Source organism: Amia ocellicauda, chromosome 14, assembly GCF_036373705.1.
Source record: "Amia ocellicauda isolate fAmiCal2 chromosome 14, fAmiCal2.hap1, whole genome shotgun sequence".
Lineage (NCBI taxonomy): Eukaryota > Metazoa > Chordata > Actinopteri > Amiiformes > Amiidae > Amia > Amia ocellicauda.
In genome coordinates, this window is record NC_089863.1 from 20,958,814 (window position 1) to 21,102,992 (window position 144,179).

At 41.9% G+C, this 144,179-nt stretch overlaps 8 protein-coding genes, 3 long non-coding RNA genes and 1 other non-coding gene across 14 annotated transcripts; 5 read left to right on the forward strand and 7 right to left on the reverse strand.

Annotated features, from left to right (window-relative positions):
- Positions 1-527: 527 nt before the first annotated feature.
- On the reverse strand, positions 528-14,815 carry LOC136767728 (uro-adherence factor A). The gene is made up of 12 exons (XM_066721671.1): positions 14,249-14,815; positions 4,874-10,609; positions 4,446-4,602; positions 4,090-4,160; positions 3,771-3,867; positions 3,582-3,673; positions 2,616-2,679; positions 2,029-2,120; positions 1,535-1,667; positions 1,327-1,415; positions 972-1,081; positions 528-820 (listed from the first exon to the last, which is right to left on the reverse strand). The coding sequence occupies exons 1-12, from the start codon at positions 14,303-14,305 to the stop codon at positions 751-753; spliced, it is 6,768 nt and encodes a 2,255-aa protein (XP_066577768.1). The 5' UTR covers positions 14,306-14,815; the 3' UTR covers positions 528-750.
- Positions 14,816-23,133: 8,318 nt separating this feature from the next.
- LOC136767957 (uncharacterized) lies at positions 23,134-25,123 on the reverse strand. The gene is made up of 3 exons (XR_010821904.1): positions 24,953-25,123; positions 24,469-24,732; positions 23,134-23,803 (listed from the first exon to the last, which is right to left on the reverse strand). It is a non-coding gene; the product is annotated as an uncharacterized LOC136767957 (long non-coding RNA).
- A 25-nt stretch (positions 25,124-25,148) lies between these two features.
- LOC136767336 (uncharacterized) lies at positions 25,149-38,197 on the reverse strand (the record flags this gene model as incomplete). The annotated part of the gene is made up of 10 exons (XM_066721105.1): positions 38,123-38,197; positions 33,546-33,884; positions 33,030-33,329; positions 32,360-32,659; positions 32,038-32,151; positions 31,508-31,666; positions 29,933-30,199; positions 29,161-29,478; positions 27,604-27,924; positions 25,149-25,264 (listed from the first exon to the last, which is right to left on the reverse strand). Coding segments are annotated over exons 1-10 (2,286 nt in total), but the record flags the coding sequence as incomplete, so codon positions are not given.
- Positions 38,198-39,297: 1,100 nt separating this feature from the next.
- On the reverse strand, positions 39,298-54,377 carry cln3 (CLN3 lysosomal/endosomal transmembrane protein, battenin). The gene is made up of 15 exons (XM_066721898.1): positions 54,125-54,377; positions 53,975-54,011; positions 53,456-53,555; positions 52,758-52,850; positions 51,616-51,695; positions 51,337-51,422; positions 48,679-48,751; positions 48,371-48,511; positions 48,006-48,136; positions 46,416-46,465; positions 45,908-45,976; positions 44,667-44,722; positions 44,194-44,287; positions 43,921-44,061; positions 39,298-41,669 (listed from the first exon to the last, which is right to left on the reverse strand). The coding sequence occupies exons 1-15, from the start codon at positions 54,171-54,173 to the stop codon at positions 41,538-41,540; spliced, it is 1,332 nt and encodes a 443-aa protein (XP_066577995.1). The 5' UTR covers positions 54,174-54,377; the 3' UTR covers positions 39,298-41,537.
- Positions 54,378-56,910: 2,533 nt separating this feature from the next.
- LOC136767936 (uncharacterized) lies at positions 56,911-60,694 on the forward strand. The gene is made up of 5 exons (XM_066722022.1): positions 56,911-57,300; positions 57,580-57,651; positions 59,017-59,160; positions 59,460-59,606; positions 59,824-60,694. The coding sequence occupies exons 2-5, from the start codon at positions 57,646-57,648 to the stop codon at positions 59,917-59,919; spliced, it is 393 nt and encodes a 130-aa protein (XP_066578119.1). The 5' UTR covers positions 56,911-57,300; positions 57,580-57,645; the 3' UTR covers positions 59,920-60,694.
- Positions 60,695-64,125: 3,431 nt separating this feature from the next.
- LOC136767962 (uncharacterized) lies at positions 64,126-66,801 on the reverse strand. The gene is made up of 2 exons (XR_010821908.1): positions 66,656-66,801; positions 64,126-66,026 (listed from the first exon to the last, which is right to left on the reverse strand). It is a non-coding gene; the product is annotated as an uncharacterized LOC136767962 (long non-coding RNA).
- Positions 66,802-68,254: 1,453 nt separating this feature from the next.
- trnak-uuu (transfer RNA lysine (anticodon UUU)) lies at positions 68,255-68,327 on the forward strand. The gene has a single exon. It is a non-coding gene; the product is annotated as a tRNA-Lys (tRNA).
- A 3,757-nt stretch (positions 68,328-72,084) lies between these two features.
- LOC136767887 (fructose-bisphosphate aldolase A) lies at positions 72,085-82,694 on the forward strand. Of its 2 annotated transcripts, none has more exons than XM_066721948.1 (9): positions 72,085-72,206; positions 77,840-77,956; positions 80,004-80,215; positions 80,526-80,580; positions 80,961-81,121; positions 81,246-81,329; positions 81,452-81,626; positions 81,928-82,127; positions 82,291-82,694. In XM_066721948.1, the coding sequence occupies exons 2-9, from the start codon at positions 77,845-77,847 to the stop codon at positions 82,384-82,386; spliced, it is 1,095 nt and encodes a 364-aa protein (XP_066578045.1). In that variant the 5' UTR covers positions 72,085-72,206; positions 77,840-77,844; the 3' UTR covers positions 82,387-82,694. The 2 variants fall into 2 exon arrangements, with proteins under 2 accessions (XP_066578045.1, XP_066578046.1); XM_066721949.1 differs by lacking the exon at positions 72,085-72,206 and adding an exon at positions 76,355-76,504.
- A 5,639-nt stretch (positions 82,695-88,333) lies between these two features.
- LOC136767738 (NACHT, LRR and PYD domains-containing protein 3) lies at positions 88,334-100,439 on the reverse strand. 2 transcript variants are annotated; one of them, XM_066721688.1, is made up of 12 exons: positions 100,156-100,439; positions 99,091-99,159; positions 96,550-96,801; positions 94,688-96,425; positions 94,339-94,425; positions 92,875-93,042; positions 92,498-92,581; positions 91,947-92,033; positions 91,271-91,438; positions 90,976-91,143; positions 90,727-90,813; positions 88,334-89,027 (listed from the first exon to the last, which is right to left on the reverse strand). In XM_066721688.1, the coding sequence occupies exons 2-12, from the start codon at positions 99,107-99,109 to the stop codon at positions 88,907-88,909; spliced, it is 2,979 nt and encodes a 992-aa protein (XP_066577785.1). In that variant the 5' UTR covers positions 99,110-99,159; positions 100,156-100,439; the 3' UTR covers positions 88,334-88,906. The 2 variants fall into 2 exon arrangements, with proteins under 2 accessions (XP_066577785.1, XP_066577784.1); XM_066721687.1 differs by having other exon boundaries at positions 100,312-100,437.
- A 6,086-nt stretch (positions 100,440-106,525) lies between these two features.
- On the reverse strand, positions 106,526-111,309 carry LOC136767337 (GTPase IMAP family member 9-like). Its single transcript, XM_066721106.1, has 2 exons — positions 111,252-111,309; positions 106,526-107,274 (listed from the first exon to the last, which is right to left on the reverse strand). The coding sequence occupies exons 1-2, from the start codon at positions 111,307-111,309 to the stop codon at positions 106,526-106,528; spliced, it is 807 nt and encodes a 268-aa protein (XP_066577203.1).
- A 3,566-nt stretch (positions 111,310-114,875) lies between these two features.
- LOC136767338 (uncharacterized) lies at positions 114,876-118,529 on the forward strand. The gene is made up of 5 exons (XM_066721107.1): positions 114,876-115,686; positions 116,555-116,800; positions 117,131-118,078; positions 118,256-118,355; positions 118,426-118,529. Exons 1-5 carry the CDS (start codon positions 115,414-115,416, stop codon positions 118,527-118,529), a joined length of 1,671 nt encoding a protein of 556 aa, XP_066577204.1. The 5' UTR covers positions 114,876-115,413.
- Positions 118,530-121,582: 3,053 nt separating this feature from the next.
- Positions 121,583-123,387, forward strand: LOC136767970 (uncharacterized). Its single transcript, XR_010821917.1, has 4 exons — positions 121,583-121,770; positions 122,440-122,577; positions 122,721-122,798; positions 122,914-123,387. It is a non-coding gene; the product is annotated as an uncharacterized LOC136767970 (long non-coding RNA).
- The last annotated feature ends 20,792 nt before the right edge of the window (positions 123,388-144,179 follow it).

Below are 144,179 nucleotides of genomic sequence, written 5' to 3' on the forward strand. Positions count from 1 at the left end.
GAGAACCATTGCATTAGACTGGGTAAGACTGATTGCAAATAGAGAATTTTTGTTTAGGTTCTCTACCGGTTAAACTGTATCAAAGTGAATTTGGTTGTGTGGAGTGTTTTTGGATCCCATGGCCTAATTAGAATGCTGGAAAGACACATTAATACTTCATACAAGGATATATACGCATTATTTTATTCTTGCCAGTGCAGGTTCCTAGTGTGTGTGACTGTACTGTAACACTAACTAAAATAGACAAAAGTGGAATCAAATTATCACAAAAATGACACTAACAAGCTATAAGTGAATAAAGATATAGAATGTTTTAACTTAAAAAATAAATGAGCACAATTTGAAAATTAACAACAATATTAATTCTTTAGCATATAAATATCCTAATGCAAATGTAAAAATACATGTTTAAAAAGCATGCATTTGTTAGCACTGGAGGGATAAGGGCTTTATGCAGCCATCTTGAGGAAGCAGGTGGTAAGTGCAATTTTAGTAGTATTGAAAATCACCAATCCAGCACACATAGATTATCCATATATATCTTAATAATTTGTTTATTTATTATATACACAGTTTTTTTAATGATCAGCCCCGCTCACTACTACAGTGAAAGTGCATGGCAAGAGATGCATAGAAACCACAGTAAGATATTAAAAATAGCAAGTAAAGACCATAAACCACAAACAATAGGCCTCTCTCTGTCTGTGTCTATCTGTTTGTGAATTTTTGTGTTGTATCCCAGGGTTTCCCTCAGTCCTTCTGGGTCTTCCTTAGTTTACTCTTCAGTTCTGCTATGTTGAGAGGGGGAAGAGCTTCAGATCTGCAAAGGAGAAGGAAGTCAGTAGGTAGTGAAAGTCCCAAGAAGAAACTGGCAAATACCACACACAGCCAACCTACACATGGGCTGATCGATAAAGTAAAGGACTAACACTGACAGTAATCAAAAGGAATTTAATGAGAGGATTTGTTACCCAGCTTTCCCATGAGGAGACCATTTTGGCTTCACTTCTGATTCCGGTGCAGCTCTTAAATGCGTCCCCCAGTCAGCAGTGCCCCTTGCCATGGGTTCCTCCTCTCCTGACTGTACAGGAAAGACACACACAGATACAACAATGTTAAAATGTTTCATTTATTTAAAAACATTGTACACTCACAGTCAGTGTATCAATCGAGTGAGGTCATCTAGTGAGTCAAGTCTGTGAGTGTCAGTCAGTCAATGTGTACCAGTGAAGCGGGGGTGATATCAGTCAGCGTCAATGAGTGAGTCAGTGAGTCAGTCAGCCAGTGACATAATGAGTGAGTCAGTCAACGTTTTGTGATACTAACCTGCTCCTGTGTTGTGTTCTGCGTCTCTCCACACTCCTCTCGCAATCCTCTGTTTGTCTTTCTCAGCACAGGCAGCCCAGTTCCCAAGCCTGGAGCCAAGCAAAACAACAGGAACAATAACACATGGTGAGAAATGTCAGTCTTTATATCTTTACAAAACAAACTGTCTGTCTCTATGTTTGTCTTTCATTAGTAAAGTCTGAGTTACTTGGCAGTTTGATGCCCAAGGTCCCGATGCCCCCTGGGGGAGCCCATTTGGGTTTAATTTCCTCTTTAGTTGCGTCCTCTAACTGTGGTCCCTCAGCTGCACTGTTCCCTGAGGTTGGTTCCACAACCCCTGCCTGTACAGAAGAGAAAAACAGAGGAATTAATGTGTTAGTATTAGCCATGACACTATGTCAAACAATCATTCTGTTGGTGTCTATCAATCAATCTGTCAATCAGCCACTCAGCAGGGCTGATGACTTTTAATCTAGGTTTTGTTGTTTTCTACAGAAGTTCCACTGTTAGTGCTTTTAGTTGGTTCCATGAATATAATGCAAAACCGCACTTATCAAAACATACTTTACCTTGAAAAATCATGTAAAATGCACTATAGTGTTAAAGAGCAGCAGTTCCAATCATTCATGCACCTCATCTTGTATATTTTGAATGGACAAAATAGTCGAGCCGTTTACGATTGCAGGGAATGTCTGTACTAACCTTGTTCTGTGTTGTTCTCTCAGTTTCTCCTCTCTCCTCTCTCAGACCTCCTCTTTCTGTCTTTCTCAGGACAGGGAACTCACTGCCCAAAACTGCAGAAAATGTCACAACCAACCTCTTCATCTATCTGTTTGACTGTTATGTCTCTCACTCATCAAAGTTATTATTATTATTATTATTATTATTATTATTATTATTATTATTATTATTATTATTATTATTATTATTAATATTATTACTCATATTATTTATTTCTTAGCAGATGCACTTGCCAGAGTGCAATAATACAGTGCAATTCAAGGCGTAATACATTTTACAAATTCACAATTTACACAAGTGTATAGGAGATACAGTAACCAATACATAAGGTCTTACATCCTAGAATGTAAAAGCTGATCAGTGCAGACAAGATAAGTCAAAATTAAGAGCTAAGGGAAGGGAGCATAGTGGAAATCAAAATAAACAATACAAGTACAAGTAATGCAAAGGCAAGAGTATGACAAAATGTTGTATAATTGCTATCCTACAGGAGAATACATTATAAGTAGAGTCTGAAAAGATGCGTCTTGAGTAATCGCCAGAGTTACCTGGCAATCTGACACCAATGCGTCCTGGGAGAGCCCATTTTGGCTTAACTTCTTCAGCTTCCATCTGTACAGAAAAGAAAAACAAAACAGATTAATTGATTCATTTAAGTATTGTTATTTCTCAGTGTCATTGTCCAGAAATGCACCGTCACTCCATTAGTCACTATGACTGTGTGTCACATATTGTATCAGCCTTTGGTGTCAGATGCTCTGTGGTTCAGACAGTCAGTAAATCACTTAGTGTGCCAGTCAATAGATCAGTTTATATATCATATATACTGAGTTTATATACTGAATATAAATATAAATGTTGAAATAAGCTGAAATGAAAGATCCCAGACATTTTCAATATGCACAAAAAGGTTATTTGTTTACATCCCTGTTAGTGAGCATTTCTCCTTTGCCAAGATAATCCATCCATCAGACAGTGCGGCATATCAAGAGGCTGATTAAATAGCATGATTATGACACAGGTGCACCTTGTGCTGGGGACAATAAAAGCCACTCTAAAATGTGCAGTTTTGTCACAACACAATGCCACAGAGTGCGATAATCATGCTGACTGCAGGAATGTCCACCAGAGCTGCTGCCAGAGAATTGTATGTTCATTTCTCTATAATAAGACGCCTCGTTTTAGAGACTTTGGCAGTACATCTGGCCTCACAACCGCAGACCAGGTGTTATCACACCAGCCCAGGACTCCACTTCTGGCTTCTTCACCTGTAGGATTGTCTGATAGCTGGACAGCTGATGAAAATTTTGGATTTGCATGATTGGAAACTTTTGTTTTGTCAGCTGCTAATCACATGCTCCCTCAAAACCTGAGACTTAAAATCCATAGATTAGGGCCTAATGAATTGATTTCAATTGACTAATTTCCTTATTTGAACTGTAACTCAGTAAAATCTTTGCAAATGTTGCATGTTGTGTTTATATTTGTGTTCAGTGTATTCAGTGAATATTAACCTGATCCTTTGATCTGTTATTGTTCTCCGGGCTCTCCTTCCCCATTCCTCCTCTGTCTGTCTTTCTCAACACAGGCAGCCCAGCTCCCAAACCTACATACACGCCAAAGACAACAAAACAAAAATAATGTCACAAAATGTCACAGCCTGGCTCTTTCTGTACATGACTGTCTATACCCACAAAAGTTACCTGGCAGTTTGAAGCCCATCGCTGCCACACCCCCTGGGGGAGCCCATTTTGTCTTCACTTCCTCTTTTGGTGCGTCCTCAGCACTGCCCTCTGTTGTCTGTAAATAAAGAGCCAGACAAATGCATGTAGTTATATTGCTAACTGTTTGCAGACAGTTCATGTTTCAATCCATCAGAGCCAGGTCTGTGCATCTGTATGTGAAAGGGAGTGAGTTTAGTCACTCGGAAAGTATTAGATATAGAGTAAGCTAGTCATATACTTGTTCATTACAAATAGTGTATAATAGTGTGTCAGACAGTTTTTTGTGTTGAGTACGAACCTTTGTTGTGTCCTGCGTTTCTCCCGTCTCCTCGCCAGTCTTTCTGAGCACAGGTAGCCCACTTGCCAAGCCTGCACCAATGACAATACAACACCAACAGAAACCTCGTTAACCATTGGTCACCTTTTGGCACTGGAGACCCTGAAACCAGGAGGGTTTGAATTTCACCCATCAATTGTCATTTTATAAAGAATGAAAGCTGAGCAGTAATTTGTTAAACGCAGTATTTCTGAGATGATTGGAAGAAATTGCCCTTTCACCCTCAAGAATCAAAAGAAACGCATGACTTGCTTGATCGATAAATAACTAAAATGTGTTTTAGTTACTGTGATTCACTGCTTACAATGGGGCAATACCTGGCAGTCTGATTCCTATGGAGCTTTTTGGGGAGATGGAGACGGGCAGGCTGGGCTTGTTGAGCAGGTTTCGGGGGTCAAGGGGGCGGCGGGCCTGCTGGTTCCTCACGGCGATCCGAGACTTCTGGATGCTGAAGTCTAGAACTGGAGTCCTCACCTGAATGAGACCAAACAAAAGCCCCACAGACACAAAACATGCAAGCTATCAGTATAAATCTCCAGCCTGAACATCATGCTAAATTTAATCAACAAGCATGACAGTGATGTGTGTATAGTATAGTATAGTATAGTATAGTATATCCTAAATATACATAGATGTGGGATTCTCTAAAATGATGAATGAAGTTTGTGAAATTATGTGTGACATTCCTCTCTCTAAGGGTTTCCATATGAGTGCTGAGAATTGGACAGTAAGACATTGGACTGACCTGCAAGTCTGCAAGACCTGCTGGGAGACGGGGGGAGTAGGGACTGTCACACTCAACTGTGTCTTGGGGCTGCTCGGAGGATTCTTCTTCTTCTTCTTCTATTTCCTCTTCTATTTCCTCTCCTACGAATCCTTTTATTTCTCCCTTTATTTGTTCTCCACAATCTAAAGATTCTCCTTCTTCTGCCTCTGCTCCTGTCACTTCTCGCTCTCCTTCTAGGTTGGTGTCTTCTACTTTGCTTTCTACGGCCCCTCTTTTTGCCTCTAGTTCCTCTTTTTCATCTTCTCTCACTTCTGGAGATATCAAAGAGGTGTCTTCTTCTTTTTCATCTTCTTTCTCTACTTCCCTTTCCCCCACAACTTCTCCTCCTTGTCCTTCTACTTCTCCTCCTAATTGTCTCTCTCCTGTGGTGGCTTCTTGTACTACCGCTATTTCTCTTTCCTCTTCTTTTTCTTCCATCATTCTATCCATTTTGCCCCTTTCTTCTACTGCTGGTCGTATTATTCCTATTCTTGCATTTATTTCTATTAGTTCCCCTCCTCCTCCTCCATCTTCTTCCTCTCCTTTTTCAGATTCATTTTGTTCTAAAATGTTTCCTTCTTCTGTACCCACCACTTCTTTGCTTATCATTTCCCCCATTCCTATCTCTGTTTTGTTCCCTTGTACTTGTTCAACTTCTTCAGTTGCTCTTTCTCTGTCAACAGCTGCTTCACTCATCAAACCTTCTTGCTTCACCACTGGCTCCAGGGAAGATGGGGTGGCAAGGGAAGGAAGTTCAGGTTTAACTTCCAGGGATATAACATTGTCAGTCATTGATTCATGTTCTACATCATCCAGATCTTGTCCTTGGACTGTAGCTTGTACACAAATGGCATCTTCTCCTGAAGGAGCTGTTATCCAATCCTGAATTTCATCTTTGGTACTATACTCAGCTTCTGAGATCAATGGGTCTTGTTCATCTTCAGAAACAATAGTCCCAGTTCTTGACAGAGGTTCAACCATGTCTACATTTTGTTTGTGGTCTGCTGTTTCTGTTCTAGTGGTGTATCCTCCTGACATGCCTGCTAGTAGGTCCAGACACTCAGTAGTAAAGGACTCAGCCCCTCCAGACATCAGTTCATATCCTTCATCCCCTAGACTGACTGTCAGTGTGTTATACTCTCCATTTAAGTCATCTTTGGAATCAGGCTCAAGGACTGGGGTCAATTGTTCCTGGTCATTTTCACAGATAAGATTGTCTGTCACTGATTTCGATTCGACAATGTCCACAACATCTCCATGTTCTGAAATTTCATTGCTGCTGAAGTGCTGCTGTTCATCTGAAGCCCCTTCTACCATATCTGATATGTCATAATTGTAATCCAAATCAAGTCCTGTGGGCACATTGTCTTGTTCTTGTTCAGATACTGACTGTGCAGCATCCAGAGCTTCTCTGTGGTCTGTGGTTTCAGTTAAAATGATATGGTCTTCTGAAGTGTCAATTCCCCCTTCCTGAAGTTCATCTCTGCTTTTACTCTCAATTCCTATGATAGAAAATTCTTGCTCCTGTTCAGATCCCAGACCGATGGTAACTATGTTGGATTCTATTCTGTCCATAATGTGTATTTGGTCTGCAGGTATTTTTTCTGGAGGAACTGGAAATAGATTGTTTGGTTCATCTTTGGTATCAGGCTCAAGAGCGGTGAATTCAAGCCCCATGGTTACTTCTCCATGCTCTTCTTTAGGCTGTGATTCCACAGTGTCCAGGGTTGGTGTGAAATCAGTCTCAGCCTGTAGCTCATCATCACTCATTGTAGTCAACTGTGCTTGTTCTTCTTCTGATACTATTATGTCTGCTAAAGTGACAGATTGCATAGGGGGTGGAATCCACATTTGGTCTGTAGTTTTATTTCTAATGTTGCCTTCTTCTTGAGGAATTTCATGAAGTTCACCAACTCCTGTGGTCTGCTGGTTTCGATTTTCCACAGACATAAGGCGAATTGGTACTGAGGTGTATTCAATATTTGATTCATCTTTGGTGTCAGACAAAGGGGCTGTTGTCAGTTGTTCTTGATTGTGTCCAGATGCTAGACTGATTGTCACGGTTTGTGATTCTACAGCTACTGTTGTGCTAGGGACATCTCCTGCTGGTAAATAAGTCCTTACAAGTTCATCTTTGGTATGAGTTTCCAATCCTGTGATCAACTGTTCTTGTTCCTGTTCAGATACTGCACTGAATGTTATAATCCTGGATTCTGTTATGTTGCTTAGGTCTGTAATTTCAGTACTAGTGATATCTTGTGCTACAGGAGCTTCTAAGAAATCCCTAATTTCAGCTCTGGCTTCAAGATCAGCTCCTGTGTTTAATTGGTCATATTCCTGTACAGGTCCTAGTCTGTCTGACTCGGCTTCAGATTCTATAGTGTCCAAAGTTGATGGCAACATGACATCAGCCTGTAACTGTGACATCAACTTTGTTTCTTCATCTTTAACATCAAGATCAAGTGCAGTGTTAAATTCCTCTTCTGAAGCTATTTTGGATGGTACTGCAACATATGGCACACTGTCTGGAGTGTGTCTTTCCTCTGTAGTTTCAGTACTGGTTACATTTTCTTCATTAGGAGCTAATAATACATCCATAAGTTTATCTTTGGTATCAAACTCACTTCCTAAGGTGAATTGGTCTTGTCCCTCTTCAGACTCTATACTATCGGTTTTAGATGTAAGTTTTACAAGTTTTACAGTGTCTTGAGTTGGTCTTTGGTCTGTAATTTCAGTACTAGGAAAGTGTTCTTCTGCTAATGAAGCTGGTGCCAGATTCCGAAATTCATCTGTGCTATCAGAATTAAGCCGCTTGGTTATCAGTTCGTGTTCTTCTTCATATTCTATACTGATATTCGACTCAAGATCTTTAGCCAGCTGAGTTTGTTCATCTTTATGAACTGTTTGTGTTACTGTTTTTGGTTCTACAAAGTGTTTAATGTCTCTGGTTTCAGATCCGCTGCTGTCTTCTTCTGAGTCACTTGCTACCACATCCAGAAGTTCATCTTTGAGATCAAATTCAAGCCTTGACATCACTGAATCTTGTTCCTGTTTGGACAGCACACCAGCCAGTACTGTTTCAGATTGTACTGTGTCCAGAGTTTCTTTGTGGTCTATAGTTTCAGTGCTAGTGATTTCTTCTCCCGAATCTGTCTTCCTTTCTGAGGTTTCCTGGTCTGATTCAATAACCACTCCATCTCCTGTTAGTTCTTTGTGTTCTTTTTTGGTAGTAATGTCCTGTATGGATTTTGCTGTGAAGGTCATGTCTGCTTCTTTACTATCAGACTTGGTCTCTGTGGTCCACTGGTACTGTACCAGTAGCTCCCTTGCTTCGTTGGACTCTACATGTGCTACATTTAGTTTATGAATGACTTGTCCTCCTCCTTCTATTTCTTCATATTCTTCTTTTACCTCTTCATCAGCATATTTCATTTCAGTCTCTGTGTTCGTCTGGTTCTGTTCCTGTTGAGACTCATCATGTGGTACTGACTCTACATGCTGTGTAGTTGGTGTGTGAGTTGGTTCTCCTCCTTCGGAATGGTCCACAGTTTTTTCCAAAGTGACTTCTTCAGTGTCCTGTTCAACTCCTGTGGTTGACTGGTCCTGTTCCTCCTTAGATTCAAGACAGTATGTCTCACTTTCATTTTTCATACACAATACAGTCACACTTTCAGTGACTTCTACTGATATTGGCCCTTCTTTATGTGTCTCTAGCTTATCTTTAGCATCAGACTCAGACTCCATGTCCAACTGCTCCTGTTTTTCTTGAAATCCTAGAGAGACTGTCCCTATGTCATACTTTCGTAGGTTTACAGCTTCAAGGTTTGGGAATTCTCCACCTTTTTCATCCTGTCCCTCATCTGTAGAGTGGCATGAAGTCTGTGGCAAAGTATCTTCATCTAAACCTGATGTAACTGATATGTTGTCCTCCTCTTCATAATCTGAATCTAACTGCATGGCCAATTGGTGCTGGTCCTCTTTAAATCCCAGACTGTATGTCTTGGATTCATTTTGTACAAGGTCTTCAGTCTCACTATTAGTGATATCTGCTGCTGTTGTAAGTTCCTCTGGTACCTTCAGCTCATCTTTCACAACATGATCTGTCTCTGTGTCCTGCTCCTCTTGAGACTGCAGATCCCTTGTTACTGCTCTGGGTCCTACATGCTGTACAGATAGATTGTGAGTGACTTCTTCTTTTTCTTCATCTTCATCTTCTTCTTGAATATCCTTATTGTCTGTGCTTAGCTGGTCCTGCTCATTCCCTGCAGTGGGTACCATTACTTTAGAGTCTCTGGGCTCTGAAGCTTCCTCACTGGTTACACCTTCTGTGAAGTGAGTGAGTCCAAGAGCTGCTTTACCTAACACATGGGTTACTGATTGTGTCAAACATTTTGCATTAACACTGGAATCTGTCTCTGTAGTCAACTGGTGGTGTTCCTCCTGAGATCTCAGAGTGTGGATGCTGGCTTCAAATTCCACTTGGTCTCCAATCACCCTGTTAGACTCAAATGCTGCTGTCTGCTCTTTCTCCAGTATCTCCAGCCCGTCGTTTGCTTCAGACATGTTCACTAAGTCCAGCTGCTCCTGTTCCTCTTCCTGGCAAGTGACATTTTCAACCTCTTGCCCATCTTCTATTTCTTCCTCTGTAAAGTGATGAGGAGTTTGTTTCAGACCAGCTTCAGCTAAACCCGGTGTGAAGGATACCTCAATTTCCTCTTTAATGATAGTCTCATCTGCGGAGGTCAGCTGGTCCTGTTTTTCATCAGATAGTAAGATTCCCGCTGGTATCAATTCTTCATCGTTTTTTGCAGAGTGACTGAGGAGGTCTATGTCTCTCTCTTCTCTTTCTTTCTCTTCAACTTTGGAGCCAGGCAAAGGACTGGGTGTGAAAATAATGGTTGTTTCCCCAGGTGCTTTAATGCGTGTTGCACTGGCTGTAGACTCCAGAGACTCCTCTGTCTTCTCTGCACTGAAGCTATGCACTCTGTTCTTCTCAGTAGGAGACAACGGAGTGGTTTCCGTGCTGGCTGTGTGTGACTGACTGGCTGTATGCTCAACAGTTTCCTCCATGGGGTCTCTCTTCTGTTGAGGCTCTGCTGTAATGAGACAGCTGTGCTTCTCATTTGCCTTGTTGTCTGAACTGGGCAATTTACTAAGTCTTCTCCAACTTGTAGACTCCACATTTCCCTCTGGAGACTCCCTCTTTTCCACAGCCTGTGCTGCAAAGACATAGTTTTTACTCTCCCCTTCATCGGCACACACACCCTCTGAAACTCTGTGGACTCTAAATTCCAAGGCAGTATTGTCCTCTTCCAAACTCAGATCTTCAGCATCCCACCTAGCTTCATGACAACGACTTATAGCAATTGTCTCCAAGATTTCACCTCCTTCCCACTTATTGCCAGGGTGACTTCCATTGTCTTCTATTCCATCTCCTTGGTGTCCCCTTGAAGTCTTTATCCCCTGATGGGTTTCAAAGCTGAAGGCATCTTCAAGGTTTTTCCTCTCAGTGTTGGTTGCTGCGGAGAGTAGGAGAGCATCAGCAAACTCTGGCCACTCTGGTTCTCCCTCAGCTTGACCATTATCAAAGGCCTCAGACATCTTTTCAGAGGCTGGGTCACTTCCTGTGTCCTCTGAGGTCTGAGGGACATCTTCATCACTCTGTATTGCAGGTTCTGTCTTAAAGATTCGCCCAATAGTGTCTACCACATAGCCCTGAGACAGACAGACAAAGCATTAGGTCAGTGTATTAACAGTGTTACATAGATTGATGTACACACATATATACAGACAGGTGACAAATTCAAGGAAAAAACAACATTGAGGTGTTGGGCACCACGAGCCGCCAGAACAGCTTCAATGCCAGTGGCACAGATTGTACAAGTCTCTGGACTCTACTGGAGGGATGGAACACCATTCTTCCAAAAGATATTCCCTCATTTGGGGTTTTGATGATGGTGGTGGAGAGCACTGTCTAACACGTCGGTCCAGAATCTCCCATTCAATTGGGTTGAGATCTGGTGACTGCGAAGGTCATAGCATATGATTCACACCATTCAGTGAGCCCTCGTGCCCTGTGGGGGAATTGTCATCCTGGAAGAGACCACTCCCATCAGGACAGAAATGTGTCACCATAGGATAAAGGTGATCACTCAGAATAACTTTGTCATGATTTGCAGTGACCCTTCCCTTTTAGGGGACAAGTGGACCCAAACCATGCCAGGAAAATGCTCCCCACAGCATAACAGAGCCTCCGGACCCCCTCATTGTAGGGGTCCAGCAGTCAGACCTGTCCCGTTCTCTTGGTGTCCCAATTGCCCACTTGTCCCGAACACGAGCCAGTTGAGCGTCTGTGTGACTGAAGCTCCTGCCATTCGAACCCCAATAATAACCCCTCTTTCAAAGTCACTTAGATCCTTTCCTCTTGCCATCTTGAGGTATGCCACAAAATTCTCCCAAATAAACAAACAAACAAAGCTTACTAGCAAATAAATACATGCAATAATATACAAGAAACAAATGCATATAAACAAATATATTATTATTATTATTTGTATTATTATTATTATTATTATTATTATTATTATTATTATTATTATAAACTTGTAAAATATATTTTTCAGACAGTTCAAATTATTACATGTCAGACGAATAGTTTTCTGATATCTATTCAAGATACTTGACATATTTAGCTGTTAGAAATCGGTAATATCACTCCCCGTCAGTAGATGGCAGAGTCTTACACTCCTTTAAAAAAACTGTTAAAATATGCATAAAAGCTAAACTTTGTAATGGTACTTTGCATTTACATGCATTTCATTTGGTCTTGTGTTTACTTTGCTAAAAGGTTAAAATTACGTATTTTGGAAACTTAAATAATACACCGTCTTTCTGTTTTGAGTGTTTTTTGCTGTTGTTAATTTGTGACAGTTTTGTGACTTTCAAACAAAACATCATGACATGGAAACAAACTGCATTAAAAGCTGTATCTATAAACATGTGTATATCTTTAAACAGAAATTATCCAAAGAAATGAAAGTTTCAGTGTCTTGGCTTATTTTTTAACAGTAATCTGGCAAAGGGTCTTATTGTAAAAAAAAAAAATGCATTAGAAATGGCAGTATTGTGAATTTTGTTTTTGCTTGTGATAGAGAAGTTATATCTTCCATATTGATTAATCATTTCAATTGTTCCCCTTGATTGTGTCCCAAAGCTTGCCCTCCCCCTCCATCCATTAAATCTGCTACTGAAACAAATAAACAGATGATTTACATACAGATTGAACCTTGTCATGTAATCAGATACTGTATATAGCCACACAGGCACACATAGAGAAACACTAACTCCAGCAGGGTTAGATTTTCACCACCTAAACCTTATTATTTATAACATCATTACCCCTGTGTAGCCCCAGAGATAAAGGCGTAAAAACAGAGAACAACTACTACTACTACTACTACTACTACTACTAATAATAATAATAATAATAATAATAGCTAAAAGTGATAACAATGATAACCGAGTAATAGTAGCCCTACATCCTTCTTTCAGGTTATTATAGGACGATATCAGTATCTGGTAAACAAGATAAAGTGCTTGTTCCGCATCCGTCACATCTACACAGATCATCGTTGTGTTGGAGAAGAGGAAGTGACAATCAGGAAGTGGCTTCGATCAAAGCACACTAAAATGTGCAATAAGAGCCTTTAACTCTTTGACAGCCAAACACATATCCCTGCAAGACACATGTCAATTATTTTTCAAAATGATTTAATACACTGCTCGGGGACAGGTACATGCCTATAATTAAAAAGTTATTATAGTTCAAAACAATACTAGTTAGTGTCTGATTGCTGTAGAAGAGTGCTGTTTCACTCTCTAAGACCTTCGGTTCCCTTATCATATACAGTGAGGCAACAGGCTGTTGGCTAAGAGCTGTCAGACCCCAGGACTGTGGTTATTCTAGCACAACACCCAGGAGTGTCTAATTGGTCACAGTTTTCATGTAAAAGTCTTTAGGCCCAATAACCCAAACACATCCAAGATATGCACAATCATTCAAAATAAACGAAACACATCAGAACTGTTTGAATCTTTGTTCCAGGATTAATCAGTAATTAATATATATCAATGAACAACTTGTTTTGAATAGTGCCACTATAGTAGACACTACATCCAGTGATGACATACATCAAGCTCTGTGTTGAAGTGTTAGAAATTCACATATTCTTCCCCATTCTCATTTTGCATTATTGTGAATGAACTTTGGGTCTCAGTTATCCCTCTCTTCCACCTCTGGCCATGTGGAATTATTCCATTAGAGGAGAGGCCACAGCTGACAGGTTAAAACCCTCACATTAGAAAACAATTCTGTGCCATCATCCAATCAGTGTCTAATAGCAATCTGGGACCCTTTCAGATCTGCCAAGCTAGGGACTTCCGTATCGTTTCTGTGTGTCCGTCAGTTCTGTGTATCAGTTCTCTTCTGCTGCTTTTATTATTTTCCTGTAGCCAAAAAATCTAGCTCACCACCACAAACACCACTATATATATATATCATCAGCCTATATTGACCCACTGCTGGATAAAAGCCTCCACAAGATGATTCCACTTGCTTAAATATAAATAAATACAACAACAGAACAACTTCAAGGTCAATCTTTTTTTAAAGAAAAATCAACAACAAATGTATTGTTTTCTAATACCTGCAGCACCCTCTCAATGAAGGCTCTACCATGGTGAAGATGACGTTAGCATGTCAGGATATATAATTCCAGTCAACATTGGCCTCTATTGCTTAATTTGTGTATGCAACACAGTTGGGCAAGAGATGCATCTTTTTAAACTTATCTTTCCTCATACACTGTATAATGGTGTGAAGGGGAAAAACAAAAAAGCAATTGTCAATCATTGTTTTAAATGTGATGTCACTGAGAGTGAAATCTTTGCCTCTCATAAGAAAACATATTTTTCATTCGGAGTAAAACATGAAGAACTATTAAAACATGCTTGTATCACGTGGACAATTTAAACAATGCAGAATTCTGGTCCCATTGTTTGAAATAGTGGCATATTACAAGAAAACAAGTAAAATCACAAAGTATCCAACACAGCACATGTATTAAAATAATTATAGAAATTGTATAGTTCTTTGTGGCTGTTCTTTAATCCAAACACAAATAAGAATTGAGGACTTGCCTCTACCCTATTTGTAAATGAACTGGTCAGCCGGGTAAAATGGGTCCTAACCTGCCATGTAATTAATTCACCATTCACTCAAAATACAATTGTCCTGTTATGCCTGCATGCCACTTTCTGACGACGTGCAGCTCTCTGATGTTAGCCTGTACTCACCAGTACTGCCCAGAAGGTCTGTCCCACACGAGACAGGGGGCTGGGTGGGGGGTCCATCGTGAGGAGACAGGAGCGTCTTCTGATCCAAAAAAGCTCAGAGCAGTGCAGGGCTGGAGCATCCAAACCCAGCACTGCTACACCCGCTGCAGTTTAGTGCACTAGAGTGAAAATACAAACTCACTCACAGAGTTCAGTGCACAAGAGCACTGCCACCCATATTGTTCTTCCTGGTGCATCTATTATCTAAGTTATCTATCTGCACATCTATATACAGCATCTATCTATCTAGCTAGCTATATCCACATTGTGCTATTTAGCTCTAGTATGTTTGCATGTGTCAATCTTGCAGTCTAATCTGTCTTTCTGTCTCTCTATCCTTATTATTAAGCACACAAGTAGGTTACATTTGAAAAACTACAGCAACAAAACAAGAACAACAGCAAAAGCATGAATAATAATATAATTATATCACAGAATCAGCATTTAAAAATCATTTAAATAATTCGCTCTCAGACCCTTTCTATCCACTTTTGAAACGGCGTTATTAGCAGTAATTTCATTTCAGCGAAAGAGGTGTGACAGTCGTGGTGGGAGGGGAAGTGATCTGTCCAGTTAAGAGCCAGCGGAAGTAGTGGTTTGGACAATTGTTGTCAACTTTACCAAAGGGTTTTGTAAACTGCACTGTCATTCAATTTACAACAACTAAATAATAATAATAATAATATTAATATTCAAGTCAATAATAATATCAGCCACAATGCTGAGTGCATGCAATCACAACAACAACAACAACAATAATAATAATAATCTTAAATTATAATGTTAATTTTCACTTGCATTCTTTCTTAATTTGTCTTTCAATTGCATTAGCGAAGCAAATTAAAATAAAATCAAGAAAGTGTGCGTGCTGTCGTAACGCAGCATGACTTTAAAGCAGTTCAAAGATAACCTCAGCCTGCTGTCAGCAATGAACACAGGATATTACACTTGCACCAAAATACCACGCACTGTAGAGCTCACTGCGCCAGGACTAACCCAGCTCACTGAAATGTGACAGCGCTCAGTCCAGTCCAATAATACATTACACAACAACCAGTCCAGTGCAGCCTCCCCACAGTCCCAGTCCAGTGCAGCCTCCCCACAGTCCCAGTCCAGTGCAGCCTCCCCACAGTCCCAGTCCAGTGCAGCCTCCCCACAGTCCCAGTCCAGTGCAGCCTCCCCACAGTCCCAGTCCAGTGCAGTGCCTCCAGAGTCGCAGCCTGCTCTGCCACTGTCAATGGAGGTTAGATTATAATCTCAGTTAATATATAATCAAGATCAAACAAGCGTCAGACAGCTCTAGTGCAGCCCGGACTGGAGTAGCTACTGGTCTATCAATTATAACAGTATGGGAATTACAAAGCATGTGTTTTTCAGACATGTTTATTCATATGGTCAATGGCCTGTGCTCATGTATTCGTTTAGTCAGTTAGGGTACGCTAATTGAAAATGCGCACTTCTGATCATTTGCAATCTTCCCTTTTTAGTGGTCGTAGCTGAACGAGGAAGTTGCATTTCCTAACACGCGCTTGGAAAGAAAAAAAATAGCCTTAAAGAGGCAGGGACACTATGAGTAATGTTGAATAGATCCCACGTATTTGTGTTTAAAGCATCTGCACCAGATATATCCCTTAGAGGTGAACAGTTTGAAGATGCACACATGCACACAGATGCACCCTTATGAAAACTTGTCAACAGCTTTTAAAGATATATGTATACTTCAGGTTACCCATTTACAGCCTGTGAACTATTAATAACAAGATATGTGTTTAGGAGTTAGCCAAGTCACACACAGGACAGGTGAGAGAGAGAGAGAGAGAGAGAGAGAGAGAGAGAGAGAGAGAGAGAGAGAGAGAGAGAGAGCTTTGTTGTGTTTCTACATTCAGAAAATCTTAGCATTCCTGATCTTCTTTTTAGATTTGCCTTAATTGAAGTAAATCTTATTCCTAGTTTGCCTTAATTGTAGTTATTTCAGTCCAGCTGATGTGTTGATTAGACTAGATTGAAGGAAAGGTGACCTAATTTAGGATTCTGGAGGTGGAGTCGGTGAGTCAGTGAGGTGTCAATTGGTGGCCAGAAGCTGAACGCAAAGGTATTTAAGCTGCTACAGAGAAAGAGCTGTGCTGTGTCTCGGTAACAAAAAAAGAACATCAAACAGTTGAATTAGGGGACAAAAACCAAGAGACAGTGTAACAACTTACTAAACTAGTAGACGGGCTGCTGGCCAAAGCTGGAGGGAATCCACTGGTCATGGTCCACATTGGAACCAATGACATTGGAAAAGGAAGGGCAGAGGTTTTGCAAGATAAATTTAAAGAGTTAGGAAAGAAACTAAAGAGCAGAACCTCCACAGTAGTTTTCTCTGAAACACTTCTGGTACCACATGCATGGCCAGGGAGACAGGCAGAGATTAGAAAGTTTAACAAGTGGTTGAAATCTTGGTGTGAGGATGAGGGTTTCAGATTTATGGAGCATTGGTCTTTCTTCTGGGATAGATGGGACCTGTACAAACCTGATGGTCTACATCTAAACAGAAGGGGGGCTAATGCATTGGGAGTGCGTATGTGCAGTGAAATTGAGAATCATTTAAACTAGGGACCAGGGGGGCAGGGAGCTATGACAATGGGAGATGTTCCACTAAGGAAAGGAAACCAAGGGAAACTGCCAGTAGGAAAGTCCTGAAATGTTTGTACCTCAATGCCAAGGGTATAAGGAACAAGATGTTGGACCTAGAAGCCACAGTGCTGGTGGGTGACTATGATGTTGTAGGAGTGACAGAAACATGGCTTACAGAAAATGATGGGGATGAATACAAGTTGAAAGGATACACACAGTTTAGGAGAGACAAAAGGGTGGGGTAGCATTATATGTGAAAAATGACATTGAGGCAGAAGAACTTGTATTAGATCCCAGTAACGGAACAGAATCTTTGTAGGTGAAACTTTTGAACAAGAGATCTGGAGGATTAGCGGTAGGAGTGTGTTACAGGCCACCAAACTCAGATATTCAGAAAGATGCTGCATTGTACAGTGTAATCAGGACTGCACGTAGCAAGGATGTGGCTGTTATAATGGGGGATTTCAATTTCACAAACATAGACTGGGAAAGCCCAGTGGGGACTACAGAAGCAGAAATGGAAATGGTTGAGATGGTAAATGACTGCTTTCTAACTCAATTTGTCAGGGAACCAACCAGAGAGAGCGCATGTATTGACTTGATCTTTTCAAATGACCAAGATAGAGTCAGGGGGACAGTAGTTAGAGAACCAATGGCAAATTGTGTTCACAATATGGTTATCTTTGAGGCATTCTTTAAAAAAACAAGAACATATGAGGTATGAGGCGGCACTTAGAAGAGTTAGACTAGAGCACACTGGATACAGATTCAGTTGAAAATGGATGGGTATATTTTAAAAAAATTGTACCAAAACATAGCAAATGGAGGACAAACAACATTGGCCAAAATCAGCGGCGGAACTAACTCTAAACACAAAGGGGGCGGGGCACTCTTGTGGGCCCCACCCACCACGCCTCTATAAAGCCTACAACTGTGGGGTCTTCCAGGTAGTCCGCTGCAGAGATATAACATGTCTTTTTATATATATATATATATATAATGGGTTGCCAGTGTAACAGAGTTAAAAACACACTGTAAGCTCACTCCACAAAAATACACATCACTCTAAGCACAGCGTCTTAAAGCTACACTTTTCTTTTTTCCTCATTCCTTATGTTTCAGAGGCCTGATTTGTATTTTCTATCCAAAGTTTTACGTATCTAACGTAACGATAGCTAGCTGGCTAGTTACTAGAGTCTAAACCAGACACAGAGCTTGCCAACTGATAGGATAGGTTACACATCAATCAAATATTAAAACAGACCCGGTCATTATTTTATTGAAAAAACAAAGATGAACATTGAACTAAACAATCTGTTTTCAATTATTTCAGAATCATTTTTATGCTGTTTTGGTACAGTATGATGTAAAATACAGCAGCTCAGGTGCAAGTCCCAGGCAAAGGGGGTACCTCAAGGGGGTATAACGACAGACTCTCTACATTGCTGTATACAATACTTTATTAATAAGCAACAACAGCTCAGATCAGTGCCAGGATTTAATGAAATCATACAGTATAACTTATTATATATATATATATATACACACTCACCTAAAGGATTATTAGGAACACCTGTTCAATTTCTCATTAATGCAATTATCTAACCAACCAATCACATGGCAGTTGCTTCAGTGCATTTAGGGGTGTGGTCCTGGTCAAGACAATCTCCTGAACTCCAAACTGAATGTCTGAATGGGAAAGAAAGGTGATTTAAGCAATTTTGAGCGTGGCATGGTTGTTGGTGCCAGACGGGCCGGTCTGAGTATTTCACAATCTGCTCAGTTACTGGGATTTTCACGCACAACCATTTCTAGGGTTTACAAAGAATGGTGTGAAAAGGGAAAAACATCCAGTATGCGGCAGTCCTGTGGGCGAAAATGCCTTGTTGATGCTAGAGGTCAGAGGAGAATGGGCCGACTGATTCAAGCTGATAGAAGAGCAACTTTGACTGAAATAACCACTCGTTACAACCGAGGTATGCAGCAAAGCATTTGTGAAGCCACAACATGTACAACCTTGAGGCGGATGGGCTACAACAGCAGAAGACCCCACCGGGTACCACTCATCTCCACTACAAATAGGAAAAAGAGGCTACAATTTGCACAAGCTCACCAAAATTGGACAGTTGAAGACTGGAAAAATGTTGCCTGGTCTGATGAGTCACGAGTTCTGTTGAGACATTCAGATGGTAGAGTCAGAATTTGGCGTAAACAGAACGAGAACATGGATCCATCATGCCTTGTTACCACTGTGCAGGCTGGTGGTGGTGGTGTAATGGTGTGGGGGATGTTTTCTTGGCACACTTTAGGCCCCTTAGTGCCAATTGGGCATCGTTTAAATGCCACGGCCTACCTGAGCATTGTTTCTGACCATGTCCATCCCTTTATGACCACCATGTACCCATCCTCTGATGGCTACTTCCAGCAGGATAATGCACCATGTCACAAAGGTCGAATCATTTCAAATTGGTTTATTGAACATGACAATGAGTTCACTGTACTAAACTGGCCCCCACAGTCACCAGATCTCAACCCAATAGAGCATCTTTGGGATGTGGTGGAACGGGAGCTTCGTGCCCTGGATGTGCATCACACAAATCTCCATCAACTGCAAGATGCTATCCTATCAATATGGGCCAACATTTCTAAAGAATGCTTTCAGCACCTTGTTGAATCAATGCCACGTAGAATTAAGGCAGTTCTGAAGGCGAAAGGGGGTCAAACACAGTATTAGTATGGTGTTCCTAATAATCCTTTAGGTGAGTGTATGTACATGTCCTTTTTTTGTTTTTTTATTTTTAATAAATTTGCAAAGATTTCAAACAAACTTCTTTCATGTTGTCATTATGGTGTATTGTTTGTAGAATTTTGAGGAAAATAATTTCATCCATTTTGGAATAAGGCTGTAACATAACAAAATGTGGAAAAAGTGATGTGTTGTGCATACTTTCTGGATGCACTGTGTGTGTGTGTGTGTGTATGTATATGATGGAACGTGGATCCCCTTGTGGGGACCCTAGATGCAGTGGGCCCTGCTGCCTCTGCCCCTTCGCCCCTCTGATATTTCCACTTCTGGTCAAAATGGTTTAATAGAAGTATGCAATAAATATCAAGAGAAAGAAAATGTTGTATAGCGCATACAAAAGGGATAGAGATTAAGTAAAATACAAAGAAGATATAGAACTGCAAAGAGATCTTAAGAAAGGGATCAGGAAAGCAAAGAGGGCAATAGAAAGAAACATAGCTCTTGGAGCTCAAACTAATGCAAAGAGCTTTTTCAATATTACAACAGCAAGTGGTCAATAAAGGAGGAAGTGAAACAGATAAAGGGCAAAAATGGAGGTATCTTGGAAAATTTGTATTTCACAGAGGGTTTTACAAAAGAAAAGGCAGATGACATGCCACAGGTTGACAATCAGTCCAGTCAATCCCTAAGAGAGATCAGGATAAATGAGGAGGAGGTACTAAAGGGACTAGCAGAATTAAAAACAAACAAATCACCTGGGCCAGATGGGATATTTCCAACAGTACTTAAAGAAATGAGGGACATTATTTATAGGCCGCTAACTCAAATATTCCAAATGACACTTAGAACAGGGGATGTGCCAACTGACTGGAAGACAGCAAATGTCATACCAATCCACAAGAAAGGGGACAAAACTGAGCCAGGAAATTACAGACCAATCAGTCTCACCTGCATCACCTGTAAAATGTTGGAAAAAATGATTAGACAGAAAATAGAGGAGCATCTCAATGAAAACCATATTCTCGGAGATAGTCAACATGGGTTTAGACGAGGCAGATCATGTCTTACTAATTTATTAGAATGTTTTGAACACACAACTGCAGCTGTAGATCACGTGAAAGCATATGATATGATATACTTAGATTTTCAGAAAGATAATGATAAGGTTCCACACCAAAGACTGATCCTCAAACTGGAAGCTGTAGGCATTCAGGGTAATGTAAGTAGATGGATTATGAACTGGTTGATGTCTAGGAAACAGAGGGTGTCGATTAGAGGAGTCACTTCTAACTGGAGTGAGGTTGTTAGTGGAGTTCCACAGGGATCAGTACTAGGGCCTTTGCTTTTTCTAATCTATATTAATGATACTAAATTAGGTGGCTCAGCAGATACAATCTCAGCAGCACAGGTTATTCAGAGGGACTTGGATAATATTCAGTTGTGGGCCGACACCTGGCAGATGAAATTCAATGTGGACAAGTGCAAGGTAATACATGCAGGTAACAAAAATGTCCACTATAATTACACTATGGGAGGAATAGAACTAGATGAAGTAACGCATGAGAAAGACCTAGGAGTCTATGTGGACTCCTCACTTTCTCCATCCAAGCAATGTGGGGAAGCAATAAAAAAGGCAAACAGGATGTTAGGGTATATTGTCAAAAGTGTAGAATTGAGAACAAGGGCAGTGATGTTCAGACTGTACAATGCACTAGTTAGAGCTCATCTGGATACTGTGGACAGTTCTGGGCTCCACACTTCAATAAAGATATCGCTGCTCTAGAGGCATTTCAGAGGAGAGCAACCAGACTTATTCCAGGTCTGAAGGGAAAGTCCTACTGAGAGACTGAGGAACTGAACCTTTTCACCCTGGAACAGAGGAGACTACGTGGGGACTTGATCCAAGTCTTCAAAATCATGAAAGGCATCGACCACATCAAACCAGAGGAGCTTTTCCAGATCAGCAGGGACACACGCACCCGGGGACACAAATGGAAACTGGGCTTCAAGGCATTCAAAATGGAAAACAGGAGACACTTCTTCACACAGAGAGTCGTCACAATCTGAACAAACTCCCCAGTGATGTGGTAGAAGCTGAAAATCTGGGAACATTTAAAAATAGACTCGATAGTATCCTTGGATCACTTAGTTATTAATGGCCTCCTCTCATTTGTAAACTTTCTTCTTATGTTCTTAATAATTATTAATGTCCAAGATTTCATTATAAAAGCCTGTGACAGTTTAGATATTTGTAAGAGAGTCATTTATACAAATGTGTTATGTTAAGAGTGTTTTAATATCCCCACCACATCCCTCTATATAAGGGGTTTCTGAATCCAGTTCTGGAGGGGTGCAGATTCTGCTGGGCTTTGTCCAGCCCAGTTGATGTCTCCTTAATTGGCCTAATTAAATCACTTAACTGAAATAATGTATCACTTCTTCCCAGACTTTGGAATGTTCTGTGGGTTCAATGTTTTGAGTCATCAACAAACTGTAAGGTATCGGCTATAAAAATAAAATATGAAAGTTTAGATAAGCCTACTTGTCAATAATGTCATTAATTAATTATATCAATTGGGATCTCCTGTTGGAACAAAAACCCAGAGACACTGTGGCCCCCAAGGACTGGAGTCTGACACCCTTGCTTTACATGACTCATGTGGTAAGAGTTTAGCAATTAGTATTGTACAACCGTTACTTCTCACATCATAATCAGTCACTGTACTATAACATGGGATTAGAACAGAAGAGAAAAGAAAGATCCATTTGTGCATATTTGAGCTGTAAAACACCTGATTAACAGATCTATCTAAAGAGGCACGACCAACTCGCCTGGCCAACGTGGTGAGTTATGGAGTTAACTAACCCCCCATGATGCTGAAACTAAATAAACGGCCATCAGTCCCTGGCGGCTGGATTGCACTGACCAAGGTAGCGGTCAGGAGAGCCTAAATAATCCGGAGAAAGAGATGTGCGGTCAATAAAAGGAATTTATGATGAGCAGCTGCAAGAAGGACCATTCATGGGGCCGTCCCAAAAACAGTCCTAAAGAAGTGAGAAGTACAAGCATTTTTATGATGGCAGAACAAGAGAGATAACAACAATCACCTGCTGTCCGGTGTAAGTCTTCCTGGCAACTCTGGCAGAGTACCCATATATGGTGTAATGTATTATATTAGCTGTATTAGCCCACAACTGCTGGCTTAAACTGGTTCTTATCAGACCTTATTTGAATGGGTATCAAGGTTGAACTATGGCACAGCACCGTAGCGCAGTAAGGCAGAGACCTCGTTCACAGACACACAGTGAAAGACATGCAGTTCTTCAGTGCCCACAGTCACCTGGTACAGACAAGCTGCCGTTGTCTTCTGGCCCTGGCGATGTACAACCACACACTCCGAGAATTTGAAGAACTCTGTAAAAGTGAAGTGGGTCATTATAGGACTTGATGAAATTAGAAGAAAAGCAACAGAGTGAATCGAACTGAAGAGTGGACACTTTATTTTATCATGGCACAAAACATTGTCACACAAGTGACTAAAGAATAGCATCAGTGAATTTGACAGCACTTCTGACAGAGCAGCAAGAATATACAGCTAACAAAGAGATAAACTATATATATCAAAATGTATGACTGAAAACGTTATGTTGATCAGTTAACCTTCTTCAATTGCCTTAAAATAAAATGTGTCGATTTATATTTTGAATAAGATTATTTTTTCTAAATTACATTGGAAGTTAGTTTTGTTGATACTAATGTGGATAATATAACTATATACAGGCAATGTCTGTTTAACCCTCTACATTCTTACTGTGTGAAGTTTGTAACTTATAACTTATATAATGATAACTGTAGTTTAAATTGAGGGTAATAAAGTAAACTTGATTAAGTAAAGAACCGTAACACAGGCTATGGTCAACTAAATATGTAATTTATACTGTAAATAAAGCTCAGCTCTATGTAACACAACGATTCCACTAGTGAGTTGAGTTCAGCTGCTGTTGGTTCCTCTGGCCATGCAGTGCATTGTGGGAAGTGAGGCTCCAGAGGTGAACTATAGTGTCTCTCAACACATTGACAGTGCTCTTCTATGCGCTTAACTCAGGCCGCATCCCCCACTGTCCCCTCAGTCAGCATGGCTCCTCGGTGGGCTCTGATATTAACATAAAAACAAACAGTCTGAGCCACCTGCTGACCACAGGAACCGTGCTGTGCATAATAGCTTGTCAGTTCCTCGGTGGGAGCTGACAACGAGATTTATTTAAATTCCACTACATTGTTATTTTGACTTATTTTTTAAGGGCTGAAATGACCATAACAGAATATTTAACTTTAAAAGTACAATATTAAGTTTTAGGCTGTATTTATGTGAGCTGCAGATGTGCTTTATCGGACCAATTTAAATTGATACGGTCAATTAAAGGAAAGGCAAAATACCATTTGTCAACGATATACATCAACTTTACACTTGTGGTCTCCAGTTGTAACATTATTTGGGGAAGTATTCTGAACTGAGTGTAAAGTAGCCAGCCATATCCCGGATGATTTGGTTCAGCGGACTACAAATGTCAAATAACTCGCTCCTTTATGGACTTTGTAGCTTGAGGAGCACTGGGGGTTTGAATTCATCCTTCACAAAGACATTACAACATCAGGTGGCTAGTGGTACTGACAGAGGGAGAAACAGACACTCAGACAGACAGACAGCTAGACAGGAAGTCAGTCAGTCAAAGTGCTGTATCGCCAGTGCGGTTCTTGCACACGGACAGATAGTCAGCCAGTGTGTCAGTCAGTGTGTCAGTCAGAAGTCTGTATTACCAGTCCAGCTCCTGTACACAGGCAGTGCCAGGGCAGGGTGTGTGATCTCCGCCAGGACGGTCAATCTCTCTCCTCCCTCTCTGACACCCCCACAGCTTATCGTCTTCGCAACGCCTTTGTCCGTCTGGCCCTCTCCTCCTTTCTCTCCTCCCTCCTCTTCCCTCCGCTCTCCAACTGTGGTGCCTATCTCCGCCGTGAGCTCCGAGTCGCTGCTCCTTTCGGCGTCATCATGGCAATGCACGTTCACCACCGCCCCATTGGTCTCTGCATGGGTAATATTCTCAGTGTCACGGTCAGCCACTAACAATAGTAATAGCAGTAGTAGTAGTCAATTGTAAAAGCAATGTTTATAAAACAGTAATAGCAATAGGAGAGGTAATAGACAATAGTAGTAGCAGTAAAAGCAGTGGCAGTTGTAGTAGTAACAAAAGCAATAGCAAACGGCACAGAAACCGTAAAAGGATTAGCAGTGTCATTTCCTCACGTTGCGTCGCTCCGTTGGCCTTGCGTTGGCTGTGTGTGTCGGGGTCCCTGCTGGCCTCTCCATCTGTCCCTCTGTCCCCTGCTCTCCTCCGTCCATCCGTCCTTCTCTCCACAGTGCAGCAGCTGTGCAGCTCGTACCCGCCTCCCCCCGCCGCGCCCTCTCTGGCCTCCGCCCCTGTCGTTCTGAGCGCCCCACCGCGCCCCGCCGCCCAGTGCACCGCGCCCCCCGACGAGCCCCCCCGCAGGACCAGCGAGAACACGTACACCCCGGCCTCCCGGCGCACCTCCACCGCATCTGGGATGGAGGGAGGAGCTGAGGGAGAGGAAGAGGCACAGACTGAACTGAATCAAATTGAAATGAACCGAAAGAAGACGGTCACACACACTGACACCGCTGGACAATATAGTCCTACTGAACACAGACACACTGACTGACTGAACACTACACCACACTGAGAGAGATAAACACAGATAAACACTGACTGACTGAACACTACACTGCACTGAGAGAGATGAATACAGACACACTGACTGACTGACTGAACACTACACTGCACTGAGAGAGATGAACACAGACACACTGACTGACTGACTGAACACTACACTGCACTGAGAGAGATGAATACAGACACACTGACTGACTGACTGAACACTACACTGCACTGAGAGAGATGAATACAGACACACTGACTGACTGACTGAACACTACACTGCACTGAGAGAGATGAATACAGACACACTGACTGACTGACTGACTGACTGACTGAACACTACACTGCACTGAGAGAGATGAATACAGACACACTGACTGACTGACTGAACACTACACTGCACTGAGAGAGATGAATACAGACACACTGACTGACTGACTGAACACTACACTGCACTGAGAGAGATGAATACAGACACACTGACTGACTGACTGAACACTACACTGCACTGAGAGAGATGAATACAGACACACTGACTGACTGACTGAACACTACACTGCACTGAGAGAGATTAATACAGACACACTGACTGACTGACTGACTGAACACTACACTGCACTGAGAGAGATGAATACAGACACACTGACTGACTGAACACTACACTGCACTGAGAGAGATGAATACAGACACACTGACTGACTGACTGAACACTACACTGCACTGAGAGAGATGAATACAGACACACTGACTGACTGACTGAACACTACACTGCACTGAGAGAGATGAATACAGACACACTGACTGACTGAACACTACACTGCACTGAGAGAGATGAATACAGACACACTGACTGACTGAACACTACACTGCACTGAGAGAGATGAATACAGACACACTGACTGACTGACTGACTGACTGACTGAACACTACACTGCACTGAGAGAGATGAATACAGACACACTGACTGACTGAACACTACACTGCACTGAGAGAGATGAACACAGACACACTGACTGACTGACTGAACACTACACTGCACTGAGAGAGATGAACACAGACACACTGACTGACTGACTGAACACTACACTGCACTGAGAGAGATGAACACAGACACACTGACTGACTGACTGAACACTACACTGCACTGAGAGAGATGAATACAGACACACTGACTGACTGACTGAACACTACACTGCACTGAGAGAGATGAATACAGACACACTGACTGACTGAACACTACACTGCACTGAGAGAGATGAATACAGACACACTGACTGACTGACTGAACACTACACTGCACTGAGAGAGATGAATACAGACACACTGACTGACTGACTGAACACTACACTGCACTGAGAGAGATTAATACAGACACACTGACTGACTGACTGAACACTACACTGCACTGAGAGAGATGAATACAGACACACTGACTGACTGACTGAACACTACACTGCACTGAGAGAGATGAATACAGACACACTGACACACTGACTGACTGAACACTACACTGCACTGAGAGAGATGAATACAGACACACTGACTGACTGACTGAACACTACACTGCACTGAGAGAGATGAATACAGACACACTGACTGACTGACTGAACACTACACTGCACTGAGAGAGATGAATACAGACACACTGACACACTGACTGACTGAATACTACACTGCACTGAGAGAGATGAATACAGACACACTGACTGACTGACTGAACACTACACTGCACTGAGAGAGATGAATACAGACACACTGACTGACTGACTGAACACTACACTGCACTGAGAGAGATGAATACAGACACACTGACTGACTGACTGAACACTACACTGCACTGAGAGAGATGAATACAGACACACTGACTGACTGACTGAACACTACACTGCACTGAGAGAGATGAATACAGACACACTGACTGACTGAACACTACACTGCACTGAGAGAGATGAATACAGACACACTGACTGACTGACTGAACACTACACTGCACTGAGAGAGATGAATAGAGACACACTGACTGACTGACTGAACACTACACTGCACTGAGAGAGATGAATACAGACACACTGACTGACTGAACACTACACTGCACTGAGAGAGATGAATACAGACACACTGACACACTGACTGACTGAACACTACACTGCACTGAGAGAGATGAACACAGACACACTGACTGACTGAGGGGCACAAAGCACGGACACGGTGCCGATGTTACCTGTGCTGACGTGTGTCCACTGTCTCTCGATGGGTTCCGGCAGTGAACTGTGCTCCACTCTGCACACAATCTCCTCTCTCCCTCCCTCGCTCCCTTTCTCCGTCAGCACAGCCTGCGCACTGGCCCTGTAGGTATGGGGGTCTGTCTGCATCGGCCCCCACAGCGAGACCACGCCCTCCAGCTCCTCCTCATCCTCGCCCCTCTTTCTCAGCCAGGAAACCGCAAGGTCGGAGGGGTAAAATCCTGCAATCTGGCAGCCCAGGGTGAGGGGTTGCCCAGGGGAGCATGAAATATCTGACACCTCTGGCCTCTTCACCAGCCCTGAGAGGGAGGGGGCACAAAACAAATACATTTCAATTCAATTCAAGACAGTAAAATGACTCCATGGCCACCAAAATGATGTAGAACCATGTGGGATTTGAAAGATGCCATCAAAGACATTAATGTGTCTATGAAGTGTTGTATTTTTTTGGTAAGTAATACTGGTGAGTGCAGCAAACAGGTCACACATAATACATTCACTATTCCAGCCACCAATCAGACTAATTCAATGATCAATGTTACTGAATCGATCAGGAAAATTACGTTTTGTTAGCTTTTTTGTATTTTTTTTTAGAAAATTAGTACTTTGGAATGCAATTGATTCATAATTAACAGAAGATAAATAATACACATGTAGCAATAACAATATGCTGTAAGCAGGATTCTGCATTTTTCACTACCACAGTAAAGTCAACCAAAAGTTATTAAGCTTTATTTCTTATTTTTCATGCAATATTTTGGTTTATATGTTTGTTATAATTCTCTTAGTGCTCCATTTTAAGTAAGAGGGTTAAGATTGGGCCACTCTGGAGCCTCAGTATGTTGGTGTAGATATTTTAACAAGGTTTTGGTTAACTGTGCATATATATATATATATATATATATATATATATATATATATATATACACACACACACATGTTTTTCCGGTATTACACATATTCATCACAATCTCTTTTTCTTCTCTGTTGTTACCGCAGCTATACTGGTTTCGGTAGAACGTTTCCACTTCCTTGATAGTCTCATGCATTTATTGGAGTGATGGTTTGATTCTTTCTCAGCAGAAGGCGCTGTTTTGTGCTTTTGATGTTGCTTTTATTGTTCAGCTGTTTCGCACAGTGCATCAGCGTGATCGATTGGGAAACGGTCAGATGCCGTTTACTAAAATCATATGAAGTTGTTTGAAGGTGCGGCAGAACAAATTGGATCTGACCCTACATTTCAAACGCAGAAGAGTGTGTTTTGCATTGGTATTGTATCACAGTATACTACAGAACATTTACAAATGCCTGCTAACACTATTTCTGAATGGCATAAGAACCTGCAGTGTATTTTGGATCACGATTGTGTTGAAATGGTTTAACTAGGAAAATACGTGACTTGTTTTCTTTAAAATGTTTTTTGAAATATGGAAATTGTGTCAAAACTATAAATCCCCCTATAAGATCAGGGCAACAACTAATAAATAACCACTCCCTCTCCCATCTCTGGTCCCCACCACTGTCCCCTTCCTCACCTCTGCTCTCCCTGGTGATGGGCTCTTTCAGGGCCATATGATGCACAGTGACCCATACTTTGAACCCGGGTCGCCTCAGTTCTTCCACAGGGACTTTGCACTGACTGACGGCCCGGAAATAACCTTCGGTGTCGGGCAGGGGCTCCGCGGCCGGCTGGGCGGGACTCAGCTCCCCGCCCTCGCAGAACCAGCGGAACGTCACCAGCCCCGGGTGGAACCGGCTCGCCTCCACCTCCAAATGGACCCGACTGGTGCCGGACACCACATCTCCTTCACAGTCACTGTGCACCACCCGTATCTCTGACACACTGGGGGCAGCTGTAGAAAGAGAGAGGGAGATGGGGATCGGGGATGACAAGAGAAAGGGAAGCAGGGGGGTGAGGTACAGAGGGAGGAAGGGATGGAGGGGGAGAGCGAGAGCAGGAGGGAGACAGCATTGGGGTGGGGGCAAGGAAAGGTGTAGGTGGGGGATTGAGGGGCGAGGAGAGGGATACAGAGATGGAGGGAGGGGGAGAATTAGCGAGGAAGATAGTGAGAGGTGAAAGGGAGAAGAGAGGAGGAGATAGGGAGAGAGGAGATGAGTTTAATCAAATATATACACACCAGACGAGACACGCCCGTACGTGAACACTGCATGAGAGAGAACGAGGGAGAGAGAGACAGATCAACAGAAACTGAGAGAAAGAGAGAGAGAAATAGACATTGAGGGGAAGAGATAGTAGACAGACAGACAGAGACAGGGGGCGCATGGGTGAGTGGAGCCACTACCCACCCAGCAATGTGACCCGGTCAGACACCCTCTCCTCCACCACCTTCTCCTTGCCCTGGTAGGACACCTGGCACTTGAACAGCGCCCCCCGGTGGAGACGCAGGTCGGGGCGGAAGCAAAGGTGGCTAAGCAGCTGCTGCTCCTTCCGGCGGCTGGACTGCAGGGGGCGCTGTGTCTTCAATCGATAGTACCCCCGACCAGAGGCAGGGGGCAGCAGGGGGGCTTCCAGGTCTTGGGACGAGAGGGCTGCGGAGGGGAGCTCCTCACTGGCTGCTCAAACAAGACTGGCCATCAGTAAAACATCAATTCAATTAATGCTATAAAAATCATATCAATTATAACCATGCTTGCATTCCCTGAATTGAAAACAGGTTCCAGCCATTTATTACCACCCTGTCATTCAATGAATCAGTGATCACTCTGCATTCCCATCTCTTCTGGGCTGAGCTCCAGTCCTGCACCAGACTAGCCCATCCTAGGCCCAAAAACAGGCACACCCCGAAAATACGAAATGTATACTCTGATAGGGTGACCCCAGCTGGACAGATTGCGAGACACATTTAGCACCATGAAGCATTGTGACTCCCAGAACATCCAAAAAACTAATAAAAACACAAAGAACAAACAGACCCCTGCATTGAGACATCTGTAACTTACTACAATCTGAGGAATGAAGGTGGAGAACCTGAAACAGGACACATTTAATTGCAAAGTGCTACTTGAACAGTTTATATATATTTATTTATTTTCAAGAGAAGACTGAACTTTATTGATTTATTTAATTTTATTTAATTTTTCTGTGTCTTTTGTTCTTATACCTTTTGTAAGCACTATGGGTTGGGCAGGTGTGCTGCATTATAAATTGATGCTCCCTTCCCTGTTTAACTGTGAGCCATTCTCAAAATCAATCTGATTTTATATATATATATATATATATATATATATATATACATATATACATACATACATACATACATATATACATATATATATATATATATATATATATATATATAGTAAGCAGACGGCTTGCGGTGGGCAGATGACAGAATTCATTTTTTTATTCCCGACTTTTTTATCATTTTGCAGAAAGAGCACTGACGGTTAATAGACAGCAATCACAATATAAATATTACTTTTGGCATTCAGGTCTAAGACCCACATCTCTTGCTTGCTCTTTTTCTCTCTTTTGCAAGACCTGTGGCCCCTCTGTAGGTCAAATTGTAATGTAATTTTAAAATGTGTTCCCCTGTGTGTGTGTATATACTGTATACATTTATTTATTTTTTAAACTGATCTAAAATTTACTAGTACCCTATTTCCTTAGAACCTAAACAAAATCCATGGTTAATGATATTTAGGACTTGGGGTGTTTGGGAAGTATCTTTCTTCCATCAAATGTAATGGGACCCGGTGCAGTTACAATTCTTCACTAGGTGATGTAGTCAGTCTATGTGTTGACACAATGTCCACAAACTGCACTCAGTTTGTAGTCACATCGCACTATATCTACATTGAATAAACTGTGCCCACTCTGTAGACAATATACCCGCCCGGTGCCGCTGGTTCTGTCCTCACCAGGGCTGTAAGCAGGGATGGGCTTGTCATTGACGAACCAGGCGGCATGCACTCTGTCCACCAGCCGGCCCTCCACACAGCAGGTCAGAACAGCTTTCCTGCCCACCACCATCTTAGTGGGGAGAATGATCCCCGACACGGAAAGACCCTTCAACTTTTCTGCAGAGAGAGAGGCTGTGAATACAGTGAAACTAACCATCTGGACACTATAATACAGTAGCACTGCTCTGAGAGTGGTGTTAATGTGTACATGAACTGCCTAGTTGTGAAATGTATAGATTTCCCGTTTTCATACATTTCCCGTAACATATACACAGGATCTGAGTGATGAACACGCAGACAGAAAGAGAGACAGACACTCAGAGTGGTTGTTACACAGTCAGTTACTCAGTTATGCAATCTGTCATAGAGATGGTCTGTTTGTCAGTGTTTCAGGCAGTCCATCAGTGAGAAAACGAGACCGTCAGGGTATCAGTCAGTCAGTCAGTCAGTCAGGGAAATGATTGGTCAATCAGTTGGAAGGTTTAGACCATCTCTCTTCCTCCATGAAAAGCCGAAGCCCAGCAGGATAACCAGGACCAGGGAGATGATCATCAGAGCCACTGCCGCCTTGGCTGCCTTTGACATCTCCGCCTTTGCTCCACCTCCATAGAGAAAGAGAGAGAAGGAGTTCATTCTGAATTGCCTGGGCATGACTCAGCACTGATCATCAAGATCAAGGTGCATAGATATGGAACATCCTTTGTGTGGAAAGAGCTGCAGAAGGGCTCTGGTTTTCAGTGAAACCCAGTTCCTAATAACTGTCTACACAAGCACGCTAAGCACTTCCAGGTATCCGTGCAGATGTCTCACCCGTGTCAGGCACAGAGAGGACTATAGTGTCGGAAGCTGGAGGTTCAAAGCCAGGCTGGGTGACCTGACATTGCACCTCCCCCACCGCTTCCCTCTGAGCCGGGCTGAGGGTAAGGTATCGCGTGGTGCTGAAGGTGCCATGGGGGCGGGGTGCGGTGGGGTCGCCATTGGCCATCAGGGTGCCATTGTGGAGCCAGCGAATGGTGATCTCCTCGGGGAAGAAGTCGGAGACATGACAGTAGAGGGTCTGGGGCTCCCCGGAGGACACCGACGCTGAGGACACACTGACCACGGGGCGACCTAGAGTGAAGGAGAGGGAGGGATGACATAGGAGACGGGGGACGGTGGGAGAATATTACAGTTAGTAGATATACAGTATAAAAGTAATCTCACAATGTAGAGGTGTAGTGGAGATATAGTGGAACAGTTATATTGGGAGAGAGGCTAGCAGACACAAAGGAGAATAGTTTGGTTCCAAAAAGAGAGCATATCAAAAATGTTATATTATAATAGGGTCACATAGCAAAGATACTGTAAAATAGGCCTGAGAAATCAATGGGCTGTGATGAAGTGAGAGAGAGATGGAGACGGAGGGAGGATTGCAATAGAAAAACAGACACAGACACACACACACAAAGTCACACACATAGACAGCCACACACAGACTCACGTGTGAAAATGAGAGTAAAGTCCTCTCTGAGCGGTGAAGCCAGGGCCGAGTGGTTGACCAGGCAGCTGTAGTTGTGGCCGGCATCATCCGGTTGAGGAATGAGGTGGAGCTGGCTGAGGGCGCGGTAGCTACCATCTGCACTGTGATTGGCCGGCATGGCTTCCAGAATCCTCTCAACAATGTCATCACGGAGCCAGGAGAACTGGATGGGCGGAGGGAAGAAACCCTCAGCCTCACACTCAACCACACTCTCCCTGCCTATGGACACCAAAGGGCGGAGGACCCTCACTGTGGGCGGGGCTGGGGAGAGGACAGAAGAGAGGGAGATAGGGATGGGAGGGATGGATAGTGAGGAAGGGGGAGAAGTCAAAAAGAAAGAGAAAGAAGGAGAGTATGAGAAAGGTGAAGAGAAAGGGGGAACATATTACAATTATTGATTACAATTAATCAATCTATCTATCCTTATTGATGAACTGCTTCCTCCAGTACAGGGCCACAGTGCCTCCCCAGTCTTACCCAGTATATACAGTGTAGTGTTGGTGGTCTCACTCTCTGAGGTGTTGTAAGACACAGTGCAGTGATACTCCCCCTGCTGGCTGATAGAGGTATTGAACAGTGTCAGTGAGGCGTTGCCCCCTCTAAGGTCAGTCTCTTCTGGCAGCTTGACTCCGGGGGTGCTCACGTTCCCATCCAACCCGAAGGATGCCAGGACCCCCCCCTCCCAGGACCATGACAACCCCAGCCCCTCGAGCTGCTCTCCCACATTTCCTGGAGGGTCAAAGGAGCAGGGGAGCAGGGCAGGAGAGCCCAGAAGGGCCCAGACCTGTGGAGAAGAAGAGATGGAAAGAGAGAGAGCTGGGGGGCGGGGGTGGGGGGGGGTGGAGAGAGAGAGAGAGAGAGAGAACTTAATAAAACATATTAACACTGAATGGACACTAGTAGATATAATATACTGAGAGAGAGGAGATATATGTTACTGCAGAGGTAGGCGACCCTGGTCCTAAAGGGCCACAGACACGTCTGTTTTTTGTCTTCCCTACAACCCTTAATTAAGTAATTGATATGGTAGCTTGGCTTAATTAGTCACAATTACCATTTGTTGCAGGTAATTAGTAATTAAGATTGAGAGATCCCTGCAAAACCTCTAGGACTGTGGCCCTGCAGGACCAGGGTTGCCCACCCCTGCTGTAAGAGATATATTGGTTGTTCTGTCACAGCACTGATGTTATGAATTCAGTATTCTATATGTATTATTCACAGAATCAGTGCAGTTTTGTTGTTGTGGTTGTTGGTGTTGACACATTAAGTATTCCTACTAGTAAATTAAACAAATTACATTATTTTACACATTCTAATAAATAATAAAAGGGCTACATGTCCCTTTAAATGAATGAGATGAATAAAGGAATTATGAGATTATTAATCAATAAGTGATTTAATAATGCAGACTACATTGGCCACCTTGCACAGGGAGGAATCAAATACAGCCTTAGAGAGCAGGTCGCAGAAAACACTGGCCCTAACTATAACATATTGTGTCTATATTGTGCTAGATGTCAATATTGCTCTGTACTGTGCTATACAATGTGTGCACAGTCCACTTAGGTCCTCTATTCACCTCTCCCCCTTTCTCTTTCAGGTGTGACTGTGGAAAGTTCCCAGAGTGGAAGATTGAGCAGCTGATTGCAAAAGGGTTGTAAAGCCGGGTTACGAAACTGCCCGTGAGATTGAATGAGGAAAGTTCTGTGGGAACTTGTCACCAAAAATGGTTAATATTTAACACCTACTAATATAACCTTCACTTGAAGTGCCTGAGAGAGAGACAGGGAAAGAGAGAGAGGGAGTGGGAGAGAGAAGAGGCGAGGTATAATCCACACATGCTAGTACTAGTACTCCTAGCATCCAGGGCAGATTGAAGATCTGCAGGAAAACTATGTGAGAGATCTGACCAAATCCATCCTATTCATTGCAATACCTGGACTTCACCTCGTCCTTGGGTTCACCCTACCCTGCTGGTTTTCGTTCCAGCCGAGCTCTAAATGACTTAATTGAACCCTTAATTGAAGTAATAAATTCCTATGTCAGAGCCTTTTGATTATTTCAAACAGTAGATTTAAGTGAAGTATTCAATTGTATAAGGACATTATTATCTTATTAAGAAACCACTTTTTACTACTTACACAATTTAATAAAAACAAATGTAATGTATAAATGACTTCAATTAAGGGTTCAATTAACTGATTGAGAGATCAATTGGAATAAAATCCAGCAGGGTAGGGGGTCCTCTAGGAACAGAGTTGAGAACCACTGTTATATTGTCTCAAACACTATCTTAACATTATTAATCCTGTATGGGGCTCAGATGGTTCAACTCCATACTGAACTGATAATTAAAACATCTTACCTAAATTAAGGGAGTTCTGAAACAAAAATAAAGTTAATGTTAATGTTATTTTCTAATGCAGGTTAACCCTGTTCCTAGAGATCCAAAGCCCTGCAGGTTTTACAGGCCTCTATACATTACTAATCACTGGACACACTGAATATATGGAAGTAAACAATTTGGATAAAACAAAAAGCAGAAGGCAATGAGACCTGTCAGGACCAGAGTCGGCCACTCCAGCGCTAGTAAATAAAGCAGTTGCAGGTTGAATAGGGTGCTATGACGCTGCACAGTGTGTTTTGATTGGTCCTGGTTGTGTGTGGAGTCATATCCTTAGTTTTTAAACAATAAAAATAAGTTTATAAGCATTCAGTACAAATGTTTAATCAAATTCAAGGTCAGGAGGTTGAGGGGCTGCTTAACACACTGTCTGTATTGACTCAATAGGAGAGGGTTTGCTTTCAAAATATGAATTCTTGCCAAAATGGACCAGAAATGAAATGCCAAATAATGAAGGTTTGCATACACAAATATCTAAAGTGAACAGGTATGAAAAGAACACTGTGTTTGGAGGGGGGTGGGGAGAGAGAGAGGGAGAGTCAAAGGTAGAGGATGAAGAGGTTTGTGGAGGCAGAGAGCGGAGGGGGGGGAAAGGGCAAGTGGGAGAGAGAGGGAGAGGGAAAAAGAGAGAAACAGAGAAAGGAAGGAAATAAGGAGAAATATGTTTTGTAATGAGCTCACCAACATTGCGACTTTACTCAGAGAGACATGGAGAGCTGAAACACACACAACACAACACAACACACATCCTTGAAATCATAACTATATCTCTACAATATCACCATCAGAGTCAGAGGATTGTGGAGAGGACTCTCAATGAACACTGAAGAGCTCACAGGCACTCGATACAAAACTGGACGTACCTATTACCTACTGATCTGAGGACACCCTGACAGATCCAAGACCCCCAAAACCTCCATCAACTCAAGCTCATAATCCTCTGATCCAAAAAAAGCAGCCGTAAAATGGGTTTTAAATGTTTTTGCCTGAGTCCTAGCTCTTTCCCACCAATACCTAAGCGTACCATATAGCACACTCTTCAAAGTTGCAGAAAGTTCAACTATAGAAAGGGGTCTTAAATCAAGAAAGTCTTGACATTTTTCAAGATACACAATAGGGTCTGTATCATCTTGAGATCTACCAAATTTAATAGGTAGGTCTCCCTCATAACTCAGTTTCTAAGATGATGTCATCACTTCACTATATCACTTCACTTTGTCTGGAGACGCACACTTCTCCCTCACATTAACATCCCCATCAGTATTCAGTTCTTGTAAATGACTGATCTGGTCCTTCAGAATCCATTTAATTTGTCAACTGTGGAAACCTTATTTGAGAAGTAAGAGCTGTACCCGCATCCCTCACTGGCTGCACCAATCCCTGCACAGATTGAAATCCCAGCTGTAATTCACTTTTTAGCTGTTTCAACTTCTTCTTTTCCCCTTCAATTTTCTCAAAACACATATGCTTAGATTCTAGGAAACCCTTATCTATAGCTGTCATAGTCTCACCAAGATGATGATGCATATGTTCATTTATGGCCAATTGATTCCTCTACATCCACATTTGACACTTGTTTATATTGCTCTTCCATTAAGTGTATTTAATTTAATTACTCCTTAACTGTATTTACTAAAGCAGTAAATTCACTTTGATCCAACACACATTTTAGATCCAGTATGGGTAGTGGTCATAATGGAGGTATATTCAGTAACAAATGATCTTCAGAACATAAAGAATCTATAACTGCCACAGGAGAATTATGCATATCAGGGAAAGGAACAGCTTCCAATAACTTATCCTCTTCAATCATTTTGAATTCAACAGACACTCATTTTGTATTAGTATTCCTGGGAAATATATAAATCAAATCCCTGTTCGGGCACCAAATTCCGTAACGGGATTTGGTTTGTTGTGGTGTGCCCAGGTGCCAGAGAAGCATATCAAAATAAAAAAGGAGAAAAAGAATACTCCATTACGAGGAATCAGGAGTTACACTGAATCCTCTTTAATATTTCCCAAGAGCACGATCACTATACAACATTAATGTCTTGTCTGGAGGCATTTCGAAGTTGGACCATTTAAGAGCCCCATAGGAACTTCATTTAACTTCATAAATATCTTCATTCCCATGAGTTCTCAGAAGGGATTTCTTGCTCGTCCTTATAATACAGCTACTGCACACAGTACAATGATGAGTTATTAAATATATGTACAGAAACGTACACAACAGTCGTATTGTGCTGACTGCATAGAATGATGTGCTATTGAATGCAATGCAGTGTAATGCAGACTGCATAGTGTAGTTGACTGCACTTATATCATACCAATTTCATATAAGTCTTTAAAACTATTTCCCATCATTTTATGAAAGACTAAATCTAAAATCAATCATATGCAGCATAATGTATATATATAGTGATTCATTTTTATTTGAATGAATTACTAATTAAATTATGAATTGGTTAATTAGCGACATAAATGCATCAGGATCGTGACAGTTTTAGACGCGCAACAGACAATCAAATACTAATAGGTACACACAGAATAATCTTGAGCAACAATACATATAAGAATGATATATAGATATTAAGTAGCAATGCTTTGATTTTGAAAAGACGTTGTCGGAGCTTTGTACACTGTAACTCACCTGTGTGCAGCAGAGCGAGGACATTCAGAGAGCGGAGAACTGTCAGTGCCATTGTTGTTCAAATTCCTGAACATCATATCAAGTGAAGCACAGATTACAGTCTTATCAGCTCTTGCACTGGCACACTTTCACTGAGAGGGAGGAGTCAATGGGGGCGGGGTCGATGAGGGGGCGGGGCTAATGCTGGCACACTGACTGATTGGATACTAAGGAGAGGGACAGAGAGAGAGATTAGGGCGTGGAAGAATAATAGAGTGACTTAGCACTACACTAACACTCCAGTACATTAAGACTGTATTAAGGAAGAGAGAGGAGTAAATAGGGCTCGAAAATGTGTCACTTATCCTCGGAGTGTCAGAGAGAGAACTGGGGAGGGGAAGGGAGGGGGGAAAATACTTTTATTTTTTTTGCTCAGGTGTCACAAGTTATTGGAATTGCAGTTAATTATTAATGTGTGTGTGTGAGATAGAGAGAGAGAGAGATTAGCGTTTTTTGTTGTTGGCATGTGGCAGGTCATTAAAGCCCAGATCAATCCCACACGCAGTTTATATTTTTTGTTAGAAAGTCAGTCTGTCTGTCTATCTATCAGTATGTTCCTCCTATCATATGTATGTCTATTTATCAATGTAAGACATACCTATTTTAGCTATATTGTATAATTTAACCCCATATTGTATTTATACTTATGTAGTATCTTCTTCTGTTGTCCATTGCGTCTACTTGTTCCATCTATCCATTGTGTAATATGCCCATTTGTCAAGTATCTCCCGAGAATGGATTAGGCTATTTATCTAGTATCTACACATATAGTAGACCAACCTATATATGTATGTATGTATGTATTTATGTATCTATCAATCTAGTTAATTATTTCAGTTGGGTAACTGAATGAATACAGGGCTGATATTAAAAAATGAAAAACCCTATACTGTACTGACGAGTGGTTCACAAACCTGTTCAATTTGGTTTAAGTAATGGAGAGCTCAGTTGGAAGATTGTAGACTGAAGAGCGGGACTGGAGACCCCTGCTGGTCTATCCTGGGAGGTGCTGACCTGTAGCTCTCCAGAGCGTCATGGCTAGAGGACGTGCACAATACTGGTTGACTGTCCTATTTCTTTCCTGTCTTTTCTACTGACTTGAAGTGTTAAACAAATAGCAACAGTACACAGGCCTGCTCAGTCAAAAAAAAGACACTTTTAATGATTGGTGTTTTTTAATTAGGTCTCTTAGATTTACAATTATAGATCTGGTATAGTATCAGCTTACATAGCCTTTACACTGTCACCAAATTACATTTTGTAGATATTTTCCATTGAAATGGAAGTGCTAGCTGTGGACCTTTGGCTAAAAACGATGGTCACCTTTCAGTATACACACCAGACAAGGCTGCCAAAATAAAATACAAAAAAAAATGTCATGCCTACACAACCGTTGACTTGCTTGTGTGTGCGAGGGCTGTAAAGGTAATACAACTTTTTAATACTCAAGGAAAAATGGATGCAGCAAAAGGCAAAAACTCTCAGTTGAACACTTAAAACTTGGGCGAAAAAGGCGAAAGCTAAACTGGAGTGGCTTAAGAATAGCATTTGAATGTCTTGAATCTGAATCTGTGGAAAGACTTGAAATGTACCATCCATAAGCGATCCCCCAAGAAACTTGAGAGAGCTTGAACAAATCTGCTAAGAAAAATGGGCAGTGTGCAATGTAGCCGGCGCGATCAAGCGCTCCGCTGCGACTCCACCGAGTAGCGTGTTAAGCCCACTACGCCAAGAGACTGGATCTTCCCACGCGGGAGGCTTAACACTGTACTGATTTTACGAAAGATTACATCACTTTTATTATACCATGAGCCCCGTTACACAAAGTTGGTAGAGATTTGCCCAAAAAGGACTTGCAGCTGTAACTGCTGCCAAAGGTGCTTCCACCAAATACTTTGTCAGGTTCAAATACTAATGCAATCAATATATTACATTTTGTCTCTTTAGTTATTGCTGAAATGTACTGAAACTCTCCTCACCCTTAGAAGGTTTCAGTCTGATCTTTCAAGTTTTAAATATTAAGTTAAAAATAAAAATTGACATTTTAAAAATTATGGGTACACAACATGAGACCCTATAGGAATGATCCAAATACTTTTGCAAGGCACTGTATGTATATATATATATATATATATATATATATATATATATATATATATATATATATATATATATATATACACATACTACATGGCCAAAAGTATGTGCACACGTGCTCAAACATCTCATTCCAAAATCATGGACATTAATATGGAGTTCGTCCCCCCTTTGATGCAATAACAGCCTCCACTCTTCTGGGAAGGCTTTACACTAGATGTTGTCGAAGGGATTTCAGCCACAAGAGCATTAGTGAGGTCGGGCACTGATGTTGGGGGATCAGGCCTGGCTCAGTTGATGGGGTTGAGGTCGGGGCTCTGTGCAGGCCAGTCAAGTTCTTCCACATCGATCTTGAAAACCATTTCTGTAAGGACCTCGCTTTGTGCACGGGGAAAGGAAACGGGAAAGGGCCATCCCAAAACTGTTGCCACAAAGTTGGAAGCGCAAACTCATCTATAACGTCAAATAGCCAAATCCACTAATTAGAAGGGGTGTCCACGTACTTTTAGCCATGTAATATTAATATATATTATATCCAGAAATATATACACATACATCTATGATAAGTTAGTGTTAAAATTATACTATTTGTTTTCAAGCAAATCAAATACTTACAGGGACCATTATTAGTATTGTAAACTTTAATTTAAATGCCAGTATATTTAAGATGATTTATTAATACTAAGCAGTGGGAATCAATTTAAACGATTGGATTGTCTGCACAATTAAGCATCAACTGTCATTTATAAAATCAGAATCCCACTGAGAACAAGCAGTTACATAAACACGATAATTGTGGAATCGGATGCAACCCTGGTTGTACGACAGAGAAAATAGTTCCCAAAGAGCGCTGCGTTATTGTCTCATGCACTAGGATTCCCTGAAAACAGAGAACACTGTCACTTAGCCAAAACATGAACCCAGAGGGGTCCAAACACAGGAAGCCGAGAGAGGGGCAGCTCCCGGCTTTCCAAAAGAACTAACTGAACAGAGTGTCGGGTGAAAGGCAACTCTTCCCCCCCCCCCCATCTCCCATCTTTGACACCAGTCTCTTACACTCACTCCCCCACCGTCTCTCTCTAGGATGGGGAGTTATAAAACATAACGGTGACGAACGTGCTCCACAAATACAGGCATCATCAGTTGCGATGAAGAGCCTTGACCTACTTTGATTGTTTCCTCCGTATGTAAGGCTTTGGGATGCGTGCACTATCTTTCATAGAATCAGGAAAGGGCTGCAGACACTGAGGAGTCGTCGTTCATGTTGCGGCCCCGTCGATCACAGGGTGCGGGGGGGCAGGGAGCAGAGGTAGTCGTGCAGCGGGAGGGCAGTGGCCCCCGACAAGGCGATGCCCACCGAGTCCCCTACGCTGGCAGCTGCCAGGGCAAACTCCCGGTGTCTGTCGGAGCTCTGAGAGGGAGAGAGAGAGAGATGGAGAGCGAGGTCAATTGATGAAGATACACAGTACTGGCACGGGCACTACAGTGGGACACACATACACGGCACAGAATAACTGCTAATGTGTATTTACATGATTACTGTAAACAAAATAGACGTGTATTGGTTACAATTAAATGACTAGAAAGATCGAACAATAAGCTTTTTCAGACTCTCACAGCAATACACATTGCAGTGTTAAACAACTGCAAGCAAGAGAGAGATACTTCAGTGTAAACAGCACAAACCAAAAACACAAACAGCAGCAACAACAACCAGAGATTCTGAAATGATGTCTTTGTTTAACCCCAACAAAACAATCTGTACACTACAAAGTATTGAATTTGGACTGGGCAGGGGGCGGAAGGAGTGATGTGATGTCTTCAGTGATGCTTTAGTGTGGGGGAAATTTTTTTTTTTTTTTTTTTTTTAACCCAATATGCAGACGTGTTGAAGGTTGTATTTCATATTCAATTATAATGTGTAATTCCTTGAAAATATGATGCTGCTCTTCTGTAACAAATTATCTGCTTGCGAGAGAAGTACGACATGGGTTGAATTCCAAAATTCAAAAAGCGCTTAAAGCCGAAGGTGCGTGGTGTCGGTAGAATCACGGTCGCGTTCCTGCAGCACAGATGTCCACAGTTTTTGTGCGGATCTGCAGAACTCCTGCGATCCCATTGGTGGAGCAGCGCAGATCTGCGGGAATCTGCACTACAAGAATGCAACCCAAGAGATTTGAGAGTGCAATAATTTCCTCTAAAATAAATACAAATATTTGATTAATAAAAAGTGTTCAATAAAAGCTAGCTTTGTTATCTACATTGTTACGGTTATTGTCGTCATCATTAGCCATTATACACGGACTGATTACAAATGAATACATTATAATTAGTAGCTGGGCTACAGAGCATGGTCGATTCTACTGGTTCCTTAATTGTGAGTAACCATTCATTCAGTACTTGGAAGAAATAAATCTGCAGTCTGGCAGTACCTCATATACAAAGAGAAAAAGAAAACGAAAATGAATGTGGCTATAATATGACTGGAAAAAATACAAATACAAGTAAAATCAAAGTCCATTTGTAAGATTTTTGTGTTAATTTATTTGTGAAGGCTTTGGGAGGTAAAATTATTTTGAATACAAGTCAGTGCGCGATTCTTATATATTCTTAGAGTAATGTTTAATATTTAAATTTAGGCCAATATGACAAAATTAAACAGCATGACTAAAATGTGACAAACTAATGCAATTTTAGTTGATTAAAGGTAGGGTATGCAATCTTTTCCAGAAACATTTTTTGTTATACTGGTTGAAAGTCTCTTCACATCCTGATAGAAATCAATAATTTAAGTGGTCTACATGTAAATAAATGTATACATCTTCTGTGGAAGGGACAGGCCTAAAAAAAAGGATCGACCAATCATTGCATTCTGTCCGAATGTCCTTCCTGTCTGTCAATCTATATTTGCATACCACCGCGCAACTTGTTCACGCAGACAATCACACGTCATCAGCGCGGGAACCTTGACTGTGCAGAGCGAGCGCGAGAGTGGAAGGCGAGCCGCAGCTACTATTTTTAAAAACATAATAACCTTAAATAAGTGGTTTACGTTCGTTATTATTGTAATGTCTAACCTGTGAATGAGACATGAGGTAATCTGAAAGTGGTGCGATCGATTCCACCCACACGTCTCTCCTCCTGGTGCTGAGACTCTGCTCCGTGTGTGTGTGCATGTGTGATAGAGGGGGCGTGGCTTTGGAGACGCCTCTGAAGCGAGGGCGGCTCTATGCTTTCAAAGCTAGCTTGCTAACTGCTGGCCTCTCAAGATCGCATACCCTAGCTTTAAGACTAACAAAGACCGTGCTGGGGTGTTACCATAATATGTAGTACAGTATATGTACTGCATTTCTGAAATCCTAAGAATTCCGAATTCCGGAACGCATCCGGCCGCAAGGGTTCAGAATAATGTTGTCCTTTTAAAGTTATTTAGGATTATCTATTGTTCAGTGTTTGGAAAATAAAGCCCAATGGTCATTCTGTGACTTTGGCAAATACGTTTTTCTTTTTTGTCATGGTATCGTTTTGCTATCGAGTATCGTTTCAGTATCAAGTATTGTGATACTAAACCCGGTTTCGAAGTCAAAATTCTTGTATGGCGACAACACTAAAGTGTAGTCCAAACATAGTGAAGACCAGAGACCATGCACAGTCCCCCTCACCTCCTTGCTGATGTTGTTGAAGGTGTTGACGTAGCCTGCACCCCCCAGCAGCCCCTCATAGATCACGATGACGAATATGATGTAGATACTGGGCAGGAACTGGAAATACACGGCTGAAAACAGGAACACTGCATTCCCACACTGAGAGAGAGAGAGAGAGAGAGACGAAGGGCAAGAATGAGAATCACGTCCAGCCAACGGCGGAGTTTACAGGTGTGTTTTCGTCCCGTTTATGTCATTTATTAGAGTATTTGGGATAAACCCGTCTCTCACCTGCAGCAGCGCCAGTATCCACACTCTCTGGATCTGCACACACAGCAGAGAGGAACGGGACACAAACACGCCCACCTGGTACAGAGTCTGATACCTGAGGGCGAGTGGGAAGAAAAGAGAAAGAATGAGAAGAAGGAATGCAAGAAAGAGAGAGAGATCAGGGGAGTGGAAAACAAGCGAGACAAGGGATGGGGAGAGATAAAAGTGTTAGAGAGGGAGAGAATAAAAAAAGTTTAGGTAAAAGTGAGAGAGAGACATGAAAAAGGAAAGGGAGAGTGAAAAAATACAGATTGTGCCGACTGGACAATGCAGTTTAGTAACAGTATATTGACAGGAATGAAAAAGCAGTTGGTCTATAAGTCTAGACACTTCGTGCTTCTACTGATCATCTACCATAGGACTAGAAGTATGGGAAGTAGATGTTTTCCAAATATCAAGGAAAAGGGCTTGTTGATCATTTTGATTGTACATACCAGCGATACTGCTCAGAGTGTTTCAGGAAAAAATTTGGGAAATACAGCAACTCCAACTAGAGAGAGAGAGAGAAAAGTAAAAAACAAAACAAAGCTAGTGATCCAGTTAGTCAAGACCTAGGGAAACAACATACAAATAGAATGTAAATTCCACAAGGGTCATAACTATTGCTCGCCCTGGGTATAACACATAGATTTGTGTGGGGCAATGTACACATTTTTAATGGCTGCAACCAGCTTTCAGAAAATTATTTACCCAGATTTTGTTGCCAAAAGGGCATTACATGTAAAATGTAGTGAATCTGTCAGGAGAAATCCAATAATGTCATTGTATCCCCTGGACAAATCCAGGTAAATTATTAAAATTAACTTACGCCCTGTGCCACCAATGAGTAATTTACAGAGTACAGAGATTAACTGTATCAGTTGATATTACTTTCAGTTCAGAGGTATTTGATAGTTTGGGATCATTTCTTTTTCAAGGGGAATACTAGCAAAAAATAAAAAAAAGTCTGACAGAACAAACATAAAATTGTGTTGCTGTTCATCGCTTTCTTTCGCTTAAGTTTTTAGTTTAGTGTTTTTTTAATAGCAGTCAATCTCAGCCTTTTGTTTTCTGGGTTTCATCTGGGGATAAATGGCAGTTGACGACTTTCAAGTGTGGTCTAAAGGTATATTAGAAGTTGCACAAAATAAATTATACCCATCGGTGTACAGAACAGCAGGTATATATTGTTTTGTGTCTTAGTTTAACTAAACTATTTTTGTTTGTGAACATTTTAACTAAATGCTTAAATCTCTAAGTTGTTGATTTCTTAATTGTGAATTAATAATTGGGGAGGCTACAGCGACACCTACGACATAGCAGGTGAAATTGTAATTAGGGGAAAAAAAAAAAAAAAACAGTCTATACTATAACTATAGCAATACAAAGACAAATAAAACCGATTTCAGGAATAATTTGTGTATAATTTGCTTTAAGAATTGTTTTGATGGAATCCTTTGTTCAGTTAGTTACTAAAATTGGCCAAAATAATGTAGACGGGCCATTGGGAATCTTTATTATACTCCTATGTGCTAGAACATATAGAGCAGGAGGTTAATAAAGATATACTGATTGGCAAAATGCAATGAGAAAATGGATCCGTTTTCCCTCTAACTGATAGGGGTTTAAACTAAAGTATCCCTGTGTGTCCATGTGTGTGAAGTGCAATAGTCACAGTCAGGGCACAGTAACTCACCAGCCCCTGGTTGATGAAATACTCGGCAAAGTACACAACGGACAGGGGAATTATGTATTTCAGTAGACCCTGAGGGAGAGAGAGACGGTAATAGACACAAATACACACATGGATAAGACACACAAATATATATAAACTGAGAAAGAATGGACAACAAACAAAAGTTACAACAAAAAGGTGGCATGATTCGGTCACTTTTAACCTCACCCAAATAAAGGTTGCATAACCTTGATTTCTGGTTGGTTTGTAACCTAGACTCTGGTCTACATTTTGTACTAGTTATACTGTGTGCCTCATATCAAATGCAATGGATGTAAAAAAATTATAATAAAAAGGGAAGCAAAATGTGCAGTCGAACTACTTCTCCACAAACATAGGTACAAAATGTCAACAAATGAAAAGTAGATCCATGTTTTTATTTTCCTTTCATTATGGATTTAATGTGGAATGACCCAGACACAGCAACAGAGACCCAAATATCCACACAATCACACCAACGGACACTCACTCGAATGATGAGCAGCTTCTCGGCGCAGGACAGAGACTCCGAGCTGTCAACTAGAAAACAACTCGGTTATGGTGGGAAAGAAAAAAATGGAGGAATATCAGGGAGAGCCCAGATTGGAGACGGGCCAAGACAGCCAGGCAGGATGGACAGAGACAGATACAAAGTGTGAAAGTCTGAAATTAGACGACACACTCAAAACAAACAGTAATACACAGACATGAATAAAAACAGACACAAACACATGGACACAGACTTACAGGGTCAACTGCAATGAACTGATCCTGTGGTCAGTATGCAGCTCCATACTAATTTAGTCCGCAATTTTAACACGCATTGCAATGAACTCGTCGACTGAAGTTCGTCCCCAATTGCGGCCTAAAAATGGTTTCCATTGCAACAAACCCCAAAATCACTGCTGCTGCCTGTAGTGGAGACTAAGTCCAGGACTAACTCGGTCCTACTGCAGCTATGGACTAACTATGGGGGGTACTGTACTAAGGGGAACAAAATGTGCCAAATTACAATGTATTGACTACTTTTGTTACTGAACTACTCATAACTCGATTCATAACCACATATCATTTAGTTTTACATATCACAGTAACATTTTTTGTTTTTGACATTGACAAAATGTAATGTATTAATAATGCTCTGGTGTACACTGGTGAAATTGACAGCACTGCTAACAAAAATCATAATTAAAATAAGAACCAGTGTACAAATTGTCGGTTGAAAGGTTTTATTAAATGCCATGTAATAATTGAGAATATCTGAAAGCTCTACAGGAATTATTACCCAGCTGGAATTGCAATGCAATATTATATTAATAATATGGAATTATAATACAATTGCACTGTATGTAGTTGATAGCAGACTTCGTATATTAGTATAAGCCAAAATAGTATATTAGTACACCGTGCCCGGGCAGGGCTATGTTCAGTGCGGAGAGCTGAGGCTCAGGACTGCAGCACTGGACAGTTGGGAAGTGCTGGTCCAACCCTCCGCCTGTGCATCACACCTGTTATTTTCCTGAAAATAATTCAGACTACAGTATTAAATGTTGAGTCTAGGTAATGTTTTTGGGTCTCGTCTGGGTAAATAAATGGGAAATGCAATTTAGCTATATAATTGTGACAAATACATCGAGTTTAAAATACATGATATCACAAAAAAAAAAAAAAAAATCTGCAGAACTTGTATTATCGATTATGCTACTAAAATAAATGTATAATTATATCGTGTTATATTGCATTTGCATTTTAACATTGATTTGCATTGTCAAAGCGCAGCAGCATTTGCATGTCAGCACCAGTTTGCTAATAGAGTCGAGGCCTCTTCACTGACTTCACTTCTCGTTTGGTAGCATAACAACCTTAATCCTTAGAAGCCGTTTTTGTTGTTGCAATGGGTAGTAATTTTAGTCCGCAGCTGTGGATGATCCCGAGATAGTACCACACTACCTAGTACGCAACTTAGTACAGAGCTCTGTACTAACTCTGCGAGTTTGTTGCAATTGACACACAGACTAAGAGACACAATAACAAACAGCAAGACAGACAACTCAACTCCCTCCCTCTCTCTCTCTCATACCAGTGTCTGTCTGTTCATCGGAATAGTCAGCCAGTAGGGGGCGCCTGTCAGCACGCGCAGAGTCATCCCTGGGCCCGTCCAGCCGCCTCCAATTGGGGAGCGACGGGGGGTGCACTAGCAGCATGAAATAGCTGTGAGGGGGTGGGAGAAACAGAGAATCAGTGCGGAGGGAGACGAATGTAGGGAGGACATACAGTGAATTAGAGGGGACGTCATTCAATGTCATCAATTAAGGGTGACGGGAGAGAAGGGCGGGTCATAAGAAAAGCATTGGCGTGATCGGTAACGGGGGAACTAAATCAGATGCTGAAGGGAAGGTTCTGGACGATCAGTTGTGACAGACGTGTACTAGATGTGCCACTGACCTGACTGCCATGACGACCGGCACGACCAGCATCACCCGCACAGTAACCCGGGGCGACAGGGCCTGGGTGAGGCCGGAGTACGACAGAGCGCCCAGCACCCCGGCGCCCCCAGTGCCCGACGACCAGCCCCACAACACCCCGCTGCACACACAGAGAGAGAGAGGCTAGGGTCAGCACTGACAGACAGACAGTGAAATAAACACTGAATGATAGTATATCTGCACAGAGAGAGAGAGGTTATCAAAGACAGGAGGAAAGAGCAGCCATGACACGACAGACATTAAGAACTGATCTAACAGCAGCGTTACCTGTGGAAGAACGCAGTCAGGGAGAGGAAGGACAGCTCCCCCAGACCAGCAGACACACTGGCAAACACCACACCTGAGAGGCAGCGAGAGATCAGGGCATAGGAACCACACATTCCACACAGTGTTAGGGTAGAATTTATTTAAAATCAAAAATTCAAATAACGTTCAGGTTCTGATAAACATTGTAATGTTGGGAGTTGCAATTTAATTTTTTTTTTTTTTTTTTTTTTTAAGGGTATAACGTAAAAGGGTAAGCTTCGAATTCAGAGGTAAAATAATCCAAATAAGTTATCGATAACAAATGTTAAACTGTAATTGACCAACTAAAACAGTTTAAAAGGTTTTAAAAAGTTGCCATTAGCTCTCCTCCAATCCTAATCACAAGAGATGCTGTGAGCATTGATATTCCATTACAATCATTTATTACATTTTGTACAATTTTTAGGGTAGATTTTATTTTTTAATGTACATAACATTCCCATTATAGATTAAACTATATACATATGGATCCGCTGGAGTATTCATGAACTAAATGAACAGAGTTAGACCAAATCAAAACTATACTGAACCATGAATCACCAAGTAAAAGCCTATGTCCCCATCTTGTTTTAATTTATTGTCAGAAGTCACTTTCTACAACTTACAAATGTTTGGGAAGCAGATTTTACCCTTTCAGCGGCATGGGGTTTGTATGCCCCAATTTCTGCTGTGCAGTTTTGAATCAAAGTAGGGATACTGTATCATTTCTGTAATCTAAACATGTACTAAATAAATACGGGAAGTGAGGAATAATGCAAACTTGTAAAGGAAAATAAATAACTGGAAGTAGTCAAACCCACAATTTCACTGTGAATTTCGTGAATTTTCCAAGGCAACAATATGCACTAAATTTAAAATGCTTTCTGCAGGTGGTTTTGGAAAATTATATATATATATATATATATATATATATATATATATATATACACTCACCTAAAGGATTATTAGGAACACCTGTTCAATTTCTCATTAATGCAATTATCTAACCAACCAATCACATGGCAGTTGCTTCAATGCATTTAGGGGTGTGGTCCTGGTCAAGACAATCTCCTGAACTCCAAACTGAATGTCTGAATGGGAAAGAAAGGTGATTTAAGCAATTTTGAGCGTGGCATGGTTGTTGGTGCCAGACGGGCCGGTCTGAGTATTTCACAATCTGCTCAGTTACTGGGATTTTCACGCACAACCATTTCTAGGGTTTACAAAGAATGGTGTGAAAAGGGAAAAACATCCAGTATGCGGCAGTCCTGTGGGCGAAAATGCCTTGTTGATGCTAGAGGTCAAAGGAGAATGGGCCGACTGATTCAAGCTGATAGAAGCGCAACTTTGACTGAAATAACCACTCGTTACAACCGAGGTATGCAGCAAAGCATTTGTGAAGCCACAACACGTACAACCTTGAGGCGGATGGGCTACAACAGCAGAAGACCCCACCGGGTACCACTCATCTCCACTACAAATAGGAAAAAGAGGCTACAATTTGCACAAGCTCACCAAAATTGGACAGTTGAAGACTGGAAAAATGTTGCCTGGTCTGATGAGTCTCGATTTCTGTCGAGACATTCAGATGGTAGAGTCAGAATTTGGCGTAAACAGAATGAGAACATGGATCCATCATGCCTTGTTACCACTGTGCAGGCTGGTGGTGTAATGGTGTGGGGGATGTTTTCTTGGCACACTTTAGGCCCCTTAGTGCCAATTGGGCATCGTTTAAATGCCACGGCCTACCTGAGCATTGTTTCTGACCATGTCCATCCCTTTATGACCACCATGTACCCATCCTCTGATGGCTACTTCCAGCAGGATAATGCACCATGTCACAAAGGTCCAATCATTTCAAATTGGTTTCTTGAACATGCCAATGAGTTCACTGTACTAAACTGGCCCCCACAGTCACCAGATCTCAACCCAATAGAGCATCTTTGGGATGTGGTGGAACGGGAGCTTCGTGCCCTGGATGTGCATCCCACAAATCTCCATCAACTGCAAGATGCTATCCTATCAATATGGGCCAACATTTCTAAAGAATGCTTTCAGCACCTTGTAGAATCAATGCCATGTAGAATTAAGGCAGTTCTGAAGGTGAAAGGGGGTCAAACACAGTATTAGTATGGTGTTCCTAATAATCCTTTAGGTGAGTGTATATTCCAAAAGTATACAAAAAGGCAATATGAATACTTAACTATTTAACAAACTATGAAAGCTTTCAAAGTGGTTTCAGCTCTGCAAGTCCTATCAGCTGGTAAAGTAAGATACATGACTAGAACGTATCAATCCACCAAGATATACAGCAACAAATGAACGTGACATCTCTACATTTTGACAGTTCGGGAGATGTCATTGCTGGAAGATTTCAGGGACACAACATGGCCACCAAACTCTGACTGATTGAACAATTTAAGCTTGTGTGTCAAGTGGTTTGAAATAACGCAATATAGCAACCATACCATTTGGTCTATGTCAATAATTTTCCAACATAACAAACCATCCCGTAGGTGTTCCCAAGCGCTGCACGTTTCATTACTTTTGGAGCACCAGTGTGGGTTTAGAAGTTCTGGCAGAATAATACAAAATAACACACAATACAAAACCATTAGAAGCCCAATATCGATGCGTTACCCAAAATGCTCATGGCCACACCGCTGGAGAAGGAGACTAACAGGAAGCTGCCAGCGGCTGTCAGTACACAAAGCACAACCCTCCACCTGAGGGAGGGAGGGAGAGAGAGAGAGAGAGAGACTCAGCACTGACAAGTCTCGGCTGGGCCAATTTGGGCCCTAGAGTCCAGCCTTTGACACCGTCAGTCTCTCGGTCTCAGTCTTTTTTGGCCATGAGTCCGTCAGTCAATCGACGCATCAGTCAAGCCGTTAATTCTGTCCATCTGTGTATCATTCTTACCCATAGGGGACAACGTGGATGTAGAAGGGAGCAGTGAACTTGATCAACATGGTGGGCAGGATGTCAGCCAGCAGAATCGCCTGTGAATTAACGAACAATTAACTAACAATCACCTAATTATGCTGAAGTCACTGAAATCACAGACGGTGTGAAGTTTGGCAGATCACACAGCAGTGCAGAACATAAAATAAGATCCGCTCTCCGATTCATTGCATTTGATTATATTTAATTCATTCGACTCCCATGTGCATACAAAAAAACAACACTAAAAAGCGGTATATAGGTGCGGAAATATGACCTATACCCTGGAAGTTTCTATATATAGAACACCTCGGGTAACTGACCCTGATTTAAGGAAGGATTTTTTTTAAAGTAGTGCGAAACATTTTTCTTCGTGCGTCAGTGTTTTTGAAGGTGAGAAACCTCCTCATAGTAAAAGCTCAAAGTGTTTTGCAAGCTGTCCACAAGTGTTAGATGATAAATCTTAAATGTAATGTAAGTTTTAGATCTAAAATTATTAAACAACATTAAACAGAGTCTAGGTGTTGCATAATCATGTAGTAATACGGCTCTAAAAAGGGAACTAGTGCAGTCACTAAAATAATTAGTTTTATGTACATGTATGTGGATGTGTTAGTAGCAGTGTATCTGTATACACAAGTATACACAAAACATAAAAGTATAACTTATCACAATTATTGCAATTAGATTTAATTCCACATATATCAAAATGTCAATAATAAACTGATCAGCCCGTATACATCTTTCTCAGTTCTGTGCCTCAGTGCTGGGTGTCAAGAATTGAACCGTGCTAATGCTTAATTGTTGCCAAACTATTTCAAATTCTCTAAAGTAGTTTCATTATGTAGTGCTTGTTGATTATCAGAAGTAATAATTAGCAGAAATGTACCAATTTCATGTATGGTTATTACAAATAATTGGGGTGAAATACACCCTGTTAAAGTCTTTATGTGTCTATCACTGATGCAAAGGATTGTCTTGAGGTTGTGATCACTGACTCACACGTTCACCAAATATCATATATACTTAGTTGGTTATGGGCAGCAATTCAGTTCCGATTAATGCGCGTGGGAGTGAACAGAGTGTCCCCCCCCGGGATAGAGACAGACAGACAGACTGACCGCAGTGGACACAGGGTTGCAGTCATAACGGCTGCTGTTGCTGCCATTTCCGGCCGACACCGTCCACTGGAGCTCACTGCGGACACCGAGAGTCTGCAGACGAAGGGAGAAGGTTAATACAGACAGAGTGACTGACAGACATTACAGTGTGATAACAGAGAGAGACAGTGAATGGCACACCCTGCACTCATTCAGTGTGTCCATCAGACAGTGAAGCAGTCAGAGTCAGTGAATGCATCAATGAGTCAGTGTGACAGTCAGCCAATCAGTCGATAGGCGCCTTTACGCTGCCATTTCTGATCCAGATCAAATGCATCGGTAGCAAAGTAAATTACGTTGCTACAATGCTGTGGTAACATTGTGTGTTAGCAGGGTTGTTATTTTATGTTAGCAAAAATTTTATTTTTATTTTCAATGCTTTGGTTGTGAAAAAATATGCAAGTACATTGATTTTACTTGTTTGGTCTGATGTGCTAATGCAGCAGTGATTTAAAGGCAGGTGGCAGACATGCATCAGTGCAGCAGATAACGACCCTTCCCTACTTCCCTTATTACAAATAAAATATTGTTAAAATTAACACTAAATGGCTTATTACTTTATCGTGGCAGAAAATACAGAATTGTATTTTAATTTAATTTGTGACAGTCTGCGTCTCAGTCAATCAGTCATCATCTCAGTTGGTCTGTGAGGGTCTTACCGGCACAGTGGTGTTGTCTTTCTGTTCTTGCCGAGACAGGATGTCGTGGGCGGCACTGAGCATCACCACATAGGCAAAGTTATTACAGAGCCCCAGGAGCCTGTGCACACACACACACACACACACATAGTCAGTACACGAACACAGACAAGACATGCACAGATCATGCCATCAGCATCTGTGAGCATTTCTGGGATTATATTTATTGAATTATACCACTGTAGAAAGAAAAACTTAAACCCCCTCTAATTTTGCATTTAACCAATTAGGAGTTGCATATCCCTGTCTTAGACCATGTATATAAATGAGGTAGCTCTATCACAGGATTCCCATTCACCAAGATGTTCAATGACTCAAAATGACACTTGTATGCTCTCTATTGCTGAAGACCACTCGTTTACTGAAGGATTAGCTCTACACAGGGACCAAATAAGACCAGTCCACACCAGCTGCTGATCTGGTCAGGAGAAAACACCGTGCGCTGTAATACAGATGTTGACAGCTGCGCCTCACACTCACCAGAACCCGGAGATGTTGCGCCAGCGAGTCGCCCGATCTACCGAGACACACAAATACAGCAAATATATTTAAAAGCAAAGATCATGGAAACAAGACACGGAAACAGGGTGACGGACGGACACAAGCGGGATCATGCCCGGCTCCGCTCACCTGCGCCGGGGCTCAAGTCCTGATCCGCGGTATTAATGCTGCGGTCCATGGCGCACAGCGTCTCTCCCACACGGATCACACGTTAAATACACCGCCGGGCATGTCTGCGCTGCGGGCCTGTGGATCTGCTGCTGCCGGGGACTGTTCAGCTCCCGATGTTCCGCTTTCATGCTCAATTACCGCAGTTTCCTCCGCAGCCCTGTTTACCGTGGTGCCACAGCGCAAGCCTTCCTGACGGCCCCCGCACTCGCTGCACTGCGGTACCGGCTCGGCGTCACTTTAGGTGCGGGAAACTAGACAATCAATCAATCAATCAATCAATCAATCAATCACGTGGTGTGTTAGGTTACACCAGTGGTTCCCAACCCTGGCCCTGCAGGACCCTCTACCCTGCCGGTTTTTGTTCCCACCGAGCTCTTAATTTGTTAATTGAACCCTTAATTGAACTAATCATTTATTTTTTATTATTTTAAACAGCAAGGATTTTAAGTATACAATTATATAAGGGGCTTATCTTATTAAGGAGCCAACTTTTTCTCAGTTACACAATTTAAAAAGTCAAATGCAAGCAAATGCTGTTTTATTTGGTGTAGTATTTTACATTTTCATTAAAAAAACAATTCAATTTTTTAATACTTATGATTAAAATCTTTTAAAATCAATTCTTAAAATCACTTAAAATTTTTAAAATCTTTGTGATTTTAACAAAAAACAAAACAATTAACTTCAAAATAAACGTGCCCAAAACAACAAAACAAATGTGATTAAAGCAAAACTGCTCACCAACATAAAAGTCAAATACATTGAAAATAACTGAAAATGCATTGGACAAAATAAAGAAACAATTAAAAAGGTAAAAATAAAAAACAAACAAAAAAGGTCCAATGCATTTAAAATTAAGTCCAAAACGGTCAATGTATTTGACAAAAGAATATAACAAAACCAAACCATAAAAACCCTAAACAATTAGTGGTTTAAAAGCAACTAAATCTTTAAAAACAATTAAGATTCATTTTTAAAATCATTTTAAAAACAATCATCCATAAAATATTTAAAAGATCTTGCAAATGATTGGTTCAATTAAGAGTTCAATTAAGTAACTGAGTTCGGTTGGATCAAAATCCAGCAGGGTAGGGGGTCCTCCGGGACCAGGGGTGGGAACCCATGGGTTACACCTTCACAGATTGGGAAATCGGAACTAAATGATTGTTTATACTACAGACCACTGAAGAAACTCGGAATTCAGGAAATAGCAGAACAGTTTGCCAGTTTGCATGCTTAAAACAAAAGCCCTTTATGATTAATGATTATGATGTAAAAGGGAGATGGGGAGGAAAGGAGGGAGGCAGCAGGGTAAAATTGACCAATTATGTAAGAGTGGCCGGAGGCAGCTGCTGTGTTTCACTGGGACTGTAATGCCACAACTTTATACGTTTATTTAGGCTCAAACAAGAGCAAGGGTTGTGTTTTGCTTTGGGCTGTAAATTTTGCTCACCAACTGTGTAAATATATGTGCACTTCCTTCAACACATGCCTGTGTGTGCCTAGGCCCCACCTATACAGCCCAGACTCTAACCCCACACCGCATCCGTGTTTCAGAGACAACATGGTAGTTTTGCCTTTACCTGAAGGTCAGGCAACCATTGGTCCAGATTTCTTAAGAAAAGTTTAATTTAATTATGATTTCAAACTGGATAGGATCCTTGGATCACTTAGATATTAATGGACACCAAACGAGCACGATGGGTCGAATGGTCCCCTCTCATTTGTAAACTTTCTTATGTTAGGCAGACTATTAAAGAATTAAAAGTATGCAGTATGGGAAATGATAACTAAGTAGGTTGATGTGTTTGGAAAAGCATACACATGATTGTGGTGACTGTGGGTGCAGACAAAGACATTACTGGTCAGCCTCACAAGTTTCAAAAGCAACATTGAAAGCCACGACTTGATGGCAAATGCCATAGCTTCTGTAACTGCAAGAACGTCCTCACAAAGCAACTCTAGTGGGTGTTTGTGATTCAGAAAATGCTCATTGCAACAATGCTACACAACAATATGATAATCTTGCAGTAGGTAGTCAATTTTCAACTGAAAAGGTTTATTGTTTATATGATTTGGAAGCCTTAAAATGCTACATTTCAATCAAAGTGCTTTTTTCTCTGTTTAAAATTCAGTTCATATTTCAGCATACTATCATTATTTCCATTTTAGTAATTAAACAAAGATGTGTATGTATTTCTTCACATGTGAATTCGAGTTATCTGCAATGCAAGTCAATTTGAGTACAGACTTTTTAAAAGTTACTATATGGGAATGCTATCTACTTCTGCATTTTAATCTAACTATATAAATCGTTTAATCTCTCTCAGTCAGTTTCAGGTCATTGTAGTCGCACTCCTTAGTATGAAAGTATGTCTTTATTAGTCCGTATGTATGTATTTGTATTTTATAAACCCCATATAATTAAACAATAAAAAAATGTGAAGAGAATATACATGGATTTAATCAAATATATATGAACGAGTTGATAGTGTTTTATGTTGTATTTGCAATGGAGCGGTTTTTCACGCATTTATTTACAGATAGGTACAGTTTGTCCCTCATGCTTTTCCGTACAAAAAAAAAAAAACGAATGAAAGGATGGGCGCGTTCGTGGAATTCGAATTTCCGCAGGTCTGCGCAGATCTACGGAATCACACCGATCCCATTGGAGAAGCCGCGCAGATGTGCGCAGATGTGTGCAGAGCTGCGGAGATCTGCGCAGCACGACCGCGACCGAACCTCTGTGCCCATGACAACCACTCCAGCAACGCTTCCGGCGTGCAGGAGAAACAGGATCCGCGTTTTCACTGGAGATTAAACACGTTTCTGCATCCCTGCACCGAGCTGTCCAGATCGCCTGTTTCAATTATGAATGGCGTTGTTCGTTACAGGCAAATATTGAAATAGCAAAGTTATAGCAATCGTGTACTAAACCATTACGCTAGTGCAGTACAGTGCTCGGGTTTACAGAGACTGGAGACTCGTTAACCATGCAGTTCATTTAAACAGCCAGACACTTTCTTGTATATGTGTTAAGATTTAATTCAACCACTTCTAAATCGTATTAATACGAACACGGGACTTTGGCAGAGATGTGCATGTGATAACTGACCTCTATTAGAAGTGTACTGGTAATTATTTTTATGATTATCGCTCGTTATAGTATCAGGTAGCTGCTATTGTAATTGTAACACTGCTGCTCTGCTGTATTGTAAATGCTGTTCCATTGTATCAGTGCTATTCTACTGTACTTTCACTGTGGCCATCTAATAACGTTGTGATTGCATTATAGTATTGTGAAATCGAATTGACTTTTATTGCAAAGTAATTATTGTTGTGTGTGCTTTGTAAAATTAAACAAGAGTACAAATCCAATTGATTAAAGCATAATTGTGGGGTCTTTCCTTCAGTCATGGCAGGGTGAAGGGAGGGAGAGACTGACCACTCATTACAGAGAGAAGGAGGGCAGGAAGAGAATGGCAGTAAGTCATCTTGCTTATGTTATTATTGTGATGCCGGTGATGATGATGATAATGATGATGCAAGAGGAATGATTGTCTTTTGATATATTGTTTCTCTGCATCTGGCCTGTACCCCAGCTCTGAACTTTATGCAAACCAGGTCATTGTCAGAAGCTCCCATAGTGACATTTTTTTTGTAGAAGTATTAATTAAGGTTCCTATAATGCAAATAGTAAACCACATTTTATTCTAGATAAATTACTAGGAACCTATGTTTTTCCTATATTAGCACCCTTGTGCATCTCCTTAACAATGTTTGCAATATTCAAGCACTTATTTTTCTTCTTGCAGCAGATTGTAACTAATGAACAAGAGACACTTAAATTACTTACTGCATAGACTTACGAATTAATAACTCCCGATAAAGGATGCCAACACAGCAGATGTACACCAACAAGATGTGACAGAGAACACAGTGCACTTTAAAACTCTAGCAATGTGAAATTGAGTTATTCAATCCCACCTGTTGGCCCCTGCCTCTTCTATCCTCCATGGGAGTTCAGCTCCTCCATTCCTACTCTCTCCTTAAGGTGAATATCAGTGTAGATGTGTCGATGGTTGTGAGTGTGGGTCTATATTACAATCCAGCGTCCATCTGGTAGACGGGAGCACAGGGGACACGTGAGACAACAGACATGGGAAATAGCAACCCATACCAATAGAGATGAACAAAACACAGAACAAAAGTCCAGCTGCAATCGTTTGACTGATAGTGCACCAGCTGATGAACGCCAATCCTCAATCCCATCCCCAGCCACTATTTTCCATAGCAGTTACTCTCTTTGTTCCCATGTCCACCTCACGTTTACCTGCCTTTATTTCCGTCATCCTTCATCGTCCCTCAGAGGCGTGATTGTGATGATCGCTGTGGAGTAGAGTGTGGAGCAGGAACACGCGACAAAAGAGACCATTTCGGTTCAGCGGTCGATGATTGTTGCCGGCACTCCCTGTGGAGAAGGAGGCGTGTATCCAGTCGGAAGACAGAACCATTGTGAAGTCCTATACAAACTAGAGCTGAAAAGAGTTAGGGAAAATCTGGGAAGGTGTAGTAGCAGGGTAGAAAAGTAAGAGGTGTAAATAATCATCACTTGAGGGCAGAGGAACAGAGACAGTGAGCCGAGTTGATACATTGTTCGCATCCCCTGTCCGCTACTGCATTCATGGAGTTGATGGCTGAATTGGCACTACCAAAAAGACCACCAATTTAACCCACCAGGCTTCTTTTGGTCCCAGGCCTAGTTACGAGAATTATGTCTCAACTTCCATTTCCCGCTGGTATATTAAAACACAAGTGCTAGTGCATTCATGCTGTCTTTCTGTTTGCAGCCCGTGGTTCTCCCTGCCTCTCAGCCGGTGTCTGTGGTGCCAGTGGCAGACCTGGCCCTGCCCCTGCCTGCCATCGTGATGATCGCAGTGTGTGCATACCTGCTGGTCTTACTGGCAGCTCTGTGGTGCCGCCAGTGTCTGAAGGTAACCTGCATTCACCCACACTCCATGTCCATTGATATCAAACGATTACAGTCCAATGAAGGAACCCAATATATAGATGTATGCATTGCAGGAGTCACAGTCTATTACAGATGAATTTGTGTATGCATGGATAGAAATAAACCATACACAAAATCTAGACATTTGCAAACAATGTATGAAAAATAACAACTGAAATGGTGCATGTGCATGTGTCAACAATGTTTTGTGGTCTAGATACACAGAGACTCCCTGTTCGTTTGCACAGACAGATGCATGTTTCTATACTCGATCTTTTCCAGGCGCAGGGGCTGTGTCCGCTGTGCTGCCAGTGCAGTAAGGGCGCTCTCTGTGGCGACTGTGAGTACTGCATGGCATGCGTCGAGTCCTGTGACTGCAAAGTGCCCTCTGTCAGGGTCTGTCTGGACAACGCCTGCCCCGGCCCCACCGTAAGTCTCTGCCTGCGATTTGCACTGTGCTAACTATTGCACGCACATGAGGTTTACACTACTGTACTTTTGCTCTGAGATATACTGAACATATAGTCGATCTAGCCCTGTGTGTCTGTACTCCCTGCACTGTGTTTGTCTGTGTGTACGTTTATAATAATCTGTCCATTCTCTCTCACTCTCTCTCTCCTTTCCCCCTTTCCTTTGCATCCCTCAGGGCCAGTGCTGCGCAAAGTGGGACTGTGCTTGTACCTGCCAGCCCCCCGAATGTCAGAGTTTCAACTGCTTGTGCTTCGAGATCAAGTTAAGATAGACTTAAGATAGAGCTAAACAACTACACCTGGATATATTACAGACTTACATGTATTTATATTACAGATGTAATGAAAGGGTCATCTAGCTGGTTTATGTGCGGTACATGAAAAAGTTAAACAAAATGCCTTGTTTTATACTACAGACTGGAAACATATTTCAGCTGAAGTACAATAAATTGTGTCTTTATATATGTAGGCCTATATATATACAGTATACATTGCTTAAGCTGTGTTTTAAGGCATTTTCATTACAAGACTATTGAACACTAGTGTGTCTTTATTCTCTAATGCAGTTCAAGGAAGCAGATCCAATTAAATTATACAATATTGGAAGTTCGGCATTACAGTCCAATACAAAAGCCTTCGCCAAGTTTGGGCTTTTCAACAAGATGCTTTGAACAGGGGGCACAAAGTGACTTAATTACCATTACATGTGCCAGACATATGGTTTCTAATGGTACAAGGATTTACTGTAACTGTGATACAGCCAAATGGTACAGGAGTTATTGCAAAAATGCACTTGCTGTTATAATTTCTCTGCAAAAAATAACTATTTTAGGTAACATTTACACATTTCTGATAATGAATGATCTTCTGAGTACTCTGGCAGCTGGTATATATAAGTTTAGCATGTAGAATATTTTGATGCTCGTCTTGTCGCTTTTGGTCCCAGTCAGTTCATTGGACTGGGATGGTTTTGTAATGATATGTTTTATGATTGTTTTTAAATACTAAAACTATATTTTTTCCAGATTAAAACCATTGTTTCTAAGACATTGTTTCTAAGTGTTTATTTTTAAACTGGTTTTGTCCTGCACATTTGTAGCAATATCAATTTAGGGCATTGCCATGGGTATGTTAATTTATTTCACTTTCACTTTAAAAATGTGTCCTCGCTGAATACAATTTTGATTCCAGCGGCAAGGTGACCTAAACTAGGTCTTGTGATGTTTTTGTTGATAGAAATGGAAGGTACAACAAACTTGCAGAGTTAGTACAGAGTTGTGTGCCAAGCTGTGTTCTAGTTAATACTGTATAATGTATGAAAAATTGTTCTACTAGACGAACTGAAGTCTCAAAACCAGATAATTTGAATGATGTGTAACAGTAAGCTAATATTTTACTGGTCACAAATTAACTAAATAAAAAAGCACATTTAAATGCATGAAGTTTATAATTATTAAAAATACATATAGCTTTGCATTGACTTGCAGTCTTTTACTACAAACTACTGCATAAACATATTATTAATCACTGGGGTGGAAAGGAGAGTGATATTTGTTTAAATACCTTTTTAAATAAAATACAATGATACTACACTAGCCTTTTTAATGAAATGTATTCCAGTAGTTGCACAAACTGTACAAAATATAATAATGTATACAATGCAAGTGGAATACATTTAGGTTCATCATTGTCATTATTTATTATTATTATTTTACCTTGACCACAAGATTTGGGTTTTTTTTTGTTGCTGGATACTTGCTGTGCATTTTTGCAGCGTCATAACTTTCTGGGTGGTAATTTTGAAGATAACAATAAAGCGCATGTGAAATTTAAAAATGCGGTTTTCCCTGATTGCATCGACAACTGATACACCACACAATCAGAGCCAAACAATCCCATGAACGCACACTGAACCCCTGCCCCTAACTAAGCGCTGGGCCGATGTCATCTTTTTTTAGGAGAAACACTGCCATCCAGGCCCTACTTGATGCAGGGGCTTACAGGGGCCCGATCCAGCAAGGGGCCCCATGGCTTGTGGAAAATATGTTGCAAAGCATGAACCTAAGCAGCCACTTCTTCCCGGGCTCAGAGCAGCGTAGTGTGCGCACGCAATGCCGCCAGCGCTGCACTTGGGGGCGGGGCAAACAAAATCTATGATTGTGATTGGTGTACGGTGTGACGCGTCATTGCGACGGACCAATAGAAATGCCAGGTTCCTCAAAATCACGGTGGTCGCGTCATTTTCGCAAAAGCGTACAGTCTAAAGCTTAGCCAACCTCTGTCATTTACTGAATTTCAATATAGTGACAGTGCCGCTACTAAACTACAGAGGGAAAAGGAGCAAATGTTGTGCATTTTAATTAACACGACCATATCTGATGTGTGGGGTTATAATCGTGATGGTTGCAGAAACAAGGGTTTTTCTTCAAATATTACTAGACTATTATCAGTATTTATTGTATTATTTACTTTGTAACTTTCCTTTCTCCTGTTTGATCCTGATGCGCATTACTTTGCATTGGTCATTATTTCAGCACTGCGTTTTCTGCATTCAAACGCAGCTTTAATAGACGGGAGACTTTTCAAGGCGTTTCAAGTTGCACAGTCACTTTTTAGAACTGGTTATCTGTGTTTTATAATTGGATAAGTGTGCTAAGATATGTGCATACCGATGTATACACCCGTTTGCACAGTGTAACGTTGATTGTATTAGTGTTTTCAGGTTTATGCGCCCGCTTTGAACAAATCAAGCCAAATCAAGACGCTTTAGAGAGTGATACACATACAGCTAAATAAATGCATTTAAGTAAACCTTCAACAGTTGCAATGAACTAAAATAAAGTAAAGCAACATTAAATAAACCATGAAGCACGGAGGAGAGAAAAACTTCAATTCGTATGGATGGCATGAAGGAGAAATATTGTCTCGGCTGCACTGGTTAAGCGCCGTGTCGCGCCGGAGTCCCAGAGCCGTTTCTGTAAACCAGCCGCTGTGATCCGTCCTCTTATTATCGTCATCATTTGTGCTGGTATATATGTATTTTAAACGCACAGCGTGACCCCCTTCACTTACTACTCTTACTACACATTTGTAACTGCAAACGATACTTTTTGCCGTATTATTTATAATGTACTTATCAGACGTCCTTAAACAGGGCAAGTTACAGTTGAGACACAATCCACACGTTTCACATTAATCATCCGGATACAATAGAGCAGCTTTAATTGAACTAAAGTGCGCGTCTCAGTCGTGGCGTTTATGGACGCATTTATTAAACCAGTCCTTAATGTTTTAGAGGGAAACCCAGATCTGCTGTATTTATTTATTCATTAATTTAACTTGTAACGTACACGTGTTCCCAAATGTGGACATTGCATTTCGCCTATATTAAACTTGACCAGTTAGGAATGCCTCTGGAGGACACTCTTTTTCTGAACTCTACAATGGGGCAAGACACACTTAATCACATTACTCTGATGTCCCTTGAAAGTGACATTCTGCAGACCTTGGATTTTAGTGATATCATCAAGGACTTCGCTTCCTGAAAATCAAGAAGGAAACACTTGTAAGGTAGGCCCTCTCTCCTACTTAAAGCCTTTTTATTGTGTATTGATCACTAGTGTTTTCACTAGGTAGTAAGTTGTTGATTGGGAGTTCCTAGGCTACTCCTGTGTGTTGCTGGACTGAGTGACACTTGCTGTGTTGGTGGTGATGTGATAAGCCATGCAGATCAAATGTTGACGCTCCATGATTTGTTTACTGGTAACTGGTAAAAAAAAAGTGTGGCCTATGCTATGCCCCGGCATAGAACTGATGTTACTTTGCTTTTTCAGGTGGTTTATTTCAATCAGCCTTGCAGCTTTTTATTATCTTCTTATCATTCTTTCTGTGCTTTTAGTTCACTCATTTCCATTGATAGTGTATCTGAGAATATAACATTTTGGATTGTGGAAGCATTATCTTCAGCTTGCTTTGCTTGACGACTTCAGACTGTACAAGGGCTGCGTGTCGCTGCACATTATTATTATTTTTTTGGGGGGTGGAATGGGGGATTGCTTACAATGGGGGGCAAAAACAATATCATAGCCCCAGGGCCCAACATGGTTTAATGTGGGCCTGCTGCCATCGTTAATAACTATACCATAGCTTGACAAGTTTTATATGATGCTAGTTTATAGATCAAGATTAAATATTAATCAATATAACCAGTTTATATTATAATCAGTTTTTTAATTGTTGCAGCGAAAGAGGAATACCTGTCATTGGGATGTTTTTTGCAACCACTATGTGCCATCTAGGAGACAAGGGCTGTCCTCTAAAGCAGAGGTTCCCAGACTGGGGTCCGCGAGGGGGTGCTAGGGGGTCCGTGGCAAAATATCCTCCCCCCCCAAAAAAATCAAAGCCAGAAGCTTATGTTAATGTTTCTAGTCAGAAAAAATTAAGGGAACACTTAAATCACACATCGGATCTCGATGAAGGAAATATTAAAGATAAAAATCTTTACTGTTCACTGTGTAATTCGTTGGGAACAAAATGACGTAACAACGGTCAATGGAAACCAAAATCACCAACCGATTGAGGGCTGGATTCAAACTCACATGAAAATCAAAGTAAACAATTGAAATCACAGGCTGTTCCAACTTGCGTGAATTTCATCACGGCAACTCATAATGTGACTCAGCAGTGTGTATGGCCCCCATGTGCCTGTATGCACTCCTGACAACGTCTGGGCATGCTCCTGATGAGACAGTGGATGCTGTCCTGGGGGATCTCCTCCCAGACCTGGATCAGGGCATCAGTGAGCTCCTGGACAGTCTGTGGTGCTACTTGGTGGTGTCAGATGCACCGATACATAATGTCCCAAAGGTTCTCAATTGGATTCGGGTCTAGGGAACGTGAGGGCCAGTCAGTGGCATCAATGCCTTCATCATCCATGAACTGTCTACACATTCTGGTCATATGAGGCCGGGCATTGTCCTGCACCAGGAGGAACCCAGGGCCCACTGCACCAGCGTAAGGTCTGATGATGGGTCTAAGGATTTCATCCCGGTACCTAACAGCAGTCAGGGTACCGTTGGCTAACGTGGAGGTCTGTTCGACCCTCCAAGGATATGCCTCCCCAGACCATCACTGACCCACCGCCAAACTGGTCATGCTGGCAGCATAACGTTCACCACGGCGTCTCCAGACTCTTTCACATCTGTCACATGTGCTCAGTGTGAACCTCCTCTCATCTGTGAAGAGAACAGGGCGCCAATAGCGGACCTGCCAATTCTGGTGTTCCCTGGCGAATGCCAATCGAGCTGCATGGTGCTGGGCTGTGAGCACAGGTCCCACTAGAGGACGTCGGGCCCTCATGTCACCCTCATGGAGTCTGTTTGTGACAGTTTGGTCAGAAACATGCACACCAGTAGCCCGCTGGAGGTCATTCTGTAGGGCTCTGGCAGTGCTCCTCCCGTTTATCAAGATCTCATTACAAATACGATTAAATTACAAGTAAGATTGAATTCCATTTCTGATTTGATTGAATATCATTGCATGACAGTATTGCAGATTTTTTTTTTTTTTTAAGGTGCTTAAACTTAAATTAAAATCAGTTTAATCACCTTCACATTTTTTCATGCAATATTTGGAGTATTATTGTTCAGAACAGAGGACCTTTGAAGTTTGTTAAACAATGTACAAATTGTCCATAACTGATTGGCTGTACCTTCCAAAGGATCAAAAATTCAAATTGTCCACTACACATGCACACGAAGCCTGGCAGCATCATGGGTCTCTGACACCTCTTCTTCGTAAACTGTACCTCTCATGCCCAAAAAACGGAGGGATCACAAAAGATTTTTTTTTTACGGTCACTTATTTGTGAACCATTACTTCCTCACCTTCTTCCAATAGGTTTAAAATATCACATTTCTGGGTCATTTCCCTGTCAGAAATGCATCCTGGGTACATAGCAAGAAATAAATATATTTAACTGGTCAATTAAGGCCAAGGATTCAAATCTAAACACGACCTATCGAATGTGCTTTTTGACCATTATGCCTCTGCTGCCAAGTCCACTGATCCATCGTTGAAGCGGTCGGCTGTAGTGCCAGGAACGCAGCTTTAAGCGTTGCCTGCTGTTTAAATCCTGTGTAGAACTGGCTTGTTTGAGGGTCACCTGAAAACCGATCCAGGCAAAATCTCGTTGCCAGCACTTCTGCACTGCACTGCAAGTTTCTCTTCTAGTTCTTGGATTCTGCAATGACAGGCTGCTATGATGTCTGTGGGACTCTGCAGAGGACAGTCGTAGTCTGCCGAGCTGCGTGTCCTAGACACCGTGGAGGTGTCCATGGCTGCATATGTCCCATTGTCCTGTGTAGCTACTTCTGAGTACCTGTAATCGGTCCAGATTGAAATACATATGGTTACTAATAGTGTTATGTGACAAGATTAGAGAGAGACATAGGCAAAGAGAGAGACACAGAGACCAATTAGGCCTGGGTTCAGAATGTACCTGTTGTACATCGTCACGTTACAACAATGTTATTCAAATTAACATGCAACATGCAATTGATTCTACCACAGCATTGGGACATCTAAGTTATTAAAAATAATTATACAAACAATAATAATGATACGTCAACTTTTGTGGTCCATTGAAATTCTGTTGGCTCAGTATGTGACTTTAACTTTCGTTCTCACAAAAACACCGGTGTTTGCTACACACTGTTGTGCACACATTAGTACTGGGCATGAGAAAAATAACGAATGTATTCATAGTAACTTATGTTTTAATAGAAAAGTTCATATCGGTTACAGACAGATAAATAAAAAAACGAGCAGCCTTAGCTATACTATGAATATGACTTTAGATCTAGCTGAATCAATATAATTAGGTTACTTAGGGAACGATTTTATTCAAAGTGATGGATTAACACACACTAACAAACCACATTTTGTAAACACACGTCTTGTTTTTAAATTGTTATGGCTCTTAAAAATACTACACAATTTCCCGCTTACCTGGAAGAGTGGTCCAATGTCTCGGCGAACTTGATCCAGGCTTTCCTCAGTTGTTTGTCCACTGGAAATCTGTGAAACAGGGCTTTCTCTGTGTCATAACGGGAACCGCTCGCACAGCCAGACACACAACAGAGAGACGACATGCTTGTTTCTCGCACTTCCGGGTCTGACGCTTTCCGAGCCTCGTTTTCGCTGTGAATTGTGTCCTATTGGCTAGAAAGACTGAAGTGGGTGGGGCACAGTGCATGATTGACAGTTGGTCTGTTATTCTGCTAGTTTATGTGTACAGTTGCAAATTTCTTATTAGGCCTAATAGTCACATTAATGAAATCCATAGTGAGTATGCATTTATGGAGGAATTGACACAGATTAACAAATTACTTGAAGAATACGACATTGCCATTTTTAATAATTAGTTGCTTTATCCATGTATTTGCTTGTTTGTGTTTTATATCTGTGTTGTGTCTCTTACCCTGACATGTGCCACTAATGAGGTTCACATATTTTTTGCTGATGGATCAGAAGGATTACATAATTGGATGATATATTGCTAACAGGAGAGATTGATGACGGTTAATGGGAGATTACATTTTGAAATATTCTGTGCTGATTTACACATTTTTCTCTGAATGTTCAAACACAAGATGGACAATGACTTGTCATGTTGGCAAGGATGAAACACATGTTGGTAATCCAGGTAATTAATTAGTCTCACGACAATCTGTCATCAGATAGGAAGTGGAAATGTAGTGCATATATTCTGAACGTTAGTTTCCATGTATAAATTGTATGTAAACTTGTCTGTGCCAAACTTCTGCACAATGAACACATGATGCCCAACTACAGGCGCACATGCTGCACGATGTGTCTCTTGTAGTAATAAATATGTGTGGATCTCTGGAACGGGGGAGCGAAGAGTTTAAACAGGGATAGCCAGACCAGCTGGGAAGAAGTAGCACGACTGACCTCCTGGCCCTGACCTTGTCTCAGGCTTATAGGCCACAAGGAGGGACTGAAGGGCCGATATGTGTAACCATTGCTTTTCTTCATAGGTATAATCATTGCTTTTCTTAATAGGTATAATCATTGCTTTTATTATCATATCATCTGAATTAATTGCTTTTATTGTTTGAGAGAGTTGAATTCTATGTATGTGCTGGAAACACACTGTCCGTACAAATGACAAGTTCAAAATTATATAAGTGCATAAGAAAATATACTGTTAATTAATACAAGTCCTACATCCTAGATTTGTGAGCTAATAATTGCATGATCTGTAAAGTGTTCAGATTAAACTGCGTACTTGATCAGAATAAAAAGCTATGGTGTTTATAATCTGAATATAAAAAGGACATGTGTAAAACCTAGATTAGATTGGTGCTTAACATACCCAGGGCTGCAGATATTAAAAGTGATCGTAGGGAGATCAACAGTGAAGTTGCACTAACGATCTGGGTGTTCAGGATAATTATCGTGTAAAAATGTATCCACTTAACCCGCTTGAAATAATAAGATATGAACTTTTGAGGAGAAAATACTAGTTTCATAATAAGAGTCTACGGCAGGCTTTTATGTCTGTGTGTCACAACAGTAAGGGAAGCCCGGATAGCTCAGTCGGTAGAGCATCAGACTTTTAATCTGAGGGTCCAGGGTTCAAGTCCCTGTTCGGGCGGAACTTTTATTTTGCCTATAATAATTTCTTATTTTACAATAATATTTTAGACCACACCGCTCAAATCAAATGAAAGGTTTAGATGAAAACATTGAGAATAAACGGAGCTGTGCCGCTTTGTGTTTTGTGCACCTATTCTATAAGCTGCGCTGATTAAATGGCGCTGGGAGGCAGTTCGCTGGGTTGGGCAGCAGGTGGCGCTGTGGACAGTATCCTGGAGGAGCCCCTACCCTGCTGCCCTTTGTTGCATCTGAGCTCTCAGTTACGTAATTGAATCTTAATTGAAGTAAAAATCTGCTTAGAATTGACATTTTAAACTGTCATTAAAAAGTTGGTTATTTAATACATTTTAATGTAATTCTATACTTAACTGTTTAAAATAATGAAAAGGCTTGGATTTTGTAAATTGTTAGTGCAATTAAGTAACAGAGCTCTGTTGGAATTAAAACCAGCAGGGTAGGGGGTCCTTCAGGAGCAGGGTTGCACAACAGCACAATTCTTTATATATTATTATTATTATTATTATTATTATTATTATTATTGTTATTTATTTCTAGCAGACACCCTTGTCCAGGGCGACTTACAAAATATAAGCACAATACAAAGTGCAAAAATACAGAGCAATTCAAGGCGTAATACATTTTACAAATTCACAGTTTACACAAGTCTATACGAGCTATACAGTAAACAATATATAAGGTCTTGCATCCTAGAATGTAAAAGCTGATCAGTGCAGACATGATGTTGAGTCAAAGTTAAGAGCTAAGGGAAAGGGAGCGTATGGGATTACAAAATAAACAATAAAAGTGCTAGTAATTCAAAGGCAAGAGTATGACAAAACATTGTATAAGTGCAATCTTACAGGAGAGTAAATGACAGTGTACATAAAGTACAGTGTGAATAGGTATGAGATAGGGCTGTGCGATATGACGATATATATCGTATGACGATAGAAAAACGTCTATCGTTTCATATTATGCTATATCGTTTATATCGTGGTGTCACAAATTGCAATCTTTACGGCAGTATTTTTCTTCATTAGGACGCTTTGCGTTCTTCCCGGTTCTTACATACGTGTCGGATGCGGCAAGAAATGAGCATCAGAAACACAGACAGACATGAGAGAGACCCGACACACAATAACCAACATAACCAAGATATTCTTTAATGCGCAAGCGCACACAGTCCGCCCCGCTCTCGTGCAGAACTCGATCTGCAGGCACCCACACCCCCGCTAATTTAGACTGATATCATTTGTATAAAATTAATAAACGTTTGTTTGCATTTTAATGAATTGGAAAGAAATGCAAACACATGCAGAAAGTATAATTTTATTTTTATTAAGATGGTGAAGTGGTTCAAATATTATTAATATTTTGTATTAAAAGCGTGCTGTATTTGTAAGTAGAATCGAGACGCGACAGTCGGAGGAGAAATGTCTCTGTCCAGCAGATGTTAATGCGCCGCATTTAAGATTTATTAATACTATTGTAACGCCAGCTATTTTTAAACTTGTATGTATATATACATATACACTCACCTAAAGGATTATTAGGAACACCTGTTCAATTTCTCATTAATGCAATTATCTAACCAACCAATCACATGGCAGTTGCTTCAATGCATTTAGGGGTGTGGTCCTGGTCAAGACAATCTCCTGAACTCCAAACTGAATGTCTGAATGGGAAAGAAAGGTGATTTAAGCAATTTTGAGCGTGGCATGGTTGTTGGTGCCAGACGGGCCGGTCTGAGTATTTCACAATCTGCTCAGTTACTGGGATTTTCACGCACAACCATTTCTAGGGTTTACAAAGAATGGTGTGAAAAGGGAAAAACATCCAGTATGCGGCAGTCCTGTGGGCGAAAATGCCTTGTTGATGCTAGAGGTCAGAGGAGAATGGGCCGACTGACTCAAGCTGATAGAAGAGCAACTTTGACTGAAATAACCACTCGTTACAACCGAGGTATGCAGCAAAGCATTTGTGAAGCCACAACACGTACAACCTTGAGGCGGATGGGCTACAACAGCAGAAGACCCCACCGGGTACCACTCATCTCCACTACAAATAGGAAAAAGAGGCTACAATTTGCACAAGCTCACCAAAATTGGACAGTTGAAGACTGGAAAAATGTTGCCTGGTCTGATGAGTCTCGATTTCTGTTGAGACATTCAGATGGTAGAGTCAAAATTTGGCGTAAACAGAATGAGAACATGGATCCATCATGCCTTGTTACCACTGTGCAGGCTGCTGGTGGTGGTGTAATGGTGTGGGGGATGTTTTCTTGGCACACTTTAGGCCCCTTAGTGCCAATTGGGCATCGTTTAAATGCCACGGCCTACCTGAGCATTGTTTCTGACCATGTCCATCCCTTTATGACCACCATGTACCCATCCTCTGATGGCTACTTCCAGCAGGATAATGCACCATGTCACAAAGGTGGAATCATTTCAAATTGGTTTCTTGAACATGACAATGAGTTCACTGTACTAAACTGGCCCCCACAGTCACCAGATCTCAACCCAATAGAGCATCTTTGGGATGTGGTGGAACGGGAGCTTCGTGCCCTGGATGTGCATCCCACGAATCTCCATCAACTGCAAGATGCTATCCTATCAATATGGGCCAACATTTCTAAAGAATGCTTTCAGCACCTTGTTGAATCAATGCCACGTAGAATTAAGGCAGTTCTGAAGGCGAAAGGGGGTCAAACACAGTATTAGTATGGTGTTCCTAATAATCCTTTAGCTGAGTGTATGTGTGTGTATATCCCATAACAACATAACACACGTAATAGTAATCACACAACACTTGCCCTGTAACATGTTGCATTCTGCATATATTTACCATGACAGCCTGCATGTAGTATTTGTTAGTTTTGCTTATTGGAGGATTAACGAAATACTTGTAGTTTGAATGTCTTTGGTCTTATTTTGTGGCTTGATTGGATAAAAACAAGAAATATCGAGATATATATTGTGTATCGTCCAAACTTCTAAAAATACCGAGATATTATTTTTAAGTCATATCGTCCCTAGTGTGAGGTCAAGGACTCTGCTGTTTTGACTTCGGTGGGCAGGTCGTTCCACCACTTAGGGGTCAGGGATGAGAAGGAGCGGCTCTGGAGGAAGGGGAGTATAGTTGCATCATTTAGAGGGAGACTGAAACATGTAGCGAGTATGGGGATTAAAATAAACAGAGGGAAGAAGGGAGAGTGAGAACCTACAGTAGCGTATCTGTGGTGATGTGCCTTTCAGCCACCTTTGACCTTGACTGCACAGAGTGGCCAGTCCTGTCCACAGCAAAAGGTCAGGGTGGCAGGACACAGAAGGGGGGGGATTGGGTTACTGACACAGATAGGGAGGAAAAGGCCAGAAGTCAACACACTCCACTATGGCCTAAACATAGAAGAGTATTTTTCATTTCTTTATAATGATATCTTGTTTTTGTTGCCTGTTGTTTTATTGCTGCCTCTCTCTATATATATTTAAATCCATATTATCACTCTGTATCTGTATTTGCACTCTCCCAGATATCTACCCGCCCTTCCACAGAGGGTTTTTGGTGGAATCTTTGCCCTTTTCCTTGCCTCCACTGTCCCGGGCTGTTCTGTTCAACCCTGGACAGCAGCAGCCGCTCTGGATGCCAGCGTCTCGAACGGTAATGTCAGTGGATCTCTCCGGTTACAGCGTGGCACTATGTTTAGCCGCCCAGCTGAAATGTTAAGGGTCACACCTGCGCCTTAAATATAAGCGTACGGGGGCAACTAAGCTGCGGTCTTCCTTCTTCCTCTCAGCCCCAAGTCAGGACTGTCCCGAGTCGGTGCCTTTCTGCTCTTGAATTTGCTTCCCTCCTCGCCCGCTCTTCAGCCTAAATAGAGGTAAGAGATGCTGATATTTACGGTGGATTATTATAATTTTCTATCTAGCTGAATAAACACTTCATCTAGTACAGGGTCACGGTGTATTATTATTGTTGCTGTTTTTAAATAAATAAATATTATTTCCAATAGCTTGTGATTGCTTGTAACTATATAGTTATTTGTCCCAGCCTATAGAAAATCTGTCATTAAATCAGTCAATCAATTTCTGTATGTTTGTCAGTCAAGCAGTCGGCATATCAAGCATGCAGTCTGTGCACGTGTACGATATTTGTTTTGTTGGTCTTACAGGTGAATTTGTCATTTTTATTTAAACCTTAAACTGTTAAATCAACTCACCGACCTTTGTAATGGACTTTTGAGTTTCTACCCCTGCAGCTTATAAATCTTGTACAGCTGCCTCTTTAAAAACTGCTTGCAGGCTTTTATTAAAGAATGTGTTATTTTCCTTCTCTCTTTCATTATTATTTATTTCTTAGCACACAACCTTTCATGGTCACTTTCTGTACGAGGCACCTATTGACAGGACAACTTTTTTAATTTACTGACTAAATATAAGGAATTCAGCACTAAACATCTGTAAACATGCATGCTTTGCAAAATGCAGCATGCATAATATCAAAAAGCACACCTATTTTAAAATGTTTTCATTTTCATTTTCTTGAAGTACACTATATATATGTATATTGTTGTCTTAATTTTACTGAACACATACGTTATATTGGCATGGAGGATTAACAGTTTTTGCTGGACATGATCAATCATACCAAACTGTATTGTTGTAAACGGGATTTATGTTTGCAGTGCCTCTGTATTTAACGTGCAGGTTCACAGTGTTTACAGGTGTGGGGCAATTGTGATTGGTTCTACTGATTAAAGGGTTGACCAGTTGAGTAGCAGGGAAAATAAATTAAACAAGCCCCTCCCCCCAACTGCATTAGGCATATATTTGCATAGATGTGCACCTGGGAGAATTTAATACAATTCTGAATTGGTCACGTGAAAAGATTTCCAAATGGAATTAACTGATACATCCAATACTGTATTTTATGATAATCGCCATAATCGCGTGATGGCAGAACAGCCCATATATATATCGAGGTACATTCAGATACAGATATCTAGTCTGTAAATGTATTTTTGAAATGAAAAATGCATGTAAATATATCATAAGAATATAATATATATTACATTCGTACCTGGATTTGCTGGAGGAACTGTATATGGAATTTGCCTCAAATCAAATCTGATCAAATTTGATCAAATCTGTAAAAATATATTTTATACAAAATACCAAATTTCATATAAGCAATTTATTTTGTATTGCTTTTATTATTTTTGTATCATATAATCATGTGTACTACTAAACGTGCTACATATTATCATGGACTTGAAAACAGAAGAAAAACACAATCGGAGCAAAATAAATGAGAAAATCAGCTCCAATATAGCTATCCCATACAGTACAAGTTATTTCAAACAATAACGGCTCTCTTTAAGGAAATTTGAAAAATAATTGACTATTTTTTAGTTTTAGTTTTCAGATACATTTAGAGAGTAAAGTAGGGAGGCAGGGGTAAGGAAGAACAGGGATGCAGTGCCCAATACTGCTAAGGCACTAAGTAACTGGCATGGGATTGAAGTGTTGGAACTACTTGGCATTCATGTAGAAGGTTTGTAAAATAATTTGCTGTTGACCTTGGCTGTAATATAAAGTAATATTTGCTTGTGAATCCCTGCCCATTCTTTCCCAGCATTGAACATCCCAACAGGAAAGCAGATGTAGTGTGTCAGATCTCCCTAATACCTACTTGTTTAGTTTTGTAAGAGAGATTCAATACTGAAATCTTTTAATATGAGGTGTATACTGTCTCCCCCCTCCCCCTCTCTGTCATGTTAGTACAAGAACCAGAAAGAGAGAGAGAGGGATTAACTGACTGTATTGGCTGAATAGACGTTACAGTGCATTCGCGCTTCACTGAGTGAAAGACAAAGAGAAATAGGTTTAATACAGACACCCTGACTGAAGGAATGAACAACAGCAGTGTATATGCACTGACCTGAGAGAAATAGAGGGGATAAATACATAAATGACTGACAGACACAAATGAACATTAGTGCTGCACTCGGCCGGAGAGAGAGAGAGAGAGGATGAAAACGTGAGACGGATGGTGAGATTGTGTGAGTGAGTGTCCAGAACAGCTGGGCAGGGAGGTTATATTTAGTCTGACCTTCAGAGAGAAGGGCAAAGAGAGAAATATGGTGCAGGCTATAAAGGGGGTTGAAAAGGGTTCAGGGAGAGAGAGCCACAGGGTTAAACGAGATTACATTTTCCCAAATTAAGCGAGTGAAAGATAAAGAGTGATGGTCGGAGAATTTTACAGGGAACAAATTTGAGGTGACAACAGTCCCTACATTCCCATTGCTTGAGCAAATATTCCCTGAGCCCAGTTTATGCACAATGTACATAGAACACCTCAAAATCAAGGAAATTCTTATGCCTGAACTTAGACACCATGATTATTAAAGAGTCAATGTGTCAGACAGTATGTTTGGCAGTCGGTAAATCAGTGTCTGAGCCAATTGGGTTCATTTATATCAGGGATTCCCATCCTGGTCCTGGAGGAGCTGGTTCCAACTGAGCTCTCAATTACTTAATTGAACCTTATTTGAAGTAACAATCTGCTCAGATTCGACTTTTTAAATTGTTCAATAAAAGAGTTGGTTCTTTAATAAGTCCTTTATACAATTCTAAACTTAACTTCAAAACCCTACTGTTTAAAATCATTAAAAGGCTCTGATTTAGGATATTATTACTTCAATTAAGGGTTTTTAATTGAGAGCTCGGTTGGAACAAAAACCAGCAGGGTAGGGGGTACTACTTAAAAACCACGGAAAGTCCTAGCTCAGTATTTAGTGTAGGCGAGACTTTCAGTGAGTTCTTCACTAGCACACTCTCTCGCTATCCGTGTAGATAGCACATGTATTAATAGCAATCCTGATACCGTAAGAGACAAAGAGAGGGATGACAGTAATGGAGACTGAAGGGGAGATGGGTAAAACAAAAGGGAGATTCAAGAGAGAATGAGTGAGGAAGAGGTGGAGAGGGTGAAAATTAAAGGAGAGGATAGTGAGAGGGGAATTAAAACCAGTGTAATAGACAATAACTAAAGATAGGGAAGGGGAAACAGAGAGAATAAGAGCTTGGGTGATAGGAAAATAAAAATATATACAAATATTTTGAAAATATAGTTTACATAATCCACACTATTTTTTCCAATGTATTTGTGTCGGTGGTATAGTGGTTGGCATGGCGGCCTTGCAAGCAGCTGACCTTGGTTTGATTCCAGGTAAACGTATTTACACATTTGTTGGAAGCTTCAAAAAAATGATTAATGACAATAACAAAAACAACTTCGATTCATTGTATTTGTATTACTGTGCTTATACCTGCTGTCCCCTTCTAAGCAAATAGTGTCTGTATTCATAGCAATAGTAAGCACAGGCCTAAAGTATCAAAGTCACAGTTATGGATGATGAAGATATTATCATTATTCTTAGTAGTAATAGTGGAATGCTGTCTTAATAGTGTAGATGGGCAGAAACCCGCAAAAATATATATGTAAGTTCATGGATAAATGGGCTGAGATTGGCGCTTGACACTGAAGGCATGCACCACTACTTTCATGCTTTTGCAACAGGGCAAAGATACGTTCACCCCGTCACGGAGTCAGAGTGGAAAGAAAGCTGCTGGTGATCCAATCGCACATAAGCGCTGTGTGTAGGCAGTCGACACAGCCGGTATGCGTCACATATCCTGCTCTGTGCGAGTCGGCACGTCCCTCGAATCCGAACTGCGCCGTCTCCATGGCAACCCCGGCCGGGGACGTTCCGCCGCACCCGCGCCTTGGCCTGCCACTCACGCGGACCACGCCCCCTCATTTACATAAACGCTGTCCTTAATCGACGGCGTGAAGTAAGGCTACATTTCAAAATCGCAGACTGTCCTTGAATCGTCCGCTCTACACAGTCCCGATGCCGCCTCGTCCATTTCCTCTCCGCTCTCGCCCGAGCCGGCCTCTGCGACACGCTGCTAGCCCCGCCCCCGGCGCCCAAACCACGCCCCTCCACACTTCCGGGTTGCGTCGGCTGTCGCAATGCCCGGCCGCGTCACGCAGGCGCAGTTAACTCCCTTCCCGCCGCCTCCGCCTCACTCCATCTCCTGCGCTCGGGTTGCACACAGGGCTCTGCTGCGAGCTGCTACGGTTAACCTGCTTCGTGTGGTAAGACGCTGAAAAGTGAGTATTTAAAAGAAAAAAGACTTGGGTTTGTTTTTCGTGCAGTAGACTGTTTTTCAGTCTGCCTCGTCTCAGATACGCCGCCCCCGTCAGTTCGTACCTCAAGGTCAGTTCCGCTTCTGCAAGGACGCGCCGGTGTCCGAGAGATGAGGATGTATCTGCATATCAATCTGGGTTTATTAATAAGAATAAGAATACAAATGTAGTTACTACTGTTATTGTTGTGGTTGTTTAGTTGTATGTGTGCGGACCCAATTTGAATGTATCCATTTCCTAATATGGCATCTTCATGCGGTGCGCCACGCTGCAGTGAAATGCAGTGTATTAAACACCGATTCAAGGAAGCACAGGGATCCGCGGCGGAGAGCACTTTTAATGTCGCTGGAGCAGGATGCAGATCATGAAGGGCTTGAGGGGAAATGGGAGTTGTGCCAGCCTACACTGCAGATCTGCCTTCGTGAAAACTTCCTGGGGTTTCGAAATATGTCCGCAAATGGGTTTAATTGGGGATTGTGAGCTGTTGTATCATTGTGCATTGCATTGAAGCCTTTTAAAAAGGTTATGCGGCTGTATTGTAAGAATGTATACCTTCGCGTGAATACAATATTGGCATCCGTATTTGTGAAATGTGATGATGATGGTGATGAATTTGGCTGATGCTTTTGACGCAGCTCATCGATGCGATATGGTTGACTGAGCACTTCAGCTGCTTACCAGCGGACTGACTCTATTTATAAACCATTACACTTTATTAATGAAGTCAAATCAATTGCTGCAGCATCACAACGATTTGGTTGGACTCCATCAGTCAATTAAGATTGAATCTTCAGATTCAATTAAGCTATTTTTTTTTTTGTATTACTTGCACAACTAGAATAATAGGCCGGGATCTCAAAGCATCATCTATGTCATCTACACAATATTGCGTGTTTGATGTTTGGCAATTCCAATTTTTGTAAAGAAAAAATAAAAATAATTATTGATTCCATATATGCCTGTCTTTTATATATGAATCTGTATATAACCCCTTTTCTGGAGGTTTCGTTATCTCCTTTTCTGCCCATCCCTGTCTCTGTTTGCATGACTTGGCACATCAGAGGTTTGGTGCACTTTCTATGACTCACTGTCTTTCTGATTTATATTATTATCACCATGGCTGTTGATAAGGGTAGTTTTGTGGTAGGAGAAGCAGCAGAGGTATTATAAGTGACATTCAACACTCCTGCCCTTTTCCCCTCTTAGTGCGGTGTACCGTACAGTTCACTCTAGTGTGCCGCAAGTCAGTGGATCTGTATTTAACCCCTCTCTCTCTCTCTCTCTCTCTCTCTCTTTCAGACACCATGCCTCACCAGTACCCATTCCTCACTCCGGAGCAGAAGAAGGAGCTGTCTGATATCGCCCAGCGTATCGTCGCTCCTGGAAAGGGCATCCTCGCTGCTGATGAGTCCACAGGTCAGGCCCACATTCGTTAAGCTAATTAATCCTGTCAGTTACTTAATGAATTTGAAAAGAAACCACTCTGAGAGGGAGAGAAAATTGAGCCCAGCTTCTGAATTCAGATCTGGGGTCCATTATAATTTGGTAAAATTACTTTGGTAATTGAAAATGCATTGACAGTTACAGCGTTTGAATTACAATTACACCTAAAACTACACTTATGTCCTCCAATTGTATTAACTGGTCTTTAAATATATATATTAAGATGATTTCAAGAAGAAAGCGTACTTCGGTTTACATGATCTTTAAACACACACACACACAGTGCTGGGTAGTAACAGAATACAGGTATTGCCGTTAGGTATTCAGATTTTAAAATTTGAATAACTAGTGCTCTATGGTTACTTGGGTCAGGTGAGTAATCTGAATACCATTATTTTTCAAAAATATAAGGTGGTTACATTAAGGATTATGTCTTGATAATTGACAGGAAAAGGCCCAAGATTTGATGAAGGAAATTGCAAGATTCTAGTGATCCTCTTGCAGTATTTTGCAACAGTGTTTTTATGAATAGGAAGCCTAGCTAGCGATGTATGACCGTTATGTAAAGGGAAGCTGCCACAAACTCCGCTCTCATCACCGAGGTACGGACTTGTTAATTTGTACAAGCAGAGAATCAGACCTCTCACAGATTATTCCTGTTATTAAATATGAATCTAAACACTTTACTGCATGTCAAGACAGGGCGGTGTTTGAGGGTGTTTTTTTTATGCATTATATTTTCCTCTTTAATCTCACACTCAGAAACAACAATAGCAATGATACTAATGGTAACATGTGCATCAAGCAGCAATTTCGTGAGAAAATTCAGCTTGGTGGCAGCAAATTAGCCCAGACGTTTGTTTAGTTTGTAATGCCAAACTGGGTGCGTGACATGTAAACACCATTAGCATAAATCCAAGTCAGCTATCGATAATTCAGGATTCTGCACAGTAATGGTTTATCATGGGGTGGCAGAAATTTGCCAACAGGTAGGAATTTACCAGGGAAATCATTTTATATAGTCTATAGTTGCAATTTTTACAGATTTTGTTAACCATTTCAGCTAAAAACAATCTGTTAACTTCCTCTCTTTCTACCTTTGTGTTGGAAAGGCGTGTCTATATTACACAATAAAACATTCCTCTACAGTCAATGAATTGTTCATTTAAAGCAGTTGGCTGTATTAATATACCAGTGTATATGAGGTTATTATTGTCTAAAAAGTGTCCCCCCTTGTGCTATCACTTAAAACAAAAAAAGTACTTTTAAACTGCATACTGAAATAATGTGCATACTATTTCCAAAGTAATGTGTTTACTGGATGTGAGTCTGCCATTTCCTCTTGGATTCATTGTGAATAATAATCAGAAAAGAGGAATACAAATACAGTCCCTTGAACACATTATGATCATGCTGCACTATTTAAAGTTTAAATTACAGTTACTCATCTCTACAAGTGTAGTTATTGTGATGCAGCAGGACTCAATTTGGCAACCATGTAAATAATGCCTGGTTAAAGTGTTAATGTCTTTCCATTTAAAGGCTACTTTAAAACCCCGTCCCGTCTTAAAGTGTCCCAGTGAACATGGAGTCCTACCTCTCGGTCACCCGGTCAGTGTTGAAACGCCACATCCAGAATCACAGACAAGCCCTCCTTTGGGATATTTACGGTGGCCGTGATTGGGATTAAAGTAATTTAGAAAGTATTGACTAAAATGATGCAATCAAACCGTAAAATCTTATATTTTACCCTCACACTCCTTCTAACACACGAGTGCATATAAACCAATCATTTTGGTGAGTGTGCCAGTTTACAAATCCTTTAATTTCAAGTGTAAGCAATTTAGATCACTTTTCTGGTGATCAAGATTCTACCACTGTTATTTCCGAAATGTGGTTCGATGTACCGGATGAGTAGATTTCGTTTTGGAGGACAAACGTGGACGAAATCGCCTCGCCTAGGTCTCTATCCTGCATTGCCTCACCCCTCGCTCGCTCTCTCCCTCCCTCCCGCTCTCAGGCAGCATGGCGAAGAGGCTGCAGAGCATCAACGCGGAGAACACCGACGAGAACCGCCGCTTCTACCGGCAGATCCTGTTCTCCGCCGATGACCGCGTCAAGCCCTGCATCGGGGGCGTGATCTTCTTCCACGAGACGCTCTACCAGAAGGATGACTCGGGCAAGGTCTTCTCCAAGGTCATCAAGGACAAGGACATGGTGGTCGGCATCAAGGTGAGAGGGCGCGCCGGGACGGGATGTATAGCGGAGGGGAGACGGTCGTGGGATTAGACAGAGATGGATTGATGTGGATGGATATCGCGTTCGAGAGACAGAAAGCAAGGTGCCAGGTTCGGTCGGGCAGGGTTCTACGCTTGATTACATGATTGATGGGGCAAGAGAGAATTTCACCTTAAATGCAGGCTGTATTGACCAATATTTTCCATTAAATATTAAACATCACAATCCTTTAACATTGTATTCGGAGAGAAAGGGGCTTTAATACGCAGGAACAGATTGTTAATTAACCTTTGTTCTTGTGCAGGTTGACAAGGGTGTTGTTCCTCTGGCCGGGACTAATGGAGAGACCACCACACAAGGTGAGGAATCTCTCTCTCTTCCTCTCTTTGTCCCTTTTCTCTGTCCTTTCTGTATTGTCAGTCATTTGGTACAAACCCAAATGTACTTCTATCTTCCCCGGTTTCTCCCCCTCTCTCTCTCTCTCTCTCTCCCCCTCCTCTCTTTCTCTTTTTCTCTCTCCCTGTCTTTGTCCCTTTTCTCTGTCCTTTCTGTATCATCAGTCATTTGTTATGAACCCAAATGTATTTCTATCTTCCCCTATTTCTCAGTCTTCTCTCTCCCTCCTCTCAATGCTCTCCTGTTCTTTCTCTCTGTATTCCCCCCTCTGTGATGGTGAGATCGCTGTTCCCAGTCCCTCACCGTGTCTGTGCCGTACTGACCCTGCCTCTTTCTCTCTCAGGGCTGGATGGTCTGTATGAGCGCTGTGCCCAGTATAAGAAGGACGGCGCCGACTTCGCCAAGTGGCGCTGCGTGCTGAAGATCACCCCCACCACCCCCTCCCACCTCGCCATCATCGAGAACGCCAACGTGCTCGCCCGCTACGCCAGCATCTGTCAGATGGTATGAGGCGCTGTTCATTTTGTGTGTCTGTGCCCATCTTTTTGCAGTGACAGACTTTGACCGAGATGGCAGTTGCTGTGCCCGTCTGTCAGTCTGTTCAATCCATGTTGTCCTTGTGTTGCAGCACGGCATCGTTCCCATCGTGGAGCCCGAGATCCTGCCCGACGGAGAGCACGACCTGAAACGGTGCCAGTACGTCACAGAGAAGGTAAGGGTTTCTTACAGCCATCTTTGGATTGTCAAGCTAGGGACATTAGGTCCTTATCCTCCAGGAGGAGGGTTGTGTGTCTGCGTCAACCTCTGACGGGCTCGCATGATTTCTGTGTGCAGGTTCTGGCCGCCGTCTACAAGGCCCTGTCTGATCACCATGTCTACCTGGAGGGCACCCTGCTCAAGCCCAACATGGTGACCGCTGGACACTCCTGCCCCCAGAAATACTCCCCCCAAGAGATTGCCATGGCAACTGTCACTGCCCTGCGCCGAACCGTGCCCCCCGCTGTGCCAGGTCAGGGTCCGGGGTGGGGGACTGGGTAGAAGTTGAAGATTGCTTTTGATTGTTGTTCGGCATATATTTCTGATTTGGCTGTTGTCTACTTTTCTCTTTTGTCTTTCTCCCCATCTCTGCCTTTCTCTGTCCATTCCGCCTTTCTCCTTTTGGCACCCCTCTCTCTCCCTTGCTCTCTCTCTGTGTGTCTCCAGTCTTCGATGGCATGTTTTCTCTCGCAGTCTTTGTTTAGTTTGTATCTTTCTGTTGGACTTGGCCGGTCAATGTAGGCACATAGTTTGAACCTCTATCTCTCTCTCAGGTGTAACTTTCCTGTCTGGTGGGCAGAGTGAGGAGGAGGCCTCCATCAACCTGAACGCCATTAACCAGTGCCCCCTGCACAAGCCCTGGGCCCTGACCTTCTCATTTGGCCGTGCCCTGCAGGCCTCTGCACTGAAGGCCTGGGCGGGCAAGAAGGAGAATGCCAAGGCCGCTCAGGAGGAGTACATCAAGAGAGCGCTGGTATGGAGGCACTGATGAGCTGACTGACTGACCCACTGACACTGACTGACTGACCGACCGACTGACGTTTCCCACTTCTATCAGTGGCAGACGCACGCATGTATACACATGTTCATATCAACCAAGCTTTGATAACCTCTCTCTCTCCCTCTCTCTCTTGTAGACTAACAGCAAGGCTTCCGTAGGGAAGTACAGCCCCAGTGGAGACAAGGGAGCTGCAGCTGGAGAATCACTCTTCGTTGCCAACCACGCCTACTGAGAACCCAACCCCTACGACCACACCTCCCTCTGTGACGTCACACCGTAACCCTGCCTCCTGCTACGCTAGTTTGAGGACAGCAGGAAGCACAGGTGTCGTGAGGGAAGAAACGGCAGGACAGCCAACCCCTTTGGCTACGTGGGCATCTGTATTCGTGTGCTTTGGTCAATGTAGATGTAGGATGTACCTTGTGATGTCACATCATGTTCCGTCTTGTGCCTTCTCTCCTTTCGCCTCTTAAAAAAACTAAACAAAACACAAAAAAAATGAATAATAAAAGTCACTGAAAAATAGATATCCACCAGAAACTCTGACTTTTGTTTTTATTGCTGTTGCTGCTTCAGCTTCTATTTATTATGATTCTGCTTGTCATTAGTCAATTGTCAATCAGTTTAGTGCTTTAAATGCTAATAAGACAACTTTGAAATGTATCCTGTAGCGCTTGGGGAGCCAGTGAAGAGAAGACAATACAATACTGTACTGTGCCAATACATTCTTGCAGCAGCATTTTGAATTAACTGAAGTGCAGGAATAGCTCTATTTGTGCTACCTGACAGAATGGCATTACAGTACTCCCATCTAGACAGAACAGACATGACATAACATTTTTTCAGTGTCGTGTAAGTTAAGGGTCCCTGTACTTGTTCGTCCATCCGGTTTTCAATCCCAATTGTCTTCTATTTCCGAATCCTGGGCCCCCGTTCCTAGTAACTGGTTCAATTAATTCAGGCTAACCAGACCTTATCCAGATTCAATTAATCCAATCATGTAATATCTACGTCACAATACACAATTTTAAACCCGATTTCAGGCCGATTTGGCCCTCCCGATAATTCTGCACTGATCATCACAACAAGCAGCCCAGTCGAGGCACCTCCCCGTCACCGATGGTGGTGTAGTGTAAGCGGGTTCATGATCCCATCCATCCGATCGTAAGCTATTCATAGCCCCTATGATTTTATTAAACATGTTTAATATTTACAACTTGATCAGCACCGATCGTGTAGGGTGACGTGATCAGTGTCACACTGAGACCGGCAGCAGCCAATGAGAGTTGAGCTGAATGAAAACGGGAAGAATAAACACGACAGGAGAATAAATACGTGTGAAAATCTTATTAACATACTTCAAATACCAATGGTTGTTTCGAGGCAGGTTATTTAAAAATATTCTATTACAGGGAAAATAATATTTTCAAATACAAATACCGTAATTTCTGTAATTGACCCAGATCTGCACAAACCTACAATGCGATGATCGTACGGTGGGATGGATATAACCTGCCACCTCCACGGGTCCATTCTTCGTACGTGGACAAGTGGGTTAGCCGGATAAATTTCAGGATAACCTGGCATAAACTCGGGATTTTCCGACTCCGAAGCGAGCTTAAAGATCAGCCAGCTATAGCAACATGTCCAGCATCCTAACCCTGCTCCCTGGCAGGTTCACTGGAAGTTAGCCAGCTAATTAGAGTCTGAATAGTTTCCCTTCCCCTCCATATATTGCACCAGAGGGATCAGCCTGTGAATAGAAAGAAATCAGATCCAGTATGTTTCAAATCTTGATATTCAAATGCAGGAATGATAACTAAATATCCTGGTTCACACTCACAGCCAGCTTCTCATCCAATCACTCCTTTTCCTTCTCCACCCTCCTCATCTTTAAGGAACTGTAATTCAAATAGTCTGTAAGCAAGATCAAACATAGAACATATTCCAACAGCCTAGAAATAATATAGGCTAAATAGCTAAATTATGAATATATATTTCTATGTGGTATACTGTTGGCCAGCACAGAGCTCTATGTAATATCTGCATGGGAAAAAAGTCTGGGAAAAAATATATTGAACACCACAGTGTTTTAGGATCATTAACATCGATGCAATTAAAAAACAATAAACTAAAGCATTTAAATTAAAGATGTGTTTTTACTGATTAAGGAAACTCCACACTGGAGTGCACCACTAAGGCCTATTCATTACTATTAAGTCAAGCTTAATTCAATCAGGGGGTGATGAGTGATTACCAAATAAAATAAATACATGAAACAGCAGTGAGTAACGGTGTGTGTTAGCTGGGCTGGCTTTTGCAGATGCAGCAGTGTTATCTTTATTCAATATAATGTTCTTCGCCTCCTCATACTCATGCTGAAACAGGCAGCAGCTCTTTGCCAAATCATGGACTCGACGCCACTGAGCGTCCTTTCTATCCAAACAGGATGCGCATTTATCCGTGATGAGCAAAGTCTGCCTGAAGCGTGGGAAGAACTGAAAATCCCGGATATCTGTTAGCTTAAATCCGTTTGCTTAAACCGGGATTAGTCCATTTCAGATCAGTCATGAAATGTGTGACCCCCTGTACTTGTGCTTTTATGGGCTCAAATTAGTGCCATAAGTAACAAATTCAAAATAAATATATTGTTAACAAAAAAAATAAAGATGAGAAAAAATTTATGTTGAGATAAAAAATAAAACAATCGAAAGCAAAATGTTAAGTCATGTTAAAGGAGAGCACTGCAGTCACTGTGTTTGCTTGCGATGCTGCGATCTTTGCTTTCGCCGCCAGTTTTTTTGCTTTCGATTTTTTTCGTTTACAAGTTTTGGCGCTGTTTTGTTGTGAGGGCGGGGCTTAGAGGGAGGTGTGGATCATGGGCCTCCATTGGTCCAGCAGGTTTGAGTGACGGTTCTTCCTAACCCAATCAGTGATAAGCGTATGTTAATTGAACTCCTCCCTTTATCTATAGATACTGTGTGGGTGAATAGATGTGTCTTTGTACATTTTCTCAAATGTAAAAATGAACAAAATATATTATGGAAACTATCACATTTTAACTACCATTGAAACACTTCTGTCCGCCATTGCATTACATTTAAATTCCTGACTTCCGACCAGTTTCTTTGACAACACTGTTAGAGCGGACAGTCTGCATCTTCATGTTTCTCTTCATGTTCCTCTTCATGTTCATCTTCATAATCATCTTTATATTCATAATCATCTTCATGTTAATAATAATCTTAACTTTGGCACTGATCACCCTCCATAAACTAAAGACAGCTGCAGTACAGGCCTGGCAGAGCATCACCAGGGAAGAAACCCAGCATCTGGTGATGTCTATGGGTTCCAGACTTCAGGCAGTCATTGACTGCAAAGGATTTCCAACCAGGTATTGAAACTCACAATTTAATTCATGATTATGTTAGTCTGTCCAAATACTTTTGAGCCCCTAAAACTGGGGGACCACATATAAAAATGGGTGTAGTTCCTACACCGTTCACCCAATTTGGATGTAACTACCCTCAAATTAAAGATGAAAGTCTACACTTAAAGCACATCTTGATTGTTTGCTTTCAAATCCATTGTGGTGGCATACAGAGTCAAAATGATGAGAATTGTGTTACTGTCCAGATATTTAGGGACCAAACTGTATATATATATATGTGTGTGTGTTTCTTACCTAAACATTAGCATCACGGTGCTCTTCATAAATACGATGCCCCTCCATTTGCCTCTTAATTATGCGTTAACCGATGAGCTGAATTAAAGTGCTCTGCAGGTTACACTAATATGAACATGATATTAAATATTTTACTCTGCACGTAGCAGGTGAGTCCTGTGTTTTGTTTCAGTGCTGTGTGGGGGGAGGATTTTTTGAAGAAGATGGTGAGATCCAGTGTGGGGATTTTTCAGCTTTTCACTGCAGGGCTATGAACACACAGGATGTTTCTAGGGAGTTGCTTGAATCGGCACGGCTGTTGAAACCATGGCAATCGATTTCCATCCCACACAGAAATCCAACACAGACCATCCTACTCTGCTCACTGATTGGGTTAGGAGAACCGGCACTCAAATGTAGTGGACCAATGGAGAGCCATGACCAAGCCTCCCTCTAAACCCCGCCCTCACAGCAAAACAGTGCCAAAACTCATAAACAGAAAAAAAAAGTGAATCCAAAGAAACTTGCGGTGAAAGCAAAGATCACAGCATCGCAACCACACGCAGTAACGGGAGTGAAATGGACTCAAATCAATTCAAGTTTTGCTCTTGATTTAAAATTATTTGCCTTTCAAGTTTTTGTTTTGCTTTTAATATCATTTTTGTTTACAATTCTATACATTTTGCTTTCGATCATCTCAACATCCATTTCTGAACTTTATTTTTAACTACTTATGCAGCTAATTTGAGACCATATGCCCATCCTATCCACCACTCTCATCCGCTTGCTTCGGACCCCAGTCACTGTGCTAGTATCTTCTGTACTGTGACTTAGACAGCTCTGTGCTGCGCCGCAGAAAGCACGAATAACAGGGTTGGACTCTCTAGGTAAAACTCTCAGTCTGTGCGCTCAACTCCCGCTGTTAAAAAGAAAAGCTGTGTACGCCAGTGAAAGGGATCTCCTGATACAGCTTGCTGCCTGCTTATAAAGCCCTTGAGGAGAGGTGAATCATTATACAATTTGGGCTGGTCTGCCGCGGCAACCAACCAGGCAGGGTCCTGTCACAAGCAGTGAATAATCAGAGTGAATCACCACAACCCTCGTGAATATTCGAACGACGATGACCCACGGATACGCCCTCCAATTCCACTCTGCCCCCCCCTTCAGAGAGGTGTTGACCACTACTGTCGGATGTCTCGAAAGGGCTCAAACTCTCTCTCAGGAGATCGCTGTGATGCATGAGAAACAAGTGATACGACTAGTGGCCAACGAAGACTCTGGAGTGGGCTTCTACTTGAGGTACTTCCTGTTGCCAAAGAAGGATAAAGGCTTCTGGCCCATCTAAGGGGCCTCAACAAGAAAAGACACTCCTGCTTGTTGACGGTGCAGCGTATCCTCCAGTCCGTTCGACCGGGCAACTGGTTCACGTCGACAGACCTCAGGGACGCTTACTTACATGTCCCAATCCTTCCGGCGCACAAAAAATATCTACGCTGCGCCTTCCAGGTCCAGGCGTGCAAGTTCAATGTGCTGCCGTTCGGCCTCTTGCTCCCCGCACATTCTCGAAGTGCATGGAAGCAGTCTTGGCCCTCCTCAGGACAAAAGGGATAAGGATCCTGAACTACCTGGATGACTGGCTGGTGTGCGCAGACTCCAGGCTTCAGGCGGAGGAACACACAGTGGAGGTCATATGGCACGTGACTGCACTGGGTCTCGCGGTTCACAAAGAGAAAAGCTCCCTCGAACCCACACAGACGGTGGGCTTCTTGAGAATGAAGCTGGGCTCTCAAAAAATTCTTGCCTACCTGTCCAGAGACAGAATCATGTCGTTGGAGAAATGCCTGGCGTCATTCAGACTCTCCGGCTGGTCAAATTTCAAAAACTGTTGGGGCTGATGGCAGCCACCTTGAATATTCTTCCCTTGGGCCTGCTGACCATGCTCCCATTGCAACGCTGGGTAAATGCCCATAAGCTATACAAAGTAAGACACAAACACCACCCACTGACAGTGACCGCAGCATGATGGCAGGCACTGTCCTGGTGGAGAGATCAGAACAATCTGCGCCTTGGCTCCCCCCTCGGATGCCTGCACAGATGGCAAGTCATCACCACAGATGCCTCCGGAACAGGCTGGGGGGCTATCTGGAATGGCCTATATCAACCACCAGGGAGACCTACACTCCCCCAGACTACATCATGTGGCATGCAGACTTGTCCTGTGGGCGCAAGACAGGCGATACACCTGCCCAGAAATATGCAATATAGAACCACTACTTAACTTAAATTTGTTCTAATCTCATTAGAGGCAAGAACAAACTGGAAATTTGAACCTCTGACCAAGATCCTAACCCTGATACTAGTAAAATACAGAACAAAATCACAAAAATACAGCCATCATGGGGATTCTTTTATGACGTCACTACCCAACAGTAGCAAACCCATTGTAGGGGTTTTCTTTTTAATCAACAACCAATATTGATCTGTTTGAGTTTACCCAATTAAAACAAAATGCTGATGACATTAGATGTTTCACTTTACTGGAAATGTGAGACCATAACCCTAACCCTATAAATCACAAATCATAGCAATAGTTGAAACTAAATAAAATTTGAATAAATGTTCAGGTCATTCCATAAGTATTTACTCATAAAATAAAAATATGTGTTTTCATTCGCGCACAGCGAGCAGATCCTTGCCCCGCCACATCACAGCTGAGGACATGCATAGTTCAGCAAGATAATTCCAACAGAAAAATACTTTTAACATATTTATCTAATTACTTTAGATTTTGTATAGAATTGTATAGAATACTTAATGTACAAATGTGGTATCCACCCAGCTTTCGAGTGTTTAAAAGATATTAGCTGGTTTGTGACAGTCTGCATTTTGAGACCATTGACTTCCATTATAAGTGCTGTGCTAACAAAACAATAAATTCAAATTTCTTGAAACTGGACGAAAATAATTAAAAAAAGGTTTCCATGGATTTGTATGACTCTAGGTGAGTAAGAAATCAAGCTACAATGACAGAATACTGAAGTATTCCTTTAAGCTGACATTACTATTCCACAGGTTCACTCCCATAACTCTAATGATCAGCAAGGCTCTTGATTGGCGTCCCATGGAGCTCCAGGTACACAGGTGAATCACATTCCCGATGCCTGGACTCCGGATCCGTGCACTTGTCACTCGGCTTGTCACATCTACATCTTCAGAGAAACCACAATAAAAATATTCACATTAGACTCTGGTGAAGTGAATGATCCTCAGGACTGTATAGAGGTTGTTTAATTGTCTGCTAATAACATTTCTACATTTAGACAACTATAGTATAGAGTCTGATTTAGAGAACAGGGTGTGGTTGAATGCATAACAAACTTTTCTTTTTTCCCTTTTTGGATTGTGTGATTATTTGCACACAAATCTCCACTGTGCATTAATCTCCTGTTGTTGGAAAGGAGATGAATATTCCAGCTTTACTGTTTATCCCACAGCTTTGGACACGGCAACACTTCATGTTGTTATTGGAAACTATAATCACTATCAAGCAGTAAGAATGTGGAATAAGAAACACTAACACTCAGCTGACTTGATAATAATGACTCGAGTTCCCACAGGGAAGACAAATCAGGTGATTGTGTCGTTTTTCTGCTGTCCAGGAAGTTACAACTGTAATAACTGGTTTAAAATGTTAATTGCAATAGATTTTTTTCAATCTTTCAATCTGATTATGGAAAAGCACCCGAGAACAAGTCTGAATAGATCAATTCCTTGCAATATATTTGGTCAATATTTCTGAAGTTGCTGATTCAGACACTTGGTTCAGACGGTCAGAAGACACTGTCATAGCCATTTGAAACATTTTGGTATTATATTTGTATGATTAATTCTGTATTGTATTAGAGATAATATTGTTGTCATTGTAATTGTTATTATTTGTATTATTGTAATGCTTGTACTATTAATTATTACCGATGCATGATACTACTTCTTATATTATGGTCAGGAACTCCTCATGGCCACCTGGTGGTCGAGATGACAATAATGTTTATAAACTTGGCTGGAAAGAGTGCCAGGGGGAGCTAATAGTTTATCAATAGCAGTATTAACGAGAGCAAGACTAAACCCCCTTTAGTTCTTGGTTTGGCGATATTCTAGATTATGTAAATAAATCCTCTTGGAATATATAACTTTCAGCCTGCTTCTTAAATGCACTGTTAGGTGGAATGAGACTCCCAAGTTGCAACGATTGTGGAAACCTGGATTACTCAAAGACACCACAACACACTTTCTAATTCATACTGTAAGAAATGCACTGATGGACTAGAGCAGGGGTCTCCAACCTTTTTAACATGAGAGCTACTATGGATGTGGATCTCTGCGGTGATCACTTTTGGGGGTTGGGGTCTCTTGCGAGTATATTATTATTCATTTGGCGAGCCCCTCAGAGATGTCCCATGAGCTACTGGTCACTCAAGATCGACCTGTTGGAGACCACTGGACTAGAGTGACATTTCCTCTTGCTATTAACACATTTTAAACTGTGGTTACAATTAAAGTGATACCTGTTGGTGTGAAGTATTTTAGGAGAAACGGGGTAATAATACAGAGACAATGTTCAAAGGGAGAGTGTCTCATACTGCTGTAAACCCTGTCTCCTCAATCATGAGCTGAACATGGTTATTAAACACAGGATCATTCATGGAGAAAAGTTTCATTCTTGGGCTGGGAGATTAATGAAGAAAGGGGACTGACTCTGCTTCAATCAGATTTCATGTCTCATTTAAAGTCAGAATTTGATTTCCCAGTCATCCCCATGCTGGATAAAAAGATCATCCTAACTGTGAGGATGTATGATATTCCTGAGACAAAAGGCCCAATAAAGACCCAGTTAAAGAATATACTCACCCATCAATGACCAGTTTGCAGTCTGGACGCCTCTGGGATTCATAAAGTACTTTCTCCCCTGACTCCAGCACAGGACCACAATCGACACTAAATTACAGACACAATGTCAGTGACAGAGAGAGGCGTTATTAACACAGCCATGTTGTCAGTGTGTGACTGGAGAGAAATCAGATCAAGGCCTGTGTCTGACATTGACAGTACAGACTCCTACATTATCATATTGATTAGTTATAAAACAAACCCTCTTACCTGACTAAACACAGAGAGCTGCAGGTCTGGATGAGGGTCATTAGTCTGGAGGCACAGCTTTCTGTGAGGCTGTTCAGAATGAGCACTAGCTCTGTTAGTCCCTTCAGAGAGCAGAGAGCAGAGAACAGATCGTCTACTCTCTCATCAGACAGTCTACTAACATCTATCCTGTGGGAATAACAGACACATTACTGCAAGGCCACATGAGAGACAATGCACACTGCTGTAATACAGACAGGATCACTTAGACTCTGATATAATGTAAAGAAAAGAAGATTAAAAAGGTGTTACTCACTTAACATTTTTTAAGTTGATGCATTTCTCAATAAAGCATTTCAAGGCAGGTATTGATGCATCTGTAAATGTATTTTGATACAAATCTAGGCATTTCATTGACTGCTGTAGGCTGTGAGAGGGGCACAGATCATCGATGCAGGCGTCTGCTTTGCCAGATTGGTACCACCTGTAGAAACATTTGGCATTGTTAGTTTTTTCTATATTCAATTAACTTAAATGTATTAATGTATTTGTATTTATATTTATTTAATGTATTAATGACAAAAACTGAAAATACTAAATGTATCACTATTATCTAATTCAAGACTGGGAATGTATTTCTGAGATTAGTTTTATTATGGGAATATAAAGTTATACAACTATGTCAAATATATTGCAGTGATGTATGTATTGTATTTATTTGACTCTTCCTCACACAGTCTGACAGGTGAAATGAAGACGCTTCTCTCAGTTCACTGAAGCTCTGGCAGCCTCTCGGGCAGTTCTGTGGGCGGCTGCCAACTGTACATCATTAACCCTCACATGTACAATAGTGTATAAACAGCGGAACAGCGGACAAGACAAACTTGATGAGTAATTAGTGAAATTCCTTTGAACAATTAACATGCTGCATGCGCTGTGCTTATCCGAGCTCCTAATCATGACTTTCTCCTTCTTTTGGACGCCTTACTTACCACACATCCTTTATTGCGACTCCTTTCTCTCTGAGGCTTTCACAGAGATGAATCACTGCTTTAATACTTAGACCGGAACAATCCAACCTGAGGACAAAGCACAGGAGATCAACATTAATTTTAAAACAATACCATGTTTATGCTTCAGCTTGAAGAGGGAAAAATGAACTTTCCCAATAGCAAACTGGACTCTGCATTAAACATGGCCTTCACTGGCAGATGGGCTGGGGTCAAGCTTTGCATAAGGAGAGTAGCTGGGTATAGCTCTTGTCCAGAAACAGGTTTTGCCAGTCAAGCTTGCAGGGACTCAGGAGTCGGGTATAACTGTTGATTGCCTGCCTGCATATATAACAAAGGAACCCTGAAATTCAGTTTATTCAGTAGAAGCTGAGCTGTGAGATTCCCTCCTGCGACTCTCCCGTAACGTTTTGCGTTCTTATCTTGTGAACAATAATTTCTTATTTAATCGGGCACAAAGTCTGGGGAATTTCACGAATCAGCAGATTTGTCACACCCCTGAAAAAGGATAATGCGTAAAATATTGTACTTACGCTACATCCTCCTGTGACTGGTGCGGTCTGATCAATTGTCCTGACAGCTGAGCAAAGTTCAGTTCTTTACATGTTCCATAAATCCTGCCAGTAAATAAAAAGATGAATGTGAAGTCTGGCATAATGTCAATGAAACAGCAACATACTGACTGCAGCCCATCTAGGGCTGTAACTGTTAAATGAGCAACACATGCTGTTGACTGGACAGTAAGCATTGTACTCTGCTGAGTGACTGGACAAGCTGTCATAAGACTATTTCTGACAGAATCATGTGTTCAGGTCGAGGCCTGGTCTCTTCCATGGACAGCACAGGCTCCAACATGTTCATATAGGCCTCTGTCAGAGCCAGCATACTGGTCAATAATAAAACCTCTTACCATAGTTGCTGTAGACGAGTGCAGCTCATAATGACATCGATTAGGGTAGAAGCACATCTTTCTGTGAAGCTGTAAAAGCTGAGTGTTACTTCCGTCAGACGCTGCAGTGAGCAGAGAGCAGAGAATAGATCCTCCATTTTCTCATCTGACAGCCTGCGAACATCCAACCTGTGTGAATAACAGACACATTACTGCAAGAACACATGAGAGACACTGCGCTCTGCTGGAAGACACACACAACGGTCACTCCCACAACACACAGCGGCTTCTGAGTTGAGTAAAAACTGCAATTAAAACATTTTTTCTCACTCAAAATATTGCAGGTTGTTGCATTTCTGAATAAAGCATCTCAAGGCTGGTGTTGCTGCATCTATGAATTCATTGGCATGCAAGTTATTGTGTGTTATTGTGCTGTGAGCAGAGCACAGATCATCCACACAGGCATCTGTCAGGCCAGTCTTGGTCAACCAGCAAAAACAGTCAGTGTAACTCAATTGGGCCTCTTTACAGCATCATGTAGTGGCACAGCTTGAACACAGTCAGTTCAATGGTGAACAATAATATGTATAAATACATTCACAGGAAACAATCAATTATAATATAGTATAATATGCAGTATAATATTCTTATTTGTTGGTGCATATTTTACTTAATTACACAACCAAAAAAAAGTGACAATTCATATAAAAACAAAAACAGATCTTCCAATATGACCTTGCCTCATACAATAATGATTAAGCCTTCACTCCAATAGACACAGAGGAGCATTACAGATCAAGAGGGAGTACAGATTTAGGATAATACTAGGGGTATTATGGGGTAAGGTGGCTGCACTATGGCACAGAGACCAGGGTTCAAATCCTGCTGTGGCCATGAGCACAACGTTTCATTCCAAGTTAGATTCCTCATAGCCTATAACACCAGCAAATACATTAGGGTATGTTGTCCTATTATAGGCAAAATTTTGGGCTATTTTTGTTATGTTTCAGTTTTCAGTATTTTTAGGCTATAAGTGTGCATTTGCATACATAGCTTTGAAGTCAAGCGCATATCATGCATTTCAAGCAAACACGCCCCCATCCGCTCGCTCATCCCCGCCACGCACTCAACTAATTAGTTTTCAGTTACAGAGAGTCCTGCGTTTGATTATTTCCATTTGTAGTTTGTTTTAGCTTTTTGCTGACTGTGATCTTTGGTTCATCCTGCTCGATTACAACACTTCTTTGGAATAAATCTACATTGTTGCACTACTCCTTTGTGTTCCCACATAATTTTGTCTCTCCCCCATTGAGCAACCGGGAAAAAAACATTTTTACAGGGATTTCAGTGTATTTTAGTCTGAAAGTGAAAAGTGCAACCTCAGTACCAATAACTTTAAATATGAAAGTACTATATGATTACATTCAATCATAAAATAATAAGCCATAAATATCCTGTTAATTTATATAATGGATGTTTACTTACGAAAGCTCCTCTATTTTACAGTCGGGAGACCTCAGAGCTTTGCTCAGTGTAATAATTTCACAGTCTCCCAAACTGCTGGAGTCAAGCCTGTAATGAAAGGGACAACAGGGTTATTTCAATTGTTTTCTAGTTTTATTCTGATTGATGTGTAAGATTCTCTGGGCTACAAAAAACTATTTCTGGGGACAATCTATAAGCTATAGTCTTTTCATTAACATTAGCATTCTTCATTCTGCCACTGAATGTTATTTTTGTCTAATATATCTTAAAAAGGCTAAGATTTACTATTTAAGAAAGGTATAACTTTTTATTAAAAATACATGTATTTTCTTTGTGAGGACATACTTACACAAGAAACCTACACTTCTCGAACACTGGAAGCAGAATCTCCAGCTCCTGTGATTTTAAGTTGCAATGAAGCAATGTAAGACTCTCAATGTGTCTGCAGGCCTGAAGGCAGTATGTCACAACCACACAGTCAGTTCTCTTTAGTGGAAATAATAGATCTATGATTGTAAGGTTGTTCATGGCATGTTTAACAAAGTCATTTTCATGGATCTCATAGACAAAGTGCAATATGTTAATTAATTTTAGCCGAAGAATGGAATTGTGTTTAATCAATTTTTGAATCCAGCTTTCCAGCAGGGGCCGTATTTCCGATGAAATGGAGTGATTGTATTTCTCCTTCAAAATGGCTGTTGTTTCCTTATTTGAAAGTCCAAAAAGAAACTGTACAGTCATCAGAAGATGGTTCTTGTCATGCTTCCCACTCTCCTCCAGCAGCTCTGTCACCTTGGTCTTGGCCTCTTGGTCGTCACACAGGACGTAAGAGAGCGCTGCACAGAATTCCTGAAAGCTGAGGTGCATGAAGCTGTACATAGTCTCTCTGGAAATGCTTTTCCGAAATAAGATTTTATTTAAAAAGGAAGACGGAACTTCTGAGAGATCTGAAAAAATGTCTTGTACGCGTTTAACCTCAAACAAGACCCGCTGCTCCTTTATTCCACTTTCTGCCAACATACCCAGACGTCTCAGGACCTCCTGCACCGGCAGACTCAGACTCCTGCAATGATGCTCCAGTAAAGCGTCCACAAAGTACACAAATATCGTGGTGGGGGTACTCAAAGCGTGCGTTATGTCTGTACCTTCCTCAAACTGTTCTCTTAAGACTGTGCACACAATCCAGCATATGACCGGGATGAAGCATGTTGTGAACACTATTTCATTGTTTTCCACATAGTTAAATGCACACATTGCTTTCTGTTCATCTTTGAAAAACTTCTGAAAATATTCTTTCATCCCCTTTTCTAAAAACCCTAAGATCTCTATGTAACGTGGTTGTTGTTGTTTCAAAAGTTGTGTCAATTTGTCGAGAGCAGTTGACCGTGTAGTGATTAGCAAATAGCATTCAGGCAAGATCACTTTCCTCATCAGTCGACTCAGTGTGACTTCAGGGCAGTTCTGCTCATGGGGGTCATGAGAACGGGCAAATTCTGACATGACCACTGGAAACCTTAACTCATCAAACCCATCTATTATAAAAAGGATTTCTTCTGGGCGAGACAGGACTTGTGCAATAGCTGGCATCAAGTGTGGACTGCTGTTAAGAATGAGATCCACCACGCTTATCTTCTCACTAATGAGATTGAGTTCTCGGCACTTTAGGTGAAAGATGTAATCAAAACGCTCTGAATAAAGCTTTCCAGAGGCCCAGTCCCACATGATTTTCTGTGCTGTAAAAGACTTTCCAATTCCTGCTTGACCCTGTAGTATCACAGTTCTCTGTACTTCTCCATCCTTATCTGGATCAAACAGCTGTTCCACATCTGTACTCATGAACTCGTCGCAGTTCCTCATATTCATGATCTTCCTGAAAGAGTCTCCTGTGCAGCGAAGCTCCTCTTCTCTTTGCTTGTGCTGGCGGTGCTTCTGTATCATCAGGAGTTCAGTGTACCGTTCATCCAGCCGCACATCTTCACCAGGGAGGGAGTTGTACTCTTGCACTGTTTTATATTCTCGTCTGATCCATTCTTTGTACTTCAATCTTAGCTTTATGATCTCCTCCTCTTCACAGCAATCTGAACCACCTGGAGAAATATACCAACACAGCTGAATAAACATTTAGTGTTTTGTACAAGAGCCTGTAAGCAGGGAGCAGGGAAAGACAGGGAGGGAGCTGATAAAGGGGAAGATGTTTTGAATGAGGCTTACCCAGATCTTTGACCAGATGAGGATCTTGCTCTTTAAGGATGGAGTAAAAGGCAGCTTTCACCTGCGCTCCCCCACAGTGCAGGGCTTCATACAGCTCTCTCATTTTCTCCTGACTGGTGAGGGTGTGTAAAGTACATTTGGAGTACCCTTCTCTCTGGATCAGGCCTTGTGAGAGCAGGGCGTCTGCTATGGGCTCCACCAAACACACTCTTTGAATGAGAGTTGCTCTGTGTCTATCCACAAATTGAACACCTGGGAAGAGAGAGAGAGAGAAAGCTGAAGAGGCGATTTAATTTGTACTTGATCCTGCGCTCTCCATGCTGACACACACCTGCCAATTCTTTTTGAGCAACATACGCCTGCAGCTTTATTCACATATCTACACATTCTACAGCTAGTAATTATATCTGAAAAAGTACCCAAAGTTTGTTATTACTGCAATTTCATTATTTGTAGTTTATTTTCATTAATGATCTAAAAAGGATAATGTTGAATTAATGCTGTACTTTCCAACAAATTCATTCTTCATAATTCCCTCATTTAATTCCAATTTTCAAAATCTTCCAACATTTTAATTGATCTATTTTTTTAGATATATATAATAAAATTCAAACTGTTGCCAATTTTACATTGAATGCTATATATTTTATACAATATATTGATTTTATTGATAAAGAAAAATAATCGGAGGATGAATCGGACATCAGCTGTCCCCCCCCCCCACCATAATTAATGTTTTTGGAAATCCACTATCGTTCGACCTCTAGTAAGAACAAAGAAACACAATGTTTGTGGCTGTGACAGCTGGGTGACAATAAATAAAGTAAATGGTGTGGTCACTATTGGGAAGGTCTAGATGCATATTCCTCTGTGGAAACACATGATTTCAGATTGAAATGGTGCATTCTGGTGTACTCTAAGCCTGCAGTCAAATCCAAATGATGTTTCTCTACTTAATATTTGAGGAAAAACATTTCAGATGTATGTGCACTAACCAGTAAAGATGGCAATTAAAGCCCTCCTAAGCACGGGACACAGCAGCTGCCAGTGTTTAATATAATGGCTGTCCATGGACCCAGACACACCACACAGATTTCTGCCAGAGTAGTTTTGGACGCGACGCTTGAGAGATGTGGCTCTCGACCAATGGCAGTCCAGTTATAGTGGTGACATCACTCAGAATGTGTGACATTATGACACAGATGTATTAAGTAGATTATAATATGATTATTATTATTAACTGGTTTTCAAAGTTGCCTATGGGGTCTTAATCCAATGTCTCCTTCATATCAGGAAAGGAAGTTGATCCATATAGCCTATAATTATTATTATTATTATTATTATTATTATTATTATTATTATTTTTATTATTATTTTTATTTCTTGGCAGGCGCCCTTATCCAGGGCGACTTACAACATAAGTGCAAAAATACAGAGAAGTACAAATATAATAATAAATAATATCTCCCTTCTCCACACCCACCCGAGTTACTACCTTGTTAAACTGTATAATCGCCGATCGGCCGGGAGATTTGTTTTAACCGGGAGGTGGGTCCACATCACAACAGGACATAAAGCACATGCATACAATAATAAGAGAGACGAGTGTGGTAGCGGTAGGTGAGGGTCAAAGTCTTGAACTGAATGCGTGCCGCTATTGGGAGCCCGATAGCGGCACGCATTCAGTTCAAGACTTTGACCCTCACCTACCGCTGTCTTGACCACACTGCACCGTGATACCTTCAGACACTCATCTCTCCATACATCCCCTCCAGACCACTGCGCTCCTCCAGTGCCAGAAGACTAACTCTGCCTCCTCTCCACTCTCCTTCCTCCAGAGCCGCTCCTTCTCATCCCTGAACCCTAAGTGGTGGAACGACCTGCCCATCGAAGTCAAAACAGCAGAGGCCTTGACCTCATTCTGGCACTTACTCAAGACGCATCTCTTCCCACAGCACTTGTAATATTAGTCCTCTATCCCTGCTAGATAGCACTTCACAGTTTTATTATGCCTCTTGCGTTCTTGATTGTTTTCCTCCTTGCTCCCTTTCCCGTAGCCCTGGTCTGTGATCCTACATCTTGACAGCACTTAGCTTTCACCGTCCAGGATGCAGGACCTCACTTACTGTACTTGTGTAAATTGTAATTGAAATTTGTAAAATGTATTATTTTGAATTGCTATGTTTATGTAAATTGAATTTGTAATGATTGATTGCCTTGTACTTCTCTGTATTTTTGCACTTATGCTGTAAGTCGCCCTGGATAAGGGCGTCTGCCAAGAAAAAAATAATAAAATAAAATAATAATAATAATAATAATAATAATAATAATAATAATAATAAAATAATAATAATAAGCCCACACAAACAGAAATGTACTCATCAATGTTTAAATACACACAGTGCAAATGATTATTAAAGGTAAATGTTCTTTATTTGTCTTGTAAAATTGGGCATCCACCAGCCATTGTGGATGTGTTAATTTAAAAAGTAAATTTGCCAACCCTTTAACTCTATCTCCTGCAATGTAAGGCTGACTTACTGGGCAGGGATGCTGCCATCTTCCTCCTGGACTCTGTGTTCGGTGAGCTGCTGCCTGGGTCTCTGCAGACTGAACACAGGACAATAAACCACTCATTACTCTGTCCTGACAGCACACCCAACACTGCTTTAATGAAACATTTTTATACTGTAATCTTCTCCTCTGTGTTCACTGCGGTTACAATGTACAACATCTTGACAGACTGGGTGCACAACAAATTAAATACAAAAACGAATACATTCATTCAGACATATATACACACTTTCTCAAAGGCATTCACATCTGTAAAGAGCGTTGTATTATATTGTATTGTACTGTTCAGGGCAGCAGAACTGTATTGCTAATGTGATTTACTTCTGGCCTTGTGTATCCAACAGCTGCCACACCTTACAACTCAAATCCCAGTTTCCGGCATCTTCATGTGTTGTTATAGTGCATCAGTATCACACACACAGTCTTCCGGGCATCTTTCAGACACTGTTCAACTTTGAAGCATTAAATATGGACAGAACAGCAAAACTGCAGAAACTGCACCTACCGACACAGCGAGGTCAAGCTAGTTTCATTTTCGATATTCAACAGACATTGGTCACTATACTCTAGTCACTATAAATTCTCTCCTTTGACTATGCCTCACAGAGACTTTGCAAGGACCGCTGTGTGTCTGCACTGGTCACTCTCTCCAATCAGCTGGTTGCCTAATACTGGTATTACTAGTATTATTGCAAAGAAGTTGGCTTCTGTTTGAAATCCTTTGAAGACCTGCCTCACCAAAGAACCTAGTTGAAAATGAGAGCTTTACACCCTCCAGACCTGATCACAAACAAGACAAACTAGCTGAGTGTTGATTTAAGGACAGGCAAGAGGAGCCCCTCTCCCATCATCAGCAACACAGAGGAGGTAGAGAGTGAGCTGCTTCAGGTTCCTGGGGATGCAAAGTATGATGACTTTGACTGGACCCCCAACATGGAAGCCATCATTAAAAAGGCACACGAGTGCCTCCCATGTCTGAGGTGCCTGCAGAGATAGGGATTGAGCAAATAGATGCTTGTAAACTTCTCCCACCGTTTAGATTATCCTGTCCGCATGCATCTCAGTGTGGTATCACCACCGCCCAGGACATGTTTAAAAGACGATCCAAAGAGTAGTGAAAGCAGCACAGGAGATTATTAGAGCAGCAACAGGCACTTCACGCCGGTCCCTAACTCTCCGCGCACTTACGACTCGGTTCTGCCCTGCAGTCCGGAGGAAATGACTCAAGTCAGGTTGAGAAGTGTAGTCCTCATGTCCCCTTCAGATCACCACCAGACCACACAGAATCCGCTGTGTTTCCCGGAAGCTATTGGAGACAGCAGTGCAATGTCCGTTGAATATCGAAAATGAAACTAACTTGACCTCGGTTACGGACCCATGCGATCACAAACACCAATCAGGCTCATCACAGTTGTGCTTTAATATCATAACAGAAAAAAAGTGTAAGCGTGGAAACATGACAAACTATAATCTTGAATAACGAGTCAAGTTTATTAACAAAGGCGCAGCACAGGAGAAATGCAGTGGATTACTATCGCTGGTGCCCCATGCGATCTGTCGTGTTTCCATTTCCTTCTTCACGTCCTCCTACACTACTAATATCAAAACACACAAGTTTAACTCAAACACACCACATAGCATTAACTCCCCCCTGGTGGCGATGATGTATTATATAACATATGCAAACTATTTCACTGTGGTTGCATTATAAAGAATGAAGTTTTGCATACTGGCAGCTGCTTGATGCCTCCCTGTCTGTGTCCCCGTCAATTCGTCCCCATCATTATACGCTCTCCACTTGAGCATTTGTAACTGTGAGAGCATTCACTTATTACAGAGCCACAGAACACACGTGTATATATACAAGCTATATAAATATATACAACTGTTTTGTACAAATTATAATGTATGTTTTTCATTTATACATTCATTTGGGACTATAACCCCAATTATTACGTTTTATACAATTAGTCAGGACAGCTGGCAGCCACAACTAAAGGCTACTTAAAATAGGTGTCATGTTAAAGTAGTATATCAGTTGGTGCAGTGGTTAGGGAATAGCGCTGTGAACCTGGCGATCTGTTTGATTCCTGATCAGTACTTGTTATCTTCTTAAGTGTACATTGGGGAGCGATTAATCAAATTATAAAAGGAGTATCAAATGTTGTGTGTTAGCTAGGCATATACTAATAGATACAAAATTAGATAAATATGTCACAGGAGGGGACAGTGTCACCAGCTACGGGGTGCTTAGGGGTGACACGACCACGCCACCTCTTTAGTTTGAGGAGAGAGGACCTCGTTCACCCCCCTGTCAATTCTCTGCCCTGGCAGGCTCGACTGGACACCAGGACACCACCACACAGAAAGCAAGTTTACAACAAGAAGCCATTTTATTTAGCTAGAACAGGGCATGAAAACTGTGCTAGCGTACGTTAATTGGAACATTTAAATGTAAAACCCATTATAAAATTGCCTTTATTAAAACCAGGCACTAAAACTACTAAAAACCCTACCCAAAACAACTCCAAGAATGAGAGAGCTAACTAGAAATAGATAAAACCCAATTTCCTGGTCTAAAATACAAATATCAGCAATCAAGTGTTAGTCTCATCCGCAGGAAAGTGCAGTAATGCAGGCAGAGTCCCCTTCTCCTCTGAGGATATAACCAAGTCTGTTCAGTAATGCCGGGACCCATCAGCCAACTAGGACCCCGACAACTGCAGGGAAGAGCAAATATCACGTCTCAAATTGCACGGACTCAAGTGCAAATGTTCAATAATTCTCCTATTTCACAGGCACACGTCCGGACCACCAGGACAGCAGGCAAGCCGGGACAAGTAAGTCTCTACAACCCCAACACAGGGACCCTGTTCCACTAGGTGAACAGACAGATGAAATACCCTGACAAAAGTCTCAATAAAGAAAGCTCAATTCCTGCCTTGTGTAGTGTCTTTCTTTTAACTATTCCTCACGAATACTTAACACTCAACCAAAACAATCAAATAAACCAATAATTAACCCAATCACCATTAAACCACAAAAAAAAAAAGTAAAAAGAACACACTTCATAAATAAACAATCGTGAAAATCAATCAGTGCACAAAACAATACGTAGGTGAAAATTAAATCTAAATAAATAAGTAAAAAGTGATCAATTGACTGCAAATGTCTCGTCACACCCTGCCCATGACAACGAATCATAATTTAATAATTTATTTGGTTGTGTATTTTTTTTTTTTGTCATTGCGCAAATGTGCCTTATATTGGTTTTCACATTCTGTTTTTCTCTCACGTGTTTAATTGATTGATTGGTTTGTCTTTAGCACCTGTACTGGACATTAATCCCGCCCCCCCGAGAGTGAGGCGCCAGGGTTAAAAGCGGGGTAAAAACAGACGAGCCCAGAGCCCAGAGCCCAGAGCCCAGAGCCCAGAGCCCAGAGCCCAGAGCCCAGAGCCCAGAGCCCAGAGCCCAGAGCCCAGAGCCCAGAGCCCAGAGCCCAGAGCCCAGAGCCCAGAGCCCAGAGCCCAGAGCCCAGAGCCCAGAGCCCAGAGCCCAGAGCCCAGAGCCCAGAGCCCAGAGCCCAGAGCCCAGAGCCCAGAGCCCAGAGCCCAGAGCCCAGAGCCGCACCACTGCCTGGGGCCCGTCATGCCGGGCAGAGACGGGATGATGGGATGCAAAGCCCCGCTCCGGATGCGTGGAGGCGAGCTCCTGTCCCCGGGGAAGTTGACACTGTGCCGTATGGATCTGTGCGATACAAGCAAGAGGATTGCGTGGGAACTCGTGGACAGTGTGCTGCTATATAACTGTCCTGTATCTGTCACTGAGGAAGCTAGCTTTTTAGATATTGTAGGGACTTTACTTGGTTTAATTTTGTTTTTTAGTGATTTAGAGAGTAAGTAGTGCAATTAAAGAGTTTAGTATTTGAATACCCAGCAGCCCCAGCTAGTTGTGTGGACTGGGGACATTGATGGACTCCCCCACCTCTGCTGCCGCCGATTGCTGATTTAGGGACTGTGGCCGTAGGGATTGTTAGGATCGTTTCAGGGAGGGATGCTGGCAGCATGCGCAACCCCCAGCTGTGCTCCGGCTCAGGGCCTCAAACAGAACAGAACAGAAGTGAACTGGCTGGTTCTCCGATGTCTCTTCAATGCCCAAGCTGAGAAGAAACAACTTGGTCTACCCGGTGCAAGATGAAACCAACAATTATAATACCTGTGAAAACGAGTGAATCAAGCCCACAACCCCACAAGCGTGTTACCAAGGAACTGCTCCCAATAAGAAAAGGTTTAAAGTCTCCGGCTGCGTTTCTTCCATGTAACTCTGTACCCCACGGCTGCTAGGTTTAACTAAGGTCATGCGCTATAAAATAATGCAAACCCGGTTCACAGACCAGTTGACCGGTCAACACACTCCTTTGAAGGGTACAGTCATTTGAGACTGCGTTCATCATTATTTCTTTCTTAGCAGATGCCCTTATCCAGGGCGACTTACACAATATAAGAGCAATACAGAAGTGCAAGAACAGTATAAAAGTACAGATCAAGACATAATAAAAGTACAAGTCCAAAATTACAGGAGTGCATAGGAAAATACAGTTAGTATAAAATCCAAATCCTACATCCTAGATTGTAAAAGCTCACAGATAAGGTGAGTGCAGACAAGGTATTACAGTTCGGAGCTCTGCGGAAATCGAAATAAACAAAACGAGTGCTGGCAATGTAAAAGCTGATCAAAACATTATATCACATGAAATTGCTGAGCCACACAGGGGAATAAACTATTCAATTCAATTACAGAACACACCTTGACATCAGTCAGAAAAAGTAAATTATAGGCCTCTGTCCTGTTGGGGTACAAGACTATTGCTCATTGTATGGAGAAACACAAGTTGGTGTGCTGTGTTGTAATGGGATGTAGAAAATAACACCACATTCCTGGGCCCTCAAAGTCTGGGATTTATGTGTTGATCTCGTCTTGTAGTTTCAGGACTGCGTCAGTCAAAACATGCGGCGCAGCTGAAGCACTCGCCAAAGAGGACACCCTTCTTGTAGGCCTGGGGATGGCTGAGGGGTCAGGCAAATCACCCACATCTGTGAAGATTTCATGGTTTGTTATTTTTGTTATATTCATTTTGTTATATTCATACATTTACATTTTGTTATTTTGTTATATGTATTTGTTATATTTAATGAAAAAAAAAACATTTCGATGTGGTCCGTGTCTGAATATGCTTACGAAAATAAAGCTTGACTTACCATCAATTGGTCTGGTATTCCTTCAGGGTCTGGGAGAGGGTCCTCAGTATCACCATCACAAATGATGCCAGACACGGAGGTCTCTCCAATTATGCTGCCAATGCGCTGGTCCATAGCAGACAGTGAAGACTCACTCTGCCCTCCTCCTGTTGCACTTGTATCCCTTTTGTGGATCATATATACATATATTTTTGCATATGTTTTCAAATCAAACCATTTCTTTTTAATTTCATTAACTGTTCTGCAGAATTGACCTGCTCCCAAGCAATATTATGGTCATTTAGGGGGTTCTTTATGTAAATGAGACTTCACGTGCCCTAGCACAGTGTTTTAGAACATGTCTGATTTATCAAGGCAACAATACTTACAGGTGTGTGTAAATCAAGCGTACGAGCAATTGATAAATACCACCTTTTTTGTATTTGTGAACATTCTACATTTTCTTCCTACGAGTTCATTTAGAAGCTTTTCTACACAACATTGATAAATGAGGGCCCTGGAGACAGCAGCACCCCTGACTGACCGCTATGGAGACAGTAATGGAGTTGTGGCTGTGTTGTGATATTGGTGTCCTGACTACAGTTTTATTAACACTGACTAAGCATTCAAGAGCAACTGTAAAAATAGGTTTGTTCCTTGGGGTAATTTATTTTCTTGTGGCCCGAATTTCTGGATTGAAATCTCCACCTTGAGAGTCTAAGAGCAGCCAGCCCCTAGTGAGAGGAGGAGAGCTTTATCACTGTACCTGCTGCTCCAGGGAGTGTGGGCGCACTGTCATGGCCCCCCAGCCACTGTAATTCTGCTTCTTCAATAAATACTTGAAGCATCACTAGTGTCACGTGCAATTTGACTTAATCAAATCAACACAAACTGGTGAATCAATTCTTGGGACAAAGCAAAGAAACATCAACACAAAAGTGAATGAAAAGGAAAACTATCAATAATATCTAAATATATGTGTCAATTAAAGTCCTGCACACTGCTGCTGCTCCCTCTCCCAGTCTCTCCATGATCCCTCTGCAGCACTTTAATACTGTCCACAGAGCTGCTGACCACGGAGGGAAACAGGTGGCCAGATCTGTGGGAGATCTTGGCAACAGATCCATTAAAGAAAAACGTGTGGCAACCATCCACCAATGAAGAACAGACATACATAAAAATCAAGTGAATAAACAACCATTTTATTATGATTTTTATTATTATTATTTATTTCTTAGCAGACGCCCTTGTCCACGGTGACTTATCAGAGCAATACAAAGTGTAATAATACAGAGCAAATCAAGGCATAATACATTTTACAAATTTACAATTAACGCAAGTGTATAAGAAATATATAGTAAACAATATATAAGGTCTTACATCCTAGAATGAAAAAGCTGATGAGTGCACACAAGATGTTAAGTCAAAGTTAAGAGCCAAGAATATAAGCAATAAACAATAAAAAATGAATATTATAGAATATAAGTTATGACTATGAGCTATTGGCAATTCCTGTGACAGTAGTAACAGTCAGTCCCAGAACGTGTCTAGTTAGTTCTACAAGGCTGCTGCTATAACTGTGTCAGTCTAGATGTGTCATTTACATGCAAATCGACCCCAAACAATTAAAGTCTCTGCAAACAGGTGCAAATCTTTCTGTGTGAATGTATGCAGCTCCCCCTTATGTGAGAGGATTCCTTCTGTCGGTTCTCCTGCTCAGACACTTTACTGTATGCAGCAACCTGCTGCACTCAGAGCTGCTGCCATGGCGGGGGCCGCTTCAGCTACTGTAGCTACAAAAGGGGCCAGTTCAGTTGCTGACAGCATGCCTCCCAAGGTGACACCCAGTCCTGCTCCTGTAGCTCCTGCCCCAGCTGCCGCCCCTGCTGTGCCAACCACTGCAGCCCCAATGCCCACCCCCGATGTCAGCAACACTAATCCTCCCACTGCCAGGATCACCTTTGTTAGGAACTCGATGGAATTCTCTGCTTTTTCTGTCGCCTTGTCACAGTATCGGTCATCGATTTCCTTCAGCTTGCAGGTTATTCATCTCTTCTGTCAGCTCTCTTAAATTCCGTGATATGACCCGCTTCTCCGCTATCTGCACTTGTCTCTGTAAAGTCATTCTCTTTTGAAACTCATTCCATTCGGCCTCATACTGTTGTCATACAATGTCTTTCTCCCTTTCGATTGTGTCTCTGCACTTGACAAGATAATCCTCCTGGAACTCAGACAAAGCTTTTTCTGCCATTTGAAAGGCGTGATTAGTGTAGTAGCGGTTTCCATTCTGTGCAACCATGTTGTCTATCATTTTGATGAGCTGCAATACTTGACCCTGATCCTGCATTTTCTTGTTATTAAAGGCAACATACCTCCCTCCAAATTGTACAATGAAGTTTTGGATTTTCTGGTCCTGTTTCTTAATGAAATCTTGAATTGGCTTGCCATCCAAATCATCTGCGTGGGTGAAGAGGACAATTGTGTAGTCTGCAGCATGTTCTTTGAAAAGCTCCTGGATTTTTTCCACTGACTTTCTTTCCTCTTCTGTGAATCGGCCCAGCTGTAACACCATGACAATAGCATGGGGCCCCGGTGAAGACATGGTGATGCACCTCATGATCTCCTTATTGATCATTTCTTCAGAAGTATGTGTGTCAAACAGCCCCGGGGTGTCAACCACTGAAACTCTTCTCCCATTGACCATGCCTTTAATCTTCTCGCACCCCTTTGTTACCGAGGTCATGCTCATCTCAGACTCAAACACGGTTTTCCCAAAGATTGTGTTTCCACTGGCACTTTTTCCAGACCCTGTTTTTCCAACCAAAACAATCCTCAGCTCTTCTTGATGGACCTTTCCCACCGTGTTGCGGGAAGCAGGAAGTGAGCCCTCGAAGTCATATTGCCCACCTTGCTCTGGGGAAAAAACAGACAAGAGATCTCACCTTTCTTGTTACGACCACAAAAGCGCTCACCACTAAGAATGCAGAGCCGCACGCATCGTAAACATAAATAAACAAAGCCAAAAAGCAGATGATCTATAATATGGCAGGGCGGAAGGGGAGTAAAAGAAACAAATAAAGGGGTTGCATTACTCACCGCCCTGCCATGGGAAGCCAAAAAGAAGAGACAGAATGTTTTTAAAGGGAGAACAAAGAAAACAAAACACAGAAACTCCAAACAAAGCAAACAATCACACACAGACGAAGCGTGTTTGAGGGAGCTTTCCTTAGTGCAAGAACTTGGAGACTTTATAGGTCCGGTGATGTCACATCCATCGTCATCAGGGGTAGTGCACCAGGAACTCCACCCACAATAATCTCCTCAAGGCAATAATGAGAGGGGGGCATAACAGCCCCAGCCATAAGACATTACATAATCCGTCAAAATACAGGATTAATGAATGTTAAAAAGGTGTAAAAAGTACAGGGCATGTCATTGTTCCATCAGGACAAGACACATCAGGAGGTCATCGGCCCAACCAAGAAGCAAAACCCCAGCAGGGCAGGTGCAGAAGGAACAGTCTTGGCACCGTTTTGGGTTCTGACCGCAGCCAAAAATATGACAATGTCCAAAACAATAAATCAAAATCAAACTGCACCCGCTCAAGTAGATTTCAGATTGCTTAATTGCAAAATCGAATACTAGGACTAAAACAAATAACTCAATCATTTCTCTGATGCTTGTCAAATGTCTTGGAAAAGAAGCAGACAGGATGCTCAACCCCACATGAAAATACCCCCCTGAAAATACACGCATGACATAAATTTGGGGATTGGGGAAAAATGACACTGTTTGAAGGGATAGTGTGTTAATCTTTTCACGTCTGTTCAACCTGAAACGTACATTTCGATGTGGATAAATCGTTGCCAAAACCAGTTTGAATAGCAGTTCAAGATTTCAACCACGAAACGACATTGAAACTGTAGCGTTATGTTGGGTGTATTTGGATAAGAGCATTTGGGCTCTGAGCTGAAGCACTGATCTAAAGAAGACCTCTCCCTCCCCCAAAGTTATCAGATTTCCTTAGCTCATCAGCTTGGAACTGGTTTACATCAAAGTGACAGTTTTGGGGAGGATGGCACCAAGAATGGGCCGAATAGGTTGGAATCCTGCTATGAGATGTCTGGAGAAAGGGGCCTGTAGGTGATAAAAAACTCTTTGAAGTGGACAAGAGCCGAAATCCCGACATAGAGCTACGAACCCAGGCCAACGGGCATTTCCAAAAGATGGCATGGATTGACATCAGTCATAAATCAAGCCCCCCTCCAATAGGACACTGGGGGCTGAAACCGAAATCCAATCTCTAGAACTCAAGAACCAATCACCTATCGATCTGACAGACTATAAGGAACAGCGGACATTCTTTCTCTCTCTCTCCCTCTCTCTCTCTCTCTCTCTCACCTGAACCAGTAACTCGCTGCCACAGCTCAACCTGTAGCTCTGTTGCCAGAACCGGAACCAGAAACCAACCAAGTCTTTGCCGGCAACAGAAGAGTTAAACTGGGAGAAGGAGATTGAGCCGTACGAAGAATTCTTTTAAAGGACTTTATTAAATAAAGAACTTTACAGACTGTGCTGCCCGCCTGTGCCCACCTGATCAGTGGAGTTTTACAGCTGGACAATTGACTAAGCTGACTGTATACGAAAGTGTCTGTCATTTAAATAGCTATTTGAGTCTTAAGAAACTTGACCCTTGGAACAAACAGGGCCCTGCTTTCCTCAAAGACTTTGTCTTCAAGTAACTACGGTGGAACCCCTGCTTACAAAGAAGATTTTGTGCACAACCTTGGAGCCTTCAAACCAGTGGAAAATCTGTTTGGAAAAGACTCTACATTCGCGAAACCCCAACTTCCAGGTGCATCGACTGAGTGGAAGTTCTTGGACAAAGCCGAACCGGACTGCCTTTGTTCCAACCACACGGACCTCGTGCCGTGTGCTGTTATCTGAGCCCGAAGCCAGAGAGGCCTCTCTGCGACGAAGTTCAGATAAGTTTAACAGTTTGGCGTTCATGATTCATGACATTTGAGAAATCAATTAGAAATGTTATTCTGTGATTCATAACTCTAGAATGTGTAATATCATTTAGTTTTCTTAAATATAAATGTGTGTTGCATTAAACTGTTTTGTTGATAATTTTAGAAATAAAATCTGTCAACGCCGAGAAATATCTTCTCATTCCTGTTTAACTGTTTAGTCTGAAATTGACACAAGTTAATAGACATTAGATTATTGGTGGCCCTGCCTATCCTTAATCATTGAATAATAATCAGTTAAGGGAAATTGTGGTAACAAGTAATGATAGGATCTTTCTCGGCACCTAAACGTAAATGAGACTGATATATATATAACGAGAAGTTACCGGACATAAATACTAACCTGCCTAGTTATTTAATGTCTGACTAATAATACTAACGAGAGACTCACCTTCGTCTTACTAAGCGGTATTGTAGTCAATGTGTTTATAACCTTTTTTGGTTAACGATTTGTGTTATCATATGCGATCCCATGGTCTTTGATTTGGTCACGGAAGTGATTTGTCTTTGATTTGTTGATCTAGAGTTGAATTTTAATTAGTTTTTCCCTTTTGTATAATTAGTGTAGTGCTACATTTAGTCTTTGTTTTGAATAAATTTGACAATTTATATCTTTGGAATTGGTGTCTGCGTCCAATTATTACAGAAATTGAGTTCTACAAGATTTCAGGATTCGTGATAAGGTGATACTATAAATTCACTTCTTTAATTGAAATTTATAAGTGTACCTTATGCTACAACACGATGTTGAGTGCCCGCTGGGTTATCAGGACCCGTATGGGACTATTATTATTATTATTATTATTATTATTATTATTATTATTATTATTATTATTTCTTGGCAGACACCCTTATCAAGGGCGACTTATAACATAAGTGCAATACAAAGTGCACATTTTTTTGAATATTTAAAATATATGGGATTTTTGTCTTCATATATTATAGCCTGTATGTATTTCTTTCACATGTGGAACATATATTGTAGAAATCAGCCTCTACAACCGTGTATTTGCAATCTATAAAATCAAAATATGCATAACAGATTAAAAAATACGGAGCCAATTTGGGCATATGAGAAGCAGGAGCACATATTGTAAGTCACCCTGGATAAGGGTGTCAGCTAAGAAATCACGTAATAATAATAATAATAATAATAATAATAATAATAATAATAATAATAATAATAATAAAAGTTGTGTTGTTCGTGTGCGTGTCTCACAGGCAGCACCTCCTCCTCAGACTAAGTTTCGTTTTTCCAAGAAGACGTTGGCAAAACGCCCGTCACTGCAGTTCAGACAGGCTGTTTGTCAGTCAACACCAACTTCAACCCGGACACGGCGCTCACACTGAAGAGGAGACACGAAACTGCGCAAAAGTGTGACAGCAAACATTTCCACATCTGTGACTGAAATTAATTAACAAAAAAACTCGGCTGTTTTCCCGGGGTGAAAAACTGTACGTGGTCATATTGCAATCACCCCTCAAAAGCACAGAAAAGGCATTTTAATAATGATGATGATGATGATGATGATGATAACAATAATACAAGCCTGATAGTGATGATGATGACACGCACCTTGTCCCTGGCCGCGGTGCCCTGCTGCCCATGCCATGGCTCTGTCTGCGGCTCGCAGGTGTGTTACTGTCCTCAAACTGCGAGATCTGTGGCACTGCTGACACACTGCGACCTTTTCTTCCCTTTGCTAGTGTGTGAGGACAATTGCCTAATGTCGATTTACTTTTGAAACCCGACGGCTGCTGAACTGAACTCTTCACTGGTCCCAAAACCAGCAGCACCACCCCACCCCCAGAGCCAGCCTGGGACACCTCCAGCCCGCCCCTCACACAGCCGCTCACTTGTTTCCTCCTCCACCCTCTTTGAAGCCAGCAGGGGCTTCGTCTGCCTTAACTGCATATCACCCAGCCCTGTATTGAACTCGGGGGGTGGGCGGGAGCACCCTTGTGTCAGTGGTGTGCCTGGTGTCCCTGAGAAATCCCTGGGTGCTCCTCATCTTTTCCTTAATTAATTCTAGATTAATTCTAGCCTTGCTCTTTCAGCCTCAGCTGCCATTGCTCCGATATGGCCTGCAATACTCTGCTCATCCTCTCCCAAGTCACTGGCCTCTCCTCTTGACTGTAATTAAAAAAATGAACAAAACATTTATCGTTTCAATTTTCAGCTTCCACATGCTCATTCCATTCAAAATATCATGTAATAACAATGCCATGTAGCATACGTACGACTAGCCTGCAAGTTCGCTTGAGTGTCACTGGCTCATGGCTGCATGATTACCGCTTTCGACCTGATCCGGCCACTTTGAATTTATTTTTCATTTTTTGCACTTCTATTTCATTTACAAGAGGCTGTCTCTCCTTCTTACATTTATTTTTTAAAGATTCATGAAGTGCATCCTATTAGAGAAAATAAATACATAAAAATGCAGTAGATTACAAGTTCATTGTTTCAATGAACAAAAACAAGAAATTTAACTTTAAGCATTTTACCTACTAAGGATTATAAGAACATAAGAAAGTTTAAAACCGAGAGGAGGCCATTCGACCCATCGTGCTCGTTTGGTGTCCATTAATAATTAAGTGATCAAGGATCCTATCCAGTCTATCCTATCCTATCGCTGGGGAGTTGGTTCAGATTGTGACGCCTCTCTGTGTGAAGAAGTGTCTCCTGTTTTCTGTCTTGAATGCTTTGAAGCCCAGTTTCCATTTGTGTCCCCGGGTGCGTGTGTCCCTGCTGATCTGGAAAAGCTCCTCTGGTTTGATGTGGTCGATGCCTTTCATGATTTTGAAGACTTGGATCAAGTCCCCACGTAGTCTCCTCTGTTCCAGGGTGAAAAGGTTCAAGTCCTCAGTCTCTCAGTAGGACATTCCCTTCAGACCTGGAATAAGTCTGGTTGCTCTCCTCTGAACTGCCTCTAGAGCAGCGATATCTTTCTTGAAGTGTGGAGCCCAGAACTGTCCACAGTATCCAGATGAGCTCTAACTAGTGCATTGTACAGTCTTAACATTACTTCCCTTGTTCTCAATTCTGCACTTTTGACAATATACCCTAACACTCTGTTTGCCTTTTTTATTGCTTCCCCAAATTGTTTGGATGGAGAAAGTGAGGAGTCCACATAGACTCCTAGGTCTTTCTCATGCGTTACTTCATGTAGATCTGTACCCCCCATAGTGTAATTATAGTGGACATTTTTATTACCTGCATGTCTTACCTTGCACTTGTCCACATTGAATTTCATCTGCCAGGTGTCATCCCACAACTGAATATTATCTAAGTCCCTCTGAATAACCTGTGCTGCTGAGATTGTATCTGCTGAGCCACCTATTTTAGTATCATCTTAATCATTAATATAGATTAACTAATACCATTAATATAGATTTAGAAAAAGCACAGGCCCCTCACTCCAGTTAGAAGCAATTCCTCTAATCGACACTTTCTGTTTCCTATCTCCAAGAATATGCTTTTCATTAAGATGCTCCTCTATTTTCTGTCTAATCATTTTTTCCAACATTTCACAAGTGATGCATGTGAGACTGATTGGTCTGTAATTTCCTGGCTCAGTCTTTAAAATAATTTCCCTCATTTCTTGAAGTATCATTGGAAATATACCATCTAGCCCAGGTAGGGATGCACGATATTGGATTTTTGCAGATATTCGATATCCTGATATTTTCATACCAATGTGCCTATTGGCACATGCTGATATATATGAAGAGAACACCAAGTCTCTCCTGTACTAGAATTAACCTGTTACTCTTATTGTGATGGCCTACTTGTTGTAGATACAGACATAAAACATTTCCTTTGATTCTACCCTTAATGTATCCTTTTACAAAATGTAGACATTCACTCATGAAAAATAAGGAAATCATTTCAACTTGGACTAGATGTAAAATATGCCACATTTATTTTTTAAGTATCATTTTCAAATAAAAATGTAAATCTCATCCCACTTGAACAGGTTGATATGAGACAATTCTGACAAAGCAGTTGACATAGTACAGAAAAACACATTGTTCTCAAGTGCACAAAATAAACGCAGCTGTAGTCCTGTAGACCTAAAACTTCAGTCCTTAGGACCCACTTTAACATATACTGAATGAGGCCTAAAAAAACTTCAGCTGACTAGTAGGCCTATTGGTTCTACTTAAAACTGTAAAAACTTAAACCAAGCTCCATATGCCCTTTTCTGTGAGCCACTAACAGCACTGTCTAAATGGGCCTGGTTGTCTTTCCTGGGAATTGTGGCTTCACCCAGGTATGTGTGGACCTACAAAGTATCAGAAATAGCAGCTACTTTCAGTTTTTAGGCCAATTCAGATCAGTCGATTGGAATAATGTAAAGATAACCCAGCACTGCTCAATCACTTCACCCTATTACACAGATTAATTGATTAACAGTAGTATGTATCTGGTCTTATTCCAGAAGTTCATGCGATAGTTAAACCCCCTCTTATTATGGACAAAGACTAGTACTTGATTGTGTTCATGACTCAGAATAAAGTATTGATGGAGGATATTATGGTACAAGCCTAAATTCAGTTTTTTATGTAATGCCCTAAAATACCAAAGTATTTCATCTTTTGTACTTGACTGAATTAACTGAATGCACATGATGCCTACAAAAGGGTCTTAAACTACTAAAATAAAATAAGCTGAATCATTCAATCTATATATTATGAAAGATGGTCATTTAGTTTATATTTTAGATATATTACACGTTCCTTACACATTTATATCACATCCCTCGTTTCATGTTTGTCTGAAACAGCAGTGATGTGCTTTCATTCTTGTAATGTGATTCTTATTTTGCGCTTTTAGCTCTTAAACACCAGTGATATTTAAATTGCCGATTTCGACTCCTGCCTATGTCAACACACAATCTAAAATGTCAGCTGGAAAAGGCTTTACATTAATCCTTTACTCATAAGGAAAACAATAATACAAATCAAATAAGAATCTTGTACAGGAGCCGCACGGTATTTATATAAAAAACATCTAGTAAGTAGTAATCAGTGGTGTATTTATATACGTGACAAACACAACTGAATAGACGACTGTGGTGCATTTCCTACAAATATATTGTTTGACATAATACGACCCAGTACATGTGCTTGAGGATTGATTGCTTCCACATAGTAACACCGTCGCTGTCTTTCTGCTTTGACAGCAAGTCTATGGTCTTGCCAAGTCCTGCAAAAAATAGTCAGAAATATGAACAAACACAAGTACTACCGTAAATACGTAAACAGTGAGTACATTGTACTCAGAGGTGGTGCTAGAGTCTCTGGGGCCCCATGTACAACCATTGATGGGGGCATCCCAAGACGGGGGGGGTGCTAACGAAGTTTTCACTGGTGGGGGGGGGGTACTGACGGAGTTTTATCCAGTGTTGGGGGGGGCATCTTTGGGGGCCCCCTTCCAGCTCGGGGCCCCATGCAATTGCGTGGTTTGCGTGTTGGGAAAACATGTTACTGGTTGTACTTGCTTTAATTGTAAGGTCATTACTGGGTGTGTGGGGCGTGTGTCCATCACTGGCTCCACTTCGACTAACTGCAGATGCAGAAACGGATACACGTTTCTTAAACCGCACTCTAATGATGGATTTAATATATTCTCACACACACACACAGTCAAAGCCATCATCTGTACAAACACCACATACTGCAGGCACGTAATTGGCCCAGCTAAAATGAAAGGGTATCTTTATAGATACGATATCGCAGGACTGCCGCAAGGGCTGCTGGGATTGTGGAAGAGGAAGAGGCCTGTATTGTTGACCACGCCCCTTTATCATAAGCGGGACGATATCGCACTGTGACGTCACAACGATGCCCACAACATACGCTTAGCTTATGAGCTGCCGGTTACCCTGACACTCAGTCTGTCTAGAGCATCTGACACGTTCACATCGCTCGTCTATCAGCCGCGTACAGATGGGCAGCAACAACTCAAAGACTGCGGTGAGTTTTTCCTCCATGGCGGCGAGTCGCTTTCTCCCTCATGAGGCCAGTGATGGTGTGTGACGTGTGTCTGTCCTCCTTCCCGCAGAGCCGCGGTGCCTCTTCCGCCGCGGAGCTGTTCCGCTGCTCGCTGTGCTCGGGCTTCGTCGCGCCGCCCATGATGCAGTGCCGGGCCGGGCATCTCCTGTGCGCACCCTGCCGCAAGAGCTGGAGATGCCGCTGGAGCTGCCCCACCTGCCGCGGCCTGCTGAAGCCGCCGATGCGCAACACGGCCCTGGAGCAGGTGGCGTCCACGATCGGCCTTTCCTCCGAGGTGAGTCCCCGGTCTGGCGGGTCCTGTATGCAGTGAAGACCCGGCCTGTGTGTGTAGTTTCTATTGACACAGTCTGGACCGTGTGATCTGTGGGAATTAGCGCCACTGAAGCGTCATTCGTGTGCGCCGCCCCTGCGAGGGTTAAAGGCTTCACAGCGGACACGGAGACGAGGTCAGAGTTCAACAAGCTGTCGCTTGATACTATAATGTGATCAATATATTCAAATAAACACCAAGACAGTATGACGTCGCGCAGACGCATCGTATAAAGAGACAGAGCTGAGAGTCAGTTGCACACCTTCCTGGCTGCAGTTAAGCTGCGTGTGATGATCAGTAGATGGTGTCTGGGCACATTAATGCTCAATTCAGATAACTTGAGTGTATGCAGGCGAGTTGTTTAATGCTAAATGAACTGCTATATTGTTGTATGTTTGCGCTCGGTAATTGAGTACTGATGTTTCACAAGACAAACAGCAAGTCTTTCTGTTGTTGCTTTTTTGTGCAAAATCTCGATGTCTCGGGGCCACAATTACCTCTTGAACCCCCTCCTGTGAAACACTAGTTACCTATACATGCTATACATACTGTATACCCTGTACAATATAGTTTTTCATATGCCATACTTTTTGTTTGTATTTTTACTATTTGTGTGCGTGTGTGCATATAAACATACACATATACCTACACAAGCAGACACTATCAGTATTTATTTATTGATTACTAATATCTGAGTGTGGTGGGGTGGGGGGTGCTGTCAGGCACTTGGGTGGGGGAGGCAGTGTTCAATTCCCTTAACTGATGAGCCCTTTTCCTCCTCCGTTCGATATTGGATGTTTTCTCTAAGTGTTTTTTTCCTGTGTCTTATCAGTCCTGTAGTGCTGACATCACCACCGCCATATCCACCCACGGGGAAGAGCTGGCGGCCCTGTTCGTGTGTCCGGTGTGTTTCGAGTACGTGCAGCCGCCCATGCTGCAGTGCCGGGCCGGACACCTGCTCTGCAATGAGTGCCGGCCGAGGGTGAGCAGCTGCCCGTGCTGCCGCAAGCCGCTGGCGCCGAAGTGCAGGAACGTGGCCATGGAGACGCTGGCCGCCATGGTGCCGTTCCCCTCCGAGGTGAGTCCCTCCCGTGACAGGCTGCCCCACTCGAGGGTCAACCACAACAGTCCCCCAAAACTAACTGCCCCGCCCCATCACACAGCACTGACTCACACAACACCCCACGGTCCCTCCACAGCACAGTCCAGATCGTTGCGGTACCGAGTGTGTCAGTGCGTTAGCCAGTGTGTTAATGATCCTGGGCTGCTGTAGTGAGGGTGTGCGAGTGTGTTGCTGCCTCTGCTAGTGAGATGTTCATGGTACTGTGCTGCTCTGGTGAAGTGTGTGTTTGTGTTCATGTGCTCCGAGTGTGTACTGATGTGTTGTGTGTGTTTATTGACTTTCCAGCCTGACGCCCTGGGAGACGACTTCATTGCAGCTTTTGGAGGGGCTCAGACCGCAGAGCAGCTCCCGGCTCCCAGCACAGATGATCTGGTGGTCCAGGAGCCGCGGTTCCTCTCCTACCTGCGGCACTCTGGACTTGATGACGGACGCAGCTCTGACCCTCACGACGTGGTCCTGCTGCTCCTGAGCTGCGTACTGTGGCAGCTGTGCCCCCTGTGCGATGCAGACCGGGAGCAGCTCCACAGGTGGGTATCGCTGGAGAGCCAGCTGGTGGAGCAGGCGCTGCGTCTGGTGGAGGGGTCGCCGGACCGCGACGACATCTACCTGAGGCTGAGGGAGGGGCCGACCCCCCACTCTCACACCAAACCCTTGTATGATGTTGTCACTCCTGCTCTGCGGGAGCTGCGGCGGCTTCTTCCCCTGGACCTCAGTCTGGATGCCCTATCTGAGAGCCAGGACCTACAGCTAAGCATGGCCAGCGTGGTGGTGCGGAACCTGCTGCGCTACGGCAACCCCTATGGGGGCAGACGGGTGCGTCACCTTGTGGCGCTGCGGCATCTTCGTCACGGCCAGGATGCCCTCCCCTCCACCTCCTCCAGTGTGCCGCGTGTGGCCCAGGCCCCGGCCCCAGCGGAGGGTGTGGACGCCGGGCTGCTCCACGGACTCGTTCCAGAGCTGCGCAGCCCCGAGAGCGGCGGCCCACAAGAGCACAGAGGGGCCAGGGAGCGGCAGGCCAGCGCCCAGACAGCACCCAGTGATGTCGGGGACAAGAGGGCGTCTCTGCCCGTGGTGCTGGAGCCGCTGAGCGCCAGTCTGCCCTCCCTCATGCCTGCAGGGGCCCTGGAGCCGAGCAACACGGAGGCGCCCACTGCGGCCGCAAACCCCTCCAGGTGGCAGAGGGTCCACAGCATCTTCGCTCGGCTCCTGGCCGCCGTCTCCCAGATGCGCTGGGTGAGGGGGGTGAGGGCATGATCCCGCAGGCCTGGAGTCAGGCCTGTCTGCGTTTGCTGCCTTGTGTCCCAGGTGAGTTTTAAGGTCTGAATGAGGGATCGCACCACCTGCGGCCTGATGGGGATGCTGTCAGTGACCCCCCGGACTTGAAGGCGGCCTGGATTGCCCACCCTGTAGGAGCGCCGTGAGCCAGAGGAGACCCCAGTCGAGAAGGACCCTCATGACGAGGCTTGCGTGACCTGGGAGGCATCTGAGAGGGACACGCAAACCAGCAAAGGTGAAACAAGCTGGGGGGTGGGACGGTGGGGCCGGTCAAGGCTGGAGACCCCCTGTCTGCCCCTCCCAAGCAATCCAGAAACGTGCCTCAAAATGCAGGTCTGAACTGGCTCTGAAGCAAAACCTGAGCATCCAGAGCACACCCCAGCAGAGGCTGAGGGCCGGGGGCCAGTGAGCAAAGTAAGTGTCTGCCGTCGATGCCGGTTCCACTGTAACAATGTTTTAATTGAACTGCGCAGAGAGGACAGGGGGTCCCGAGGTGACGATCGGGTGGGTTTCTCCTCAGGTGGCCACCGTCGTTCCCATGACGAGTAAACATGGACATGAACTGGACTGCTGTTGCCCACCCCCCGGTGAGAAGACCCTCACAAGGAGATGCACGCCAGCGGTGGGAACATGACACGTGTCACACCTCCAGCACGAGACCCAAAGTGCACAAAGTGTGTAAATAAACGTGTGTAAACTAAAACCACAAAGTTTCCACTGGAGTCCCTTTCTTAAATGCAGAGCTGTTTCTATCCCCTACCCTACCGTTACCACCCCAAGTGGCTGATTAAAGGGGATAAGAGGAACGTAACATAAAACACACAAATGCAGTAGTGGGAAAGTGAAGGGAGTGCAAAAACCAACACAATATCAATAAGATATATTTATAAGAAGGGTTTCTTTACAATGGGGAGGGGAGTATATACAAGTATGTACAGTATACAAAAACACGTGATGATAATGATACAAATAATGAACAAATATACAGAGGAAAACACCCTGGGCGGTGTTGGCTAACACTGAAACAAAACAAAACTTATCTAAGCTAGTCTAAAAGAGTAAACCACTACCTGACTTGTATTTGTAGGACGACCCTAACTAGCTACACTAACTAAACTATTTAAACCTAACAACTAGTACAGAGGGGTGATCACCGTCCCTACCTAAATACCTAATGTGCTAGACAACATACATCCCTATGTGTAACCGTGTAAACCCATGGGTATCTCACCTATCTACCCGTTCTCCCCTGAACAGAAAACAATTAACAGAATACAATGTGAAGGGAAACAAAACAGAAGAAAACGGGGTATTTACACAAGGAAAAACAATCAATCGCAAAGGTATTTTACACAAACAGACAGGGTAGCAACATGAAATGGCGTTACAATCGGTAGTGTCCCGAAATGGAGGAATGACGGGGTGTTTAAGCAGTAGTTGGAGACATCTGATTGGACAGGAACAGCACGGAACAGCGGAGTTGAGTGACGGGGACGAGAGTCAATCACAGCGGGACACCTGTGTACAATAGGGATAGGAGAACAGACACAGAGCACACGCACGTAACACCTACCAAAAAATAATAAATAAATCTAATATATTTTCAATGATTTATCATTTATTTTCATAAATGATCACAGTGATCAGTTTTCAGAGCATTTCAGAAACCACAAGGTGGAATAGAACATCTACGACTGAGAGCTGGAGCATTTGATACAGTTCTAGACACCACACCCCTTTCCAGGGCAATGTTTTGGAGCTTCAAATCTAAATCAGGGGTTGGAAGCAAGACAGACACGTGAAACAGAGAGGAGGCCATTCGACCCATCTTTGCCAAGGATCACGTCTGCTGAATCCAACTTTTATCTGTGTGTGGATTATTCCCAATAAGTCAGACTGATGAACCAGAAGTATGTGAAGATAGAAGTTTATTGCGATACAAGCAGCTGTTGGAAGGATGTGATCACGGGCGGTCTCTATGATAGCAGATCCTTAAAGGCACTTTACACACACACACACATTTACATGATATAGTACATGACGCGACAGACTCTCTTCCCATCTCCTCAGACATGTAAGTTTCTCTAGGACATACTACAGCATTACAGACCTTGTTGCTGGGCAGACATGGAATTTGTCCGATATAATAACTCAACACAGAGAGCAGTTTGACAGTTTGACAGTTTCTCTTGAGAACCACAGAGAAAAACAACTCCTTGTATGGTACAGACAGTCTGGATACTTTCTTCCTAGTTTTATATTCATCTTAAGAACCTGGGCTCTACCCCACAGGGACAGTGGAAGCCCAATCCATCTTTAAAGGTCGTCCCGTACAGTTTTAAGAATTTGTGGCCCATTGAGACTAAATATTGAAGTTAGAGGGGATTTAATAATGATCCCAAGACATTTCATTCTGTTCGGTTTCCAAGTGAAAGGAGTATTTTTCAGGTCACTACGATGTGTATGGGAATTTAGTGGCATTGCCTCCGATTTACTCCAGTTCATTTCAATGTGAAGGATCTGAGAGTGTCAGTAATATGCTCAGAAAAAAACAGAAACGTCCCTTTTTTAGGACACTGTATTTTAAAGATAATTTTGTAAAAATCCAAATAACTTTACAGATCTTTATTGTAAAGGGTTTAAACAATGTTTTCCATGCTTGTTCAATGAACCATAAACAATGAATGAACATGCACCTGTGGAACGGTTGTTAAGACACTAACAGCTTACAGACGGTAGGCAATTAAGGTCACAGTTATAAAAACTTAGGACACTAAAGAGACCTTTCTACTGACTCTGAGAAACACCAGAAGAAAGATGCCCAGGGTCCCTGCTCATGTGCATGACCGAGCCTTAGACATGCTGCAAGGAGGCATGAGGACTGCAGATGTGGCCAGGGCAATAAACTGCAATGTCCGTACTGTGAGACGCCTAAGACAGCGCTACAGAAGACAGGAAGGACAGCTGATCATCCTCGCAGTGGCAGACCACATGCAACAACACCTGCACAGGATCGGTACATCCGAATATCACACCTGCGGGACAGGTACAGGACGGCAACAACAACTGCCCGAGTTACACCAGGAACGCACAATCCCTCCATCAGTGCTCAGACTGTGCGCAATAGGCCGAGAGAGGCTGGACTGAGGGCTTGTAGGCCTGTTGTAAGGCAGGTCCTTACAGACATCACCAGCAACAACGTTAAGTCAACAGCCAGGCCAGAAGGTAGTTTGACCCCTGTTTGTTATTTTTGACGAGCATCTTGGAGAAGATAACAAACAGAATGATTGAGTGTCTGCTCCTTAATCCTTGTATTGGCCCATGGACTCTGTCCTCTAATAATATATTCTGCTTAGCAAGCTTTTAAGATAACATAATAATGACTTATTAATAGTAACCAGATCTTTGTTTTCTGTGTATAAAAAGCTTTGACTGTTAAAATGAAGGCAGAGCAGCTTTGGGATCTTCTTGATTCACTGTTCCTCTCCACGCTGCATGTATTAAAGGCTTTGCAGCTAACGCTGCAACCTGATTGAAGATGATTGTTCTTCCACATTACATGGCGACGAGGATGGGATCGCTGACCCTGACGGAGAGGACCGGAGTGGCCAGACCAGTGACCAGCAGAGCCGCGGCGGCAGAATAATAAGGTAAGGGAGCCTTTTAAAATCCCCACTGCGGTGCTTTGCTTTCACTGGTCTGCTCGCCTGGTCCTCTGACGATCAGGTAACGCGATCTATATTTTAATTCAACATTGTTGCTTGCCTTACATCAAGTACTTGGGGCAGGAATTGTTTTCGTGTTTTTTTTTTCTCCAAGCTTGACTGTGTTTTCCCGCTTGTAGGGGTTACCATAGCTAATGCTTTTGAAAAAAAAAAGTTTTTTATAACTCCTAAAAATGAAAAAATAAAAATAAAAAACTATAGAAGTGTCTTTTTTTAGTGAAACTGCTTTAAATGAAAAATAACTTAGGCCATGAAGAAATAGGACTGTGTTTCCCTATTCGGGGTTCCCAAAAATAAAAGTTCGTCTGTGTGTTTGTAAAACTGCAGCGTAGGTTTGACCTACTAGTAAAAGAAAAAAAAGACTAAAGCCGAATGCCCCAAAGACAAATACATAAAGCAGTTTTCAGTATTAGTAAAAGTCCTCAAGATACTGAAGGAAAACTAATAGATAAGTAATAATACATAAGGCCTGAATACACCGTCTGTGACGTAAGTAACCATTGTTATATTGTACAAGAGAGGGGACAAACATCAGAGTGACTTTTTTGAATGCTTTGTTAGAATTCTTATGATGTTGGTTCTTCTCTGGTTAAGATTTTGGGGAGGACTTTGACATCAACGTGAATGCTGCTCTGCAAGTGATGGCCACCAACATCATTAGGCTGGCGCCAGGTGGGATTCACAGTGGGCTTTTATCCAGCCTGCGTGGGAATAACAAGGCAAACCGAGAAGGTACAGTATATCACATTCCCCTCATTTAACCCTATCAAATACATTATCAACTTACAATGATCCTGTTTACAAAGCTTTCCACATCCTGGCTCCCTCCTCTGCTGATGGAGTTCGTTACTTGATTGTCTAATCTGATATTTCAGATCTGGAGAGGAATGCAGCCCTGATTATTCTCCCCTCGTTGTTCAGAGCACTCAAAGCTCCTCTTCTACCAAAATGAGGTAATTGAGTCTTCTTGCGTCATGCATTTCATAAGGTACTCCAGTCAATTCCAATTATTTTGTCAAGCAATGTTTGTATGTAACAGGAATTACCTTACACTTCTCCATTCTATAGGAACCAACAAGTCCAACCCCAACCATTATTCTCCATGGCTCAACAAATCCCCTCCAAGCAGGAAGAGCCCGTATCAAGACGGATGGAGTCACCATATTGACTGCAGAGATGGACTTGGCATGGGCCATGGAGTGTCTTTTTGGGGTCTGCTTTCTATTCAGTGTGGAGTACCCCAAACCCATTTCACACAGTGTGATTTTCATGGAACACTTGATGTTCAGACTGGCACCCAACAGCAACAATAGGCTGCCCATCCCAGCACTTAATGTCTAATCAATAGGCAGTGTAGGAAGAGTGACATTTCTATGATTTAGGGCATTTTGGCCACTGGCACTGCTGACATTATTTAAAATCATTACATGAACTAGGCATGTGTTTGTTTGTTTTCTATATGTATATTCTCCACTAATGTAGGCCCGTTGGCACTCTTATTGTGATCTCTTCATCCTCTTGTTTTTGCTGTGGTCAATACAGACAATTTGAAACCATTTGATGTCTCTCTCCTGAATCTATAGGCCAGACATTATACATGCTATGAAAGATTACAATATCTGTGAGTTATAGAGAATTGATTTGTTTATCAATATATAATGGACTATCTATAATTTTAATTAATTTTAAAACCATTAATTATAATGTTTAATCATTCATATTCAAGGAACCCCCAAAAGGTTATCAATTAACCCCTAAAAGGTTCTATGTAGAGCCTTTTGGTTTTGTTTTGTTTCAATGAACCCTACAAAATTGTTCTATATAGAACCTTTAGGGGGTTCCAAATATGAAGAAAACAACATTTTCGGTTCTATATAGAACCATTTCTTCTAAGAGTGTAACAATACATTTTAGTTCTTGAATGTTGTGACCATGTTCTCTGAAGTGATGGGCTACAGGGGAAGTTATGTCTCTTCTGTTGTTTTGATATTGCTCCTGTTACTGTGTGTCTGTGCCACAGTTCAACTCAAAAGAACAGGCTTTGATAAGAACAAGTTTAAGCCAGCAGGTTTGGATTAATACATCATATGTAGCCCTGATATTAGAAATCATGCAGACCTCGAGATTGCTCATGCTGGACCATGGGCGTCGCTAGACTCCTTTTACTGGGGCGCGTGCCCCAGTATATATCTGCTGTGCCCCAGTAAAATCTCAAGTTTGAGTTTTAACAGTTTACTTTATTTGTCAGTGCATTCATTTAGATTGATAATATCTCTGCATGTTTACTTTTCCCAGTACTTGTTGCAGTGCGGGAGTAGTGGGTTAAGCAAGGGAAGTGTGTGTAGTGCAGGGGTATCAATAGGCAGCCCCAATCCGGGCCGCCAGACACTTTTGAATGGACCGCAAGAATAATTTGAATGAACTTATTATCATGATTTATTTTTTGTAATGTATGTCGCACTCAGTGCTTGTTATTGTGTGGAACCCAGTACCAGCCCTTGCTGGTTATAGCCGTTAGGATGTGATGTATTAATAGGGGATAGGGGATAGAGCTCGGTACCGGTCTGGACTGGGGCAGCAGCGGCACTTTATACTCGTCACAAACACAGCTATTCGGCTTGTTTTCCTGATTTCTATAAAGAAACCGTTAAACTGCGGATCGTTTGATGTGTGGACGTATTTCATCCTAGTGTCCAAAATATAAAAGTGCACACACCTAGAAACTGCCACGTCAGCGGCGGACAGCGGATTTCAATGCAGACGCGGGTTTCAGCAGCGACACATCACAGCTGAGCTCCTCACCCGTTTCAGTCAGACCCACCGACACAGATCTGAGGCTGAGCAGCAGCAGGAACCGCGTCGATGTGAGATTGTTCGCTGGTGATCTGTGGTTGTGAAGCAAATATCTGTTTGAGTCCAAATCTGACTGATTTCGTGTAGATTTTGACGTGTTTTTCGACTTCGAAATGACTCCGAATCGCGCATTTCAGGTCTCCACTTGTCAAAATCTTCTGGGGGACCCCCACATCCCCCGTTCCCACCCCACACCCTCAATCGTCTTTCCCTCATTTTTCAACATTAGTTTTGTGCAGTGCACAGTGGGACAGAGGGTAGAATGCTAAAGACTTCAATCTAATAAGACACTAAATGCTTGAAAGCGTCTATTATGTTTATCTATATGCCTCCAATAATCTTTAACAAATTAACATGAAAAGTGGTCTGAACCCGTTTTAATACTAATATTTACATTCATTTCAACGTTTTTATTTTTGTACTTCGTCAAATGAATGTACTAAATATAAGCAACGGGGTGTATTACTAATTCACAGAATTGTGTGTGTGTTGGAAAGGGTCATTTGAAGGAGTGACCCCCAACCCCCCCATGTCTGGACCTTAACTATACCTTGACCAAGTAATTTGGACCCTGACACAAAATAATTGACTACCTCTGGTATATTGCATTGTGTTGCACAATTCTTGCACGCAGCAGGCTTTCAAGAAAAAAAAGCGATATGAGTAATGGGGGGCCTGTGCCCCAGTAGAGCTTTATGTCTAGCAACACCCCTGTGCTGGACCATATATGGCTTTTCTATTAGTGGTCAAGCAGAAAGCAGCGAGATGTACACTGATCATAGGACAGCATGCGGTTCTTGTCATCTCTCTTGTCCTGCCCGCATAACAATGCTTGAACTTCTTACTTTGTGAAAACTATTCCATTGGGACTGCCTCACGGTTGGTCATCGCTGCAGCATCTCGTAATAAATCAGTTTCGATTTACTTTTAATCTCTCTCTCCAGATTATTTCATTCTTCACCCATTATTGGAAGTTACCCATCACCTCACCTCAACTTTCCTTTGGAATTTAATCTTGATCATGTTGCAAACCTGGGTCTCTGGATCAATACCTTGATCAGTCACCTGTTGTTCATTCCATCCACGGAAAGCAATGTACATTTTACTCAGGGATGGATTTAGATGTTGATGTGCCCTGGGCACAGATGTCCCAAAGGCTCCTCTGGCACCACATTTTTCCACAGCAGTGTTGCACCTGTATGCCCCATCATACAGGATTTACAATAACAATAATAAGTGGGGAGAATGCACACAATATTCTGTTTCACACCACACATTGCCTCATTTATATCTCACCAATATCTATCAACATCTAAGCAGTGTCATGTGGATAAACAAGCAGCAATATCATCATCAAAGGCATATAGCTTAGAAAAAATGGTTTTACCTTAGCTGAGGGGTATCTTTCTTGCTTTCCTTCTAGAAAACTCTTCCACAACGTCATCAAAATCCAGTTCCCTCACCAGTTCACATTCAATGGCCATTATAGACAGCGAGTTGAGATACCCTTGGCACATTTTGGTTCTTAGTTCATTTTTGACTTTTGCCATGAGAGAAAATGAACGCTCTCCTTCACAGTTGCTGACTGGTAGTGTAAGGAAAAGCCTATTGGCAACATACACATTGGGGGAAAACCGATGGCAGTCCATAATCCATCATTGTTTTGAGCATCTTTGATGGTGATCTATCCAGCTCCATTGAAATGAAAGATCTGAACTGAATCAGCTCATCAGCAGGACAGCTGTTCAAATCACCAGGGTAAGCAGAGGAAAGGTTATGGCCTCCTGTAATAATGTTGCTGTCTGACTGAGTCTGGCATGAATAGAACACCAAAAAGACTATCCGTGTGTTTATAGACATCCAGTCTGTGATCAAGGCAGTTGACAAGATTATCAATAGTAACATTAAATGTGTCCACTTGAAATGTACGACTTCTACTAAAGCCTTCATCACCATCTGTGGTCTCATCCGCAAAAGTTTTTATTTTCTTGATTTGTTGGATGTCATCCTTATAGGTATGACATACACCTAGCACACTTAAGGTGCCCCTCTTATAGTGGTTAAATAGTTCTCGCTGTGCTGATACAAACTCACGCAATGATTCAAGCAACCGCACCGCTGTCAGAAGGTCCGTATCACTGTTTTGTAGACATTAACTGGTCGAGTGGAATGTTTCGAGTATAGTATTCCAGAACTGCCCCATAAATGCAGTTTCTAGTTTGTCCATCATTGCACACAGTCCCGATGCTTCGTTGCGTGCTTCTCGTTTTTCAGACTCATCTGCAGCTATACTGTTTAAGGCCTCTCTTATATTACTATAATTTTTGCAAAGAGCTTTGACTGACTCAGTCCTACAGCTCCACTGAGTATTAGACAAATGTTTGAGTGTTAAGTTTGTATTTTTGAATACTGTTCCCCATCGGCGAGTAGATGCAGAACAAAATGAATACAGTGACTGTAACAGATTAAAGTACTTTCCGACCTCTGGGCTACTGCTGTGTGCTGTATACACCTACTAAATTCAATGAGTGAGCAGCACATGGTACGTAATGGATCAATGGATTTATGCGTTTTAAGTGAGCCCGCAGTCCATTGTATCTGCCTGACATATTGCTCGCTTTATCGTACGATTGGCCTCTACAGTATAATATGTCCAAGCCAAGATCGTTTACCATTTTAATGATGTGATCACACACACTCTCACCTGTGTGACTTGAAATGGGCTCAAAAGCTATGAATCATTCGATCATATTCCCTTTCTCATTTACGAATCTGAAGATGAATGTTAACTGGTCTACATGGGACAAATCAACGATGACTGAAAAATATTTTGCATCCTTTAATTCATTCGCAATTACTTGTTTAGTTTTTTTCTCCCATTACTTCATTAAACACCTCACATATAGTAGAGGACAAATAAGATACATTTCCACTTCCTTTCTGGCTGCGCGTTTTAATATGCTCTGATAGAAATGGGTCAAATTGAGATATTAGTTCAAAAATTCCTAGAAGTTACCATTGTGAGGCAAACCTAAGAGCTCGTCATCCCCCTTGAACGCCAGTCATCTTTTGGTTAAAAACTTTATCACAGCCACCACATGCTTCAGTACCTCTCTCCAGTATTCCGTCTCTCCAGCAATTTGTTTGACCAGAGCTGAGTCCATGGCCTGAGTGTTCTTAGATCCATGCAATAAGGCCACCATACAAGACATGACCAGGGCTCCTCTCATATTCAGAAATCCGTTCTGGGTGCTTCCAGTCACTGAATCCATCCATAAAGGCATGTCTTTTGGTCGAGAATAGTTTGCATGAAAAGCAGAACACCTGTCCAGTTGATGGAGAGTATGATAGCCACTCTCGTGAAACAATCTGGCCGTTTGGTAAGCGAGTGTGTAATAAATCATTGGTAAGGGAACGAGTCAGACCAGACCACTATCCCTAGGGAAGATGTATATTTTGAGCGTCGGTTGTGGAAAGCAGCAGCCCCTCTGATAATAAGAATACTTCTCACCGAATCCTTGTTTATATTTCCCCTCAATGCTGGAATCTGTAAGTGAAGTCGTGTGTGATGGGATGTTTACCATTTAAATGAGACGGGACATTTCCAAAACGAGTGGTCATCTTTATCTTTCTGACTGTGATCTGACTGCGTAACCTGAGCTTTGGTAATCACAGCTGGGTCAGTATCACTGCTATCACGTTTACTTGTGCTAGCGCCATCTTCACTTGAAGCAACGGCCACATTGTTATCAGTGTTTGCACTGATATTAAAAAAGCTGGAGATTGTTAGTAGCTTTTGTACCAATCCAGCTTCTCTTGCTTCTTTTTAATTTTCTTTTCATTGCTCCATTTGGTTGTGAAATCATTTTTGTTTGTAGTACATTACTTGTCATTTAGCAGATGCTCTTATCCAGGGCAACTTACATTTGTACCCATTTATACAGCTGGGCATTTTACAGGAGCAATCTAAGTGAAGTACCTTTGCTTGAGAGTACAACAGCACTGCCCCACCCGCGATTTGAACCCACAACCTTCAAGATCACGCATGTTTTGGAGCTCCTGTGCGTGGGAGTGCATGGACTGTAGCTGTGTAAGGAGCACTAGAGTCAATGGGTCCCCAGAGGTCTGACGGGAGATGCGTTACTCTGCCTGTCATGAGCTCGTAGGGGGAGAGTTGGGTGCCCTTATTTACAGAGGCTCTGATTTTATAGAATGGCAGGGAGGGCCACAGTCCAGCCCTTACCTGTTGTGAGCAGAGCCTTTGCTAAGCTTTCTTTTATAGTGCGATTTGTTCTTTCCACCAGGCCAGAGCTCTGAGGGTGGTAGGGGATGTGAAACCTCTGTTTCACACCAAGGAGCTGACAGGCCTGTTTCATAATTTTACCCGTGAAATGTGTGCCCTGGTCGAAGTCCATCTGTTGGGGGTCCCTGCTGCAGTGTTAATTTTGGCAGCTCTTTTAGATTTAGTTTTAGTATTACTCTTTTGACTAAAATGCCTGTCATTTTTAGTCACATTTTTGTCATTTCATCTACCATTAGTTTTAGTTAATATTAGTCAACGAAAACTCCTGTCATTTTAGTCAGTGTAATTTTAGTCCACACACATATATATATTTTGTTTTATTATCTCCATTATGTATTATATCTGACTACGAATGTTTACATCAATTAGTTGATAGTTGCAAAACAAACATATTGATTGACTTAATTTGAAATGTATTTGAAATCAAGTCACAAACAGCTTTTGTAAAGAGAGCCCTAACCACTAGTCCACAGTAACCCAACTGTCTTCGCAAGAGTCGTGAAATACTAGCTATTAGCCTACTCAATGATTTTCGCTCACCTATAAATATCCCTCTTCACAGCACAACATTGCTATTTTAAATCATTATTAACTGCAAAGATAATACAATTATGACACAAAATTAAACAATGCTCTGTTACTGACAAAAATATATATTTTGTATATGAAAAATGTATGGGGGGAAATTGAAGCCATGGGGGAAAATGGGGGGAAATATTGCATGGGGGAAAAGTGGGGGGAAAAGGATATGAAACAGGGGGCAAAAGTAAAAACGGGAGATTATTTTCCGCATTGTAAATTCCCCTCAGTGCTCTCGTTAACTACATTGAGCGGTTAATACCACCTCCAGCCAATAGATGGCGCCCGCACTTAGGAGTAACAACGGAAGTAAGAAACAACGGAAATTAATCCAGTTTAAACCAAAACGTTAATTACAACCTCAATTCCAAATGCTCAAATGTTATAATTATCTAAAACTGTTATACAATGTATAATATGTATATATTACTTTGAATGGAATATATATAATATTGTGTTGTATAATTTTGTCTCTCTCTCGCTCTCTCCCTCCCCTCCCCTTGCACAGCCACTTTTCTTTTTTTTGTCTGGTTCCATGTGCAAAACACGTTGAACCACTCTCTCCCCCACAGTCCTTTGCACATCCCAGAATGCTTTGCAGAGGAAACGGTGACGTCGCCCCTGCTGCGTAGCAACCCCACCCTCCAAAGGAGGAAGTGGAAGTAGAGAAGCGAGGGCTGAGCCAATCCACATACACATCCAGGACACTGGCCTCTGCTGATCGGACATTATGCACCTTTTGTTTAGAACTGTATAAAAATGCAAACCTAGAAGATATCTGTAAGAAAAGCTGTTTGAACCCGAGATTGCCTCTCGTTCGCTCTGTTGTTTCTTCCGGGCCAGCCTACAATAAAGACTTCTTTTACATTTGCACCACAACTCCTGTGCTGCTGTTTCCGTCAATTTAAGAGGGTTTCTTCAGTGTGTCACTTAAATAGTCTCTTCCTTTTTCCTGTTCGTGTATATGATGAGGTATGCACAGGAACTTCCTCTTTACAGGGAGACAGAACTCCCAAGGGACCTTCCAACTTTTTGGTAGTCTTCTCTTTTTCAGATTACCGCATACGCAAACTATTGTTATCTTTCAATTTGAGAAATCTACCCAAAGTGGGAGGGGCTACTGTACAACCAAACAGTCGCAAGGGAGGAGGGCAGTGGGGCTTCGACTCGAACCAGCTCTGGATGGGGCCCCATGCTCAGAAGCAAGGACAACAGTCCTAATAATAATAATAATAATAATAATAATAATAATAATAATAATAATAATAATTACTGGGGCAGAGCACAGCTCCTGTGCACTACAGTCCTCCACTACCAGAAGAAGCACTCGTCCTGGCTGGTAGGACACACACAGCCAGATGGTGGGGCAACAGCACTCAAGCAACATCTTGCTAGCAACAGGAGCAGCAGAAGCCTTCTCTACTGACTTCTATAAGGAGCGTCACATAACATACCCTACTTGCTCTTGGCCAGGAGCATCATCTCAAGCTCAACTGTATTGACTGAACATCACAATTATGGAGGGCAGCAAATGTGCCCATCCAGAAAGCCACTTCAGAAGTGAGACCATGTCTGCTCTACTGACAGTCTGTCAATGAACTATACAATACAGAGAAGGCAGGGCCACAGCACCTACACCATCTCGATTCCACATCATGAGCAGGGGCGCACCTGCTCAACTAGCCATGGCCAGGAGTGGAACAGCAAGCTCTACCGAGTCACAAAACAAAACCGTATACAATGTGGGGGCCAACAGGAGCAGATTTCAGCCTGCTCTACTAGTCTCTAGGACCAGGAGCGGCAACTAGCGTGCAATGCACAATACTGATGTTCAAGGAATTATATACAGAATGGGGCTGCAGGAGCAAATACCATCTGCTCCACTAGCATGGCTAGGAGTCGGTGACACATGCTCTACTGTGTTCCAAATGAACTAGAATACACAGCAGAGTGAAAGGGCAACACACCTGCATACCCACAACACATAAACATATACTACGTACCTGAATAGACTATGCTGAATAGACTATGCTTTGAAGTTGTAATGTTTGATGATTTGTACTTAACTGTATTCTTCCACTTTGTATTGATAAGGGTGTCTACCAAGAAATACAATTAATAATAATAATAATAATCCTGCGCAACAAATTAACTATACACAGGGTGGCTACCGAGGCATAGCAAAAAAGGAGCAGTGTGCATGGGTGCTCAACTGGAGGGCATAGTTCGGCAGGAAGAGAAGCGATTCTTTCAAGCACCATCCGAATAGAGGGAGCCAGTTCTGTCACATCCAACCTATAGAACCGAATAAAAGTGTGCAGCGAGGCCTAGATGTCAGACAGGGAGGCACCTTGAAAAAGGTGAAGCTACGTCTCGAGTCGAGTGGGCCACCAGGGGCCATTTGTACTAAAGGGATCTGATCCCAGATCCAGGCTCCGATCTTGATCTTGATCTCAATTGTGTTGTACTAAACGGATCAGCAATCAATCTGAGATGAAACCTGATCCTGCTTTTGTACAGGATCAGGACTATATCCGACTTTTTAATATGGAGAAATTATGCATACTTAATTTAGTTCACCGGCATTGTAAACGGTATTTAAAGACGGGCAAAACCCTGAAGTTTTTGGTGAGGATGGTATACGAAAGCGGTACAGATTAACACCATGAAGCATATTAAACCTCACAGACATGATCGATCCGGAAGTGGGACCAACATCAAAGTGCAGTGATGCCTTACGCACATGTTTGAAGCTCTGTTTAGCGTTGAGATTTTTTGCAACCAGCAGCTTTCAGCAGTAGTAGGTGTCACGGTCTCTCAGGGGAGGACCGCAGTGCAAGGGAGTAAGGACCCAGGTGCAGTTCATGTAGAGTTGGCAGACAAGCCAAATGGGCTAAGCAAGGACGTGGTCGAGGTCACAGGCTATGGTCAATATCAAGGAGGGAGAGGGGAAACCAGGCTTGGTGACACAGGTAGACCTGACGACACTTCACCCTGAGTGAGGGCAGTGAGGGGTTTATAAAGGGAAGCAGAAACTAGAAAGGCAGGAGCAGGACCAATGAGAGCAGAGGAAAGGAACTGAAGTGCACAAGGATGTGGAGGAATGTTAATTGAGTGAGTGACAGATTAGAAGAGAACAATGAGGGGAAAGGAAAGACAAGGGAACATTGGTGGCCACTAGTGGGGAAAGAGGGTAAGGGCTTAGAACCATGACAGTAGGTGACATTATCGATGTAAGTCTGGTTAAGGTACAGATAAACAACATAAATGGGACTTACATTATTTACAAAGATTTGCACTTTCAAATAATCAGTATAATGGTGAACTGTGCATTCTGCTATTGTGTCTGAATGGTGAGGTATAGTTTCTGTGCAATTAGTTTTTTATTTATTAACATTATTGTAAAAGAATCTAGTAAAAGCTCTTATTTCTCCAGCACCCCCATTGCAAACTCAAGATGACAGCTGACAGAGCCTACTGTAGCTCCATGGCTATGCGATGTTTTGAGAAGCACCCCTATACTCCATAGTTTTAAGACATATCTTAAAACTCACCTTTTATAAAAAGCGTTTAAGGTTTTTTAAATACTCTTGAGTTGCTACTGCTGTGTTGCCTGTTTGATCTTTTTACTGAACAGGAGACACTTCTTTACACAGAGAGTCGTCACAATCTGGAACAAACTCCCCAGCAATATGGTAGAAGCTGAAAGTTTAGGAAAATTTAAAAATAGACTGGATAGGATCCTTGGATCACTCAGGTATTAATAGACACCAAATGAGCAGGATGGGTTGAATGGCCTCCTCTTGTTTGTAAACTTTCTTATGTTCTACTTCTTAAAACTGTCTGTTTTGACTGCTTGACTTGTAGCGCTCTGGGTATGAGAAGAGCGCATTATAAATAAAATGTATTATTGGCTAATTATTATTATTATTATTATTATTATTATTATTATTATTATTATTATTATTATATTGTAACAACGCTTTTCTTGGCTCTGTTACGGTTTACCACGCACAGCAGAAAAAAGGGAGGGGGCACAGGATGCAAGCAACAGGAACTTTATTTGCGTACAGGCTCTCACTCAGGCTGGAGCGATCCTCTCTTACACTCCAGTCACTACAACTCCACTGTGCGAACCTGGGCACCCCTCTTTATTAGTTTGTACCCCGTGACTGGCTCCCCCAATCACGGCACCCCCTGTGTTCCCACACCGGGGCCAACCCCTGACCCCCAGAAGTATGTAACTGGTGTTTAGTGTTTAGCATAACAAAAACGTAACACATACCCCACATGACCCCCCCAGTCCCAGATGTTACACAGCCCCCCTCTCAGGGCCTCAAACAGTTCAGCCAGGCCGCAATCAAAGTCTGCCAGCCGAGACGGGGGTCGACGCTGGCGGTCATTGCGATGAGCCCCAAGCCCCTCACCTCTTTCCCTGGTGGGGCCTTCGTTGCTCAGGAACTTTTTTTGCGTACAGGCTCTCACTCGGGCTGGAGCAACCCTCTCTAACACTCCAGTCACTACAATGGATCCAATGACAACTTTTCAGATGACGGACTACAAATGACATGTCGGATCCAGTCCAGTGTGCAACGGCCTTAACTTTAAAATGAGGGCATAAGCACACAAACATTAACATGCATTGGGAAACGTAGTGAACAATTAAGATTGTTTAATTAATAAACTCATCAGCAATATAGCACAGTATAGTTTTCTGAAAGGTTTATGATTATCATTGTGTCATTAGAGCAGTAGACATTCAACAAGCTGCACCATTTAGGGATGAGCCGGTCAGTGGAGCCTGATCTTGATCTGTTTCGTACAACGCCTTTTCATGAGTGAGCCCGGATCTGATCATGTTTTCTGATCCTGTTAATACAACTGGCCACAGGTGTTCAGGCACTGGGACTCCAGCTGGCTCGTAGGCATTGACGATTGTGTCCATGTGTGGCACATGGAAAGTGGGATATAAAGGAAAAGGGACACCCCATACACAAAATTCAAAAGAGTATTAGATGACTGAAATGGTAAATGAAATGATACCAACAGATGTAGTTCCAGCCTCCAGACGCTAGGCTTGCGATAGCGCTGTCTCCACACAGTATGCAAGATTGGAGTGCACTCACCTTGGTCTAATCATTACAGATGAAACATCGGGGTGACTGTATTGCCAGTGTTGTGTGCGTGGCTATAAAGTTTTATAAACTTTTCTATTATTATTTACAGAATAAAAGAGGCTACATTGGAACAAGAGTGCCCCGATTCATTCTTTTAAGTATGTAGCAGAAACTGACAAGCCAGAGAGTCAGAAGTGTTACACACGATCCAGTGCGAGAGGCCCTGTTTGGAAAGCTGTTTGTAAATAGTATTACTTTACAAGATTAGTAAACTAAAGGAAAAGAAAAAAGAAAAAGGTTGTGATTAAAAAAATAATTTCACATTGTTTGTATTACAAATTACAATTTAGATGAAAACCTAAACTGACAACTTACCACCTGTTCAGGGAGAAAGGGTTTCTGTGAGGGTGCAAAAGACAAATTAAGCTTTCCAAATATTGATATTATTTTTACCTTGAGATCATGGTGACACAGGTTATGAACTTGCATGGCTAGTAATCATGATTGAATCTGATTCTCTATATTATACAGCACTGATTACATTTTCTAAATATGACAATCATCATGGTCTGTATTACAAATTGGTTGACTGGATTTCTCAGGCTTTAAGGAGAATTAATCATTGTTTTACATTAGTATACAAGGCTATAAAATGAAACATGCTCTGTTACCAAAACAATTATGTTGAGTCCATTGTGCACATCTGTACTATTTTATGACGAGTCCCTTACTTTGCATTGCCCACATTATGTGGAGAAACACATCTGCACTATGGGACAATATGGAAAATGGTGCAAGGGAAGTACATGAGATGGTTCTGGAAAACATTTGCACAGTCCCAAGCCCCCCCTGAATTAAATTGGGCATGTGTAGGACCTGGAGCATTGGGGCTTTACCCTGTTCAATGTTATCAACACCCGTTAGTCTGTAGAGACAGATGGAAATCCCAGTATACACCTGGAAGCCACTTAAATAAAGCAGCTTTAAAGAACTGTTAAGCAGTTGCCATCACAGGCAGGAACACCAATGACTTCCACCTCACAAAGGGTCAGGTATTCATTTCTGTCTGGTATGACACATTGACATAGCGGCCCTCCATATCACCACAGAGAATGAGAAACTTAGACCACCCAGACAATTCAGTAGAGCAATCCACCCAGGGAAAGTGTAGGAAGAGTCATTTTATAGTAAGAAGTGTCAAAAGTAGAAAGAGTGAGGAAAAGTAATTTACAGCAATTGCCCTCAATGATTCAATCTAAGTTTTAGAAGCAAGCAGCTTCTTCCTTCAAAGCAGTTGTGAAACTGGCTAGGGACACATCTTGCACCTGGGTGACCTACCAGAATGCAAGCTTCAAAGGCCAGAGCTGACAGCTCTTATAGTGTTTTTAGAAACACCTCCTGCAGAAACATATATTAGAAACCCTATACATCAATTTACACAATGCTTAGATCACATTGACATTTAACTCAGGGGACAAGCCATAGCAGCACAGTAGACAGCTGGTCTGCTTTGCCTGGACCAGAGAGCCGCAGTGTAGAAATTAAGGCCCCTGCTCAGTTACCTGGGATTGTTGTTGCCATAGTTTTCCAAGGAGTTGCCAATGCGGATCTCTGCCCCAGCGAGCCTCTCTGGACAGCAGTCCCCTCGATTGGTGATGATGACCTTGGCTACTTTGTGGGGTTTCAGCAGGTCCACTCTCCACCAGGGAGCTAAATCTTGTGTGGTGTGAGTACAGGATCCTTTGTGGTAATTGGATTCATGGTTGCCATCAATAGCATTCATAGCAATCCCCATGAAACCCACAGGACCCTGTAATATACTGGACTGGGTAGCTTTACCCTGCAGAGCTACATTCTTGGCTAAGGAGAAAAAGACTGGGTTAGAATATTAGAGACATAACTAATGTAAAGGGTTCAATAATAGTAAAGTCAGTGGGATAATTGTACTTTTACCATTTGGGAATGGAAACTAAAATACATCAGTTGTCAGATGGAAGAAATTATGGTTAAGCAAATGAATCTACATACCTTCTAGACAGCATCCATGTGCCACACCCAGTCCCAGGAGTAAAACTAATATGTTTAAAAACACCATCCTGAAAGAAAATGAAAGGTTCCCATTTCATTGCATGTAGCCTTTAAGGGTAAAGGAAAAAGTACTTTCCAAGTACTTAAAAAAAGTTTCACACCTAAAAGGAATTCAAATAGCTCACTTCAAAAACACACACAGGTCTATGTCTTTTCATCACGCATTTTTCATCATGCAAATTTAATCACGGGGAACATTTAATCACTAGTTCATCACCAATTTGCATATTCATCAACACTTTGCATATTCAGTTACAAACTACAAACTCTACACTCGCACTGTCTCTTTTGATTGAGATCAAAGCAGACTTTTATCAAATCCTACAGTTACGGCAGTTGTAGTCTCTTTTTCAACTCTTAAATTTCACCCACCCCTTAGTTCTAATGTTTTTCAACACTTTAATTTCTCCCCTTTTTATCGATTAATGCATCACTCAGTTGGCTTGTTTACATGGGTGCATTCAATTTAAATTGAAGGTGAAGAAATCCAGGCTTAAGTGTGAAGGAAGCTGTTTACATGATCTAATATTCCAGTAATACATATTGGGAGGAATACTTACATATGAACCAGCATGTAAACATACTGTGCAGTACATGTTGTTACATGTTGCATTTATTTGAACTTCTTAGTTAATCGTATTGTGCAAGACGCCCTGGATAAGGGCGTCTGCTAATACATAAATAAATACATAATAATAATAATAATAATAATAATAATAATAATAATAATAATAATAATTATTATTATTATTATTATAATAATAATAATAATAATAATAATAATAATAATAATAATAATAACTAGTCGAGAGAGGAAGGGAGGAAGGGGGTGTTTAAAATAGGGCTATACCACAATTATTGGCGTGTTATATTTTACAACGTAAAACTCAAAATTTGAAATACATCTTTTACTTTTTACTTTATACAACATGAAGTGCTTTGTATGTCTTTGTATGTCTGGAAAGCTACATGTGAGGCTAAATTGCTATTGGACAGTTCTGTTTTATGCATTTACAAAATGTATTAACTTATGTGATATTTGACATTACTTTTGTATGGTTCATGCCTTGTTATGAGTTTCCAATGTGCTATAGACTTCAAATGTGCAACTATTATATAAAATAATTTGTAGTAGTTTCTTCTCATAATTTCTTCTCATAACATAGAAAATGAGATGAAATGTGAAGAGAAATGATAGTTTGAAATAAAGGTATAAGTCAGTCAGTATAAAATATAGAAATAAGAACAAGCACATTATGCTCCCTTCAAACACAGTTACACAGTTATTATGAATATTATGAAATAAATACTTACTGGAGAGAAAATAGCAGTTTTCTGATCAGGAGAGGGATGTTACTTATGAATTGTTGGTTCAGCAGGTGACTGGCAGGTAATGTGTGTTCACTTAAATGGACAAGCTGGCATGTGGGAGTGGCAAAATAGCCCTGCCTATCTCAACACAAGCCAATCAGAATTTCAAATTATATTGTAAGACTGATAAGTAGGTGGCAGACCCTGTGGGCATCATAAGGGGGTACTTTTTTTGTTCAATTAGGATCATGTGAGAATAATTTTATTGTGTATGGCAGGGGTTCCCAAACTTTTTTGACCCAGGGACCCCTTTGCCGCCCAGATTTTGGCTGAGGACCCCCACCTACCAAAGGATGACGGTGGAGGGATGGGGGTGGTTTGCTGACGTTAAAAACGTGCGAGAGCGGGGAGGTGTGTGCTGACCATATAAACGTGCGAGAGCAGGGTGGGGACTGATGGTATTTTCGCCAGAATGCCACCACATTTATTTAATTTTTTTGAGGGGAAGGGGATATTTTACAGCGGACCCCCTAGCACCCCCCCGTGGACCCCAGTTTGGGAACCTCTGGTGTATGGGATCTAAGTTGAAGGAATGGGTAGTGTAATATTTTTATTTTGTTAGTTTACATGTTTTGTGCCTCGAATTAAAACTCGAGTGTAAGATAGATCTCTCTCACTGTCTCCTTTAATCCACCCTGCTTTTCTCTTTCCCGTCTTTGCAATTACATGTTGTCCATTTGGAGCACCTAGTGGGACTGATGCTCCTACCGGCAACCAGTGCGGCTCCACCCAGTAAGGCTATAGGAACACGGGGCACTGCAACACCAAACCATACGCAACCTTGCTGCTACTGGACAAAACACTGTGTATCCAGCGCTGTAGGATACAAGTGCCGGGTAGGCCCTTAGGCTTAACCACACTGTGTGTGCTGGGGTTTCCGGGCACCAGGTGACATGGGTCTGGGGTCTGGGGGCCGAGGATAATAGGCCATCAGCCGAAGCGGGGCCTAAAACCGAGACCACACACACGGACGATGGAGTGTAGCAGAGCTCGATCCCAGCAAGCTGAGAGAGCAAGACCTCCTACAGCTGCAGCTGTGGGCTGTAGTGCGGGCGCAAGCGTGCAGAGGAGCCCTTCACACGGGTAAGGCCTCTTACAACAGACTGAGGATTAGGTCGGGCAGCCGAGCCTCAGAATTTACTGCCGCTGCTAATGCTCCCGCTGTGAAGGAAAAAGGTCCTGTGTACAAAAAACCAACACAGCAAGCAGTCAGATAATATAAGGCACTATATTAACACAACTATTTATTTTTAAAAGTGGTACTTGTTAAACCGAAACTGAACTGAGGCACAGCCGGACCTCTGGTGGACGGACAGAACAGAAATGGGATTAGTTAATAATAACTAAAATAACACACAAGACAAAGACAAATGTAGCGACAAACGACAGTGGACAACATTAAAGGTGCACCCAGCCAACCGAAATATGCAGGTTTTGTGAATGTTCGATTGCAAAACACACAGACACAGAGAGTCTCAAGTCTCGGGTTCAGCGAGGAGGCAAAAGAGGAAGTTCCTGTGCAGGCGTCACCTTTTATATAAATAGAAAGTGGGAAGTGACCTGTTTGAGTGACGGGCACAATGGACAATGCCAGCTTTGAAAGAGTGACGTTCTGATCACTGCCCTTGGCTTGTGCTTCCGACTTGAAAGATAACTACATTCAGCATCCATGTAATTGACAAAAACATTATATCATAGCATGTTAAATTGGGCTAATAAGTATTCTGCATTCATTTAAATGTCAAAGTTTCTTCTTGCATTCAGTAGGCATTTGTGCATGTGTTATGGTTACACTTTGGAAGTTGACTTGGTTTGCTTGGTCTCACAGTTGTTTGGTTTTATAATTATTAAAAAATACACTCACCTAAAGGATTATTAGGAACACCTGTTCAATTTCTCATTAATGCAATTATCTAACCAACCAATCACATGGCAGTTGCTTCAATGCATTTATGGGTGTGGTCCTGGTCAAGACAATCTCCTGAACTCCAAACTGAATGTCTGAATGGGAAAGAAAGGTGATTTAAGCAATTTTGAGCGTGGCATGGTTGTTGGTGCCAGACGGGCCGGTCTGAGTATTTCACAATCTGCTCAGTTACTGGGATTTTCACGCACAACCATTTCTAGGGTTTACAAAGAATGGTGTGAAAAGGGAAAAACATCCAGTATGCGGCAGTCCTGTGGGCGAAAATGCCTTGTTGATGCTAGAGGTCAGAGGAGAATGGGCTGACTGATTCAAGCTGATAGAAGAGCAACTTTGACTGAAATAAGCACTCGTTACAACCGAGGTATGCAGCAAAGCATTTGTGAAGCCACAACACGTACAACCTTGAGGCGGATGGGCTACAACAGCAGAAGACCCCACCGGGTACCACTCATCTCCACTACAAATAGGAAAAAGAGGCTACAATTTGCACAAGCTCACCAAAATTGGACAGTTGAAGACTGGAAAAATGTTGCCTGGTCTGATGAGTCTCGATTTCTGTTGAGACATTCAGATGGTAGAGTCAGAATTTGGCGTAAACAGAATGAGAACATGGATCCATCATGCCTTGTTACCACTGTGCAGGCTGGTGGTGGTGGTGTAATGGTGTGGGGGATGTTTTCTTGGCACACTTTAGGCCCCTTAGTGCCAATTGGGCATCGTTTAAATGCCACGGCCTACCTGAGCATTGTTTCTGACCATGTCCATCCCTTTATGACCACCATGTACCCATCCTCTGATGGCTACTTCCAGCAGGATAATGCACCATGTCACAAAGGTCGAATCATTTCAAATTGGTTTCTTGAACATGACAATGAGTTCACTGTACTAAACTGGCCCCCACAGTCACCAGATCTCAACCCAATAGAGCATCTTTGGGATGTGGTGGAACGGGAGCTTCGTGCCCTGGATGTGCATCCCACAAATGTCCATCAACTGCAAGATGCTATCCTATCAATATGGGCCAACATTTCTAAAGAATGCTTTCAGCACCTTGTTGAATCAATGCCACGTAGAATTAAGGCAGTTCTGAAGGCGAAAGGGGGTCAAACACAGTATTAGTATGGTGTTCCTAATAATCCTTTAGGTGAGTGTATATAGTTCATTGCATAGTTTCTTAAGCATCAGCGCCTTTACCTTTGACCGAGAAAGCACCTACGCAAACTGTTCTTGTCAGGTTGTAGTTTTTAATAATGGAGACTGCTATAGCATTTGCACAAAATAACTTTTTCAAGGATGTCGGCATGCAGTATCTGCACAAGATATAATAATAATAATAATAATAATAATAATAATAATAATAATAATAATATGTGGAAATATATTGTTCGCTTTTATCACCTCCTAGTTCTATACTACTTCAGTAATTAATTTACCTAATTGACATACTGGGTCATTCTACGAAAAGGGTGCCCTTTGCGTCCCTCTTGATATATTTGCATATAATATGAACTTTATATATAATATATATATAATATACTTTTAATGTTTTATTATATGTTTGTTTCTCATAATATCAACTGAAAACAAACCATTTAATGCTTTTATTAGGCATTTAACATTTTATTTAAACTTTTATATTCTTCAAAATATGCAATTTGACCTGCTGGGGCAAGGTTTTCCAAATTTTAATAGCCATTAATCTAATAAAATGAATAATTTTTGGGATTGTTTTTCAATAATGTCAAGTTAAATTTGTCCTTTTAATCTTGAAATATTTATTTCAAAATTGGCACATACATAATTTAGAAAAAGAAAATACAATTTAGTTATGCCCCTAGTCTTCTGTAAACCCTGTTACTTTTATGTAAATCACCCTGTAAAAGTAATGGACTATTCCACAAATTGCATGACTCTCAGGAGTTGGCATCATCTGCCTCTTTGGAACAGCATAGTGCTGTTGTGTACTAGCTAGTACAGTATTATCTCGGGATCATCCCTAGCTGCGTATTAAGGTTAGTACCCATTGCAACGAAAAAAGAGGCTGACCAAAGCAAAGACTAGCTGATCCCCTGCTTTAGTATGGTACTAAGGATCAGGGCTGTTTCTAGCCTTTTGGGAGCGCTAAGCAGGATTTGATTTGGGGACCCCCCCTCACTTTTTTCCTGATCCCATGTTCTACAATGACAGATGTTTTTGGTTTACAAATGTTTTCCCCCGGCATTACCTTCATGACATGGATAGTAATGGCTAGTTTAGGCCTAAATCGTCAACTGTGTTACTGTCAATCCTGTTACTGTCAACCCTGTTACTTTTTTAACGGTAACAGGGTTGACGTAAACACTTGGAAATGTACATATTTACTAGCCATATTATAAGATAATAAAAATTATAATTGAATATGTCTACCTATATTTATAACAATGTATATAATTATATCCTTATCTATTTATTAAAAAAAAAATCATGATTTGGTGGTCGGGGGGGGTGAAGTTGCAATGATTTAGTAGGACATATTCAATATATGATCTATATACTGTAAGTTGTATGTAATTGGGAGAAATGTATTCAATACATACACAGAAGAATGTACAGTATAGCTTTGGTGGTGCCATTATTGGAATGTACACACAGTTTTGAAACCGTATTCAGCCCCAAACACTTTTCTCACAGCCTTGGATTTTGATGCATTAGATTGGGATTTTTTTATTTGTGAGTCACACATCCTTCTTCATAGAGTCCCCCGCACCCCAAGAAAGAAAGTAGTAAATAATTAAATAGTACAAATTACAAAATGGCTTTTTATATCAGTGGGGAAAATATCCTAATCCTTTTACTTAAAATTCTGAATTTAAGACAAAACACAATGAAAAAATGTCAGTGGCTGAATACTTTTTCAAGTCACTGTATGATGTACATATGGTGTTTAAATTTATGTGATGTGTATATGTTATATGAAATTATATATGTTATAATTAGGGAGGTAAGGGAGGGATGGATGTATGTAGGCTTTCATCCTCCTGAGCTAGACTGGATCTTATTTAAAACTACGCAAGCAGTAGTCAAAATCTTAATGGAAACATTTAAAATATTAAATAAAACACACATTTTAATATAACTGAATATAAAATGTGCTGTCCTGTCAACCCTGTTACCACTGTTACCTTCTCTTTAATCCCATGTGTACTCTGTTGTGTTATTTGCCAAGTGTATTGACAATTATGACATATTCTGGGATCAGTCAGTCTACTGATCAAAAGAAGACCGTCCACGTTTTGGTAGAAGCAACACACACCCGTAGAGAGCTCAAAATGTCAAGATGGAAAACTCTGTTTACAGTGTACTAATACACGACGATTTTACATAATTGGATCTGAACTTCTCTGTGTTTGATAAAACATCTAATAATATATATCTGATTAAGCATTAGGTTGTTCTGAATAAATCAAGTCTATTTGCAAAGAAACCTGATCGAAACTGAGTGATCTGTGACCATCTGGATGAGACCCCCCTGGAGCAGACTGTGCGTTTACCCCCTGGGCTCTGAACGACGGCGGGCGACACGGTAACTGTAAATCGGATGTGTTTGAGAATGAAATGCGCTGGTAGCCAATACAGTGTAACTTCTAGGCATAGGACCTGCACGTAACACTGCCAAATAAATGGTGTTGTAACACAGTATATAACTCTGAAATGTACATTATTTTTCAGTTTTTGGTAACCTAAACTTTTTTTTAAATCTCTGGCAGTTTACCGCTTACTTTTGTTCCATTTCAGGTTATTCAGTGGATTTGAACTGCTTACATTTCAATACAAACTGGAAAAATGGGGGTGTTCTAAAACTTTTGACTTATATAAGAAAAACACCAACATAGTGGTTACACTTCATAACAAGGTGCTGTGATTCTTCATGAATTAATATATGAATACCACAGGATAAACACATGCATATGTCATGCACTTCATCTGAGTTCTGATGTGAATCACATGTATAACAGGGTTAGGCTTAGGTTTTAGTGTTAGGGTAAGTGTGGGTTCATGTGCTCAACATCAGATGATGTTCATGATGTATTCAGTGCAGATTTGTGAAGAGGGCCAA

Bases quoted from the DNA above. Each gene is read 5' to 3' on its own strand.
- LOC136767728 (XM_066721671.1), bottom strand. From the start codon at position 14,305: ATGGACCCCCCACCCAGCCCCCTGTCTCGTGTGGGACAGACCTTCTGG. The intron at 4,603-4,873 runs GTCAGTCCAATG...GGTCTCATTCAG, and splicing joins CAGGTCTTGCAGACTTGCAG to GTGAGGACTCCAGTTCTAGA. The intron at 4,161-4,445 runs GTATTGCCCCAT...TCATTGGTGCAG, and splicing joins CATAGGAATCAGACTGCCAG to GCTTGGCAAGTGGGCTACCT.
- cln3 (XM_066721898.1), bottom strand. From the start codon at position 54,173: ATGGACCGCAGCATTAATACCGCGGATCAGGACTTGAGCCCCGGCGCA. The intron at 51,423-51,615 runs GTAAGAATGATA...TCCCTCCCTCAG, and splicing joins ATCCACGTTGTCCCCTATGG to GTGGAGGGTTGTGCTTTGTG. The intron at 45,977-46,415 runs GTGAGTGTCCGT...TCTCTCCCTCAG, and splicing joins AGAAGCTGCTCATCATTCGA to GGTCTACTGAAATACATAAT.
- LOC136767936 (XM_066722022.1), top strand. The intron at 59,161-59,459 runs GTAACCTGCATT...GATCTTTTCCAG, and splicing joins GGTGCCGCCAGTGTCTGAAG to GCGCAGGGGCTGTGTCCGCT. The intron at 59,607-59,823 runs GTAAGTCTCTGC...TGCATCCCTCAG, and splicing joins ACGCCTGCCCCGGCCCCACC to GGCCAGTGCTGCGCAAAGTG.
- LOC136767887 (XM_066721948.1), top strand. From the start codon at position 77,845: ATGCCTCACCAGTACCCATTCCTCACTCCGGAGCAGAAGAAGGAGCTG. The intron at 80,216-80,525 runs GTGAGAGGGCGC...GTTCTTGTGCAG, and splicing joins ACATGGTGGTCGGCATCAAG to GTTGACAAGGGTGTTGTTCC. The intron at 82,128-82,290 runs GTATGGAGGCAC...TCTCTCTTGTAG, and splicing joins AGTACATCAAGAGAGCGCTG to ACTAACAGCAAGGCTTCCGT.
- LOC136767738 (XM_066721688.1), bottom strand. The intron at 92,034-92,497 runs GTAAGTACAATA...CTTTGTCCTCAG, and splicing joins CAGTCACAGGAGGATGTAGC to GTTGGATTGTTCCGGTCTAA. The intron at 91,439-91,946 runs GTAAGTAAGGCG...ATGTTTCTACAG, and splicing joins GTCGCAATAAAGGATGTGTG to GTGGTACCAATCTGGCAAAG.
- LOC136767337 (XM_066721106.1), bottom strand. From the start codon at position 111,309: ATGCAGTTAAGGCAGACGAAGCCCCTGCTGGCTTCAAAGAGGGTGGAG. The intron at 107,275-111,251 runs GTGAGCGGCTGT...TTTTTTCCCCAG, and splicing joins GAGGGTGGAGGAGGAAACAA to AGCAAGGTGGGCAATATGAC.
- LOC136767338 (XM_066721107.1), top strand. From the start codon at position 115,414: ATGAGGCCAGTGATGGTGTGTGACGTGTGTCTGTCCTCCTTCCCGCAG. The intron at 118,079-118,255 runs GTGAGGGGGGTG...CCCACCCTGTAG, and splicing joins CCGTCTCCCAGATGCGCTGG to GAGCGCCGTGAGCCAGAGGA. The intron at 118,356-118,425 runs GTGAAACAAGCT...GCCCCTCCCAAG, and splicing joins GGACACGCAAACCAGCAAAG to CAATCCAGAAACGTGCCTCA.